This window comes from Eulemur rufifrons, chromosome 30 (genome assembly GCF_041146395.1).
Source record: "Eulemur rufifrons isolate Redbay chromosome 30, OSU_ERuf_1, whole genome shotgun sequence".
NCBI classification, from domain to species: Eukaryota; Metazoa; Chordata; class Mammalia; order Primates; family Lemuridae; genus Eulemur; species Eulemur rufifrons.
Window position 1 is genome coordinate 53262464 of NC_091012.1, and position 121896 is coordinate 53384359.

The 121896-nt window shown below is 40.2% G+C and overlaps 2 protein-coding genes and 1 pseudogene across 2 annotated transcripts; all 3 read right to left on the reverse strand.

The window, feature by feature from the left end:
• Positions 1-39201: 39201 nt before the first annotated feature.
• On the reverse strand, positions 39202-41120 carry ZCCHC12 (zinc finger CCHC-type containing 12). The gene is made up of 2 exons (XM_069464208.1): positions 40952-41120; positions 39202-40547 (listed from the first exon to the last, which is right to left on the reverse strand). The coding sequence occupies exon 2, from the start codon at positions 40429-40431 to the stop codon at positions 39202-39204; it is 1230 nt and encodes a 409-aa protein (XP_069320309.1). The 5' UTR covers positions 40432-40547; positions 40952-41120.
• Positions 41121-68568: 27448 nt separating this feature from the next.
• On the reverse strand, positions 68569-121474 carry IL13RA1 (interleukin 13 receptor subunit alpha 1). The gene is made up of 11 exons (XM_069463312.1): positions 121137-121474; positions 109069-109208; positions 103198-103336; positions 100981-101101; positions 93725-93912; positions 90727-90875; positions 86278-86325; positions 85880-86012; positions 82599-82695; positions 80482-80566; positions 68569-70231 (listed from the first exon to the last, which is right to left on the reverse strand). Exons 1-11 carry the CDS (start codon positions 121213-121215, stop codon positions 70139-70141), a joined length of 1272 nt encoding a protein of 423 aa, XP_069319413.1. The 5' UTR covers positions 121216-121474; the 3' UTR covers positions 68569-70138.
• Positions 111584-112715, reverse strand: LOC138378350 (ubiquitin-conjugating enzyme E2 Q2 pseudogene; annotated as a pseudogene).
• Positions 121475-121896: the final 422 nt, after the last annotated feature.

The following is a 121896-nucleotide window of genomic DNA, read 5'->3' on the forward strand; positions in this document are numbered from 1 at the left end:
TGGAAAAATATTTAAGACACATTAAATGTTAATAAAAAAGCATGTGAGATAACAGCCCCTAATATGGCAATAATCAAAAAAGACATACTAACAAGTGTTGGTGAGGATGTGGAGAAATTGGAATCCTCATAGGCTGCTGGTAGTAAAATGGTTCGGCCACTTTGAAAAACAATCTGGCAATTCCTCAAAATGTTAATAACACAGAGTTACAAATTGACCCAACATTCCACTTCTAGGTATCTACCCAGAAGACATGAAAATATATGTCCACAAAAAACCTTCAACATGAATGCTCATAGCAACGTTACTCATAATAGCCAAAAAGTAGAAACAACCCAAATGTCTACCAACTGATGAATGGATAAACAAAGTATAGTATACACATACAATGGAATATCATTCAGCAATAAAAAGAGTAAAGTGCTGATACATGCCATAACATGGATGAACCTTGAAAACATTGTACTCAGTGAAATAAGCCAGTCACAAAAGATCATATGTGCTTCCATTTATATGAAAGGCAAGAATAAGGAAATGTATAGAGACAGAAAGTGGATTAGTGGTTGCTTAGGGTTGGGGATGGAGTAGGGGAAAAGGGAGTGATAGCTAAAGGATACAGGGTTTCTTTTTGAGGTGATGAAAATGTTGTAAAACTTGACTGTGGCAATAGTTATACATATCTGTAAATATACTAAAAACCACGGAACTGTATACTTTAAATGTGTGAATTATATGGCATGTGAATTATAGCTCAATAAAGCTGTTATTTTTTAAAGCAAGTGACAGAATAAGACATGTACTATGAGCTCATTTATATAAAAACCAAAACTACATATGCATGTAATATAGACATTTGTGAATGTATGTAAATATACAGAAAATGATTTGGAAGGATACCCACCCATCTTTTAGCATTGGTTACTTCTAGGAAGAGAAGTGGGATTGCCTTCTGTAACATAACACTTTCCTGCTTCTCCTCCTACCACTCTGGTTGTTTCTCCAAGTTGCTTTGTAGGCATTCCTTCCTCTGCTCATCCCTTTAGAATCCACATTTAACTCTTCAGGCTCTCCTTGAAGTGATCATACGATCATACATTTCCCATGGATTCAACAACCCCCATCTGTATCCAGACTCATTCATTCAATAAATATCCAGTTGAGCCCCTACTAGGTGCTATGCTAGATGCCAGACACTCAGCAGGAACAAGGCGAATAAGGTTACCATTCTCATGGAGCTTATGTTCTAACGGTGTGGAAGGTTTATAATAAATAAACAAACCAGTAAATGAAACAGATAATTTCAGATAACAGTAAGTGGTAGGGAGAAAATAAAACTGGGTGATGTGATGAGATACTGACCAGAATATGGGGGCTACTTAGTTGGGAGGATCAGGGAAAGCCTTTCTGAGGAGCTGACACTGGAGCTGAGACTAGGATGATGAGAAAGATGGTGGGAGAACATCCTAGGCAGAGTATGAAGACCCTGACGAGGGAACAAATTATAGCTGGGAGTATAGCACACAAGGAGCACAGTAGGAGATAAGATCAGACACTTTGGCAAGGGCTATATCTGACTAGGTCAAGGTAAAGAGCTTACTCTTTATATAAAGTTCAATTGGAAACCCTTGGAGGGTTCTGAAACAGGAAGAGCGTCTTAGTCTGTTTAATGTTGCTATAACAGAATACCACAGACAGGGTAATTTGTAATAAACAGAAATTTATTTAACTCACAGATCTGGAGGCTGGAAGTCCAAGAGCATGGAGCCAGCATCTAGCCAGGGCCTTCATGTTGTGTCATGCCATAACGGAAGGTGGAAAGGCACGAGAGGGAGAGAGCAAGGGAGCAAAAAAGGACCAAATTTGTTTTTATAACAAAGCCACTCTTGCAATAACTAACCCACTCCTGAGCTAATGACATTAATCCATTCATGAGAGCAGAGCCTTCATAACCTAATCACACCTTATTAGGTCCCACCTCCCAACACTGTTGCATTGGGATTAAATTTCCAACACATGACCTGTGGAGGACATATCCAAACCATAGCCTTCCACCCTTGGCCCCCAAAATTCATGTATTTCTCATAATGCAAAATACATTCATTCCATTCCAATAGCACCAGAAGTCTTAACTTGTTGTAGTATGAATTCAAAAGTCGAAAGTCCAGTCTCATTTAAATCAGATAATGAGTGAGACTCAAGGCTTGATTCATCCTGAGGCAAATTTACCTCCAGCTGTGAGCCTGTAAAATTATACAAGTTACCTACTATCAAAATATAATGGTGGGACAGGCATAGGATAGACGTTCCCATTCAAAGAGGGAGAAATAGACAAGAAGAAATGGGTAACTGGTCCCAAGTTAACCCAACAGGGTAAACAACATTAAATCTGGAGACTAATCTCCTTTGAGTGCATGTCCCACATCCTGGGCACATCGGGAAAAAGGGTTGGGCCCCCAAGGCCTCAGGTAGTCTTGCTCCTATGGCTTTCCTCAGCTCAGCGCACACTTCAGCTGTCTCAGGTTGGAGACTCGTGCCGGCAGCTCTCCCAGGATGGCATTGCACTCCGGTAGCTCTACAGTTCTGGGGTCTCGGTGGCAGTTCCACTCTCATGGCTCCACTAGGCATTACCCCAGTGGGGACTCCCTGTGGTGGCTCAGCCACTCCAACAAGTCTCTGCCTGGGCCCCCAGGCCATCTGATACATCCTTTGAAATCTAGGTGGAGGCCACGATGGCCCCACAGCTCATGCGCTCAGCTCATCTGTAGAGTCAGCACCATGTGAATGCTGCCAGGGCCTATCACTTGTGCCCTCCAGAGCAGTGGCACAAGCCACACCCAGCCCCACTTGAGCCATGGCTGGGGCAGCTGAGGAATGCTTTGCCCAAATGAGGGGAGCAGAGTCCTGAGGCAGCTAAGGTCTGGTGGGCACAGCTCTGGAAAACTTACACTTAAGGCCCTACTCTGGGCCTGTGATGGATGGAACAGCCTACTCTATGCCTTTGGGGGGTCTTTATCCCATTGTTTTAATGAATAGCACCTGGTTGCCTCCTATCTCTTTAGTGAACGATCACTTGACCACACCCTTGGTTTGCCCTCCTAAATATGCCTGACTTTTTATATGGCCACATTGCACACTTTCCACATTTTTCCATTCTTCTTCCACCTTTAAATAATTTCTCTCTGCTCACATCTTACTACATGTGGTTAAAAGTAGCCATGCAGCTCCTTCAATATTTTGCTTGGAAATTTCTTCTCCCAGATATCCTAGTTCATTGCCCTTAAATTCCACCTTCCATAAAGCCCTCTCGCATGTTCAGCCAAGTTCTTTGCAACTTTATAATAAGGATAGCCTATACTCCAGTTTTTAATACCTTGCATCTCATTTCTGTCTGAGACCTCATCAGAATGGCCTTTACCATCCATATTGCTACCAACATTCTGATCATAACCATTAAGTAATCTCTAAGAAGCTTCAGACTTTCCCTGTAGCTCTTGTCTTCTTCTGAGCCCTCACCAGAAATGCCCTTAACGCTCCCTTCTGAGGAGCTCAGAGCAGTCTGAGCTTTGTGAAGTACATAAAATTTATCAGGCCCAGAGATACATGTGTATGAGACTCCAGTCATGCCCTCTCCTCTATACCAATGCCCAGGGGGCAATCATTTAAAGGCATTTTGTTCTTTCTTTTCTTCCCTGTAGTTTCCAAACTAGCTGATAAATACCCTCAAATGTTATCACAAGTTGCACAATGTGACCATCACCTATTATCTTCATATTCTTGGAATTTGTGACACAAAGAACAATGTATAGCCAATAAATAGCTTATGTTATTTTAATGAACCAATGTAGGAACTACCCTTTCCTTTTTTCCTTTAAAAATCCACTTGGAACTGCTGCTAATCGGAGCATACATTCAGGGCAGTTGGAATCTGTGTCTCCCGGATTGCAGTTCTCAAATTTGGCCCAACTGAACTCTCTACTTATATCAATTTTGCCTCAGTTTCTTTCTTTAGGTCCACAATTCACAGCAATCTAGGCTTCCCTTACACTGCTCCTCCAAATTCTTCAAGCCTCTACCCATTACCCAGTTCGAAAGCCACTTCCACGTTTTCAGATATTTGTTATACCAATAGCCTCACTTCTTGGTACTAATTTTCTCTGCTATAACAGAATACCTGAGACTGGGTAATTTATAAAGAACAGAAATTTATTTCTTATAGTTCTGGAGGCTGGGAAGTCCAAGACTGAAGAGCCAGCATCTCGTGAGGGCCTTCTTACTGCATGATAACATGGCAGGAGGCATCACACAGCTAGAGAGTGCTTGAGTGAGACCCAAACTAGCTTTTAGAACAGAACCACGCTCAAGATAACAAACGCACCCCAGCACAATGACATTATTCATGACCTAATCACCTCTTAAAGATCCCATCTCTCAACATTGTTGCACTGGAGATTAAGTTTTCAACACACGAACTTTGGGGGAAACATTTAAACCATGGCAGAAAGTGATATGACTCTTTTTACATACCTAAAAGTTGGCCCTGGATGTTGTACGGCGAATGGACTTATAGAAGCAGGGAGACTAGGGAGGAGACTGCTGCAATGACCTAGCAGAGATGACCGTGGAGGCCAAGGAAACAGAGAGAAGTAGAATGATATGAAATATGTTTATTGGAGATAGGGATGGCAGGATTTGCTGATGGATTGGATGTAGGGGATAAGGGAGAGAGAGGAGTGAAATGTGACTCTCACGTTTTTGTGCTGAACAACTAGATAGATGGTGGATGCCATTCCCCGAGACTGGAAGGCGAGGGAAGGAGCAGCTGAGGTTGGGGATTGCTTCAAGAACTGAGTTTTGAACAGTTAAGTTTGAGATGTGTATCAGTCATCTGACTGGAGATCCTAAGTAGATGGCTGGTTATGGAAGTCTCTATCTCAGTGAGGAGGTCAGGGCTGGAGATGGAAGTGTAGAAATTGAAAGCAGCGTAAAGACAGTATTTAAAGCCCCGGGAATGGATTACCTAAGATGAAAGTAGAGAATGAGAAGAGAAAGAGGCCTGATGCAGACTTCTCATGTCTCTCATATTTGTATCTCTAGTCCTAACCTCTTTTTTCCCCTGAGTTCCAGAACCACACATCAAACTACCTTACATAAATCCAATGTGTCCCAAAATGACTCAATAAACTTTCTTTCCAACATTGGTCCTCCTTTTGTATCCTCTATCACCTATCCATCTGTCAATGGAATCTCTTCTTCTTAATGTCTCTGGTACCATTCCCCACCTTTCCATCCAACGATTACTTGCATTTACAACCATCATCACCTCAACATTTGATGATTATCATCATTTAGTTTATGACCATCATCATCTCATGCCTAGATTACTAAAATAGCCTCCCAGCTGGTGTCTCTGCCTCCAGTCTTACCCTACTTAAACCCTTCAATGGTTCCTCACTGTTCAAGGTAAAATACAAATTTTTAAACCTAACTTATAAGGCCTTTCAAGACCTGCTTCCCACTGATATTTCCAACCTCATGTTCTACCTACGCCCCTTTCCCTCACACCCTAGACATAGCAATTTATCAATTGCCATTACTTCTCTGAACTCGTCATCCTTGTTTATGTCTGCAAACATTTACCTGCAATGCACCACACCACCACACTACGTGTTCTCCTTCAGCTCTATGAAAAGTTTCCAGATTACTCTCTAACGGAGCCTTTTGATGTCCCCTCCATATCCTGTGCATGCTTCCATCTTGTCTCTAATACCTTATTGTATTTACATGTTCATATATCTTTCTCCCACTACTAGCCTATAAGCTTAATGGGGGCAGGAATGATACTTACTTATCTTTGTTTTTCCAGCACCTGATATAGTGCCCAGTATATAGCAACCACACAGCTAATATTTATCAAGTGCTTATGAGTGCCAAATATTTCTCTAAGTGCCTTACATATACTGATTCATTTAATCTTTATAACAACCCTAGGAGGTAGGTATTACTATTATGCTCAATTGACAAATAAGGAAATAGAGACTTAAAGAAGATAAGTAATTTGCCAAGGTCACACAGCTAGTAAGTAGTAGTAGATACAAGCCTAGGCAGTCTAGCTGCAGAGTCTATACTTGTAATCACTAGTATCTCAGTATAATGTCAATATATCCCTGTTCAATGAATGGGAAGTTCCGAATGGGGACCATGTGATTTTTATGTTAATATTCTGATCTTGACATTTCATCTTTAATTTCAAAATTTCATTTGATTCAAAGCTCAGAACACAAGAAGGTTGCAAATATCAAATGACATATCCTTAGCTATGGAGCTCAAGGAAGTCAATAAGGACAGATGTCACTATCCTCATACCTCTAGGTACCAGTAAGGTAGGTTGATTTATTGGTGTTCAGTGACTAGGACGAAAGCACAGAAAATAGGATAGGACCAAACATCATAACACTATATAGGCCGAATATCCTTAATCCAAAAACCTGAAATGCTCCAAAATGCAAAGCTTTTTGAGTGCCAACATGATGCTCAAAGGAAATGCTCATTGAAGGATTTCGGATTTCAAATTTTCGGATTAAGGATGCTGAACCAGTAGGTATAATGCAAACAGTCCAAAATTTAAAAAAAAAAATCCAAAATCTGAACACTTCTAGTCCCAAGCATTTCAGATAAGGGATACTCAACCTGTAACATCAAAGTCCTAACAGCAATGATTTACGAAGAGCTCCATAGACGCCAGGCACTTTGTTAAGAGTTTCACATGGATTATCTAATTTAATCTTTCCAACAGCCCTCTGTGATAGAGACACTGCTATGATCACCATTTTGCAGATGGGAAAACAGGCTCAAAGAGGTTAGGTAACTTGCCCAAGGTTGTAGAGTTAGTAAATGGCAAACCAGGATTTATGCCAGGGCTGCCCAACTGCAGAATGTGTGCTCTAAACCACTGTGGTAGACCAGCTCCACTTGCCAGTGTCAACTGTGATTCTAGAGCTGTGCTGCCCCCCGGATAGCCACTAGCCACATGTGGCTAGGTAAATTTAAATGAATTAAAATGAAATAAAATTTAAAATTTAGTTCCTCAGTCACACCAGCCACATTTCAATAGCTCAAAAGCCATATATGGCTAGTGGCTACCCTATTGGAGAGCAAAGGAAGAGCATGTTTACAACGTCACAGAACGTTTTACGGGACACTGCTGTACTAGAGTGCACTCTCTAAGACAGGGTAGGCTCCATTGGCCTTTTCCAGGTGCCGTACCCTCCTCTCCACTCTGCCAGTCTGGCTCTTCTTACCCTCACCCTTCTCTTCCCTGCCAGGCAGGGAAACATTGAGGCCTATGTCTAGAACCTAGACCTTCATTATTGCCCCATCCATCATTCGGCTCCTCAGCAATATCACCCTTCCTATCTCTCTACTGTCCCCCTCACTTCGGCCACTGCTTGCAATTCATCCTCATGCTCCATCCCCGTTGCCTCCTCCCCGCTCCAGTTCTGTGAATGCAGAGGTCCTGTTGTCATTCATTCACATCCTGCCTCCAATCCAGACGACTGGAGCGGGGGGACTTCACAGCCATAAGTATGAAACGTCACCCCAGAGGAAGAGATCCCTGACTGTTGCCTGCAGCCAGGCCCTGTCTTCCCACCTGCTGCCTGATTAGCTCTCCAGGGGATGGGCTCACCCCAACCCCGGCCCAGCTGGCCTGAGATCAGCTGGTTGCTGAGGGGCAGCTTCTTATGGCCACTATGAGCCCAGTATTATTTTAGAGTTAATGAAAAGGACCTGGAACATTTTTAAATGCCGATGTTAGCACTTTCAACATAAATAAAATTTGATAGGCTGCTAGAAGGCAAGCTGGTTATAATTTGCTCTACACACAGGGACGCGTGAGGAAGAAAGGAGACACAGCACCCAGGAATAGGAGAATTAAATAAGATATACTCGGTTATCCATGGTCGTGGAGAACAGACATGCCAGATTATTAAAACCAGTAGATAATCCACAGGGCACTCTGCAATTCATTGTATGATACATCCACACCCTAACTCCGAACCCCAGCAGATTTATCCCTCTCATTAATTTTTCTTAATTTGTGCATAACATGATCTTTTTTGTAGAAGACCCTAAATATTCCACTAAAAAACTCTTAGACCTAAGAATGAGTTCATCAAAGTTGCAAGATATAAAATTAATGCAAAATTAGTTATGTTTCTATACATTAAAAATGAACAGATGAAAAAGAATTTGAGAAATCTAAAGCACTGAAAATAACATCTAAAAGGATAAAATACTGAGGAATGAACTTAACTAAGGAGATGAAAGATTTGTAGATGAAAAACTACACAATTTTGCTGAAAAATTAAAGAAGACAACAATAAATTGAAAGACATCCTGTGTTCATGGATTGGAAGACTTAATATCGTTAAGATGGCATTACTCCCCAAAGCTATCTACAGATTCTATGCAACCTGTATCAAAATCTCAATGGTGTTTTTTGCAGAAACAGAACAATACATCCTAAGAGTGATATGGAATCTCAAAGGACCTCCAACAGCCAAAATAATCTTGAAAAAGAACAAAGTTGGTGATCTCACACTTTCTGATTTTATTAAGAAAATCTGATAGGAGAAGTCTGTTACGAAACTCATTTCTGATGAACCACAAAAGGGATTCTGATGTATATTTGATATTACCAATAATACCCCAAGACTGTCAACTCACAGATGCAAAGTTCAGGATTTCCCTCCTCTATAAAACCTTACCACCCTGCCTGTTCCCCTCCCGGTTAAATTGATCCATTCCTCTGCTAGGCTCCGTACATATTGACTTGTTCGCACTTGTTTCCTTCACTAGCTGATGGGCTTTCTGAGGACAAGGACCAAGCTTTATTCATCTCTGCACCCCTATTGTCTAGCACAGTTCCTGGAACATTGTAGGTATTCATTAAATCACATAATTGGTGATCAGATTAATAATACTTATAGTTAACATTTGATTGTTCAGTGACTCTACTATATTTAACGTCCTATATTTTTCCTCATTTTCCAGGTGATAGACTGAGGCACTGAGAGGTTAAATATCATGCTAATCTCATCCAGCTAATAAGTGACAAAGCAACGATACGAACGAGGCGATCAGGCTCCAGAACCTTTATTCTTAACTGCTACACACAGTGGTACACAGGAATGAGTGATCTCATAAAAGGGCTATACACATATGAAACCATTAAACACCAACTTAAATTGCTTTGACTTAGAAACCTGGTTTAGTCACACAAAAAATGGATTAAATACCTAGTACTCTGTGCCAGGCCCAGTGCTTAGCATTAGTGGTATAAAAATAAAAGCATGGTCTTATTCCTCAACGAGAAGAGAGACAAATACCCAAAGCTCACTGAGCACTTACTATGTGCTGGGTACTGGAAGTACTTTGCATGTATTAATTTCTCTAATCTTTACGTAACCACTATTAGAAAAACCCAGTAATATTGTTATCATTAAACCCAGATGAGACAGATGAGAAACCGAGGCACAGGGAGGCTAAACAACTAACTCGCAAGAGCCACCATTTGAACGCAAGCAGCCTAGCTCCAGAGCCTACGCTGTTACCACTACACTCTACTGCCTCTTGGGTTTACAAACCACACACAATTCTAACACAGTGTGATACATGCTAAGAGAGAGAAAGTGAAAAACTGCTGTAGAAATGTAGAGAGGAAATGATTAATTTTGCCAGAAAGGGGGCTCAAAGAAGGCTCTGTGGAGCAGGTGACACATGGGCTGGGCCTTGAAGACATGGGAATAGGAAAGAAATTCAAACCAAAACACTACATGGAGACCAGGAAAACTTGTATGTGTTGTCAAAGCCATCACTACTAAAGCAAAAGCTAAGAAGCAAGCCCAGCACTACAGTGTCTGCTGCTGCTGAGGCCACTTTTAACCAAGGAACAGGGAAATAATTAGTGGAACTGAGGCCTGAATGTTTATGTCAGTTTTCCCACTTGGTTCAAATTCTGCCTGGGGTTTGGTCAGCCTCACAGTATCTTGTAAGAATTTCTTTTCCTCTCCCTCCCATACAATAAATAATATTCCTGGAAGAGGACTCTCAGGCCAGACCCTCCAAAGTTGGCAGAGGAGGCTGGAATCGCCATGTGGGTGAGGGGGACAGCTGGACTTCTTGACCACAATTTTTTCCATATATGAAGAGACTACCTCTCCTGCTCACTGCAGAGGTTCTGAGTTCAGTTTTATTAAAGGGTATCCATGGATTTCCTTAGAGTTCCTTCTGCTCAAATCCTCCTGCGACATCCAGCTTCTGAGCATTACTGGGTATACCCCAAGAAATACATGTGAGTAACTCCCACTCCCATGAGTACTCCTGGAGCACACTTGAGATTATTTCTCCCATTCTAAATACCCTTTCTTAACCCCACACACCATTAGAGTTATTGCCTCATCTCTCTGCTCACCCTTATAATACAACTCTTCAAAGTATTTGCCTGTCTACAATTTTTTTCCTCCCTTTCTTTCTTGAATCACTCTAATCCAGCTTTTGTCCACTGAAATGGCTTTTGGCAAAGCCACTAGTGACCTCTATGTTGCTAAATTCTATCAAGAATTCTTAGCTCTCATTTTCCTTGGCCAAACAGAACTATTTCTCACAATTGATCATTCCCTCTTTCTTGAAACACTTTCTTCACTTGGCTTCCAGAATACTATTCTCTTCTAGTTTTCCTTCTCCCTTCTGGCCACTCCTTAGACTCTGTTGCTTGTTCCTCCTTGTTTTTCTAACCTCTTAAATGTTGGAGTGTCCCAGGGATCAGTCCTTAATCCCCTTCTCTTCTCTAACCACTCTCACGCCCTTGGTGATTTCATTCATATCATACTTTAAATACTACCTGTATGCCTATGACTCAAAAATTTTTATCTCCAGCCTGGGTCACTCCTCTGAACACCAGGCTCAGACATCCCACACCACCAGGCTCAGACATCCCACACCACCAGGCTCAGACATCCCACAGGTTATTCAGCAGCTCCACTTAGATGTCTAACTGGCACCCCAAATTCAATATGTCTAAACTTGAACTTCTGATATACTCCCCACCCTGTTCATCCCATGGTGTTCACCATTACAGTCAGTGGCAACTCCATCCTTCCAGCTGCTCGGGCCAAAAACCTTAGCATCCTCTTGGACAGAGGTGCTGTGTTACATAACTCCAGGGGATATCAGTCACGTTTTAGTCAATGCTATTCGTGTTGTGCAATATGGTGAGCCTGCTTTCCTTGATTTCTTTCACATCCCACATCTGATCTTTTAGTAAATCCAGTTGGCTCTACCTTCAAATTATATCAAAAATTGGCCGGGCGCGGTGGCTCACGCCTGTAATCCTAGCACTCTGGGAGGCCGAGGCGGGAGGATCGCTCAAGGTCAGGAGTTCGAGACCAGCCTGAGCAAGAACGAGACCCCGTCTCTACTAAAAATAGAAAAAAAATTATATGGACAACTAAAAATATATATATAGAAAAATTAGCCGGGCATAGTGGTGCATGCCTGTAGTCCCAGCTACTCGGGAGGCTGAGGCAGGAGGATCACTTGAGCCCAGGAGTTTGAGGTTGCTGTGAGCTAGGCTGACGCCACGGCACTCACTCTAGCCTGGGCAACAGAGTGAGACTCTGTCTCAAAAAAAAAAAAATTATATCAAAAATCTACCAACTTCTCCCCAACTCCACTATTCCCTTCCTGACCCCAGCCTGTCCTCTTATAATTTACTTTCCACAAAAACAACCAGAACAATCCTTAAAAAATATAAGTCGGATCACATCATTCCTCTACTCAAAATTCATCAATGCTTCCCATCTCACTCAAAATCCTTACAATGGCTTACAAGACCCTGTATTATTTTTTTCTCACATTTATGGCTATCTATAGACTACGTATTTTATTTATTTATCTCACTTGTTGTCTGCTGCCCATATATGAATATAAGCTCTATAAGGTCAGGGACGTGGTCTGTTTTATTCACAGATGAAGCCTAATGATCTATGACAATAACTGACACTGTGTATTTGTAGATGGAATGAATGAAGCAGACTGGGAAGAGGGAAATCTTGACAGATGGGCCGGAATCATACCAAAACACACTATGACAAGTGAAATAGCATTTGAGCAGCCAGCTAGTGCTGGGACCATGTCAAATCCCAGAAGATACTCAGTTCCTACTTCTTACCGTTGGTTTTTCCATTGTTTTGACATTTTATCTGAGGAAGTCTCCTTTCTTTTCGCTACTAAAGAAAAAACAGGCTGGGCACAGTGGCTCACGCCTGTAATCCTAGCACTCTGGAAGGCTGAGGCGGGTGGATTGTTTGAGCTCAGGAGTTCGAGACCAGCCTGAGCAAGAGCGAGACCCCATCTCTACTAAAAATAGAAAGAAATTCGCTGGACAACTAAAAACATATATAGAAAAAAATAGCCAGGCATGGTGGCGCATGTCTGTAGCCCCAGCGACTGGGGAGGCTGAGGCAGAAGGATGGCTTGAGCCCAGGAGTTTGAGGTTGCTGTGAGCGAGGCTGACGCCACGGCACTCACTCTAGCCTGGGCAACAGGGTGAGACTCTGTCTCAAAAAAAAAAAAAAAAAGAAAAGAAAAGAAAAGAAAAAGACAAAGACAAAGACAAAGAACTATAGAGCATAGTAAGCAGCTCCCCAGCTCCCCCTGGTGGAAATAACTCCATCGAAGCAATGGAATAGAAAATCACAGGCTGGTGCTTGAAGTTACAAAGGAGATCACTGGGGACAAAGCAAGTGACTCAACGTTTCCCAGGAAAAGTCCTTGACAGAAACAAGGGGAACTAAAGATTAGATTCAAAGCACTTGGGAGAACTTCTCAATTTATTTTACCGTTAAACTTCTTTTGCTTCTGACAATGAAGAAAAAAGGATTCATTTAAAGTTGAACATCATGGACGTACCCTCAAGGAATTTAAAATCTGGCAAAGAATATGAATCATGAATACAAATAAGTACAAAGCAATAAATATGACTTCGAATGAATGAATGTGGGCCAAATAAGAGGAATAAGCTCAGAGCTATGACTCACCCAGGAAAGAGAAGGATTACTTTAGGCTGAGGAAATCAAGGAAGACATCTTGAAGTGGGTGGCTCTTGAGATGAACATTGAAAGACAAATAAACTTTTAGTCAGAGACTATTCCATGTAAAGACCTAAATGTAGGGAAGGGCACATCAAGTGAAACCCCAAGCAAACCAGTGGGGCTTTGTAAAGGTCACAATTTAGGTGACAACACAGAACCTCAAACCCTCTTTGAAAAAGCAGAGAATGATTAGCAAGACAAAGGTCCTTGGCAAAGGTAAACACAGGAAGGAACCAAACAAATCCCTTCCTTGTTTTCTCTTGGGTGAGAGAAACACTACCTAAAATCTATGGGGGAAAAAAAGAAAATACAAACTCCACGATAAATAGCCCAGCTTATGTAATAGAGAACTCTGAATCCATAACATCTAATAAAAACACTTGAAGGCATGCATCTATTCTGTTCTGTATTTTATCTGAAGGTAATGCCCAGAGAACCTCCTTTTCAAATGGGGTCACTATCCCTTTCATTCCCTTCCATGCAATGTCCTTCCCATGAAAATGTCAAAATATATCCTGAATCCAACCATCCCTCTCCATCTCAACTACCACCACCTTAGGCCAAGCCACCATCATTTCTCCCCTGGTCTAGTGCAACAGCCTCTTGACTAGTCTCCCCACTTACACCTTGGCCCCTCCACAAGCCACACTCCACAAAGCAGTCAATCGCCCAGTGATATTTAGGGGAAAATTAAATAACTCACATTTTATTTTCAACTTTTCATTTAGAAATAATTGCAGACTTACCAAAAAAGTTGCAAAAACAGTACAAAGAATCCCCATATGGCATTCACCCAGATCCCCAAATGTTAACAACTTAACCACTGTACAATATTATGCATCAAGTAATAATATCCATGTAATACTATAATCTAATCTATAGACCGTATTCAACTTTCTCCAGTTGTCCCACCAATATCCTTTTTCTGGCCCAGAATCACATGTTTCCTTAGGCTCCTTTAATTTGGAACAGTGGAACAGGTTTTTTTTTTTTTTTTTGTCTTTCATTGCTATGAAATTTTTGAATAATGCCGACCAAGTTCAATTTTGGTTTTGTCTGATGGTTCATCACGACTAAATTCAGGTTATGTGTTCTGGCGAGAATACTACAGACATGATGGTGTGTTCTCAGTGCGTCATATCAAGAGGTCAGTTTGTCCCATTACTAGTGATGTTAACTTTGATCACTTGGTTAAGCTGTTGCCTGCCAAGTTTCTCTAGAGTAAAGTTACTGTTTTGTCCTTTGTAATTAATAAGAATTTTGTGAGGAGATATTGTGATGATTCTTGCCTGAAACAGTTATTATTGTGGTAATTGCCAAACGATTAAGTTTCTATTTCCTTTATTCTTTCTACATGAACGAATTAGAATTCTACTGTAAACAAGTGTTTTTCCTTCTTCCTCATTTATTGATTCAGTTATTTCCTTTTGAGTTCTCTGAGTTGGAGTAATTCTTAGACTGGACTGGCTTGAGGATCATACTGGATTTGCTAATTAACAGGATTGGATCCCATCAGAGGCCTCCTGCAGGTTCCTTTCTTTTTCTTTTTTTGTTACAGAATATTATGGGGGTAAAAATAGTTTGCTTACAAGTAATGCCTTTGCCTCGCCCAAGCCAGGGCTAGAGGCATGCCCTTCCCCCATACAGTGCGCTCCATCTTCATTACTTGTGAGTTTACCCCTCTTGCACCAGCCGCCTGACCGGCACCCAGTGAGTATTACTACCATGTGAGCACCTTAATGTTGATTAGTTAGGAACAATTTGATGGCGAGTACATGTGGTACCTTGTGATACCTCACTTCGAAAGATGGGCTCAAGCTCTATCCACGATAATGTAGCTATTCCTTTATATTAGTATGGACTCGGAGTTCTTATTTTATTCTGTGGATTATAATCCATTACTGTCATTAATTTTGTTGCTTAAATTGTCCCAGATTTCACCCTTTCAAGTTGACTCCTGTGTCCTTTTGACATGTTCCCATTATTCCATGAGCACTTTCTTACTTTCTGGCAGAAGATATTCCAAGATCATCTTATACTCTCCCTGCCCCAGTCCTGCAATCAGCTGTTTCTCCAAGGAGCCCCATTTCCTTTTATTTGGAGAATGGTATTTTAAAACCAAGATCTGAGTGCTAGGTGTGCTCATTGGTATTGGGGTATCCTTGCTCCTAAGCCTTTTAGGCAGACGGAGCTAGGAAATATATGTATATACACATCTATATCTATTTCTCCATCTCTGTGTGACGGTGGAGGGAGTGGGTGTGTGTGTGCATGCACTCATATAAAACAATGTGTTCATACTGATACCTCTAGTCACCACAAGGTTCATTCTAGTCTTCTGTTTGTTCTTATTTGTAGCTCCTTCCTCTGACAGAGTAAAATCTGGCTCTCATTAGTCACAATACACTTACTTATTTGCTCTATACTAGAATATACATAGATCCAGAATTGCTAACCCATACTACTGTGGAAAACAAACCTACTAATTAGAGTACAGTATTTATGTACAGTTAGTTTCGAGTTTAACCTTAGAACAGTGATTCTAAAGTGTGGTCCCTGGACCAGCAGCATCAAAATCACCTGGAACTTGTTAGAAATGCAAATTCTTGGGCCCCACCCCAGACCTGTCAGATCGGAAATTCTGGTGGCGAGACTGTCTATCTGAGTTCTAACAAGCCCTCTGGGTAACTCTGATGCACCCTGAAGTTGGATAACCACTATCTTAGAGTATATAGTCCAAACACTGTTTTCCAAACTTACTTAGTGTATTAGCTGGGGATACCATAACAAAATACCATAAATGATGGCTTAAACAACAGGAATTTATTTCTCACAGTTCTGGAGCCAGCATGTCCAAGACCAAGGTGTTGGCAGGGTTGGTTTCCGGTGAGGACTCTCTACTTGGCTTGCAGATAGCTGTCTTCTTGCTGTGTCCTCACATGGCCTTTTCTCTGTGCAAGCACTCATGGTGCTTCTTTCTCTACTTATAAGGACACCAGTCCTATCAAATTAGGACCCCGCCCTTTTTATGCCCCATTTAACCTTAATTACCTCCTTAAAGGCCCTATCTCCAAATACAGGCATATTGCGGCTTAGGGCTTCAACATACGAACTGGGGGCGGGGCACAATTCAGTCTATAATACCTAGGTTATTGTTTCCCACCCATTCATCATGGTTGTTACTCATCTGTAATAGTTAAATTTCTCTGTTTTCAGTTTGTATTCCATTTTGGGTCCTCCTTTGTCCATATTAATTTTTTTAGTAGGTGAAACATTAACATGATTCTAAAAAACAGAACTATATACAAAAAGATATATTCAAAAAAGTGTCACTTTCCAACTCCTTCTCCTGCATTCCCATTCCCCCATCTTTTCTACCCCTACAAATGATTAATATCATCAGTTTTGGGTTTTAGGTTTATCTTTCCACACAGGGAGTATTGACTTTCTATGGCTGCTGTAACAAATTACCACAAAGTTAATGGCTTCAGACATCACAGATGTAATGTATTTCCTGTCTAGAATATTCTTTCTCCAGTTCTTCTCATGGTTGGCTTATTCTTACAGTCTCATCTCAAATGTCACTTCTTAAAAGAAGCTATCCCTGGTCACCAGATATGTAACAGCCTTCCTCAATTACTCTAATTTGGCCTATTTATTCTTTTCTTTTTTTTTTTACAGTTTACAAAGAATAGATTTATGAAACTAGAAAAAAGCGGAGGTGCTAGAGGGACCCCAAAATATTCCTGTGGATTTTAGGGCCACGACTGACATTTCACATCACTATTTATAGGTACAGTGATTGGTTGCCAGCGGTAACAGATTTATATAATAACTGGTAGTTCGTTTTAGGTTCAAAGTCTCCCAAAAGGCTTCTATAGGTCCCTTAATTAACTCTATCTATGTGAACAAAGGGTTACAAAAACCTCTCTAGGACAAACTTCTAAGATAAAACTATCACTTTAACAGAAAAGTTAACCAGAGACATAGTGGCTCCATATTTGTTTATCTAGTTATTGTGAATTGAGACAGGCAGTCATCGGAAGTCAAGCAAGAGCTGTCCCTTCAGCTAATTGGTTTTTTTTTATTACTTTTTTTTATTTCAGTTTATTATGGGGGTACAGAAGTTCAGGTTATATATATTGCCCATGTACCGCCCATCCCCCTGAGTCAGAGCTTCAAGCGTGTCCATTCCCCAGGCAGTGCGCACTGCACTCATCATGTAGTTATACCCCCATCCCCTCCCCCCCCAGTCAGAACATTCAAGCGTGTCCATTCCCCAGACGCGCACTCATCATGTAGGTATACACCCGTCCCCTCCTCGAACACCCCACCTCAGTCCAATACCCAATTGGTGTCATTCCCAAATGTGCACCTAGGTGATGATCAGGGAAACCAATTTGCTGGTCAGTACATGTGGTGCTTGTTTTTCCATTCTTGGGATACTTCACTTAATAGAATGGGTTCCAACTCTCCAGGAGAACAAAAGGGATTCTATATCACCGTTATTTCTTATAGCTGAGTAATATTCCATGGTATACATATACCACAATTTTTTGTATGGAATCAGAGAAGACCCCGTATAGCAAAAGCAATTTTAAGCAATAAAAACAAAATGGGAGGGGCCGGGCCCGGTGGCTCACGCCTGTAATCCTAGCACTCTGGGAGGCCGAGGAGGGTGGATCGCTCGAGGTCAGGAGTTCGATACCAGTCTGAGCAAGAGCGAAACCCCGTCTCTACTAAAAATAGAAAGACATTATATGGACAACTAAAAATCTATATAGAAAAAATTAGCCGGGCATAGCGGCACATGCCTGTAGTCCCAGCTACTCGGGAGGATGAGGCAGTAGGATCGCTTAAGCCGAGGAGTCTGAGGTTGCTGTGAGCTAAGCTGACGCCACGACACTCACTCTAGCCTGGGCAACAAAGTGAGACTCTGTCTCAAAAAAAAAAAAAAAAAAAAATGGGAGGAATTACTTTGCCAGACTTCAAACTATACTACAAGGCTGTGGTTCTTACAACTGCTTGGTATTGGCACAAGTGCAGGGACACAGACCAGTGGAACAGAACAGAAAATACAAATATAAAACCATCCTCATATAGCCGTCTAATCTTTGACAAAGCAGACAAAAACATACTCTGGGGACAAGAATCCCTATTCAATAAATGGTGCTGGCAAAATTGGATAGCCCCATGTAGAAGACTGAAACAGGACCCACAGCTTTCACCTCTCACAAAAATCAAATCACGGTGAATAACAGACTTAAGCCTTAGGTGTGAAACGATTAGAATTCTAGAAGAAAATGTAGGAAAGACTTTTACAGACATTGGCCTAGGCAAAGAATTTATGAGGAAGACCCCTAAGGCAATCACAGCAACAACAAAAATAAATGAATGGAACCTGATTAAATTAGAAAGCTTCTGCACAGACAAAGAAACAGTCACCAGAATAAACAGACAACCTACAGAATGGGGAAAAATTTTCACATACTACACATCAGATAAAGGACTGATAACAAGAATCTATTTAGAACTCAGGAAAATCAGCAAGGAAAAATCAAACAACCCTATCAAAAAGTGGGCAAATGACATGAATAGAAATGTTTCAAAAGAAGATATAAGAATGGCTAACAAACATATGAAAAAATGCTCAACGTCCCTAATCATCAGGGAAATATAAATCAAAACCCCAATGAGATATCACTTAACTCCAGTGAGAATGGCCTTTATCAAAAAGTCCCAAAACAACACATGTTGGCGTGGATGCGGAGAGACAGGAACGAGTACTCATACACTGCTGGTGGGACTGCAAACTAGTGCAACCCCTGTGGAAAGCATTATGGAGATACCTTAAACAGATTCAAGTAGACCTACCATTCGATCCAGCAATCTCATTATTGGGCATCTACCCAAAGGAACAAAAGTCATTCTATGACAAAGACACCTGTACCCGAATGTTTACAGCAGCACAATTCACAATTGCAAAGATGTGCAAACAACCCAAATGCCCATCAATTCATGAATGGATTAGCTAATTGCTTTTATACCTTTTGGTTGTTGTTGTTTCTCTTCATTACCAGTGGCCCTTGCCAAGGAGAGCTAATTGCTTGTAGCCACAGGTGTCAATCTCTCCGGGCACTCTCTTTGATCAGCTCCAGTCCCATGGCTCCATGCAAATCTGCTTTGTAGTTCAAAACAGGCGAAAACCACAGGTTTGAGACTGCAGCATCACCTTGGAAAGCAGCTGCCCCTGACCTTTGAGACGCCCTCCTGAGGCGAGGCAGCTTTTGATATGCAAACTAACACATTCACATATTCCTTGCAAAACCTTGCAAAACTCCTGAAATCATTTCTGTCTCTAATATAGTAATATTAATCTAGTGGCCTGACATGTCCCCACTGGTTTCAGTTAAACCTTCTGAATCCTTTTAAAGCCCAGCTCAAATGTATTCCCACCACGATTTTTTTTCTGCCTTACCAGCTACAAGTTCATTTCACTTCCTCTGAAATTCTGTGGCATTTATTACATATTTTCTTAATCTTTATTTTCTTTATCACTTACCACAGTCTGTAATATATTCTTATGTAGCAGCTTATTTATGGACCCATCTTTCCCAGGAGAATGTAATCTCCATGAGGGCAGAGACTGTGTTAATTCTGCTGTATCCTTAGTACCTAGCATAGTATCTGGCACAGAGTAGGCACTTACTAAGTGTTGACAGAATAAATCAATGATGCTAGTCTGGGTGGGCAACGTAGAGTAAGTGTGTTGATGGTCTAACGAGTGTAAACAAAACAATTCCACATTATTTTACATTCTGCTCATGCAGACTTTCACAATGCCCAATGCAATCCAAACAACTTCCTACATGTAATTCATTCACTTATTCCACAAGTATTTACTGAATAGCTAATACACGCTCATTTAATCCTCACAAAAACCCTGTGCATTAGCTATGATTATTATCATCTCCATTTTGCAGAGCAGAAAATTGAGGATCAGAGAATTGGCATGGTCAAGGAGACACAGCTAGTAAACTACTATATGCTAGGCATTAGGCTAGGCTCAGGGGACATACCAAGGAACAAGCAAACATGGTCCTTGCCCTCTTCAGTGGAGACACAGAGAAGGAATCCACGATTACTGGGCAGCATGTTAAGTGTTATGATAGAAGGTAAGGCATCAGAGGAGGTTTCTGGGAAGAGGTGGCACTTGAACTAAATTTGAAGCATAAGTATTAATAGATCTTAGCTGGGTGAATGGAACACCAACTATCTAGTTAGTGATAGGGCTCCCAGTGCAGCATTTACCTTGATAAATTTTCGCTGAATTTCCATGGCTTGGCCTTCACCTCAGCTTTGCAGGGTAAGAAATCCAATCTAGAGTCATCTGAAATCAGGAATGCTGACACATGCTAATAAAGCGAAGGCAAGAAAGAGGTTTATAAATCAGAACATCAATTTGTTAATATAACAAATTATAAGTGGGGCTTTTCTTCTCACAGACATACCTACTGAGGCAGTTTTCTGGTGAATCTAGAACAGAGTTCCACAAACTTTCTTTAAAGGGCCAGAGAGTAAGTGTTTGTGGCTTTGTGGGTCATATACAGTCTCTGTCACAACTACTCAACTCTGCCATTGTAGGGCAAAAACAGTGGTAGACAATATGTAAGCAAATAAGTGTGGCTGTGTCCTAATAAAACTTTATTTATGAAAACAGATGGTCAGCCAGATTTGGTCAACAGGCCATAGTTTGCTGACCCCTGGCCTAGAACAAGAACAAGAACAAGAACAAGAGGAGCTAGCACTCTGGGAGGCTGAGGCAAGAGGATTGCTTGACGTTAGGAGTTCGAGACCAGCCTGAGCAAGAGTGAGACCCCCCCCAACCCCCGTCTCTACTAAAAAATAGAAAAAAAAAAAGAACAAGAGTAGTTGTTATATGATTCAAATGCTTAATTGCATCAGGCTTTGGTGGCCCAATGTGTTCATCAATGCAACAGGGAAACTCTTACCACCGGTATCAGACTGGGCACATTTTCCTGTTGTATGTATCCCTTCTTTCCTGAGCAATGTTTAAATAGACATTGCCAACATTTGCATCTCTAGTCCTTCTTTTTAATTGCTGGCCACCCTACAAAATCCCATGCCATTTGAAAGATTGGGTGTAAGAAAGCTCTCCTTACCAGTGAGACTCTAAGGGAAATGCCAGTAGCATCATCAGTTTACATTCTGTAGCTATTTTACAGCCTGTCTCGATCCTTTGTTACCTGCAGTGGTTGGGGGGACCTTCCATTCTTACACGTGACAGATTTGACAACATGAATACCTACAAGCATTTAAGCTCCATGAAGAGATAGACTATTTTTAAAATTAGAAATAATCCTTTATTCTTACAAAAGTACTATATATTCATTGTAGAAAATTAGAAAAGAAAAATAAATAGAAACATTATATTCCCACCACACAGAAATCATCACTGTTAACAGCTTAGTATATACTCTTGCAGATCTTTTCCTAAGTATATATAATACATATATGCATATCTTACCAAAATGAGATAATACTGTACATGTTTTATAACTGCTTTTTTCAGTTAATAACCTCCACTAGTCCATGATAATAAGTTTTGTTTTTTCTTTTTTTTTTAGACTGAGTCTCACTCTGTTGCCCGGGCTAGGTGCTGTGGTGTCAGCCTAGCTCAAAGCAACCTCAAACTCCTGGGCTCAAGCGATCCTCCTGCCTCAGCCTCCTCCAGAGTACCTGGGACTACAGGCACCCACCAGCATGCCCCACTAATGTTTTCTATTTTTAGTTGTCCGGCTAATTTCTTTCTATTTTTAGTAGAGACAGGGTCTCGCTCTTGCTCAGGCTGGTCTCGAACTCCTGACCTCAAGCAATCCTCCTGCCTCGACCTCCCAGAGTGCTAGGATTAGAGGTGTGAGCCACCGCGCCTGGCCTGTAAGTTTTCATCTAATCTAATACCCATCCATATTCAAATTTCCCTAATTCTCCAAGAAATGTCCTATAAAACTAGTTTGTTCAAATCAGGATCCAATCTCAGACCACACATCGATTGCATCTTAAGTCTCTTTTCATTTAGAATAGTATCCTTTTTCAGGATAGGAATTTTGTTTCCTGCTGTATCCCCAATACCTTTAACAGTTCTTGGTGCATAACAGTAACTCCATAAATATTTTTATAATTAATTGATTAATCAAAAACTTCACCCTAGACTTTAATCGACCCATTACCCTTTATCTCCATTTTATAGATAATAAAAATAAAGACCAGAGAAGTGAAGTGACTTCCCAAGATCACACCGCAAGGACATGGCAATTGTTTTCCATTCCCCTTTTTATTCTATTAAGCTAGGAGTCGGCAAACTTTTCTGTGAAGGCCAGAGAGTTAACATTTCAGCATTTATGGACCAAGAAGCAAAACTGGGGATATTATGTGGGTATTTATATAATGAAAGAAAACAAATTTCTACAAATTTCTACAAATTTCTTATTAATTAAATTCAAACTATAATAATATTTAACTATAATGTTTTATAATACAGGTCTACTAATGAAAAGAATGGAATAGAAGAATAACATTTTGCTTCACTGGTGTTGAAAGTTAGTGTTCCCTATCATCAAACTGGTTGTAAATGTTCATCTGAAAAAAACATTCTTAGCTCACAGGTCACAGTTTGCCAATCCCTGTACTATACCATGCTGCTTGTTTGTGATTTTGTTTTTTTAAGAAAGTCTGAGTAAAAACAGTATTTCTCTTAATTGACAGTTGCATTTGGGCACTGGCTTATTGAAGCTTTATGATAGTAAAGTACCAATAAGGAAAAGAACTCCTCAGCCACATTTTAAAAATGCATATATTGTATTACTTCAGTTACTCAAGCACCAAACTGTTGCGTGTGCCTGTCTTCTTTCATCTAGATTGACAGAGGGTAGGTTACACTGTGACTGTGCCTTTCATAATTAACCACCCGTGAATAGTCACTAGGGCCGGCCGATTTAAAAACCAGTGCGAGGATGGTAATTGTTTGGCCTATGTCAGGGCTTACCTTTTTTCTCTCTCAAATAAAAATATGCTATGTAAAGATTTAGAGGTAAATATCCAAAGAGTCAAAAGAATAGAAAGTGGTTGCTTTGGGGGGCACAGGGAATGGGGATGGAAGCAAAAGATTCCCCCCCATTTAAAAAAAAAAACAAATCTTGTAGAACTATTTGGCTTTTTTAAAGTACAGTATATACATGTATAATTTTGATAAAAATAAATGAAAGGAAGCCAGAGGCACATTAAGAACCCTCCTAGAAAAGGTTTCTTTAACACTGTCTTCTGCCCCTCCTCAAGCCGGGTTAAGTGTCCCTCTTCTCTGCTCGCACAGCACCCCACGCTCAACTCCATCAGAGCACCTAACACACTACACAGTAATCATCTGATTCTCTGTGTGTCTCCCTGAAGGAACCAGGCGCTCCTTGCAAGGAAGGACCATGTAGTATTCATTTCCACTCCTAATTCTTATAACGTTAAAAAAGGCATTCATTTCAGTGAAATGGAACTAGCTAACCAAATACAACCCCAAATCACTCAGTCTAGGGAAATTAACATCACGATGCGATACCAAGCAAAAAGACACAAAAAAGCATTGGTGAATATGTGGAGAAATTAGAACCCTCATACATTTACCAGTGGAAATAGAAAATGGTGCAGCCGCTTTGGAAAACAGTCCAGAAGTTCCTAAAAAGAGTTAACATACAGTTACTATATCACCCAGCAATTCCACTCCTAGGTATATATCCAAGAGAACTGAAAACACATGTCCACACAAAAACTTGTACATGAGGGTTCATAGTAGAATTATTCATAACAATGAAAAACTGGAAAAAGCTCAAATATCTATCAACTGATAAGTGGAAAACCAAAATTTGGTATATTTATACCAAATTTGGAATATTGGAATATTATTCAGGCAGAAAAAGGAATGAATGAACCTTGAAAACATCATGCTAAGTGAAAGAAGCCAGACACAAAAGACCACATATTGTGTGAGTCCATTCATATGGAATATCCAGAAAAAGCAGCTATATAGAGACAGAAAGAAGAAGATATGTGGTTGCTTTAGGTTAAAGGTGAGAGGGGAGATCAACTGCAAACAGGCTTAGGGGAATTTTAGTGGGGGTGGAGGAGTTAGTAGAAATGTTCCACAACAGGACTGTAGGGATGGGTAGCTGTATAACGCCATAAATTTATTTTAAAAATTGTATACTTAAAATGAGTGAATTTGATGGTATGTAACGTACAAGGCTGGGAAAAGATTCCTCAGTTACATTATTCAGTTTCTTTCTAAATTAGCTTTTTTAAATAGATAGACTACTCCTATTAAGAATTGTGGTGAAATTAAAAGAAAAAAAAAACGAATTGTGGTGAATGACGGTTCTGAGGCATTTTTGTTGGTTGGGGATTGGGGTTGTGCTGCAGAAACATCATAGTCAGCATCTCTGTGAAATTTTAAGATGTCTTAGGTGTACAATGTGTCGGCCGGAAATTTTAAGATGTCTTAGGCGTACAGCGTGTAGGCTGGATACTGCCTGGTCTCTGCCAGTTTATGTCTGCGTGTTCCTAAAGCCCCTAGTCCAAGCAAGAAACTATAGTCAGGCAACATTCATTTCTTGAAACCGTTCACAACCTTTTCTGTGAAAATAAGTGATTGAATAATTGATTTGTCTTTTTTGGAGGGTAGGCAACTTGGGCTTATTGGGCAGGGATGTCCTGCCAGATCAGCCAAGAGACACAAAGTCCACCCTCTTGACCTGCTCCCCTGGGGTGCTCCGGCGGAAAGCACGTCTCTCTATGGCTGGTGGGGAGGTGGAACGGGATGTAATGGCACCTCTCCAAAAGCTGGGACAAAGTCCCTCCATCTTTGCATTGCGGGAAGGGCGAAAATTGCCACAATGTCAGGGTGCGGTGTCTCCTCGCGGTGCCTTCTGGCGCCCGGGAGACTCACGCGGCTGCGCCTGGACTTCAGTCCCTTTCACCGCTGCAGTCCTACCGTCCGGTCCGCGCGCAGCAAAACGAGCAGGTGGTGGAGGAAGGAAAACAGCCCGAGCTGGCTCGGCCGCGCTTCGCCGCTCCCTCCTGGCCACGGTCCGGGGCTCCCTGGGCAGTCCCCCACGACCCTATGCGTGACACGCTGGTCACGTGGCCGCCGCCCTTCCCGGCATACGCCATGGTACCATTCCGCCCCCTGGTGACCGGAAGCGGCAAAGCCGGCACCGCGGTCCCCTGCGCAGGCGGACAAGCAGCGCAGTGTCGGTCTCTGAAGCGGAAATGGCTGTGAGGCTGGCGCCCGGGCGGGCACCGCGGCAAGGAGGGAAGACAACCCAACCCCGACTGGAGTGTGTGGAAGCCTGGACCCCTGCGAAGACAGAATGGCTAGATAATTACCTTGAACCTGGATCCCAGCTCCCTAGTGCAAAAACGGAACAGAATAAGACAACTTGAAGGGGTTTTTTTGTTGATGTTCCTAAAAACATGTTTTTTTAGCTGTGAGATTGTGAGCTAATTGTTACCTCTCTGACCCTCAGTCTCCTTTTAAAAATAGGAATAATAATAGGGCCTACTGCACAAGGTGTTTGTAAGGATTAAATGAAATAATCCATCTGAAGGGTTTAGCAGACTGGCTAAAGCTAGCTGTTTAATTTGTTTCTCTGGGCTTAGCAAACACCTAAGAGTAGGTGTCATTGTTCCTTGGGATTCAGGAAAATAAAAGGATTTTAATACTATAAAATAAACACATGCCTAAGGTGAATTGTGCACAAAAATGTGTGTATATGAGAACTGAAACCTTCTATCCCCACACTCAGCCTGGACACGTGAGAAACATAAACCACATCTTAGTATCTACATAAACAGGACTTTGCTATTTGGCTATCTTCATTTGCATTCCTTTTCCAGGACTCCACTGTGCAGGCAAATGGTTTCTTCATCACAGGAACTTTCCCAAAGCCCCATCAACTCTTCAATGGAAAGCATCCACAGTTTGCACCCTAAAATTCATTGCCTCTCCTTAAAATCCTCCCCTTGCTGCTTCAACCAATCCTAGATTGTTGGTATCATGACCCTCACCCAATCCCAATCAAGTCCTCACGTTGAAAGACCCACCATTTTAAACCAAACTTTGATTTCTCAATAAATTCTGACCTTTCCTTTCCTCCCTGAAGCACCCCCAAAGCTTTGCAAGGTGGTGTTCTCCCTTACTGAGACTTTGCATATTACCAGATGCACTGGTGATATTTGGGGAGCCAGCATTTGACAGTTTTGAAAGCTCTACAGAGATCCAACAGAGGCTGAGACCTCACCACCACAGCTCAAGACCTTCAACTTGGAAATGGTGTGCTCCTCTCAGGCCACCTGAACCTCCTGCTTGGGGCTCTCTGACTGCAGTGGTGGTGTATGTAGGTTTTACAATGGTTGGAGATATCTCTTTCCTTCAGTTCCCACTTGCTGAGGATAATAATAGTCCTACAGCCCACACATCACTCCCTATGAGGAGCCATTCTTGGCACCCTGGATTATAGGGCCCTCCTCTGTGTTCCGACTGTCCCCTGGTTCATCCCATGGTTCTCACCGCACTTATTTCATTCCCGATGAGTTACTGCACATAATGGCAAGCATAGTGGGGCAAGGGGTCCCTGCACTGTAATTATGAGGTTGACCTATGATGTGGCCAGGGCCTGGGTGATGTTACGGTGATGTCTTCCTCTCTACCCTAGCCACCATGCTCCCCACCCTCCAACTAAGCTTCAGTTTTCACCATTCATTCAAATTTAATAGTGCACTCAAAAGAATTTTATCATTTTTTTCTCCTGAGTTGTTCAGATTTTGTATTAATGTCCCTCGTTTTATTTTAAGATATGTTCCTATCAATTCTTTTGCTTTTTCTAGGAAAACAATCATACTTAACTACAATTTATGATGAGTATTTGTCAGCCAGTAACAACACAGTGTTTATTTCCTGTTATTTTATTGGTATGTTTTCATATTTATTCAGGTTTTACCCCCTTACTCCTCTTTTTTTGCCAATTAATTTTTATTTTTTGCTCTTGAAATTATTACATTTTTCATTAGAAAAAAACAAAAACAATTTTATAAACATGTCATATGTAAAACTCTATAGAGAATACAATCTCAATAAAGTAAATTATACATATATCTACATTCACAGAGTTAGAAAAAAGATTTAAAAGTATGCCAAAATATTCAGTGTTTACCTATGATTTATTTTTGTTCTTTGTATATATTTTATGATCATTTAAATATTAACTATATAAAATATTTTACATAGTTTTTTGACATTCTAAATATTCTACTTTTATAACAGCCCTAAAATGATTAAATAATTAAAATAGTTTTACAAAATATTCTGGCAGACTGAGAAGGAAAAAGTTTACATGTCATTTACTGAGTTTTGGATATCAATGATACTAACCAGATTCTATTTTTAATTATGTTTTCCTGAGCCAAAATTAGATCTTGGTCCACCCAGGATATTTAAAATCAACCTCTATCATGTTTCCACTAGTAAAATTTAAGTTCCTTTACTGACAATTTTTAAAACAGCTTTACCCTGTGCTTGATGAACAGGAAACTGGTCAAGTATTCATATCTGCTTATTACCCTTGCCCCAACAACTGACCTTCCACTGTGATACAGTTTTTCTAAGCAATGTCAATATTTTTACTTGAAAAATGTGATAGAAAGTTCACAGGCTTTGGAGGCCAATTTACCATCTGCTTACTGACAATATAACCTTAGTCCTGTTACTATCTCATGCTGAGACTCATTTATTTCCTCTAAAATGGGATTAAGAATTCTTGCTATATTATTGACATGTTCAATATATAGCAATTGAAAATCATATTCATTATTATTATTCTTGATTATTCTTTAATGGAAGGAAAATAGCAAAAAGTACCAAAAACATCCATATTTTGCAGGGCACTTATTTATAATATTTATAAATGCACACGGGATTGTTGGGCATTTGAAACACTTAAGCCTAAGGTTTGATGATGTGACCTAGATGAAGCTACAAAGAATCCCATCTCCCACTTTCTGCCATGCTAGGAGTGAATGGCCCAACTAATGAGTGACACTCTGGGGGAGTGAGAACCAATCAAGTGATCTAGAATGCCTTCCAGGTTTCTGATCTCAACTAGGTGGATAGTGGTTCGGCAATGTTCATTGTTCCCTCATTGACCATCCTCTCTCCAGCAGCGCCTGTTCCAGGTGGGCAGCAAAAACAAAGGCTGCCATTCACCAAGTGCCTACTGTGTGCACCAGGCACTTTGTTCATTCCACCCACAAACATTTATTGAGAACAAGCTATGTTCCAGGTAGTGTTTTCTGAGCTGGGGATGCACCAGTTAACTAAAATGTCTGCGCTTCCCCAAAGCACAGGCAACCAAAGCAAAATTGAACAATTGGGATTACATCAAAGTCAAAGGCTTCTGCACACCAAAGGAAACAATCAACAAACTGAAGAGGCAACCCACAGAATGGGAGAAAATATTTGTAAACTACCCATCTGACAAGAAATTAATAACTAGACTATAAGGAGCTTAAACAACTCAATAGGAAAGATTCAAATAATCCAATTAAAAATGGGCACATGATGTGAGTAGACAGTTCACAAAAGAAGACATACAAATAGTGAACAGGTATATGAAAAGATGCTCAATGTCATTAGTCATCAGAGAAATGTGAATCAAAATATTATCTCACCCCAGTTAAAATGTCTTTTATCAAAAAGACAGGCAATAACGAATGCTGGTGAAGATGTGGGGAAAGGGGAACCCTCCTACCCTGTTGGTGGGAATGTAAATTAGTGTAACCACTATGGAGAACAGTATGGAAGTTCCCCAAAAAAACTAAAAATAGAACTACCATTGACCCAGCAATTCCACTGCTAGGTATATATCCAAAAGAAAGGAAATCAGTATATCAAAAAGATATCTGCACTCCGTGTTTATTACAGCACTATTCACAAAAGCTAAGATTTGGAATCAACCTAACTGTCCATCAATGGATGAATGGATAAAGAAATTAAAGAAATTGTGGTACAAATAGATGAAGAAAAAGCACTTGATAAAATCCAACAACATTTCATGATAAAAACCATCAACACACATGGCATAGAAGGAATATACCTCACAATTATAAAATCCATATATGACAGTCCCACAGCCAACATCATATTGATTGGGGAAAAGTTGAAAGCATTGCCCCCAAGAACTGGAAAAAGACAAGGGCTCCCACTGTCACCACTTCTATTTAACACAGTGCTGGAAGTGCTAGCCAGAGCAATCAGGTAAGAGAAGGAAATAAAGGGCATCCTAATGGGGAAGGAAGAGGTCAAACTTTCCTTGTTCACTTATGATATGATCTTGTATCTAGAAAATACTAAAGGCTCCACCAAAAGATTCCTGGATTGATAAATAGATTCAGCAAAGTCACAGGTTACAAAATCGATGTAGACAAATCAGTAGCATTTCTATATACTAAAAATAGTCAAGCCAAGAGTCAAATCAAGAACGCAATACCATTCCTAATAGCTACAAAGAAAATAAAATACCTAGGAATATACTTAACCAAGGAAGTCTCTACAGGGAGAACTGTAAAACACTGATGAAAGAAATCACAGATGGCACAAACAAATGAAACAACATCCCTTCCTCATGGATTGACAGAATCAACATTGTTAAAATGTCCATACTGCCCAAAGTGATTTACAGATTCAATGCAATTCCCATCAAAATACCAATGTCTTATTTCACAGACCTAGAAAAAAATAACCCTAAACTTCATTTGGAACCAAAAAAATCCCCTGAATAGCCAAAGCAATCCTAAGCAAAAAGAACAAATCTGGAGGCATCACATTACCTGACTTCAAATTATATTACAAGGCTATAGTAACCCAAACATCATGGTACTGGTATAAAAGTAGAGACATAGACCAATGGAACAGAGTAGAGAACCCAGCAATAAAACCATCTACCTACAACCAACTGATCTTCAACAAAGCAGACAACAACATACACTGGGGAAGGGAAGCCCTATCCAATAAATAATGCTGGGAAAATTGGATAACCACATGCGAAGAATGAAACAGGACCTCTATCTCTTGCCATATACAAAAATTAATTCAAGATGGATAAAAGAACTAAATGTAAGGCATGAAACCATAAAAATTCTAGAAGAAAATGTAGGAAAAACTCTTCTAATGATTTTTTTCTTTTTCTTTCTTTCTTTTTATTTTTGATTCTCCTTTCATTTTGCAAGGAAAAACTCTTCTAGACATTGGCCTAGGCAAAGAATTTATGACTAAGACCCCAAAGGCAAATACAGGAACAACAAAAATAAATAAATGGGACTTAATTAAATTAAAAAGCTTCTGTACATCAAAGGAAATAAGCAACAGAGTGAATAGACAACCTACAGAATAAGAGAAAATATTCACAAACTATATATCCAACAAAGGACTAATAACCAGAATCTACAAAGAACTGGAACAAATCAGCAAAAAAAAAAATCAAGTAACCCCATCAAAAAGTGGGCAAAAGACATGAACAGAGAGAAAATAATGCTTATATACTCTTGGTGGGCCTGCAAATTAGTACAACCTCTGTGGAAAACAGTATATAGATTCCTCAAAGAAATAAATGTAGACCTACCTTTTGATCCAGCAATCTCACTACTAGGTATCTACCCAATAGAAAAGAAGTCATTTTATAAAAGAGACACCTTCACTTGAATGTTTATTGCAGCACAATTCACAATTGCAAAGATGTGGAACCAACCTAAGTGCCCATCAATTCCTAAGTGGATAAAGAAAATGTGGTGCATATATACACCACAGGACTACTCAGACATAAAAAGGAATGAAATAATGTCCTTTGCAGCAACTTGTATGGAACTAGAGACCATTATCCTAAGTGAAATGTCTCAGGGATGGAAAACCAAACACCATATATTCTCACTAATAAGTGGGAGCTAAACTATGGGTACACATGTGCACAAAGAGATATATAGGACATTGGAAGCCAAGAAGGGGTGAGGGTGGGAGGGAGGTGAGGGATAAAAACTTACCTATTGGGTACATGAATCCTATTCTGGTGACAGACACACCAAAAGCCCTGACTTCCATGTAACAAAAACATTTGTACTCCCTTAATATTTTGAAATGAAAAAAGAAAAAAGAAAGAAATTGTGGTACATATACACAGTGGAATATTATATATTAATAGCTATAAAAAAGAATGAAATCCTGTCATTTTGCAGCAGAATGGATGGAACAGGAGAACATTATAAGTGAAATTAGCCAAGCACAGAAAGACAAATCTTGCACGTTCTCACATATATGTGGGAGCTAAAAATTAGGACAATTGATGTCATGGAAACAGAGAGCAGAATGATGGTTACCAGAGGCTGGGAAGGGTAGTAGAGGGAGGGGGATAAAGGCAGATGGTTAATGGCTGTGAAAATATAGTTAGATAGATAAGAGTGAACAAATTTGATAGTACAACAAAGTAACTATAATCAACAATAAGTTAGGGTATACTTTTTTTTCAGACAGAGTCTTGCTCTGTTGCCCCAGCTAGAGGGCAGTGGTGTCATCATAGCTCACTGCAACCTCAAACTCCTGAGCTCAAGTGATCCTCCTGCCTCAGCCTCCCAAGTAGCTGGGACTACAGGACTACACCACCAGGCCTGGCTAATTTTTTCTATTTTTAGTAGAGATGTGGTCTTGCTCTTGCTCAGGCTGGTCTCAAACTCCTGAGCTCAAGTGATCCTCCTGCCTTGGTCTCCCAGAGTGCTAGGATTACAGGTGTGAGACACTGCACCCAGCCTAGGGTTTACTTTAAAACTAAACTAAAAAATTGGAATTGGAATGTTCCTGACACAAAGAAATGATAAATTCTTGAGGTGATGGACACCCCAAATTACCATGATTTGATTATTTCACATTGTATGCCTACATCAAAACATCACATGTACCCTATAAAGATATACAGCTATTATGTACCCATAATAATTAAAAATAAAAAATTTAAAATAAAAAACAACACGTCTGCCTTTGTTGAATCTAGTGGGGAAAGATAGCAATATATTAGGTTATTAAGTATGAAATGTCTGATTTCCTTAAGTACTAAGTTTGACAGTTGATATTTCTGACATTTCACTTTGACACTTGTTTTTTTTTTTTTTATTGTGAATGTGCATTCTCAGTCTGTCAATCGCATGATTTGGTTTGTGATTATCTTTCAAATATTTTTTAGAGCTATTTTTGTGAAACCAGGGATAAGTCGAAAGTTTGTGTTATTTTCAAATATGAGTTCCGTCGTGGAACTAATGCAGCACAGACAGCTTGAAATATCAATGAAGTGTTTGGGAAGGGTGTGGCTAATGAACGCACAGTACATTGATGGTTTGAGAAGTTCCATTCTAGTGATTTTAATCTTGAAAATGAGCTACATGAGCAACCTGAGACCAAGATGGATAATGATGAGCTGAAAGCTGTAGTGGAAGCGAATCCAACTCAACATACGCATGAATTAGCAGCAAGGTTTGACGTTAGTATTCCAACAATATTGGACCATTTGAAACAAATCAGCAAGGTAAAGAAGCTGGATAGATGGGTTCCCTGTGAATTAAACGAGCGTCAGAAGAGAAATTGTCTCACGAATCTTGCCTTTCTTTGCTGTCAGGACATAAAGGGGAACCATTTCTACATCATATTGTTACATGTGATTAAAAAAATGGGTTCTTTTTGACAATTGCAAGTATTTGGCACAATGGTTGTATAAAGATGAAGTGCCAAAACACAGCCCCAAACCTAATATTCATCACAAAAATCTAATGGTGTCTGTTTGATGGTCCAGCGTCGGTATTATCCACTATAGCTTCATGAAACTTGGTCAATCCATTACAGCAGATGTCTACTGCAACCAATTGGATGAAATGATGAGGATGCTTGCAATTAAGCAGCTGAGATTGGTCAATAGAGACAGGACAATCCTCTTGCAAGACCACATGTAACATGTCCTGAAAACAACACTGCTCAGACTACAGTAACTGGACTTGGAAACTCTCTGTCATCCACCATATTTGTCAGACCTTGCACCAGCTGGCTACTACTTCTTTCAGGCTTTGGACCATTTCTTGCAAGGAAAATTATTCAATTCTCAATAAGCTGTGGAAAATGCCTTTCGAGATTTCATCACCACTCGTGCTCCAGGCTTCTTCGCTGCTGGCATAAACAAGCTACCGTTAAGATGGCAAAACTGTGTCAATAGTTTAGGCTCATACTTTGATTAATTGCACTGCTTCTTGTTTGAGAGATAATAAACTTTTGATTCAGAATTGAACATTTCATATTTAATCACCTAATATAATAAATCAGTAAATGATGTAGTACAAAAGAAAGGCATGCAGTGGGAAAATAGAGAAGGGAAGGAGGAATGGGAGTGCTGGTGGCCAGATGTGTAGTTTTAAATGGGCTGTTCAGAGTTAGCCTCATTGAGAAGGTGTCATTTGAAAAATGGGAGGAATAAAGGCACAGGGCTGTCTGGGGGAACAGCAAGAGCCACCAGTGCAAACAGATGAGGTGGTAGTGTGCCTGAAGGCTGTGCCAAGATGCCCCAATGACACAATTGGAGGCACAGGGGATATAAGCCTAGTGGAAAAGACATAAGTATACAAGCAATTACTACAAAATGATAAATACTACCTAAGATATAAGGAATGACCGTTAGCAGAGTCAGGGAAAGCTCGCCTGAGGGAGTGCCAGGTGAGATGATACTTGAAGTTTAACAAGGGTTTTGTCAGGTGAAGGGGATTCCAGACTGATGGAGCAGCACATTGGAGGTCAAAGGTAACACCGATGGCCTGATGTTTTGATCCCTTTTCTAGACTGGCCATGCTTCATTTTTCCAGTTAGACCCAATGATCTGAAGGCACACCCAGAGTTTTAAATGGGTAGCATTCCATTGCGAGTATGGAGTCTAATTTATTCAGCCAAACCTTACTCCTGGTCTTTTAAGTTGGTTCCAGTTTTCCACTATTACAGAAAAAAAAAAAAAAAAACTTGAGTAAACATCTTTGTTCATAAAATTTTTTACACCTGTCCAGCTATTTTCTCAGCATCAACTTTAGCAAGTCAAACTGCCAGATTCAGGCATTTTCATATTTCAACCTTTGATGTATCTCCTGGTCAGCCTTCCAGCAAGAGTGTGTCGATCCTTAGTCCTTCCTACAGCAGTGTGGGAGAGAGACTGTTTGCCCACATCCTCATCAACAGTTTCCTATTTTTAGTATCTTATCCCAGAAATTGGATTTAAAAATAAATAGGAGAAGATGGTTTCAGGCTCTGAGGAGGAACTTCCCTAAACTGATCATTTTTTCTGTCTTGTTTAATTTAAAAAAAATGAGACCAAGGCCATGCTACTGCGCAGACTTTCAGTTGTGAGTGTGGCAATTGGAAATGGGTCCCTGGGATGCAGCCAATAGAATGATCCAATATATTGTACCCATTACCTTAGGAAGGACTTTACAACACAACTTCAGTCATATCTGAAGTTCAGTTCCAGCTCCAACCCTTGCTAACTGTGTGAACCTTAGGCAAGTGTCTCTAACTGTATGTGCCTCAATGTCCTCATTTGTAAAATGGGGATGGTGAACGTGGCATATACCTGAGGGAGCAGTTGTTTGAGGCCATCCTAAGTTGTCAGCTCTGGCCTTTGATGAGCTGCTGCAGCTGGGGACCCATATATCCAGTCAGAATGAGGCCTTGAGACACAGCCCCAGTCCTAGTCTCTCTGCCCCCTTTTAGCCTGCCCCTGAGACCCCTGGCAGTGGCAGAATTTCATGGTTACCTAGTTTGTAAAGAATTCTTCAGATCTCAGTCATGCCTCCTTCCCACTATGCACGGGGGAGCCTGTGTGTCACACCGCGATCAGCCCCTCTCCCCCCTCTCTCCCATCTGTTGCTAAGGGGAGTGGTTTCAGTGGAGGAAAACATGGCTGGTCTTGAGCTATCTGAAAGGAGCGGGGTGCCTCTGACTTGTGGACAAAAGAGAAATTCCTTGGAGACACACAAACCACATGTACTGGGGGTAGGGGTAGGCTAGTATTCCTGTCCAAGGAATCCACTTCAGCATTCATTAAGTGTTCCCTTAAAACACCCCATCGTCATCATCGTTAAACTCTCAGGCATTTCTAAATCTACTCTTGTGCTTGTCAGGGGCCAGGCTTGGTGTAGTTCCTGGAGCCAGACTGTCACATCCTCATTTTAATACTAAATAAGCACTGTCTGATCAGCACGGGCAGCCTTTAGTTTTTCCTACACTTCCTTCAGTAGCAGAGTAATGTATTCTAGCAGAGGCGTAGCAGCTGCCATTCTTGAGAGCCTGCAATGAATGGACCAGCCCTGTGCTAATCACTCATACACGGGGCACACCGGGGAAAGGCAGGGCTTATTATCCTGAATTTACAAACCTTGGTTTTCTTGTACGTCATATGCAGGTAATAACACTTACATGAAAGGGGGCTGTGAATACCTGAGAGACATGTAGGAAGTATAGGCTTGGAAGTCAGTCACCTGGAGTCTGACCTCTGGCTCCACCACTCACCAGATGCACGACCCTGGGCGAGTTTCTAAACTTTCCAGCTTGTTTCCTCAGCTGAAATACGTGATAATGGTAATGCCTATCTTATGCGGTTGATACAAGCGAGGATTAAAGGAGCTAATGTATTTTAAAGGGCTTGATACAAGATGTTTGGCACACAATAAGCTCTTAAAAATAACAGTTGTAATGATTTTTATTCCTATCATTATTATGGAAAGATCAGGAAGAGAAAGATTCAGCGAAGGAGAACAGAAAATTGAGCACCAAAAACGCCAGGGAGGAGGGACCCGTGAGAGAGGGGTGCCATGGAAACCGAGGGAAAAGATGCCAGGAAGGAGGGAGATGATGCAAAAAGGGCACTCAGAGGCCGGTATCTTCTAACAAGACAAAAGAGAGATTTTCATCTTTTGGCGACCAATGAGAATGAAGGCAGAAAGGAAGAAAATAAGCCCAAAGCTTTCAATGAAGGATAATCTGACACAAAATTCTCTAAAAGCCTTCATTTGGCTAACCTCATTCATCTGATCTGATCCGAATACCCAGATATCCAATTAGGGAGAATACATATTTCTTGAATAAAGGAAAAGCCAATGTCACACAAAGTGAAATAAAAAAGAAATGTCAGGTTACATCAGGTTGGTGAAATAAAAATGTAAACAATTTCAAATTTACACAACAGAGAAGTGGACAGGGGGAGCGAAGGACGGGGGATGAATCACAAAACAGGCTTTCAAAGCGGTGGTCTATACTGAACACCCAAGCTCACTCCGGTGAAAAGGAGGGTGGTGATATGGACAGAATTTCTTTTTCTTTTTTTTTTTCTTTTTCTTTTTCTTTTTCTACTCTACCTGGTAACAGAAAGAAATTATTGCAGCATAATCTGTGTCTTTGGGCAAATCATTCAACAAGTGTTTATAGAATAAAACTGAGAAAAGGTGAGCAGGAAATGGAAAAATATTTGAATCTGGACTAGATGAGAAGGGTAGATACCCCCAAAGGTAGATTTAGGGAGGGTAGGGATGAATTAAGGGTTAAAATCTATGTAAGCTGGGAGTGTTGGGGGCTCCTGTAGCTTTGGGGGCCTCAGTGGAGTTGCCTCCTGCCTGGGGGTATGGGAGGGGTCCCCTTTGGCTCTGAAGACATTAAGGTTGCTGCCAGCGGCCCAGAGATGCCCAGGAGGGATGCAAGGAGTGGCGTTCTTGAGTCTTTTCTCCTGACCCAGTTCTTGGCTAAAGGATCAGAGGCAGAAGAACCCTCCCAGCCTCCTTCTGGCCATAAGAGTTAAGTAGGCTGAGACTTAAGGCAAACTTTGAGTGCTAGGGGAGGAGGGGAGGGATGATGGGCAGAGGGAAGGGGGCTGTGACTTCACACCCTCCACCAGGAGCTCACTGTGGCTCCAGGGGGCTGACAGGGTGGTGGTTGTATAGTTGGATTGTGGGGTCATGAATGGAGGTGGAGAAAGAAGCCAGGGAGAGCTGAGGGGGCTGTTTCCAGAAAGAGCAGCTCTTCAAGTCAGGTTCTGGGCGTGACAGCCCAGGGCTTCTTGTAGCACCTGGCTACCACCCCTCCCTCGTGGCCTCAGCCTTAACCTCATTTGTCTCTACTTAGCGTGCCATCAACTGCTAGCATAATTAGAACCCTAGTACCCCTCTCCAAGACCTTCCACTGGAGCCATTTTTGGTACAACACAGCCCAGAGTTCTGTATGAAACCCTAGGGTCCGTGATTCCTCCCAGGCTCCCTGTCCCAATCTAGGTGTGAGTCCCCTGGTCACAGTGCCCTCCCATCTCCCCTTATCCATCCATCTCTATGCTTCTCCCTGACATGCCAGCTCCCACTGCTGCATACTCTGTCCTCTCAGTTCTGTGGGGCCCCGTGTCCTGCATGGCAGGCTCCCTCAGGACCCCAGATCTGCACATTCATTTCACTCTCTATCCCTGCCTTAAATGCAATCATCCCCACCCCCTCCCCAGCCTTGTCCTGCTCACAAAAATAGGGACTTATTTAGGCACCTATAAGAAACATAGGGACCTTCGGGACCTGGGGTCACACATGTCCTCTTTTATTATCCTCCAGTATGAGACCAGGAGATGGGACAGAGCTGTTTCCTTAGGGGCAGGTTCCTGGGAAGGTCCCTCTTTTCTTTCCCTCCCCCATGAATGCCCTCTGCTCTACCCAAATCATGTGTAGAGGCTTCCTGGCTTACTGATCCTCATGTTCCTTCATGTGCCCTGGCAACTAGATCACTTCTCATCCCTCCCCAGGAAAGCACTGGAGTCCTCAGGCTGCCTGCGTCCCCTAGCATGTACCTTCAGAGCTTCCAGCGTGAGGCTTGGGCACTATCAGGAGCTGAGCTCCCATTAGCAGCTGCTCTCTCCTCCCCATAATTGGGGAGGGGACAGAGGGTGGTGTCAGCCCACAGGAGAGATTCCTTGTTGTGACCAGGATGTTGTCCAGAAGCAGCAGCAGCAATCTAAGGAATCCACCCAGAGGAGGAAGAATTGCTCCTCCCCGAAATGAACAGAAATGGAGCCCCTGGAATCCCCACGTTGGACACCAGACTTCCCCACCATCAGACTCCTCTGGATGCATTAGAGAAGAAAGCACTGGGGTTTTGTCAACTAATAGGTGCCATAACTTGGCTCTATGAGCTAGGGGACAGGTCAGCTGTGGTAGGGGGGTTCTGTCCTTTTACCTTTGGAAAATATTTCAGCCTATTTCTTCTTCCCTTTTCCTCATCTGCAAAATGAGCTTGATTAAAACCCCATCTTCGAGTACTACCCCCCTTTATAGCTTTTTACTATATTTTTATTATTTTTCTTTACTTCTTCCTAAAATAATACCACAGAGACATTAAAAATCAATGCTGATGTATATTTATTGACATAGAAAGAAGCCCACGACATATATTATTTGGTGAAAAAATACAGAGTATAGAACATCACTTATATTTAATCACTTTCATCTATACATATATCTAACTGGATACATCAGTATAGGGAAATATCTAGGAGGACACTCATCAAAGGGTTGACAATAGCTATACAAGAGTGGAGAGTTTTGGGTAATTTGTACTTTACTTTTTGTACTTTTCTTTAAAGATTTAACAACGAATGATACCACTTCCACAAAGAGAATAAAGCCATCAAGGAAATGGGCATACACAGAAAATAGACCCATAGGCAGCGGGTGAGAAAGCAAGGACAGAGGTCAGGCCATCTCCCTCTACTGTGCTGGTATCCAGACCTTCTTCTCCTCCACCCCAAAAGATAGCCACTTTGTGGATTAATTCATGCAATTAGAAGCACCCCCCACCCCCAGTTTTCCCATTACTGAATTCTTAATGTAGGTAAGGGCTCATTTAAAACTGGGGGCTACCACCTTCCTGTAGCTCAAAGGGGTCACAGTATTCAACAGGGGCCTCTCCTGACCCTTCCTCCTCTGTATGTGTCAGCTCCTGCAGGGTGATGATCAGATTCTCAAAAACCTGGGCCCTGTTGCTCTCATTGTCACAGGTTTCTTTTGAATGGCCCTCCTCACCACAATATGAACAGCGGATTGTGTGTTTTCGCTTCCTGGTTCTACGAATATCCCCAGGACCATCATTCTTTTGCCCAGAACCACCACTGGTAGAAGGAGCCTGAGCCATGGAGTTGTTGGGGGAATCAATAACCAGCACTTGATCCTGATATATGGCCCCATCTCTGAAGAAAGGGGCACCCGAGGATGAAAGTGGAGGGTCCTGAGACTCCACCAGGATCACATCCTCATCTGAGTCATCCAGGGTATCATCTATCTCTATTATGTTGCAGTCAGCACTGCCAATCACTATGGGTGTGGAGGCCTGAAATGCTACAGGGCTGGCTGCCCTGTCCACCATTGACTCAGATCTTTTGGGCCGCTTCCGTTTAATAAAGGTGTCATCCCAATCCTCTTCCTCCCTTATCATCCTGATTAACTCCAGGAAATTGGGAAGGCGCTCCTGCTCATTTGCATACATCCTAAGAAGATCCTTAAGCCTGTAGCGCAGGTCCCCATTCAGCTCAGCCCCTAAAAGGAGCTGTTGTAGGCGAGTCTGGTTTGCATCTTTCTCAGCGAGCATGCCTGCCTGGATAGCATTCTGGAGCTGCACCTCTAAACGGATCACATAAAGGGAGGCTTTCTCCCCTTGCGCCTGCAGGGTGTTAAAGAATTTACCATGGGCAGTCACACTGCTTTCAGACTCCCCAAACACCAATTTCATGGCCTTCAAGAAATCTGCCACACTTAAGTTGGGGTTGGCCGCCTGAAGCAAACGCATGACCTCCCGGGCAGGGCCCCTAAGGGTTTTCATCAAGCGCTTGAGCTTCTCCTCCTCAGACATATTCCAATCTGGCAGGACCCCATTGACTTGGATCAGCCAGTTTTCAAAGGTTTCTTCCCCCTGGGCTGGCACCACCCTCCCTGAGAACAACTTCATGTTTCTCTCTGCCATGCTGGCCATTAAAGGAACGAGACTCCTCCCCAGGGACCTCAGCATGGAAAAGGCCCAAGGCGGCAAGGGTGCGTTCTGCCGCCGGCTGTTACCCACACGTGCAAGGATGCTAGCCATGACTGAGGATGACAGGGTATCTGGATATAACAAGGTGCTCAGGGTGTTTAGAAAGGCCTAATCTGCTGGCGTTCGCGGAGGGGGGGGGTGGCTCTTCCTTTCTATCTCAGTAGGGGCTGTAAAAAAGCAAAAAGGGGGAGACGGTTAATAAGGGAACAGGCTGCAGCTGCATTCTCTCCCTACCTGGATATCCTGCAGTACATTTTATATTTGCCCACTGCCCTAAAAATGTCCCGCAAGAGACTGGCAGTTACAACCTCCTGGAGCTACTCGGTGTGTGCGCACTAGCGAGGTGCCTTTTGCAGCCACATCCATCCCCCTCCCGCCAGTCCTTCAAGAGGGACAACTGTTGCTTCGAATTCTAGGTGTAATAGTGTGTGGAGCCAATATTGGGCTCTCAAAAGAGAGCACAATGGTCACGGATTTGCAGGGATAAGATCTCATTAACCTCATAGTCTCTGATCTCGACCACACCCCCTTCTCAGTCTCCCCCATCCCCCGTTATTTCTCAGATTCTTACATGAGCTCAGATGCAAGAGTGCGCCTTTATTTCATTTCCAGCCTCTGCAACCGGTGCCCTCCGTGAGAAATCTCGTCTCGGGGATATGGTCAATCTCTGTCCACAGGGGGTCGCAGATCCGGGTCCGCTAGGCAGGCATCAAGGCTGCGCCACAGCAGAGGCGGCCAGGGAAGGGAAGGGTCACAAGCAGCTTCATCCGTCATCCTACTACTCCCTCCCTCCACAGCCTCCGCTGTCACCAGGTGGAAAATTCCCTCTGCCCCCTTCTGAATACAAGCCAAATTCCGCCCCCCTCTTTCCCCCCAGGAAACCGTCGGCCTACCAGCTCTGCAATCAGCTGCACAGAATTCAAGTTCAGGTGTGGCTTTGATGGCCAGCTACGGAGAAAGGGAATAGAAGTTGGACACACCCACTCACATATTCCTCCCCAGGAAGGGATGAGAAGATGCCAAGGGGGTTCAAGGCAAACAGCTTGCGAGTCGCACCCCCCCCCACCGCCAATGCAGGCAAATCCTACCCAGTCGGCAGCATCCAGGTGCACCCCACCTCCTCCCTGAGCGCAGCCGGGCCACGGAAGTGCTCCTTCCCCTGCCTCGCAGTTACCGATTCTCCAAGCCGGGAGCCGCCCAGCACCAGCAGGGTTTCCCCCTCCCCTGTCCGCGCCGGGCAATCGCGCCCCTGTCTTTACCTGCGCTGCGCTGGGGGGCAGTGGATGCTCCTGCGTCGATAGCTGTGGATTCCGCCTTCCAGTCTCCGCGGCCCTGCAGGGGAAAAGGACGGGCGCCGCCACAGCCGCTAAGCGACCCGGGGCTGCCCGACGGAGCTGCTTCGCAGGGCCGCCCAGCGAGGGGTAGCCGAGTCGAAGCAGCGCGGTTCCCAAGGCAGCCTCGGCAGCTTTTATCCTCTGCCCGCTGAGACAAAAGAGCGTGACGAGCGGCCGGCGCGGCCAATCAGCGGAGCGCGGGGGCGGGCTCCCTGCACAGCCAAGGCCAGAGGAGCCGAGGCGCCGCAGGCCCGCAGGGCGTCTAGTGCAGCTTGGTTGGGTCCGCTGAGCGGATTTGCCTGTTGCCGGGCAGGTTGCGACTCTTTCTCCCTCCACCCACCCTACCCTTCTCCCTCTCTCTTTCTCCTTTCCCTTAGCTCCGTGTCTTGAGGCCAGGTGTATTAAACATGAGGTGGGATGAAAATCAAATGAACAGTAAAAGTTCCTCATCTTTGTATAGGGGGAAGGGAGGGGAAAGCATTCACACTTTCTTTGTTGTAAATATTCTTGCACAGCCCTCTCTTCTTTTACTGTGAAGGAGGTGGCAGTATGTCCATTTAACAGAGATGGTACTTGGATCACCAAGGCTCTTAACGAACATTCACTCAAGTATGGGTACAAGACTGGCTGCATCAGAATCATTTCGGGAGCTTGTTTGAAATGCAGATTCCTAGGCCCCATCTTTGAGGAATTCTGATTTATTAGGCCTAGGAGGTTGAAGGTGTGGCTTTTTATTTAGTATAATTTTAACCAGCCCTGTAGTTGATTCTTAGATGTAGAGAGGTTTGTGAATAGTAAATGGACCTGTCTCCAATGTATCTGTCTACAGCATATCTGTGTGAAATGCAACTCCAGAGCAGATGTCCCTACCTGGAATCCATGATCTTCCTGACATTGTCTGCAAAGATGGTGGACTCTGTATGAGGCCAAATAATGGCCACCAAAATATATCAAGTCCTAATCCCTGGAACCTGTAAATGTTACCTTATAAAGTAAAAGGGTTTTTGCAGATGTGATTAAGTAAAAAATCTTGACTTGATTGTCCAGGCAGATCCGAAATCCAATCACAAGTGTCCTTATCAGAGAGAGGCGGAGGGAGAGTTGATGCACACATAAGAGAAGGTGATGTGAAGACAGGCAGAGACTGGAGTGATGTGACCACAGGCAAAGGAATGCCAGCAGCCACCATAAATTGGAAGAGGCAAGGAATAAAGTGCAGTCCTGCTGACACCTTGAATTCTGGCCAGAGAAACTGATGTTAAACTTCTGGCTTCCAGAACTGTGAGAAATTAAATTTCCCCTGTTTTAAGCTACCAAGTTTGTAGTAATTTGTTATAGTAGTGTCGTAGTCCATTTGGGCTGCTATAACCAAATACCATAGGCTGCTTGGTTTATAAACAACAGACATTTATTTCTCATGGTTCTGGAGGCTGAAAAGTCCAAGATTGAGGCATCTGCATATTTGGTGCCTGGTGAGGGCCTGTTTCCTGTTTGTAGATGGTGCCTTCTTGCTGTGTCCTCACATGGTGAAAGGGGTGAGCTAGCTCTCTGAGGTCTTTTTCATAAGGGCAATAATCACCTCCCAAAGGCCCCACTGCCTAATATTGTCACCTTGGTGGATAGGATTTCAACATATGAATTTCTGGGGAACACAAACATTCAGAGACTATTGTAGGCAGCCAGCTGTCGGAAACTAATATGGACTGTATATTCTTATAAGACAGCTTTGTAGAATTTTTAATGGGTATGTGAACCAGTAATGGTTAAAAAACATTCCCCTACAATCTTTCTTCATCAATATGTTCCTCTTTCAATTTGTACTTGAAGGAGAAATGTGTGAAATGAAACACAATTTGACTAAACCCCAGAATGGCAGCTCTTTGCCACTGATAAAGTGTTTCTGTTTTTTGGCTCAAGGATAGGTTGCTAGGTTGCTCTTCTGTGAGCTCTTGAGGGGATTTCTTTGCTGAGTTTGGCATCACTGGCCCCAGACAAGGAGCAACCCCATAGAAGTGACATGCAAGGCTTTCCAGAGTGTATGGGCCATGCAGCCAGTGGCTCAATGTATTTGTTTGCTATGGCTGCCATAACAAAATACCATAGGCTGGGGGGGTTTAAACAACAGAAATTTGTTTTCTTATAGTTCTGGAAGCCAGAAGTCTAGATCAAGGTGCCAGCAAGGTTGGTTTCTTCTGAGGCGTCTCTCCCTGGCTTGCACATGGCCACCTTCTTGCTAACTCTTCACATGGTCATCCCCTCTGTGCATGTGCACCCCTTGTGTCCTTCAGTGTGTCCAAATTTCCTCTTATAAGGACACCAGTCAGATTGGGGCCCACCCTACAAGCCTCATTTTTAGCTTAATAAGTTGACTGCCACACTAGAAAACAAAATTTCTTTCCCTGGAGCTATAGTGTTTTATTAAAACAAAACGATCCTTTCTAATTTGTTATTTTTTATTATTTTCTGTGCATGAGTTGTATGCAACACCATCTATGTTTTTAGAATTAAATTGTCAATATTAATTGTAATAATAAGAAGATCAACAAGTAAGATTTTCACAAACCAACTGCCGCCGGGTTCTGCTTCACGATGCCCTGGGCTCAAAACTAGCCTGAGTTAAATATAACTCACATGGCAATTAATGTGTTAATCACCTCTTTAAAGGCCCTGTTTCCAAATACACTCACATTCTGAGGTACTGGGGGTTAGGACTACAATATACAAACGGGGGGGGGGGGCACACAATTCAGCCCACAACACTCCATTTTCCCTTACTTCTGGTTCCAGGAAAGCATATCATCCTTCCCTTCTATAAAGTGTGGCTGGGAGGCTCCTGTGGGCTTTCGGGGGGTCAAGGGTTGTGGTGGCAGCATGCACGGCACAAGTGGACTGCCCAAGTGCAAAGCAGTTGCTATTTCTTGTTCTTGACTCCTGAGGCTTGGAAGTGAGCGAACAGTCCTATGCCTTTTGGCTGCTGTTGGGTTCATCTTCAGCCTGCCAAGGTGCTTCATCTGCTCCTTTTTGCTTTCTTATTTCCAACCCCAATACCTAGACTTCCTTGGAGTAAACGATCTCCATTTGGAGACAAAGTACCTTCATCTCAGGATCGTGGCCTTTCTCTTGTGGATGGAAGAGTGGGATGGTGTTGGTGGAGCGTGGAGGGCTTTGGAGGTACAGAGAAGGCAGGGTGCTCACCTTGCAGTCAGGGGTGATGCTGGCTGTGGCTTAAGGGTTTTCTTCAAACTCTTGCTTCTGCTTCCCAGTACTATGCCATCTGACCTTGGCCTCTAAGCAGAATCTTGTTCTGCATTTAAGTTGGCTTCATCACCAAATCAGGTCATCTACAATTGAACTTGGTGACATCAGAAAAGACAAAGACTACATCTCAGAACTCTGACCAAAAAAAAAAAAAAATGTTGATTGTGTAAATGTATCTGGGTTCTGGGTTGGGTCATTAGAATGAAGCTAGGGTCTCTTAACGTAGGGCTGGGAGGAGCATTTGCTAAACTGGCTCCAGGTGGGTGCTAAGCATACCCTATCTCTGGTCTCAAGTTGTGAGAGAGAAGTTGGGGTTAAGGGGGCTTCCAATTACAAGTATTCTGGCTCCGGTGACTCTAAGGAGGCCACATTTTATTTTCCAATTACAAAAAACAAAACAAAAAAACCCCACAAAAACCTTAAAATCCTGAAGGCTAAAAGTCAAAACTTTCAGTTGAAATAATAACTAGCTTTGGCTGCCTTCCTCCTCTGTGCCAGGAATTTTCCATCATTATCTCATTTAAGCATCTCAGCAACCCAATTGAGATAGGCATTGTTATCCCACCAAAGGAGCTGATGCCATATGGACACTTTACACTATGACTTTTGTTCATAGAAGTCAAAGTCTGAATGGGGTATATTTATGGAAGCCCCTGACCATTTTAATCTGGCACCCTGAGGGCAGCATTGTCATGAAAATATTCAAAAAGTGGGTAGAAGAAAGTTTATTTTTTAGACAAACACAAACACGGAGTTTGTCACCAGCAGACCGCACTAATGGAAATTCTGAAGAATGTACTTCGGAGGAAAATGATTTTAGAAGAACTAAACGCAGGAAGGAATGAAGAGCGAAGAAAGTGGTAGTACATGGCCGGGCGCAGTGGCTCACGCCTGTAATCCTAGCACTCTGAGAGGCTGAGGTGGGCGGATCGTTTGAGCTCAGGAGTTCGAGACCAGCCTGAGCAAGAGCGAGACCCCATCTCTACTAAAAATAGAAAGAAATTATATGGACAGCTAAAAATATATATAGAAAAAATTAGCCGGGCATGGTGGTGCATGCCTGTAGTCCCAGCTACTCGGGAGGCTGAGGCAGGAGGATCCCTTGAGCTCAGGAGTTTGAGGTTGCTGTGGGCTGACGCCACGGCACTCACTCTAGCCTGGGCAACAGAGTGAGACTCTGTCTCAAAAAAAAAAAAAAAAAAAAAGAAAAGAAAGTGGTAGTACGTGGGCAAGGTAACCGAACATTGATGGAAGAAGGAATCATAAAAATATCTATTCTGCCTTTTAAAAAATAAACTTAAAGTACCACATAATCAGAAAAGATGTCAGGAGTTCTATTTTAAGGGCCTTGTATCATATCGGAAGTGATTTAGGTATTTATTAAATTTACACTTTGATAAGGTAATTACATGTGTAGTAATTAATAGGATGTGCCTATTAAAATTACAGCAACAGGATGTAAATTTCCAAACTAGTAGAGAGGGAAAAAAGTTGAATAATCAACAAAATATTCTCAGTCAATTTTTTTTTAAAGTCAAGAAGAGGTGAAAGAAACATAGGTGGGACCAATAAAAGCACAAAAGAAAATACTAGCTTTAAACCCAAATATATGAATAATTTTATTAAATATTTATGACCTACAACAACAACAAAAAAAAACCCCAAATATTCCCATTAAAAGTGGGCAAAGGATTAGAACAGACATTTCTCAAAAGAAGATATACAAATGGCCAATAGGTATACTAAAAAATGCTCAACATTACTAATCAACAGGGAGATGCAAATCAAAACCACAATTAGGGGAGGAGAGAAGATGAAAAAAGGTTGATTAATGGGTACAAATATATGGTTTGATAGAAGAAATAAGACCTCATCTTAGATAGATCAGTAAGGTGACTATAGTTTACAATAATCTATTGTATACTCCAAAATAGCTGGAAGAGAATAATTCATATGTTTCTAGCATAAAGAAAAGACAAATATTTAAGGTGATGGATATCCCAAGTATACTGATTTGATCTTTAGAAATTATATGAATGCATTAAATTATCACATGTACCCCCAAAACTATGTACATTAAGCATAATAAAAATTTGTTTTATAAAAAAATACAATGAGATAACATCTTACCCCAATCAGAATGGTTATTATCAAAAAGACAAAAATAACAAATGCTGGTGAAGATGCAGAGAAGAGAGAACTCTTACACATTGTTGGTGGGAATGTAAATTAGTACAGCCATTATGGAAAACAGTATGGAGGGTTCTCAAAACAATAAACATAGAACTACCATATGGTCCGGCAATCCTACTACTGGATATTTACGCAAAGGAAAGGAAATCAGTATATCAAAGGGATATCTGCACCCCTATGTTTATTGCAGCACTATTCACAGTAGCCAAGATATGGAATCAACCTAAGTGTCCATCAATGGATGAATGGATAAAGAAAATGTGATGTGTGTGTGTGTGTGTGTGTGTATAATGCAATACTATTCAGCCATAAAAAATGAAATTATGTCATTTGCAACAACATGGATGGAACTAGAGGTTGTTATGTTAAGTGAAATAAGCCAGACACAGGAAGACAAATTTAGCATGTTCTCACTCACATGCAGGAGCTAAAAAAATGGGTCTCATGGAGGTAGAGAGTAGAATGAGGGATACCAGAGGCTGGGGAGGGTGTGTAGGTGGGGGAATGACAAGAGATTGGCTAATTGGGTACAAACATGCAGTTAGATAGAAAGAAAAAGTTCTAGTGTTCAATAGCACAATACGGTGACTATAGTGAACAACAACATACCGTATATTTCAAAAGAGTTAGATGAGAAGATTTGCAATGTTCCCAACACAAAGAAATGATAAATGTTTGTGGTGATGGCTAAATACCCTGATTTGATCAGTAAACATTACATGTATGTCACATCTGGGAATGACACCAATCGGATATCAGACTGAGGTGGGGGTGGGGGAGGGGATGGGGGTATGCCTACACAATGAGTGCATTGCGCACCGTTTGGGGAATGGTCACGCTTGAAGGTGCTGACTCGGGGAGGGGGGGTGGGGAAGGGAGGGATATATACTTACATGATGGGTGCAACGCGCACTACCTGGGGAACAGACACGCCTGGAGCTCTGACTTGGGGGGAAAGGCGGTACATGGGCAACGTATGTAACTTGCAATTCTGTATCCCCCATAACAATAAGATGATATAAAATAAAAAACACATTACATGTATGTATCAAAATATTACATGTACCCCATAAATATGTACAAATATTATATATCAGTAATTTTTTTTTTTTTTTTTAGACAGAGTCTCACTCTGTTGCCCGGGCTAGAGTGCCGTGGCGTCAGCCTAGCTCACAGCAACCTCAAATTCCTGGGCTTAAGCAATCCTACTGCCTCAGCCTCCCGAGTAGCTGGGACTACAGGCGTGCACCACCATGCCCGGCTAATTTTTTTCTATATATATTTTTAGTTGGCCAGATCATTTCTTTCTATTTTTAGTAGAGACGGGGTCTTGCTCTTGCTGAGGTTGGTCTCGAACTCCTGACCTTGAGCGATCCACCCACCTCGGCCTCCCAGAGTGCTAGGATTACAGGCGTGAGCCACCTCACCCAGCCCCAATAAAATGTTTTAATTAAAAAATTTTTAAATGTTTATGAGCTAAATGCTCAAGTTTAAAAAACAAATATTGTCAAATGAGATTAATAAATACAACTACATGCTGTTGAAAGGAGACAAATCCAAAATATAAGGGTACATATAGGTTAATAGTAAAAAGATGGAGCAGGATAAATCATGCAAATAACATATAACCGAAAACTTGTATAGCTATATTCATATCATATCAGACACAATACACTTGCAAGCAAAAAGCATTATTAGATATATGGAAGGTTATTTCATAATGATAAAAGTTTCAATTCATCAGGAAGTTTAACAAATTTGAATGATTATACACTTATAATAAAGCCTTGAAATACATAAAGGAAAACTTAATTTACTAAAAGAGAAATAGGCAAATATACAATCAAGAGTAGGAGGTCTTAACCATACCTCTCTCAATAGTTGATCAAGAGACAAAAAATATCTCTAAGGTTATAGAATTTTTGAACAATATGATTAATAACTTCAGCTAATAGCCAACGTATAGAACAGTATAATCAACAACTACTGAATACATATACAAAACATTTACAAAATTTGACCTTACACTAGGCCCGAAAGCAAGTCTCAACACATATCAAAGAATTAAAATCTGATCTCAGTACAAGTAAGTTACAAATCAATAACAAAAAGATAACTGGAAAATCTCAGTATGTTTGAAAACTAAGACACATACTCTGAAATAATTAATGGGTCAAAGAAGAATGATAGTGGAATTTAAAAAATTTTTTTTAGCTGAACAATAATGAAAATACCCACATTGAAACTTGTGGGAGCCAAGTATGGTAGCATGTGCCTGTATTTCCAGCTTCTTGTGAGGCTGAGGTGGGAGGATCACTTGAGCCCATGAGTTCCAGACTAGCCTGAGCGACACAGCAAGACCCTGTCTCTAAAAAGAAATAAATAAAACTTGTATCTATTAGCAATTGTGGAAACCCAAAAGTTAATGAGTTAAACATCCATCTCAAGATGTAAGAAAGCAAACAAGGTAAGTGCAACAAAATTAGAAAACGGTATGATAAAGATAAGAACAAAAATTAATGAAATAGAAAGCAAGAAAAGTAACAAGTCAAGAATGTCCTCTCTTGCCATTTCTAGTCAACATTGTACTAGGGGTTCTAGCTAGGGAAATAAGGCAAAGGAAAAGGAAGGAAGGAAGGGAGGGAGGGAGGGAGGGAGGGGAGAAGAAAGAAAAGAGGGAAGGGAAGGGAAGGGAAGGGAAAGGAAGGGAAGGGAAGAAGAAAAACTATCTCTATTTGTAGATAACATGATTTTGTATATAGATAATTCTAAGGAGATCACTAAAAAACTGCCAGAACTAATAAATGCGTTCAGCAAGATTGTACAATACAGGATTGGTATACAAAAATTAATTGTATTTGTATATACTAGCAATGAACAATCCAAAAATGAAATTAAGAAAATAATTCCGGCCGGGCGCGGTGGCTCACGCCTGTAATCCTAGCACTCTGGGAGGCCGAGGTGGGCGGATAGTTTGAGCTCAGAAGTTCGAGACCAGCCTGAGCAAGAGCGAGACCCCATCTCTACTAAAAATAGAAAGAAATTATATAGACAGCTAAAAATATATATAGAAAAAATTAGCCGGGCATGGTGGCACATGCCTGTAGTCCCAGCTACTCGGGAGGCTGAGACAGGAGGATCCCTTGAGCTCAGGAGTTTGAGGTTGCTGTGAGCTAGGCTGACGCCACGGCACTCACTCTAGCCTGGGCAACAGAGTGAGACTCTGTCTCAAAAAAATAAATAAATAAAAGAAAATAATTCCATTCATAGTAGCGTCAAAAATAAAATATTTATGAATAAGTTTAACAAAAGAAGTTTAAGACTCCTATGCTGAAAATCACAAAACATTGTTGAGAGAAATTAAAGAATAAAATAAATGAAAAGGCATTTCATGATCATGGTTTGGAAGACTTAATGTTGATAAAATGGTGACCTAGAGATTGATCTACAGATTTAATGTAATTCCTAGCATAATCTCAGTTGGATTCTTTATAAAAATTGACAAGCTGATCCTAAAATTCATATGGAAATGCAGGGGACCCAGAAGAGCAAAACAATCTTGAAAAAGAAGAACAAAGTTGGAGGACTCACATTTTCCAATTTCAAAACTTACTACAGAGCTGCAGTAATCAAGACAGTGTGGTCCCAGTATAAGGACAGATATATAGATTAGTGGAATAGACTTGAGAGCACATAAATAAACACATACATTTATGATCAACTGATTTATGGCAAGGGTGACAAGACCATTCAATGGGGAAAGAAAAGTCCACTCAACAAATGGTGCAGGGACAACTGGATATCCAAATGCAAAGAATGAATTTCGACCACTGCCTCACATCATATACAAAAATTAACTCAAAATAGATCATAGGCCTAAATGTAAGAGCTAAAATTATAAAACTCTTAGAAGAAATCACAGAAGCAAATGTTTGTGGCCTTGAATTAGGCAAAATATACTTAGATATCACACCAAAGCATAAGCAACAAAAGAAAACATCCATAAATTGGACTCCATTGAAATTTAAAACTTTCATGCCTCAAAGGACACTGTCAGGAAAGGGAAAAGACAGTCATCCACAGAATGAGAGAAAATATGTGCAAATCATGTATCTGATTAGGGCTCTTTATCTAAAATATATAAAGTATTTTTACAACTCAATAATAAAAAGATGAATAACACAATTTTAAAAGGGGCAAAGGATCTGAATAGACATTTCTCCAGGGAAGATATACAAATGGCCAATAAACACATGAAAAGATTCTCAACAGCACTAGCCATCAGGGAAATTCTTATAGAACCACAATGATATACCACTTCATACCTACTAGGATGGCTATAATTTACTTTTTTTTTTTTTTTTCTGAGACAGAGTCTCACTCTGTTGCCCAGGCTAGAGTGCCGTGGCGTCAGCCTAGCTCACAGCAACCTCAAACTCCTGGGTTCAAGCAATCCTACTGCCTCAACCTCCTGAGTAGCTGGGACTACAGGCATGTGCCACCATACTCGGCTAATTTTTTCTATATATTTTTAGTTGTCCTGCTAATTTCTTTCTATTTTTTTAGTAGAGACGGGGTCTCGCTCTTGCTCAGGCTGGTTTCGAACTCCTGACCTCGAGCGATCTGCCCGCCTCGGCCTCCCAGAGTGCTAGGATTACAGGCGTGAGCCACCGTAGGATGGCTATAATTTAAAAAGACAGACAATAACAAGTGTTGACAAGGATATGGAGAAATTGGAATCCTTAAATATTGCTGATGGGAATATAAAATGGTGCAGCTGCTTTGAAAAATAGTCTGGAATGTCCCCAGAAGAATAAATATAGAATTTACCTTATGACCAAGCAATTCCACTCCTAGGTGAATACCCAAGAGAAATGAAAACGTGTTCATAAAAAATCTTGTAATGTGCATAGTGGCATTTTTAATAAGAGTCAAAAGGTGGAAACCACCCAAATGTCCATCAACTAATGATTTGATAAAAGGAAAAGTACTGGTTCATACTACAACATGGATGAACCTTGAAAACATTATGCTAAGTGAAAAAATGCAGACACAAAAGGCCACATACTGTATGATTCTGTTTGTATGAAATGTTCAGAAGAGGCAAATCCATAGAGACAGAAACTAGATTAGTGGTTGCCAGGGGCTGGGGGGAGGAAGGGAAAGGGAATGACTGATAATGAGTACAGGGTTTCTTTCTGAAGTGATGAAAATGTTCTAAAATTGATTGTGATGATGGTCATACAACACGGAATATATTTAAAAACCATTGAATTATACAACTTAAAAGGGTGAATTTTCAGGATGTGCACTGTATGACAATAAAGCTGTTTTTTAAAAAGAATACTTATGGTGTGGATCCATTTATATAAAGTTCAAACACAGGTAAAACTAAACTATATTGCTTAGACATGCATATGGAGATGATAAAACTAAAAGAAAGCAAAGAACTATTGCCATAAAAGTCAGGATAGTGGTTTCTCCTGGGGGTGAAAAAGGCGCTTTGATTAAAAAGAGACCCATGGAGGATCGCTTGAGGTCAGGAGTTTGAGACCAGCCTGAGCAAGAGTGAGACCCCATGTCTACTAAAAATAGAAAAATTAGCCAGGCGTGGTGCTGTGCACCTGTAGTCCAAGCTACTCGGGAGGCTGAGGCAGGAGGATTGCTTGAGCCCAGGAGTTTGAGGTGCAGTGAGCTATGATGATGCCACTGCACTCTACCAGGGACAGCAGAGTGAGACTCTGTCTCAAAAAAAAAAAAAGAAAAGAAAAAAAAAAACACGGAGGGCTTCTGTGGCATCCCAATGTTTTTTGTTACTTCTGATCTTACTTGGTGGTTGCATGGGTATTTGTTTTCTAAGTATTTGTTAAAATGTACGTACATGTTTTATGCACATTTCTGTATATTTGTTCTATTTTCAATAAAACATTAAAATTAAACTCATTCACCCAAGTTTATGTGGACTATACTGAACTGATAAAATGTTGGACTGAGCCAGGCTATTTATTCTAGATATTTCAAGAAAAGGGTTGCTAAATTAAGTTTCCCTAAGACTAAAAGAGGGGGTAGGAGTGGAGAGGGAGTTGTGTAGAGGGGAAGGAAGATTTGACTTTCCTAAAAGAAGTATTTCTTTGGTTCCTGAGCAAAGCACTAAAGATAGGGTGATAGTGGTAAAGTATGCAGGCTCTGCAGCCAAACTAAGTAAGTTCTGCACCTACCACTTAGTTTTTAGCTTTGTAATCCTCTGTGCCTCAGTTTCCACATCTGTAAACAGAGATTATAATAGCATCTAGCTCAAATGTTATTGTGAGCATTAAAAGAGATTACCCTTGTAAAACCTTGAGAATGTTTTTTGACACATAAGTGCTCTATAACTAGTGTCTGTTAGTATTTCTCTTGTTTTTGCCTCAAAAGCAGAGGTGTTCATGTTATTATTTCTTCCTAAAGCTCTTTATGAAGTGTATTAAGTTAATTCTGAGTCCCTGTTGCATGTATTTTATTGTCCTATTTTCCATTTATTGTAGATACATGTGACCCTACTAAACACAAGGTCCTATGCAACTGCATGAGTTGCATGCCCATAAAGCCATCCCTGCGTGGTGATGATTCATGCATAAGCACATAGGGACTCAGGACATATATGATGTAGTATCACTAACAGGAAGATTCTGATTAGATGTAATCTATTCCCTATAATTCCTCTGTTTAGTAAGTATAACAGCTATTTGAAAGTTTAAATTTTTAATTTTCTGGTTTTTTATTGCCCTTTATTTAAAAAATTCAAATGGTGGATGTATTAAAAAATCCTTCTTAATAAATATATTGTGAAGTGTTAAACAAACAACTGAAAATGTTAAAAACTTTTGTTTTCTATTTTCTTTATTACAATGAGTATTCAAGAAATGTTTTTGAAACTCTACCTGAATTATATCCATGATGTCAAAAACGTTTTAATTTATATATGGCAAATATTATTTCTGACTAGCAACATTAATAAATGGTAATATTTTCATTATATATTTAAAAAGTAAATAAATAAACACAAGAAATACACCAAAAAAAAAAAAACCACATTTCTGGTGCTTCATTCTTTTAGATTGGTTCTGGTTCCTCAGCTCAAAGGAAGTTGAAGGGGGTAAATATTTATGGAATGTTCCAATGTGGCAGGTATTGTGTTAGGTGCTTTATATAAGCCAACTCCCTTATTCCGCAAACCAATCTTGAAGATTGGTATGTTTAATAGAAACTGACACTCAGAGAGGTTAAGTAAGGAACCTAAAGTCACACAGCTTGTAAGAGGTGGAGTCATGTTTTAAACACAGGTCGATGTAACTCCAAAGCCTTTGCACTTTCCACTGTGCCATGTTTTCTTGAAGGTGAACATAACCATTGATCACTGGAGAATTCAAATAATTTCCAAGCACTGTTTTATTAAGCATGCTGTTTTATTAAGCTATTTATATGACTTAATATGGAGAAAGCATGTCCAAAAGCCTGAGTGCTTTGTGTACTGGGAAAGTTTGCATAGCGCAAGTGTACCATTTCAGAGCAGACCTAAATCTCTTGCATTCTGTAAATAACACCTAGCAAATAGGTTCTCCTAGAAGTTGCTTAAGTTGTAATGATCTAGCAGGTTGTTTTTAAAAATTTTTTTTCTTAGAGATGGAGTCTTGCTCTGTCACCCAGGCTCCAGTGCAGAGGCTCAATGATAGCTCACTGTATCTCTAAGTCCAGGGCTCAAGTGATCCTTTGACCTCAGCCTCCCAAGTAGCTGGGACTACAGGCATGCATCACCATGCCTGGCTATTTTTTTTTTTTAGTTTTTGTAGAGACAGGGTCTTGCTGTGTTGCCCAGGCTAATCTTGGACTCCTGGCGTCAAGCGATCCCCCTGCCTCAGCCTCCCAAAGTGCAGGGATTACAGGTATAAGCCACCATGCCCAGCTAATCTAGCAGGTGTTTAAAGTCTAGCCAAACCTCAGGAGTACTGTGGTAGGATTTCCAGTTCATAGGAAGTGTACTACCAACAGGAAGCACATGTCACCAAATCTGAGGGAGCCTACTGCCAAATTCCTCATGGGAGACCTTGCATCCAAAACTGTTATTTCACCAGTTCCTCTCGTTCTGCCCCAGGTGTCTGAACATAGGACAGCACCTACCTACAGCACCACCATAGAGGGACCCAGCTAAAAGTCCAACCAAATCTGCACAGCTGCAACACCTCAGAAAATGTAGCCCAGCCCTCTCCCTGCTAGTCTGGATTGACTGAGATGACTGAGGCCCACTGTGAAGTCCCCGTGCTGGGCTCTTTGAAAATCTCTGCTGACTGATCGACTGGACTGCTGCGGTAGGGACAAGCTCTAGAGCTGGTGGTGGGAGGGTGGAATCCTGAGGCAGAAGGCAGGCTGGAAAACCCTGGGTGCCCCGGCATAAGGGAGGCTGCTGAGAATTAGGTCAGGCTGGTGGCCATTCTGGAAGTGTATGATGGATGGAGCAGTAAACTACAGCCTGGAGACCTGGGCTCAAATGCCAGCTCCGCCACTCTTGAGCTAATAATCTCTGGATACATCAGTTCCCTTTTCTATAAAATGGAGATAATAGCAATAGTACCTATCTCACTGGGTTGTTGTGAGGATCAAATGAAATCATGGATATGAAAGCACTGTGAAAACTCATGGTGTATAGAATTATGAGGTTATGTGTTTAATTATTTTGTTTACTTGTGTATCTCTGGCACCTGGGGCAGTGTCTGACACGTAGGAAACACTCAGTAAAAATTTGTTGAATGAATGAATAATACATGTACTAGAATTTGAGTACTGACTATTTAGAATACTAGGTGATCATGACAAAGTCAAGCTATGAGATAGGCAAAAGTAAGTTTTTGCATCCTTCCATTTGGAGTCCTGTCCCCTGTCCCCTGTCAGCTCTCTCATTTTTCCTCATCAAGCCCACTTGGTATCAATGATGACAAGAACGGTAGCTGCCATTTATTGAAGGCTTATTACATTCTAAGCACTAGGCTTCACGTGCGCCTCCTCAGCTTGATCTTCACATCCACCCCCCTATATAATGGCTATTCTTCTTGGGAAGAAATACATGTTAATGGCTCTAAAGCTCAAGTTTTCTCATCTAGGTTGTAAGGCAAATCCTACTGCAGAAACTGGCATGATTCCTGTTAAACTTTCTGTTCCCAGGACTCTTTGAGGCCCAACTCAAAACCAAGCTTGAATTTGTGTGGCAAGGGCCCAACTGCCATAGCCATGTCATCAGGCATAGCTGTGATTGATGGGGGACGAAGGCAGGGACAGGGGCGGAGCTGGGGCCCTGGTTTCTGAGGTAGTCCCCAACATTCTGAGCCACCTGCACCAAGGCACTGAGGCTATTCTGTCCTCTTTCACAATTACATGTCTGGAACACAGCAGCTTTCATTCAAATCCAGGTAATCTCCTTTCAATGCTTCGTGACATTTAAGGGAGCAGATGGAACAACTTGTCAAATGCTTGTCCACAGCTGCTCACCTGGGCTCACAAATCCTTGCCCTCAGCCAACAGATTTTTCACAGATAAGTGCTAATTTCTTTGGCTCACTGCCCTTTGCATTGCTACAACCTGAGATGCTGGGGCCATTTGCCAGGTTCAGAACTTTCTGGCAGGCTCTCTCATACCACTGCCACCCTCACCCTGATTCTTCCTTCACAGCCCTATCAAAGTTAGGAAGAATAAAACCACTTACGGAATAATTTCATTACCTTTGGTCTCCCCCAAGGGCCCCCAAGTTCCACAAGCGCAGGAGGAATTGACTTTCTTCTCTGCTATATCCACAGTGCCCAGCTCTGGACCTAGTACACAGCAGGTGCTCAATTAATATTTGTTGAAGAATTAATCATAAGTGAAGAGTGAACAAATGAGAGAGAGAAAAAAGTAGAATAGCATAAATGTGGCAATTGCTCTCAAACCTTTGAAGAACTGTCATATGGAAGAGGGCGGATTTCTATTAACTTTTTATTTTGAAATAATTTCAAAAATTACAGAGGAGTTGCAAGAATAGAGCAAAGAATTCCCATATATCATCTATTCAGATCTCACCAATTTTAAATATTTTGGCATTTGTTTAATCACAAACTTATATATTAGTGTTCTTTTTTTTTTTCTGAACTGTTTGCAAGCAGATTGCATGTATGATGCTGCTTTGCTCCTTAATACTTCAGTGCATATTTCCCCAGGACAAGGACATCCTCATAGCTGACCACAGTACCATTATCAAATTCAGGAAATTTAACAGTGATACAATATTGTAATCTACAGTCCTTCCTCTAATTTTGCCAGTTGTGAAGGGGGACTTTTTTGTTTGGTTTGGTTCTTCAGGGCAGAAAAAAGATTAATGGGTAGACATAAAAAGAAGATGATTTTTTGACTATAGAATGTGAAGATTGATCCAAAAAATTAGAACTATCAAGGTATGAAGTGGCCTTTCTCCAAAAATAAGGAACTCCCTGTTGCTGGAGGTATTTAGGCAGAGACTAGATGATTAACTATTAGGAATCAGGGAGGGGGGATCCCTTATAAACTTGAGCTACAAAATAAGCTTCTTTCTGTGGGTACTTCTGCAAACCAGATGACTCATATTTGATGTACTGGGCTTGATTCTTTTTTCACTTACCATTTCTACTGTCAGGGTTGGCCCCTGTGTAGCTGGAGTTGCCAGCCTCTTCCATGCCATGGCGTTGAAGCAATCTCAGTGTTCCAGCAGCCTTGAAGTATTTTCCCCTGATATGTTCTATAAATAGGTCAACCCTGAAATCTCACTACTAACATGTATTATATGCTTACTATGGGCCAGGCACTGGTTTAAGTGCTTTACCAGTGTTAACTTATTAAGTCTCAAAAAAAAAAAAACCTAGGATGTAGCTATTATTGTTATCTCTGTTTTACTGATGAGGAATGTTAAAGCTCAGGAAGATTTTGATATCTAGATTTGGTTCATGTCTGATGTGTTAAAAGATTTAAGACATTATGATCAAGTTGTCCAAATCAGTGTATACGGAGATTTTTAGAAAATGGGTTCAATTCTTTAAAAGCAAAAATAAAAAAAGAAACCAAAACATAACATGTCAAGACTTCAAGAACAGTAGTATTTTTTTTATGTATTTATATCTATTCCTTTCTGAATGGGGCAGTCTAATTCGGAGAGTTTTTTTGAAGGGGTTCTCTATTTCTACATTTCCTGATTTTCTCATTGTCATTGTTGTAATGATCATTTTGATTTTAGCCATATGTTTTTCACTTTAGTTGAATTGCCCACTCAGAATTAAAGACGCTCCTAGGGACTGGCCTGTGTTAAAGCCGCTGAATCTCCCTGCCACACTGTCATTTTAGAAAGACAGAGGAACCAGGAGGATGGCCCCTCTTCTTTTCCTGGCCTTGTAGCTTTCATATTTTTCAGAACAGTTAATTTCTGGCCCATTCCTACCAATTCTCCAAATTTCAGCTTAAATGTCACATCCTCAGAAACATTTTTGCTACCCTCCAAGCCTGTTACCGGTTCTCACTGCCTCATTGACCTTTTCTTCGTCTCACCTCACTGCATCTCACTTCATCATCAGTCTTTTCTTCTTAGTAATTCTCACATTTAAAATGATTGTTTTCTGTCTTTACAGTTAGACTGTAATACAGCTTTTTGGAGGGGCTCCATCTGTTTTTGCTCCCTATTGTGTCCCCAGTACCCGACACACTGTAGCCCCTCGACAGATGCTTGTCGAATGAAGAATGAACAAATGCAGATCCAGTTCCACTTCAGAAAAGGATGTTAGCAAAAGAAAACATAAATAAGTAAATGGTGCTCTGGAGGCAAAAATTGAATATTCTAGTACCAAAGGTGAGAGCCAGGCAGTGACTCAGTCAAAATGAGGGATTTGGTGGATGCAGCCGGGAGCTGTGGTTCAGGTGGGAACTTCGGTCAGTTGCTACAGGACAACAGCAGCAGCACGAAGAGTCTCAGTTCAGTGCTAGGATGCTGTAGCTGACTGGAAATACTCTGCTGTCAGGGTTAACCCCTTCTGGAAAGAAGGGATGCTACAGAACACGCGCCCCATGGTTTTCTTCACTGGGGACAGAGAAGTAGAGCGAGGCTGATAAGAGTTCAAGAAAGATGTATGAAAAGGTTTTTGAGAGGAGGGGGTCTTGCCAGTTCCAAATAACACCCCCTCAGTGCGTCTTTCACAAAACTGCCATTACAATTTCTACATGCAGCCCCCAGATGGCAGTAGTGTGTTACTCTTGAGTTGCAAGTTCCTGATACGTGCTCTGCTTTGACATTTAACCCGCCATCCCATGACTGCCCCCTTAGCACGTTTAGATTTGAGGTTTGCTCACCCTATGCTGAAAGGGCTTACAATGTGTCTTCTTCTGGAAGTGACCTCATTGGTCTTTCCCTGGTGGCTGGTTCCCATGACCCTGACTCTTGAAGCTGCTCTCCTCTCATTGCCATCTCTGACTGTCCCCAATCCTGTTGGAAATCATGACTTAATGGTCCCTCCAGCACTCCATAGTGAACATGTCCAAAATGGAATTCATATTTCTCATCTGCCCCCCAGTCCCCATCCAAGACCACACTTGCTTCTCTATATCATTTTGAACATCTCCCTCCTATTCATCAAGCCCTGGTGAGTCCATCTCTAAACTACTTCAGATCTGCACTCTCCTCTCCAGTTTGCCAGGCACGGGCAGAGCCTCACCAGCTCTTGCCTAATCTCCTAGCTCATCTGCTTATCTTTGTCATCTTCCTCTCACAATCCATCTGCCATCACGATCTGTGCCTTTACTCGAACTCCTCCCAAGGACAGGAAAGCCCCCCTTTTGTTAATCTGTTCGGATTCTACTCACGCTTAAAGGTGCAGATAAAATAGCACCTCCCTCAAAAACTTTTCTGGGTATCCTCCTGCTCCCAACACCCCATCACTCTTCCCACTGCCTGTCTGCAGCACTTTACTTGGAGCTCCTTTCATAGCTCTAATTTTTAACATTCTGTCTTGTAGATGATCCATTATTTATATATATGAGTATCTCCCTCCAGCCCTTAGCCTAGGATGGCAACTAGGTGGCATAAATGCTTCAACTCACCCTCTCCACCAGTATCCAATGAAAGACATCACAAATAGATCATAGTTGTCTTCCCACTGAGCCCAAACCCAATCTCAAAATTCTGGAAACAGTACTCCAGGCAGAACTGGTCCACAAGATGAAATAAATTTGCCATCCCTGTCCCATAGGCAACAATAGGATGAGCAAGCATGCCCTATTCTTCTTTGAATCCACCACAGCATCTTGCATGCAATCTACACTCATTTAAAGACTTCTTCAAAGAATGAATAAAAAGGTAAAGTGGATAGAACAGACCCTGACAACAGGAATGCTGCTCCCAGATGCCATGGTTCAATTTAATCAGCTTTTCTTAACTCCAATGTATCTATACATCTTTCTGGTGATAGTCATATGGTTTGTATCAATATTTCCCAATGGTATTCAAGGCAGCAGCTTACGGAAAACTGCACGATCAAGTGTAAACTCAGCAGATTTAAGAAGCACACACGTAACCACATGTAATTTGTCTCAATCTAACATTCAAACTCATAAACCTATTTTTCCACCCTGATTTTAAACTTTCAGCACATTTAAAAATATCAAAAATGGGTTGCAACATATTGGTCTTAATTAATCCATGCTGAAGTACTCTTTTAATATCACATTTCCAATGTGCTTATATTGGTCCTTATCCTGTGAGAAAAGAAATGATACAACACAGATATGCTCTGCACTGCCATTTGCAAAAACATTCCCTAGATATATTAGAAGTTGGCATTTGTGTGTGTGGACATGTGTGTGTGTGCAGGGTTTTTTTTAAAGGAAGACTATGTCTTGGTTGTGTAAGAACTTTTAAATTTCAAGGACAAACTTGAGTTTTCACTAGTTTCACATTTTCACATATGTCTGAATGTGCTTATAAAGAATTTCCAGAATCCAATGGGATGCTCAGCAAATATTTAGTCACAGCAATCTGGAAAGGGAAAAAGAGCTACTTTGTGGTAACAGGGCTATATTCATTACTAAATGCCGATGCCAGACAATCATTTGTTCCCAAATCCTTGCCCTTGTATATCACAAAGCATCAGTATTTAAAAACCAGCCATGAGCCTTGATGAATCCTGATTCAAACAAATTGTAGAAAAAAAAAAAGACTTATGAGACAATTGGGGAAATGTAAACACTGACTGGATACTTGATAATATTAGACAGTTAGTGTTAATTTTTAAAATGTGATAATGGTATTGGAGTTATTTTTTTTTAATAAATGGGTCCTTAGTTTGTGGAGATGTATACTGAGGCATTCACATATGAAATGATATGATGTCTGGGATTTGCTTTAAAATAATTCATTGTATAGGGAGCAGAGAATGGGTGGAGGTATGGATGAAATAGGATTGACCAGGTTGATAATTGTTGAAGTTGGTTGATGGAGTCATTCATTGTAACAGTCACTCTACTTCTCTATTTGTTTGAACTATAATAAACATTTTTTTTTTTTTAGTTTTAGACATTTTTTAATCCACCATAAAAGTGGTAGCATGGTTTGGGGGAGGCTGCCTGTAATATGAATCTTATCCAGGAATGGTAACCCACAAACTTCTTAGCCCTCCTTGAGCACATTAGCAAGGATGAACTGATCAAATGTTTTATGAGGAGGCCGAGGCCAAAAGGAACAGGAAATGAGATAGGGCATGTCTGAAAAGAGAGGAAGTTAAGAAAGACCTAGAACATGGACTCTTGTCAGAGTGGACAAGCTATTGCCAGCCACTGAAAGAGAGGGTTTGGGAGTGGGAGCAGCTGGAGAGAGGATGCTGAAGGTAAGTAGTAGACTCTGAATGGGAAAGGTGTGTGTGTCTTGTATGTGCATGTTGGTGGGGAATAGTGGGATGCAGCTGGAATGTCAAGGCTGTAAAACAAATTCACCTTTTGATTAGAGCTATCTTTGTCTCCCCTTTAGTGTGTTTGCAAACATAATGGAGATAATACATTTACAATTCATTCTTACTCCTGTTCTCAAATCAAACAATAATTCATAGAATCATTTTCTGTTTTTTCCCCATATTTTCAAATCTACAAGTTTTGGGTCAGTTGCTGTTTTTCTATACCTATTTCCATTATTTTCCTAGGACAATCAGAAGTTACCATTTAATTGTTTGTGAATGTTAGACCTGAAGGATCCCCTGTAGATCACTTACTCCTTTTCTTCACAGGTGAGAAAACTGAAGATCAGAGAAAGAAATTAACTTGCTCCACATCATAGAGTGCCTAACACAGTGTTGGGCATGTGGTAGACAGTAAATATCTGTTGAATCCAGGATTGATACATACCTACCAAGTAATTATAGCCAGCATCTGATCTGATTGGTTGATACCCATGTCACATAGCTTTACTATTACCCTCACTTGAACAAAATGAGTAAAGTAGCAAAGCTAGATTGTTCCTGACTTACGGACCTTCTTTTTCTGCAATTCTAGTTCTAGTCTCCATGGGGCGCCTAAGTGCCCTTGGTTGCAAAGCTCACACAGCTCATCCAGGCCTCCTCTGGGGCTTGAGGTTTGCTAATTGTCCATCAGCCTCCTCAGTGTCCCCGGCTACTGGCCAGCCTTATTTTGGGCTGCATGGCAGAGTGTACGGCAACCCTCACATGTTAAAGGGCTATACTGCACTCCCATCCTGAGAAAAGAGCTAGTTTGGGCTCCAAAGTACCTATTTACTATCAAGGAGTGCATATCCAACATTATTTTTCCAGTTCCCATCTACCAAGGGGGAGAGGGGAGGGTGGAAAGAAAGAAAAGAAAAAGCTACTTTTGATTTTAAGTGTTTTTAGAAGCATGAATAAGAGAGTTAATATTGCTAACTGAATTTGTTTTTTTATTTCACCATAGATTTTTGTGTGTGTGAAAACAGTGTAATTGGAAAATGCTATGTTATTCCAAATGCAGTACAAGAAAGGTGAATATTACCATATAATATGATATTGTAAAAGCAAGATATATTGCTACCACCAGGATTGTCATTTTTACATGAGAAGGGAGAAGAAATTGGTTCCAGAATAACAGTATGTGCAAGCACAGCTACCATTTATTCAAGCTCACTATGCTAAGCATTTTACAAGTTTTATTTCCTTGACACCTCACAACAACCCTGTGAGGTGGGTCCTTTTATTAACGTTTTACAGATGAGGACTGTGGCTCACACATAGATAGATCAAGTTAAAGAAATCTTCCAAAAAGTAGAACCAAAAGACAAATAAATGGAACATGGGAGAAAAAATATATGAAAATTAGAGAATCAGTCTAGGATGTCGAATATCCAACTAATAAGAATTGTAGAGGTAGAAAAAATAGAAGGGAATATATTATATGATAAATAATATAAGGAAATGTCTCAAAAATGAAAGATGAGTTTTTAGATTGAAAGGGCTTCCAAAAGCCCGGCCCAGTAAATGCAAGAAGATCCACAATAAGGTATATCATCAAATTTTAAAACACTAGAAACCAAGAGAAAACCTTGCAGAGAAAAAAAGTTACATATAGAAAACTAGAAATCAGTAAGGAATCAGACTTTTCCAAAGCAACAGTAGAAGCAAGATTACATTGGAATAATGCCTTCAGAATTCTGAGAGGAAATTGTTTCCAGTTAGTAATTCTTCCTCTAGTGAAAATTTTAATCATGTGTGAAGATATATTCAGTACAGAATGATTTTACTAAAATCACCTCCCATGCAACCTTCCTAAGGAAGTTAGTAAAGGGTGTGGTCCAGCAAAACCAGGGCATAATCCAAGGACAACCTGGGATGTAGGAAACAGAAGTTAACACAGAGTAGAAGCAAAAGGAATTCCCAGGATGATGACTGGGTGGTAGGCCTAGAGAACAACTATTCCAGAGTGGATTGGGAGGGTGTTAAACTCCAAGAGGGCACTCGCCAAGAAAAATAAATGAAACTCACAGATTACCTAATATGTTTGAGCATACCGTGTGGAGTTCTATGGTTTTGTCAGAAAGTTTGGGGCTGACCTCAATACAGATACATAAAGAAACAAATCAAACAAAAAGACATAATTTGGGGGAAAAAAAACAAAATAAAGGACATATAATCAATGATACTCCACATGGACCAACTGTGAGCAATATTTACATGGTGTAATGCAAATATTGAACATTTTAACCACAATTTTTATATTTGTGAAAGAGAAATGTGAGTGTATGTGCACATGTGTGTGTATGTGTGTGTTGGGGGGGGGGCATACAAGCAAGGTAATTCCTCATCTTCCATAGAAGAAATTTAGAAATAGATAATTTCTAAACCTAAATTAAGAAAAAGACATTATATTAAGTATTAGGGTATTATTTAGAAGCAAAGAAATATACCAAAAGAAACAGCTAAAAATGTTAAAAGTAGTTTAAAACAGCACAAATTTATTATCTCATGCTTCCATAGGTCCGTAGTCCAGCACCATGTAGCTGAATATTCTGCTCGGGGTCTCATAAGGCCAAAATCATGGTGTCCACCAGCCTTTGTTCCTATATGGAAATTGTGTGTGTCGCGGGGAGAATCTGCTTCCAGCCTCATTCAAGTTATTGGCAACACCCAGTTCCCACACCTTCCACACGGTCCCTTACATCCTCAAGCCGGCAACAGCACTTTCTGTCCTTTGAGTCTCTCTTCTTCTGCTTTCAGCCAAAGAATTTTCTCTGCTTTTAAGGGCTCAATATTAGCACCCCCACCTCAGATAATCCAGGAAAACCTATTTTAAGGCCTGTAACCTTAATCATATCTGCAAAGTCCCCTTTGCCATGTAAAGTGACATATTCACAGGTTCCAAGAATTAGGGTGTTGACATCTTTTTGGGGAGCTGGAATCAGGGGTAAGGAGGGGTGGGGCAGGGGACTACTTTTTTAATGATAAGCCCTATAATACTCTTTGACTTTTAAAATTACATACATATATTATTTTGATCAAATAAAAAGGTTAAATTCTATTTTAATCTTTTTATTTTATTAACCAAATTTGTAAGTACTGAATTCAAATGAACTCTAGGTAATATATCAAATGTAGTCATTATGCAAACAATCTGTATTAATACATAGTCCATTTTTGTGTTTCTGGACAAAATGACCTAAGATCTGCAAAACATATTAAGAAATATTTTGTAAGGCACAACCATGGCTGGGCCCTTGTGAAAATCCTGATTTGAGTGGACCACAGGTCTCATCCAGCGTATCAATTCTTTCATTCTTTCCATTGCTCCTCTAGTTATTTTTGGCAGTTACTGCCAATAGCTAGCTACTTCCTGTGGCAAGAGTAAGAAGTGACAGTAAACATATTTTCTTGATTTGTAAAACAAAAGTCATCACCTTTATTGGATGTCAGAATTAATAGAGCTAATCTAGTTCAACCTCCTCATTTCACAGATGGGAACACTGATGCCTACAGATGCCTAAAGCTAGTGTTCATGGCAAAGATTCTCACTTCCAAATAAGCTCCACAATTTATGGCCACTGTTATGAATCATGGATGGGATTATAAATCACTAAGTCTAACATCGTCATTTTACAAATGGAGAAACAGAACCAGACAGAGTTACCTGCAAGTACATTTGGAACTGCTAAATGCTAAAACCAGGTTTCTTGCTTCTATACAAAGGAGCCTTTCCTTGACTTACCACCTGATACTAAGCCAAATCATATTCATTTCTAAATTACGATTACATAGCACATTGCTTGGCAGAGAGATGAATGAATGCACAAAGGAATCTTAAGGCACTGTTAAAAAGCTTACTTTGCAATTAAATGATTTAAATTCAGAACAGTCTTCCAGTTGATAAGCAACTTGGCAATAATGTGAAATAAGATGTTTCTTCTTTAGGTAGCTATTTCCTTGGGACAAATAAATACATCACTGGCTATATTATACAAGCTTTAAAGTCAGGCTGACTTGTTTTCTAATTTTGTCTCATTTGCTTACTAGCTATGTGAGCTTGTACACACAACTCAATCATTTTATGTCTCGTTTTCTTCATCTGTAAAATGAAGATAATAATGTAACCTATCTCATGGGACCAACATACGGATTAAGTGAAATAACACATGTAACTTGGTGCACAGTACACCCAACAATTATTAATTTTCTCTTTTTATATAATGGTCTACCCAATAAATGCTGAAAACTGCAGTGAACTATTTTCCTGATGCTAATAGTAAACTAAAAATCTGACCATTAGGAAACATAGTTAAAGGCCAAAGAACCTTCAGGAAGAAATCATCTTGGGGATTGATGTCAAAAATATCTAGCACATCCAAATGTCAATAAAACTCCTCCCTTGCTTACAGTAACAGCATACCAAGATTTAGCTACAGTATTTACAAAAAACTTTATAACTGGATCTAACCATTAGGGTTTAAAAGAAAACAGTCTCTGAAATAAATGTTCTTGTTCCTTTGCATTCTTCTAAAACTACTAATATCCTAGTAGCATAATACGCTATTCATGTGAGCATAAACTGCACTTTTAAAAGAGCAGGAGTTCATGGAAACAATAAAATGGTAAATTACTCTGGAAAACAAATGTGCTTAGATCATTCTGGCTCCTTTTCCCCTAAGATGAGGTGAACATATTTGTGGCAACAGGAACTTGTTTTCCATAGATCTCACACAGATTTATAGCCTCAAGGGTCCTCAATTAAATGTTTTCTGTTATAATACTCAGTGTTGATGTACTAAAAATCATTTTAAAATAGCAACGGCAATAACAAAACAACTATACTTACCTGGAGATGGATTTCCAGAATCTTCCTGGATAATTCTAGATAGTTACAGAAAAAACCTGAGGGTGACCCCCACCCTCACCCTAGAGCTTGGATCCTGTAACGATTCCGGGTAATTGGCAAATGTGATCTAGCTAAAGACACATTCCCAGAGCTTAACACCAACGAGAAAAAACCCTCCATGACATTCAAACCATTTTGCTGTAGTTATAGAAATTATGAAACTATATCACCATCTCTTAAGAGAACAGTTATTGAAAACTGATTTTTGTAGTCTCAAATCTAACCTGCTAATGTGATTACTTTGTGACTAGAGGTCCCCCATCATGTATACTACGACAGTCATGTATACCATGGATACATCATGTATACCATGACAGTAAGCATATTGCACTCCATTTTAGCTTAATATTAGAAAGGACCAGCTCTCCATTTCCATTAATTAACATAGCTACAATTTATCAAATACTTAAGTTCCTTTACATGCTGCTTACAAAGGCTGTACTAGGCACACCAGAACAGTAGGGAAGCTTATGATAAGCTATTATAAGATAAAATAGCTGCCTTGGAATTTTTTCACAATGTTTATTCTTTTAACTCCAATTTTCTCCACCACCCACCCCTCGCAACACTTTCCCCAAAATAAGACCAAAGGAAACCATTTGGGTGACATACAAAAAGACAATATTTATTTAACTCAAGTTTTCCTATAAGAAGTTAAACAAAAATGATCCCTGGGTGAAGACATTACCAAAAATGTTAACATTGTTTCATGTATCCCTTCAGTGCCCAGATGAAGAAAAAACTTATCTGAATGAAAGAATAAGAATGACCATCCTCACAGTGGGTTTACTTAAGTATGTGTGGAAATAATCCATATAGGTTAGACCTAACACAGTAAATGAACCCACTAGTTTCCTACAGGTGATGGGAATCCCACTGATGTACTGAAGTCTCCAAGAGCTCCCAAGACCGAGGGGGTCACTTTTTAGCAATTGTGAAACCACCATAGGTACTCTCATAATTTAATGCCTCTTAGTCTCAGCTAAAAGAGGAGGATGAGAACAAAATACAATTTCCCCACTGCCAGGCTACATGACCGTCAGTGTCAGTGTTCCTTGGGAATTTCAAAGCATCCTCCTCATTGCCATCTAAATAGGATAATAGTAAAAATGGCTTTGGGTGAGGCATGTAAGTGCTTTGCTTCCCAGAATTATAAAGGACTGGAAAGGAATTGATTTCATTCCTACACAGGAATGAAATATTCTTTCTAGAGAACAGTACAACAAAATGGAACATCCAATATGCCTGTCTCCCAGCCTCAATCTGACCTCAAAAATAAAAGCAAAGGAAAAAGACACTTTACATCTACCATTGCCACGAATCCCAATTTCCTCAGAGAAGCCAGGGCACAGTGTTTCTCCACAGCCGTGGGAGCAGTTTGCCACATTTGCCCAAACCTGTTGAGAATATCGGTTTCTTATCTCCCCTCCCTTCCTCTAAGAGCAGGAACTGCAAGTGAGCATCATCTTATTCATATGATTGGTAAATGTTTGGAGAACTTGTGTATAAAGTTCTCACGTTCCTATCAGTAATCTGAGTCTGTGCGTGTGTGGAGAGAAATGGGGAGGAGGTTGGGGGGAGATACCTCTCATTTCCCATACTTCTTTAAATTAGAGATATGTAGGAGTACAGGGAATATATATGGACATGTTGTGGGGATGGGTGAGAATGGAACCCTAACATATGCCAAAAAAAAAAAAAAAAAAAAAGCATAAAGGTAGCCTTGGAGGCTGGCTGTCAATGTAAGGCACAGAACCTACTTAACCATTTATGGCAGGGAAAATAGGAATCCCAGGGCCCATTTTGTAAAACAAAAAAAAAAAAAGGAGAAAAATATTCAATTATTCTTTTTTCTCAAGCAAATAGCAAAGTTCTGAGTGAAGATAATACCTCATCTCTGTTTAGAAAATGCATAGATAAACATCAGATGCTGAAAAACCCCCAACAATTGCAGGCTCTCACAGAATTTACAAAACGTCCAAGAATTAGTCATTGTTTCTCAGTCTGCTCACACTTTACCTGAGATACAAATTACCCCCTGCTCCTCTCGGTGTCTTGAGCAGATTTATATCCTAATTTCTAATGAAAGTCAAAAGGCTACAAGGAAGGGAATGAGGGAGAATGCAAAAGGAGAAATCAGTGTCAGAGTTGGGGAATTGTAGGTTTGAAAAATGACTGGAGGAGATAAAGAAAGTGGTAAGAACCAAGGAGTCCCAACGAGATTGTAAACGCTTGGAGAGGGTCTGTGCCTCACACCTGGAGGCGTAGCACAAGCCAGACACACAGTAAATACTTGATTTGAGTAGCAAAGGTGAAGAAAAGATAATACATCATTAGAGATTTCATGGTTCAAACTCTAATACCCAATGAATCATTCTGCCTCCACTGCCCTTAAAAGCCTACAATGGCTTTGAGAGGTCTTGGTAAAAAAGCTGCCTCTGCTTTTTCTGTAGTTGCCATCATCATGGCAAACACTGATTTCTGAGGCTTTCAAAGCAGAGGATAATGCTGTTGAAGGGGATGATGATTCCAGACTGTTAAGAGTCTCAATAGCAATACAAACATTACTCAGTAGGAATCCCAAACAATAGATAGGAGATTTTATCAATTTTGTTTGCTAGATGTTCTTTGTAACTCAAGTTTGACATCAGTATTTGTACCCAAAGTGAGTTCCTCTGCAAATAAAATTTGTTGGCGTTGTTTGACACAAATAATACAAAGCAAGCATAGATCACTCAGGAAGTTGTCATGACTCTTGATAAGATTAATTCTACTGCTATCATCACTTTTTGCTTTGTCCCCTATATTGAAGCCTTCACAAAGGATGTCTGCTTTCATAACTCAATGAAAATGACTCCACTCTCCTTTCCAAAGGGCCCATTATTTTCAGTTTTCCGGTACACAACTCAACATAAAGACCTGTGGGTCTTATGAGCTGCCTGTTTTTAAGTGGTCCAGTAGTTTCAGTTTCCATTTAACAAGTCCCCAGATAACAAATAGAGAGAATGGGAAGAATCTTTACAAGGTCACGTTGAAGGTTAAAAAATAAATTATCTCCATCACTGAGAGGCTTTCTTCAGGTTTTCTATCAGCACTACAGAGTCAGTTTCTTCCTTGGTTTGCTTCTCATAAATGTCATACTTCTTCCACTGCTGGAAGGGAGGGAAAAAACACATACACAATGAGTTTTCTAAACAGTGTGCTTTCCTTGAGTACTCACAGCCAATGCTTATGTTCAGATTTGCGTGCATGGAACCACGAGTGTTTATTTTCCTGGTTTTGGTTTTTGACTAAGGATCTTTAGGTATTTGAACAATTAATGAAATAAAACAACCAGGAATTAACATTAAAGGGGGGAAGCACGGGATTGTTATATGATGTATAATGGCTATCTCAAGAGATTAATAAATCTGGACATTTCCAAAATTGGAAACAAATTCTTTTCAAGAAGAATAAAAGGGTGGTGTGCTTTTCTCACTTCAACTGTTTCATTTGAACCTTTATTACCTTTAATTTCTTACCATTCAAGTTTGACCATTGCTCTAGAGATATAATAGGCTCAAAAAGTCAAGTGAATACTACTGGTAGATATATAAATTGGCACAACCTAGTTGTAATCTATGCTGCTTATGACAAATTTAAGTTTGTGTATTACAATGCCTTGGTTTCCTTAACATGAAGGAATCATAGTCTATATATGTAACCTGGGTGTTTCACCTAACAGCATATGTTGTATATTCTTAGATATCAGTAAAATAGATCTACCTCATTTTCTTTAACCTCTGCATAATATTTCATTGAAGGAATGCACCACAACTTACTTAGCCAGTTTCCTTAATGGATCTTTAACTTGTACAACCTTTCTTGATGAAAATTTGCTAATATAGGTTAAATATTGCTAATCTGAAATGCTTGGAGCCAGAAGTGCTTTGGATTTTAGAATATCTGCATTTGGAATACTGTAATACTTATTTGGTTAAGCATCCCTAATCTGAAAATCTGAAATGCTCTAACAAGCATTTCCTTTGAGTGTCTTGTTGGCACTCAAAAAATTTTGGAATTTGGAGCATTTTGGAGTTTGGATTTTCAGATTAGGGGTACTCAATTTGTATCAATCAAAGACTTTAAAATATATACCCTAAAGTATATATATAAAACATATACTTTAAAATATAGGCCGGGCGCGGTGGCTCACGCCTGTAATCCTAGCACTCTGGGAGGCCGAGGTGGGCAGATCGTTTGAGCTCAGGAGTTCGAGACCAGCCTGAGCAAGAGCGAGACCCCATCTCTACTAAAAATAGAAAGAAATTATATGGACAGCTAAAAATATATATAGAAAAAATTAGCCGGGCATGGTGGTGCATGCCTGTAGTCCCAGCTACTCGGGAGGCTGAGACAGTAGGATCGCTTGAGCTCAGGAGTTTGAGGTTGCTGTGAGCTAGGCTGACGCCACGGCACTCACTCTAGCCTGGGCAACAGAGTGAGACTCTGTCTAAAAAAAAAAAATAAATAAATAAAATAAAATAAAATAAAATATATAGCATGAAAGCAGCCAGAGACAACATATAAATGAATGGGCATGGCTGTGTTCCAACAAAACTTTATTTACGGACACTGAAATCTAAATCTCATATAATTTTCACATGCCACAAAATAGTATTCTTCTTTAGATTTTTTTCATCTATTTAAAGATGTAAAAACCATCTTAGGTCAAAGGCTGTACAAAAACAAGTGCCAATCAGGATTTGGCCCATGGTCTGTAGTTTGCAGAAAAATTCTGGGAAGAAGGTAGTGGTGGCAGCATAGTTTTTGAATCTCCCTAAATGTCACACACACACACACACACACACACACAGACACACACCTGGGAAAGATAAATAGGGCAATTAGCAAAGCAAAACCAAAATGCACCAACACAATCTGCAACAAAACTATATGAAAATAATTCCCCCATGAACCCAAAATAAGAGTGGGTGGGGACAAACTAGAGACAGCTACAAGACCAAAATGGTATCAGCTGTGGAAGAGTATATAGAAGGAATCAGCATGGCAGCCAATAGATCCACAAACTCTAAAATCACTCAAACTTCAGCAAGCTAATTTATGAACAACAACTGAGAATGGGAGGGGTTTGCACCTCCAAACAATGATTGAGAGCAAGGAGTCCATGGTCTAGACTGAAAGCAGCCTGGTCCCCCATGAACTCTCAACACTAACTCTCCAAAGCTCCTTTCCAGGACAAAGCTTTACTCTGAGAAGAAAACTGGTAGAATAGACTCCAAATTGGCCAGGACAGGGTCAAGAGGGACAAAAAAGAAAGCCCAGATAAAACTACAGGAGGCAGAGTGGACAGGGCCAGGAGATTTCAGAACGTAATTCACCATAATTTTGAATAATTCTCAAAACCAATAGAAGATGGTGCTCTGTAGCCATGAAATTAGGGGAAAAACCTAATCTAAATCAAGCCTCCTTGTAAAAGTTCAGAAAACAAACTTCATGTAAAAATGAGCAACAAAATAATATCCTCGCAGAATTAAAACATGTTTTATACACAAAACAGATAAAAACTATAATCTAATATTTCAGAACTAGCTGAAATATATTGAGAAAAAGTTATATGATATGCAAGAAATGTAAACAATATGTTAGAATATATAAAAAGTCAGAATAAGAACAACTCAGAAATGAGATGACAAAACTCAGTAAAGAATTAAATGTAAACTTTAAAATTATTATGGGTACATAACAGTTGTGTATCTTTATAGAGTGTATGTGATACAGACATACAATGTGAATAAATCAAATCAGTAAAAAAAAAAGTTCAGAAATAAAGACTAAGCTAGAAGAAACACAGGGGCAAATAAACATAACAGATAATCAGATACTACCTTAAGAGAAATAGAAGAGGAAAGAAGGATTTTTCTATCAAAAAGAAATGAAGGTGGATGAAAATTATTCAAGAGGATGTGACAGGCAAAGAAAACAAGGGAACAGAATAACTAAAATCTATAAGTAAAGAATTTCTTACTGAAATTAAAAAAATAGATCTGAAATTACATATTGAAAGGGCACATAACATACCTCATAAAATTAACCCAGAATGACCAACAGTAGCAAGACATATTCTGATAGAATTATTGGACTTTGAAGAAAAAAGGCTTTTGATAACCAGCCAAAAAGACCAAGTGTTTTAATACAGAAAGAAAAGTATATTGTCAGCCAACTTTGACAACAACATTTTATGCCAGAAGAAAACAGAGGACACATTTAAGATACCCAAGGCATGAGCCATGGATTTTATATCTTGCAAAAATGACTTTCAATTATAAATGCAGCAAATACCATCAATGTGTAAATAATTCAGAAAATGCTGGTCCCATGAAACCTTTCTGAGAAAGCCTTTAGAGCTTTAAACAACCAAAATGACTGGAGAAACATCAACATAAAGACTGACAGTGAGCATCAAATACATATCCACACATAGAAGGAAGAGTAAATGAGGGCTCTGTATGAGGGCACTGACAATGGAGATACTGGCCAACTTTAAAAATGGGGAGCAAATGGAGAGAACATAAGAAAAATTGCTCTTTTCAATAATCATTAAAAATTATTTTATAATATATCAAAAGTTCAGGGCCGGGCGCGGTGGCTCACGCCTGTAATCCTAGCACTCTGGGAGGCCGAGGCGGGTGGATCGCTCGAGGTCAGGAGTTCAAGACCAGCCTGAGCAAGAGCGAGACCCTGTCTCTACTAAAAATAGAAAGAAATGATCTGGCCAAATAAAAATATATATAGAAAAAACTTAGCCGGGCATGGTGGCACATGCCTGTAGTCCCAGCTACTCGGGAGGCTGAGGCAGGAGGATTGCTTGAGCTCAGGAGTTTGAGGTTGCTGTGAGCTAGGCTGATGCCACGGCACTCACTCTAGCCCGGGAAACAGAGCGAGACTCTGTCTCCAAAAAAAAAAAAAAAAAAGTTCAGCAATTTCTTTAGTTTCACCTGGTTCTTTCTCATCTGTTAAAATCAAATCAAATTTGATATGTTTTATTAAAACATATTATATAATATGATTGGTTAAAAGTCTGGACTGGAAAATCAAGATGCCTGGGTTCAGATCTCAGCTCTGTCACTTGTCAGTTAAGTTTGCATCCTAGCTCTGCTATGTACTAGCAGTATAACCTTGAGCAAGTTACACATAAGCCCTCTGGTGTCTCATTTTCTTCATCTGTATAACGGAGTTAATACATACCAACTCCAGGATGGGGACAAATTAATGGGGGCAGTGCTTGAAAAAAGTGTCTGGCATATAGTAAAGGTTCAGTAACTATGAACTATTATTACTGTTGTTGCTATTATTCCATCTATTAATACAAGTATTTCCATTTCTCTATGATGTTCATATAACTTTAAAGATAGTTATGTCTGGATGATAGGATTAAGAGTGATTTAATCTTTCTCTTTTGATTATCTGTAGCTCTAATTTTTCTATAATGCAGCAAATACCATCAATGTGTAAATAATTCAGAAAATGCAGAAATTGCTTTTAAAGGAAAAAATATTTTAACTAAAAAAAATACACCCTGGAAATTACACTTTCATTGCTTTCTGGTCATTAGACCTCATGCTTAGCTGTGTTGGACAAGAAAAAGGCAGTTTGTTTTAATGAGGTAAACACTGCAACAGAAATAGCTTCTAAAAATACATTAATCTTTCTAATTGCCACTTTTCATTCCTAAAACTTGAATTGCTCTCATTTTCACCCTTTATCAGCACCGTGGCCTTTTCCTGAGCACTGCTTCAATGAAGATGTCCATGTAAGGTAAAAGAAACAGATGCAGTGGCTCTGACTTATTATTCAGTTTTGTGAATTATACGCCAGTCTCATTTTAAAATCACTTGTAGAAAAAATAAACCCACAAATTACCAGTCCATAATTTAATCTTTACTGTCAATTTTTTTAAACAAAGTAATCAACAATAAAATGGCCAAAGATGAAAAACATCATAGATTAAAAAAAAATCAGTGTCTCAGAGGCTAACAGAACTGGCCTTTAGTTATTAGTTATCTAAGCCTAGAAAAACAGCATGCTTTTATATTTTAAAGAAACAAATTCAGTAGTATAATCAAACATCAAGTCTCAACTTAAGATTACTTTCAAGATTTGACTAAGATATTTCCTACAGTGAATTGTCTATAGAAGTGAAGTGAAGTGCACCTAAGTCCTTTTGTATACAAGACCACCTATTTCATGGCCCGGTCCTCTTCAGATTAACATTCAAAACAGAAAGTTATACAATATGAATTGTAGATCCCATGCCTTAAAATCACTGCAGCTTAAAAAAAAAAAAAAACAAGTTGAATGTGGTGTGGAGAGGACTAACTTGGTGCCCTTTGAGGTGGCTATTAATTCAACTGTTCACTTAAAAAATTGATAAATAAAGGAAAAGAATTAAAGATGCATCTTGCCTTTTTAGCAGGAACTGAATTTCAGAACAACCAAAGAGTCCAGTTGATGACTGAAGGCAGTGCTTTATAGAAAAGTGCCAGTTTATAAATGTAGATAAAATGATAAAATTAAAAAAATTGTCATTTTACAACCCCTAAGGAAATGATTAATTCGGGCAAGGATATCAGCTGATAGAAGAAGCATTAGCTGAAGAGTTGACAGGGTGCTGGCATAACACCACACATTATCTTCAGATGGCAAGGGAGGAAATAAATGCAGATGGCAGGAAGGGACATGCTGCCACCACCTTAAATACAGTGCTCAATCTCAGCCTCACCAGTGTTGGGACAACTGGATAACATCTATCTCCTGACAATTGGGACAGTTGGAAAAATTTGAATATGGACTGAGTATTAGATGATATTAAGGAATTAATAATTTTTAAAGTACAATAATGCTATTTTGGCCATGTAGGGAAGCATTCTTATTTTCTTAGTTTTTTAAGATACATACTGAAGTAAAAAAAAAAAAATGAACAGTATTTAAAAGTCAACTCCAAGTTTTAAAAGCTGCTTTCTGATCAGGAATGTAAAACTGGCACAATGGTGAACTATATAACTGGTTTCCAAGAAGTGTGATAGATAAATTTTATGGATAAAACAAATTCAGAGAGAGAAGCAATTCCCTCTGCAATTCCCCTTCTTCAACCCCACCTCCCAATATGGCCAGCAGCCCAACTAGTCACAAGGAAAAGGCAAATAGCAAAGCGACAGGAAAAAAAAATGCAGTTGGCCAAAACGTTACTACAGTGATGAACAAAACATCATCAAAACACTAGAAACCTTAAGGAAAACTATACAGAAGATTTAACTTATTTGTGGCCACACCTAAATAAGTTTTTTTTAAAAAAAAAAAAACCAACACCATTAATGGTGCAGTGTGGAAGAGGAGAATGTTTTACAATGACATGGATTAACTCTTTGGATTAGAAGTTGGTAACTTGGGCTATATGGGTTCTAGTTTAGGTTTTGTAGTTACCTCTCTATGTAACAGTCCTTGAGAAACTTCCCTGTGGCCCTTAATGTCCTTACCTCTAAAGTGAAGGACTTGGATGAGAATCTAGAGTTTTTAAAACTTATAATTAAAGGGAAGTAATTAAATATGTAAACATCCACCTCATTAGATGACCTCTAAGGGTGGGCTTGTTCTATAATTTGATGATTCTAGAAGTAAAAGGTTAGTTTTTCTACTGTATATGCAATTCAATTTGTGAGAATTGTGGCCATGTAAAGAAAGCTGATTATCCATTTGGTTAAAAGCAGACATAAAAATTTGTTCTCTCACCCTTTCTCCTATCTGGCATTTTTATTATACTTTTAGTTTTAAAAAACTGATTTTGTTTAATGGTCTGCAACTACCAAAACAAAAACACCTTATGCTTTTAGTGGTCCATCTTGTCAGTATATCTTCCTCACCAAATTACAGAATTATCTGACTCATTGGGATGAAAACAACATATTATCCTCTAGACAGCAAATTGAAAAAAAAAGCAATTTTCCCATCTCTGAGAAAGATAATTGATCTGATTTTGCTGTCAACGTTCTCATCATTCACTCTATTACCCAGACTTGAAAACTTTAAATTATTTTTTACTCTCTCCACCTTTCATCACCCACACAGAGTCACCAAGTCATAATGAGTTAGTTTCTGCTAATAACATCTTACATCAATATCTTCTGCTACCACCTAAGTTCAAGTCCTTATTATCTCTCAGACCTGGATGACGACAATATTCTTTTTCCCTTAATGACTTGTACAGGGTTTCTTTTATTATAAAAGTAATATATGCTCATTATAGGCAATTTGGAAATTTCAGAAAGGTAGACAGAAAATAATATCAGTTACCCACAATCCCTCTGCCTAGAAATGATCATTAATTCTGACCCATTTCTTTCCATTTTTCTATATGTATATTAATGCATTTTTATAAAAATTGGGATTATAATATGCTACACATTTATGATCTGTTTCTTACTCTTAAATCATGAGTATTTTGTTATGAAATTAAATACTTTGAAAATCTAACTTTTCTTTTCTAAACTAATTCTTGATTATTGATGTTTCATTGGTTTCTAATTTTTCATGCTAGAAACAAATGCTGCATTGACCATTCTTGTGCCATTGTTGGATTATTTCCTTAAAATTGATTCCTAAAAGTATAATTACAGGTTCAAAGATTCTTGCTACATTTTACCAAGTTCCCTCCAGAAAGGATATATATATCATTTTACAGGCCCTACCAGCAGCGCATGAAAAATGCCAGGTCCCCACTCACTTGTTAAACCCTGGATGGTATCACTTTTTCGAAATCTATTAGGCTGGAAATTTCTATCTCATCACTGTTTTGGTTGGCATATCTGGTATATATTAGTGAGTCCAAACACGTTTACACAGATATGGGGCATTTGTGCCATGACATTTTAACTAGTCTCCATGCTGCTAAGAGGGGAAGCAAACTCAAATGCCTTTCAAGGGTCTGGCATTTAAGTCAATGTGCAAAACCACAGTGAGAACTGGGAATGGTGGGGCCTGAGATGAATTGAAGAGCACATGCCCTGCCTAAGATTCCAAATTGAAAGGTTTTAATTATACCCCACTGGCCAAACAAAACATTTAATGGGGAAATTCAGATCTAGGTTCCCAGTTTGCTACCATGCTAGTGCCTCCTCTCTCTAATCCATTCCCTCCAGATTATCAGACTGATAGTCCTAATACCTTCCCATTTAAAGCTACTCATAATGTGACCCCAAATCTTTTTCTCAGAAATGCCCTATCCCAACCATCTATTGCTGTCATCGGACCTCTTAGAAGATGATGAAGTTCCTGACAACAAGCATTCTATAGTACAAGAAGCAATGCAGCATAGTAAAAAGAGCGCGAGAACTCTGGCATCAGACAGTCCCGGCTCAAATCCTACCTTATCACCAACTAGTTGTGTGACTGCAGCTAAGTTACTTAACCTCACTGAAGCTCCATTTCCTCATCTGTGAAATGGTACTAATAAGCATAGGGTGGTGACGAGGATTCGATAAGGTAAGATAAGCAAAGCACTTAATATACTGCCTGGCACATAGGAAACTTTCAATAACTGGTTAGAGTTGTTGGAGTGCTTGCATAATTCCCAACCTCCAGCATCTATCATAGCTGGTGAAATGAAGAAAGAGACACAGATAATTCTAAGGAAACTATCTATATCAGTGATTTTCAAAGTGTGGCCCACAGACTATCTCACCAGGACAGGAATCATCTGTGGGCTCCTGTTAAATATGCAGATTCCTGGAACTTGCCCCAGATCTACCTAATCAGAATTCTGCAGGTAGGGCTCAGAAATCTATATTTCTTACAAGCATGCCAGTTGACTGTGACTCAACTAAAGTTGAAGAACCACTGGCTGCCACGCTCACCCCAGACTGTACATGAGGGGTATGATCTCCCCCTCAGGCACCTGACTTCTGGACCTACCTGCCTAGTGGTGCCCTAGCCCCCAGGGCCTGGCAGAGTTACCCCTTCCCTATGAAGATAACTTGGTGAAAAAGTGATCCAGAATAATCCTCCTCTGATAGCATATCAGCCTCCTTGCCTTCCTTCCCTAACCAAGTATCATTGGTGCCATGGTGAATCACCCCCTATTACAAGAATTATTTGGGGATTAAAGATAAAAAGAAATTATTAGCAATAGTAACACTTATTAAGCACTTATACAATATGCCAAGCACACTAAGTGATTTCTGTTAATTATTGTTATTAAAAATTTAATATATATAACAACACTATGAGGCAGGTGCTACTGTTACCTCCACTTTACAAATGGGAAAACTGAGTCACACAGAGACTTTTTACCCAAGGTCAAAAAGATGGTAAATGACACAGCAGAGATTCGAATCCAGACAATCTGACTCCAGAGCTCAGGCTATTATCTCCTATGCTGTATTACTTCCCTAAATTAACTGCCTTATGCCTGATATTACTAATTTAAGAGATATACAATGATATTGATATTTATTTCATTTAGTGTCTTTATTATTTCATTAGGGTAAATGTATTTATCACAGAAACATCAAACCCTTTGTTTTCATAATGTCTTAGGTTTTCTAGCCACAAACTCTAGCATGAGCATCTGCAGGAAACCAACTGTTACAGTTGGGGTAGGTCTGCTCTACTTCCATGTCTTTGGAGTCCAGCTTGCCAAGCAATAGCATGAAGAAAATGCATTCACTTACCCTATCTTTATATTTCTCCACAACAGGTTTAACAAATTATCCAGGAGTCAGAAAGCCTGCCTATTAGGCTAGCTTCATATAGGAGGCTCACCCACACCCACACACGTTTTGATAAAATATGTCCCCTAACTCAGAGGGAGAATGAAGGCCAGGGATATAAGATGGGAAAAGTATTATGGGGACTTCTTAGCTAGTATGCTTGGCCTGAGATGCAATATTTAAAATTAGCTCTTCTTTAATCTGTTAGATAAATTTAGTTTAAAAGAACCAATTTCAAAATGAAATTCTGATACATGCTACAACATGGATGAACCTTAAAAACATTGTGCTAAGTGAAGGCAGCCAGACACAAAAGGACAAACAGCATATGATTCCACATATATGAAGTACCTAGAATAGGCAAATTCATAGAGACAGAAAGTAAAATAGAGGCTTATCAGGGTGGGGGAAGGGGGTTGGGGAGTTATTATTTAATAGGCATAGTTTCTATTTGGGATGATGAAAAAGTTCTGGAAATAGTGGTGATGGCTGCAAAACATTATAAATGTACTTAATGTCACTGAACTGTACAGTTAAAATGGTAAATTTTATGTTACGTATATTTTACCACAATTTTTAAAAATCCCATAGCCTCCAAAAAAGTAACTAATTTCAAACTCTATGAAGTTAGTGCTTACCAAGGTATCATCATTCTGGTCTCCAAACATTTCTTTAAAAATCTTGCCAGGATCAGGAATTGGAGGGAATATAATGATCTTGAGCCTTTAAGAAAACAGAGACATTTTGGTTCTAATCTTCCAGTCCATAGGAGCATCCCACTTAAATACAACCATATTGAAAGAAGGTGTGAACACAAGACATAGTACACAAGACATCTTCAGTGACAAAGCAGTTGTGAAGAAATTTCTAAAATAGGCTAGGGGAAAAAAATCAATGTTCTAAATGTATCAAGTTTGGGTGGAGCAAAGGGGCCATCAGGATAACCAAATTACTCATACCCTATCATTTAAATAATACTGTTATACTTTTAATACACCAGATAGGCACTTGCTGTGTATAATTTTGAAAACAGTTCTGAGAACAAGGTACATTCCTCTTTAATTTGTCTTTTCTCTTCTTACTTCTCTCCTATTTTTGAATCTTATAGCACTCTTTGGTGGGTCTGCCTCATCACCCAGGGTGTGCCCCAGGCTTTGGTTTTTTTTCCTCGTCTCTATCTCACATGCTTTATGAGCACCCTCTTCCGGTCTTAGGGGTTTAAATCCACTTACATGCCTGGGACTCCCAAAATTAAATCTCCAGCCCAGATCTCTCCCTTAAACTCCAGATTTGTGTACACAATTGCCTATTGAACATCTCTACTTGGATATCTAATAGGTATCTCAAACTTAGTGTGTAAAATTGAAGTCCTCACCTTTCCTTTAGACCTAGCTTTCCTCACAGTCTTCTCTGTCTCAGTAAATGGTACGGGCATTCACTCAGTAGCTCAAGCCAAAAATCTAAGAGGTATTCCTGAATCCTCAATTTCCCTCATATCTCCACAGACAAGCAGTTATCAGCAAGTCCTTTCAATTCTACTTTCAAAATATATCCCACATTTGACCACTTCTTACTACCTCCATTGCTCACTCCCAAGTAGAGGCTACTCTCATCTTTCTTCCAAAACACTACAATGCTTCCTAACTAATCTACTTCCATTCTTGCCCATCTCAATTCTTCACTCAGCAACCACAATGATCTTTTATGACAGTAAATCAGATCACATCCCTCCCTGGCTTAAAACTCTCCGATGCTCCCCTATCATCCTTAAAGTAAAATCTCAGTTCCTTGCCATGACCCATGTGATGTGCTCGGCCAACCTCTCCAGCCTCACTTCCTGCCACCCTCCCCCTTGGACACTCTCCCCATCCAGAAGCACCAAGTTCATTCCAGCCTCAGGGCCTTTGCACTTGCTGGCCTTCCTGCCTGGAATGCTCTGTCCTTGAATATCTGAATGGTTCATTCCTTTACTTTGTTTGACTTTCTCCTCAAATGTCACTTTCTCAGAGAGCTGTCTCCCAACCATCCTATGTAAAATGTGCGTCCTATCACTTCCCATCCCTGCCCCACCAACTTCTCACTGTGTGTGTGTATCTCCTACTAGAATGTAGACAGGGACTTTGTTCTGTTCGCTGCTATAACCCCAGTACTTAGTGCCTAGTACGTAGACACTCAATATATGTATGTTGAATGAATGTTGAAATAATGATAAAATGTCAGTTCTGGATCCAGTTTAATAACATTATTCTAACCTTAGGTATTTACTGCAAGAGCAAGTAACAATCCGTATAGTGAGACAGAGAAAATAAAACATCCTCAAGGAATAAGTAAGTACCGTATTTGGTGAAGTTCTCTTCCCTACAGCATTAGGTAGCAGTCTACTTTGCATTAATACCAGAGAAGTCATTTCATTAGTAATGGTCTCTATTTCTGTAACTTCATTCCAAGAGTTACTGACTAACTGCTGATAAATTAGGCATTTGAAAGAGTATAGTGAACATAGGGCCTATTCGACAATCCTAAACCCATGCAAAAGGAGCAATGCTTGAGCAGAGCCCTAGGAAACCAATCCAAAACTTTCCTCACTGGAAAATGGGCAAAATAATACTTCTTTGCTATATCATGCTACCAAAAGCCATTTATGGCCAAAATGCTTCTAATACATAGAGCAAACATAAAACACCAGCACAAAGAGTAATGACCATATCAACCAGGCTAGCAGAAACCGTAAAACCCGCCTGGGCGGCTGTCTTACCTTTTTAGGTAAAGCAGAAGGACTATGATTGCCCCTGCAACAACGACTGGAATGATGAGTAGCATGGTTATGTAGAATGTGGGATTGGGCTTCTCACCTGGCAAATGGAAAACAAATAGAAAGACATGAGAAATAAAACCCTTTTAGTAACAAACCAAGCAACAATTCCATTAGCTAGTGAGATCACAAATATTTCTCCTCCCTACCCCAATCTATTTTCCAAAACTCTTCATACATCTTATCTTCTCTTATCTTAACAGCTAAAAAAAACCCCAAAAAGTCCTGTTCTGGTGCCTGAAATTCCCTGAATGAGCAAACACCTTAAAGATTACAGGAAATCAGGGTATCTTTAATTAGTTTTAGATACTATTAACAATGATGTTATAGTTAGTAAATGTGTCATCTCATTAGCAGTGATTATCTTTTCTTAATGGTTACTTACTACTATTAAATACCTAAAATAAGCCTAACAATAACCACTGCTACTACTATTCTTAAATGAGCACCTACTATATATCTGATACCATATGGGGTGCTTTTACATACTTATCTCATATCTATGCTATAGATAGTATTATCTCCCATTTATACAGATGAGAAGGATAAGACTCAGAGAGGTTTAATAAATCATCCAGAAGCGTTTAGTAAATGACGAAGTCAGGCCTCAAATACAGCACTGTCCAATTCCAAAGCCTGCTTTGCTACACCTAACACATATAATGTCATTTGTCTATTTATACATTCATTTTTCCCACTAGGGCATGAACATCTAGAAAGCATCATCAGGGCCTAGCACCATAGTTTTAGGCAGCTACTAAGATGACCCCAAATGATTCCTGCCTCCTGATATTTACACCTTTGTGTAATCCCCTCCTCTTGAGCGTAGGCTGGACTAATGGACTCATTTCTAAATAACAGAATAGCTGCAGTGATGGGATATCATTTCCAAGGTTAGGTTATAAAATACCTGACCTTATGAAAATGGTTTCATAAAAAACCTTTTCCCATATTGGGTGTTCTCTCATACTCTCTTTCTTGCTCGAATCACTCACTTGGGGAATCCAGCTCCCATGTCACGAGGTAGCCCTGTGGGGAGGTCCAAGTGGCAAGGAACTAAGGGAAACCTCCATCCTAGTTTCCCAGGGCTGTCTTAAATTACCACAGACTTCTAGCCTGAGCAAGAGCGAGACCCTGTCTCTACTAAAAATAGAAAAACAATTAGCCAGTCAACTAAAAATAGAAACAAAAAATTAGCCAGGCGTGGTGGGTCGCTCCTGTAGCCCCAGCTACTTGGGAGGCTGAAGCAGGAGGATCACTTGAGGTCAGGAGTTTGAGACCAGCCTGACCAAGAGTGAGACTCCGTCTCTACTGAAAATGGAAAGAAATTAGCTAGACAACTAAAAATATATAGAAAAAAATTAGCCGGGCATGGTGGCACATGCCTGTAGTCCCAGCTACTCGGCAGGCTGAGGCAGTAGGATTGCTTAAGCCCAGGAGTTTGAGGTTGCTGTGAGCTAGGCTGTCGACACAGCACTCTAGCCTGGGCAACAAAGCGAGACTCTATCTCAAAAAAAAAAAAAAATTACCACAAACTTGGTGGCTTAAAACAAGAGAAGTTTATTCTCTCATGGTTCTGGAGGCTAGAAGTCCAAAATCAAGGTGTCGGCGGGGCCATGCTCCCTCTGAAGGCTCTAGAGAAGAATCCCTCCTTGCCTCTTCCTAGCTTCTGCTGGCTCCCATGAGTTTTTCTTGGTTGTAACTGAATCACTGTAGTCTCTGGCTCTGTTTTCACATGGCCTCTTCCCTGTGTGTGTGTGTCACTCTGTGTCTCTGCGTATCCTCTCCTCTTCTTATAAGGATACTAGCCATTAGATTGAGGGTCCACTCTAATCCAGTATGACCTCATCTTAACTTGATTATATCTGCAAAAACCCTATTTCCAAATAAGATCACATTCACAGGTATTGAGGGTTACGACTTGCAAACACATCTTTTTAGGAGACACAATTCAATCCGCCAGAGCCTGAATCCAGCAACCAGTGAGGAAAGAAGTTTTCCAACAACTACATGAGTGAGCTTGGAAGTGGATTCTGTAGCCCTAGTCAAGTCTTCAAATGAAAGTATAGTCCTAGTTGCAGCTTGAGTACAACCTTATGAGACCTCTAGCTAAGCTGTGGCTAAATTCCTGACCCACAGACACCATGAAATGGTAAATATGTGTTGGTTTAAACTGCTTAACTTTGGAGTAATTTGTTATGCAACAATAAATAAACTAATACAACCAGGCCTGGTACACAACTTGTTCAGCTTCTCAATTAATAAGAAATTAACTACCTCAACAACGTGTCTCTCTGACTTTTAGACAGCTGTTTAAAAAGTTTTCAAGTTGGTTCTATATATCGCCCCCTGGAACCACAAAAAGGAAAGCCTATTCCCTCTTCTACTTGACAATACCTCAAATATTAGAATTCAGCAATCACGACTCTTCAAGGTTACTTCATCAATTGTTCCTCATCAAGTTTTGAGATTTTTCAACATCCTGACTACCCTTTCAAAGACAGATTCTGTTCTGCCAATGCATCTACTTCAATGTGGTGCTCAGAATAGAATTACTGCACACTTCCTATGTGGCCAGACTACTAAATCCCCCCCCCCCCCAGCTTCCCAGCAGCATTCTCTTGTTCTGGGTGTAGCACTATCACTGCTATTTAAGACTGTATATGCCTTTTAGGGATATTTAAGGTTCCCATGTGGAGTCACATTGAGCTTAAAATCAAATAAAGCCATATACCCCACCCCACAACACACATATCCATAAAGTGTAGGTCTTTAGAATCTTGTACTTGAACCTGCCTTGTTCAGCCTTTCGATTAATAAATGATGTTTTTTTCAAACCTAGATACAGGTTTATCTCTATTAAATGCCATCAAAGTCACTGACCCACTCCTGATTCTTATCAATCAGCACATAGGACAGTCCTCTAGCACTGTACAATCTGCAGATTTGATTATGCCTGCCTTCTATACTTTTCATGTTGTTAATATAAAGGTAGAGATGGGACAGAGGATAACACCATTTGGATTGTGGTTTCCGTGAGCTGTATACTGTAAATTAACCCTGAATGATTTGACAGTGATTAAAAAGAAAATAAATTTTAACTGTAAATACTCTCTGGCTGACATCAAGAAAGCATGACAATCCCTTTCCCCAGTCTATTTTCTGCTTTAGCTTAGTTCCCATACATCAGTGTTTTAAATTTTAGTGAAATCCTGTTCTCTTACCTATACTCATCGCTTGACTCCAATTACTCCAGAGTTTGTCATCCTCATAGCATAACTTATTTGTTTTGACTCTTATTCTGACTGTGTTGAAAGTATCAGGAAGAACACCAGGGACCATGAAACAAATCGTATCCTTAGATATAAAATAAAAATACACAGGGAATATTATCAGTTTATTCTCTCTCTTTGCTATTAAATCATAATATAATTATCTGCCAAAATATGTATATGATTAAGACTTGGACTGCAATTCAAATTATCTGACTTTGACTCCTGAAAAACAGTTGGCAAAGTAGTTTGTTTTTCTCAAAGCAGCTCAAATTTACACTATGCTTGCCCTACCCCACCCCCAATTCCTCCGAGTCTAAGTCCAAATAGCTAATGTTGAATTTACTGACCTCCTCATTTCTCTCAAATTCTAAGTTCTGACATCTAGTGTCTTCAACCTGGAAAATACAAACAAAATGAACAAGTCCCAAATTTTAAAAAACGCATTTTATATCATTTAGCCATTTCTAACAAACTTCCTTTTATCCTGTTAAAAGAAGACCAGGTACAGTGAAAAAAATGTTGGCCTTTTTAATAAGTGGTGCTGGGTCAATTACATATCCACATGGGAAAAAAAGAATCTTGACCCCTTCCTCACACTATTTATAAAATCAATTCCAGATATATTGTAGATCTAAAAGTAAAAGATAAAATAAGTGAATAAATAAATAAATACAGAAAGCTTTCAGAGGAAAATGTAGGAGAACATCTTCATGACTTTGAAGAAGGAAAATATATCTTAAACAGGATTTTAAAAACCCACATTAACCATAAAGGAAAAATTTTTATAAAGTCATCTACATTAAAATTGAAAACTTCTGTTCATCAAATGATAGCCTATTAAGGAAATAAATAAATAGGCAATATGCAGAATGTGAGAACATATTTTCAATTTCTTTCTTTTTTTTTTTTTTGAGATAGGATCTTGCTTTGTTGCTCAGGCTAGAGTGCAGTGGTGTCATCATAGCTCACTGTAACCTCAAACTCCTGGGCTCAAGCGATCCTTCTGCCTCAGCCTCCCAAGTAGCTGGGACTACAGGTATGCGCCACCACACCTGGCTCATTTTTTAAATTTTTCATAGAGACAGGGTCTTGCTATGTTGCTCAGGCTGGTCTCGAACTTCTGGGCTCAAGTGATCCTCCTGCCTCAGCTTCCCAGAGTGCTGGTATTACAGGTGTGAGCCACTACGCCCAGCCTATATTAGCAATTTCTGACAAGGGGCTTGCATATATATATTTCCCCCTACAGATTAATAAGGAAAAGACAGACAATCGAATAGAAAAATTGGCAAAAAACTTGAACAGGTACTTCACAAGAGGATATGCAAACTGCCAATCAATATATTAAAAAGTGCTCAACTTCACTGGTCATCAGGGAAATGCAAATTCAATCCACAAGATAACGATACACACCTACCAGAAAATACTAAGTGCTGGCGAAGATGTAAAGCATCTAAAACTCTCAATTTCTGCTTAGTAGTGTAAATTGGCACAACCATTTGGGAAAACTGTCTGTTATTATCTACTAGAGACAATCATATGTAAACTTATAACCCATATGTACCTATATATATGCCAAACAGAAATGTATGCACATATGCACCAAGAGACAAATGTGAATGTTCATAAAACTCCAAACTGGAAACTATCCAAATGTTCATCAGTGTGAGAATGGCTAAATAAAACATGGCATATTCATAAAATGGAATGAATGCAATGAGAATGAACCATCTGCATCTACAGGAAGCAATACTGGTGAATCTCATAAAAACAACGTTGAGTGGAAGAAGGCAGACACACAAAAACGTTCATTTTGTATAATTCTGTTTATAGAAAGTTTTAGAAGTAGCAACAAAATGAATCTATGGGATTTAGACTAAATGGCTCCCATTAGCATTTGTGAAGAGCTGAAAGGCCAACCAAATGATGAAGGGCCATTCTTTCAATATGTCATACAGGAGCAGAGCAAAAGCCCTCAGGGGGATACTGTATTGCTGGCCATTTGGAATCATAGGCCTGCTGCGGAATCACAAGTGGCAACCATGACTTGAGGGATCAAGTTGCAAACTGATGTCCCTCCTCCCCTGGACCATCTCCATATATATAAATTCCAAAGTCAGCAAATCAATGTGTAGATTTATGTTTCTAGGCTCTTGTTCAAATGTAAATCCTCTTGCATAGTGTATCAGAACCCGGGCAGCTCAGAGAGAAGGAAAACAAGGGCACAGAGCACCAAGTAGATAGTTTGCAGGGATGGGGGCGTGGTCAAAATCGAGTCATTTCTTACTTCATGATTCTGTCATGAGCTACCTCTAACCACAGCCCCCATGTGATGGTACTGGTTCATGTTCTAGCTTACTTCCCCTTCTTAACTCCCCTTAACACCAGGCAAAATAATTCCCTGAATTATCTTGCAAAAAGGGGGAAAAAAAGGTCTAACCACCAGAACTCAAAATCAGTGAGCACACACAAAGCTGATGACATTCTAGGAGAGGAAACAGTTGGTGAACCTCTGCTAGGAAAGAAAACATTAAACTCAAGTATACAAACAGAGTTAATTCCAAATAGACTGCAGTTCTGATTTAGGTAGATAACTTCCATAGTGTATGTGTTCTCTTCAGTTCAGAAGTTTATTTTTTAAAAAAGTAACTCCATTCAACAAGAACTTATTAAGTGATGATTATGTACCTGGTGCTATACTAACTATTCTCAAAGTTTAATACATGGTGACCAATAAACCTTTCAAGTCATACTGACTTCAAAGTCATACAACTATTTTGGCTGTAGAAAGTTACTTAACCTCTCTGAGCCTTGTTTCTCAATAAAATATAGATTAAAATAGTATCTATTTCATGAATTCTCACGAGCTACTATATAAGAAGCACATAGAGGAATATCTTTGTAATACTCATAAACACCCAATAAATGATGGTTATCGCTATTAAATATTGAGATGGTCTCCATTGGTTACAAATACAAGCTTTGAAGTTACAACTTTGTTTAAATCTTGATTCTACCACTTACTAGAAATGTGACCTTAAGAGTAACTAAGTTTTCTCATCTGTAAAATAGAGATAAAATAACAGGACCTAGGTCCTTCAGGTTACTGTGAGGATCAAATGAGACAATTCAGATATAGTGCTTACTAAAATACCTAGTACATAGTAATCACTCAATACATATTATCTGCTATTAGTACCAGGAACAGTACAAGGTAGATACCACCTGACTCCTCCTACAGGAATTTATATTTTCAGTGGAGAGAAAAGGCACACATATGACCAGGTTAAGTAGCAGGACGTAACTAAGTAGCAAAGTGAGTAATGTAAGTAGCATGTGTCTCAGGATTTCAGACAGGAGGGGACAATAAAGGCTGGAGTAATCAAGTATATTTCAGCTTTCTGATAATTCAGTTTGTTGAAAATTCAAGCACCAGCCCCCCTCCATGTGAATGCCCTTTATTTTTTCCCTTTGCAGTTATTTCACGGGGACACTGTAATTTCTGGTACTAATAATGATTATTGTATTTCAGTAGACAGATTCAGCTATAAACGCCCAGAATAGCTCTGTTTCTGCTGTGGACCTGGTCACTCCCTCTGGAGTTATACCCTGTCAACAGTACCTTAATTTAGTCAGCATTTGGAAAGTTCCGCGATGAGCTAAAACAACTGAACCAAGGAATTTGCTCACATGCAAGATGTTAGGCTCCTTTAAAAGCCTATGTAAAACACTTAGCTTCTATCTAACCTCTAAAACACAAACGTATAAAGGGCCCAGACAGGTAGCAAACAAGTGAGTGGTGCAGTCCTCGTGGTCTTGAGGCGCCACCTTATGGACATACACTCTTAAGGTACCAAGATTTTAAATTTGGACAAAAAATTTCAAATCTAATAAACAAAGAAACAAAACCCCACTTTGTGGTCCAAACAAAAAATGTATGAGGCCCTAGTTTGTGACTTCTACTCTAAAGTAGAACAATGGGGCTGATGCCCTGAGGTTATATACCACATTCTGGTCAATGTCCCATAGGACCTCTAATCAGCATGTTTTGCATTAGATTCTGAATAGCATAAACGTACATAATCCAACAAATACTGACTACTCAAATTTGAATACTTTAGTTGCCACAAAGTCCAAGAAAATCGAACGGCCTCATCAGAGCCTCCAAGTATCTGGATGATCTGATCTCTGCCTACTGCATTAAAGACATCTTTCCTACTATATTTTGGCCACATCAGCCTTCTTTCTATTTTTTTACACATGCCAAGCTCATTCTTGACTCAGAGTCTTTATATTTGCTGTTTCCTCTATCCCCAGATCTTCACGTGGCTAGCTTCTGCTCATCAATCTGGTTTCATGTCAAATGTCATTCAGGTCCTCCCAATCACTCTACTGCATCATTTCATTTTATTTTCTTCATAGCACTCATGCTCTGAAATTAGCTTGTTCATTTACATACTTATGTCCTATTATATAAGCTTCATGAAGGGAAAAAAAATTGTCCATCAGATGTCATGTTCACTGCCTTATCCTCAACACATAAAACAGTGGTTGGCACATGGAAGATGCTTAATAAAAATGTGCTGAGCAAATGAATTAATGAATGGCTTGAACCCTGCAGGCAATACTACCATAAACCCTCAAATCTTCCACCATGCCCTATTTCAGACAAGAAGTTTCATTATCATCACCAACATAAGGTGATACATGTAACAGCTACATTTCATTGATATTTCAATGGAAGAAATTCAAGTAAAAGAAAAACATCCAAATAAAAACAACAATCTAAAAATCCTTACAGAGAAAACTTGTGTCTCAGTTTGGCTTTTATTCACTTCTACTTCATAAGATAAGCATCTGCTGATAAAATTCTGTGGATTCTTCCATTGCACGTATAAGCCACCATTTTGGAAGAAGAGATTTTTAATACGTGGAGGATCAGGTTTCACTGAAAAATAGAAATGGAACACAACAAATTAGCTTCCAAAGTTTATTTGATTACTCTCTCTCTCTCTCTCTCTCTCACAGTCTGCCCTCCCTATCTGTATCCATGAATTCAACCAATTATGAGTCAAAAATATTCAGAAAAATAAATGGATGGTTGGAACATGTACAGACTTTTTTCCTTGTCATTATTTCCTAAATAATACAGTATAACAATTATTTATCTAGTATTTATGTTGTATTTGGTATTTTAAGTAATCTAGAGATGATTTAAAGCATATGGGAAGATGTGCATAGGTTATATGCAAATACTATACCATTTTACATCAGGGTATCTGCAGATTTTGGTATCCTTGGGGTTCCTGGAACCAATCCCCCATGGATACTGAAGGATGACTTTCTCTATATATGTAGGGATAATGAAGGTTCACAAAGTTAAATCAAAATAGGGCTGATGCTTTTAATGGCCTCATATGATCAGATACATAGTTTTAGAATTTCTGACTAGGCATAATTAGTAGAGGAAGTTTATTTAAAACTGCCTAGTAAAATGGATTTAAGGAACAGTTTTGGGGTATCTAGCAGATGACATGAACTCTGACCTGCATCTGGCTAGAAAATGACCAGGGTATAATCAGGATATCTAGCTACAATATAGAGAATAAAGAAGTGCCTGGGTCCAGATGAGCTTCCACCTGATGAGTAACAAGACACCAGGTACACGGAGCTGCCCTAGCTGACACTCACTTCTGCCAATCAAAGACCACAATTCATGTTACAATACAAATGCACCTTGAGGACATTATGCGAAGTCACATAAACTAGTTACAAAAAGACAAATACTGTATAATCCACCCATATGAGGTATCTAAAGTAGTCAGATTCAGAGAACCAAAAAGTAGAAAGGTAGTTGCCAAGGGAAGGAGAATTAATGTTTAATGCACATAGAGTTTCAGTTTTGTAAAATTTAAAAGTTCTAGAGATCTGTCAACAAAGTGAATATACTTAACATTACTGAACTGTATAGACACTTAAAATGTTTCTGATGGTAAATTTAATGTTACATGATTATAACCAAAATTAAGAGTAAAATACAACTGTTTTATAAAAAACATTAGCCTGGTCAATTTGCTTTTTCAGGAATCAGCTATACTAAGAGCAAGCAACAGAAGATAATGGATAATTAACAGAAAACAACTTGAAGATGTCATCTTCTATTTAAGAAGGATCTTCCTTCTTCCTTTATGTCACTGTTAATATCCAGGGAGAAGAGCAGCAAAATAAGCCTTAAAAGGTCATCTAATCTGCCAAACAGGGGGAGCAAAGAGAAGGACTTTGCTTCAGTCTACACCACTTGGCAAATTACCCCAACTTCACTCCTTTGGCCTACAAACTAAGCTGCCTTTGGTCCACGATTAGAATTCGCTTCCATGACTACCTGAAGGCATGGTAAATAGTGTTCTGCTCACAGACTTGGGAGCCTTTGTCAATTTATGGCTATTTGCCCATAAATCATCTGTATGTCACTTAGCCAGAATCTGAGTTCCCTGTTGGGATATTACAACAAATAAACCATTTTGCTTTAGAGATATACAAAACTCTTTTATACTATTATATAATTTAGACCTTATAACAATTTTTTGAGGTCAAGAGGGATTATATATTCCATTTCACAGATAAGGAAATACCTGAAGACAGTTTATATGCCTTGTCCAAAGTGGAGAAGTTAGAACCTCAGTCAGATATTTTGTGTTCAAGTTGAAGACTCTTTCTAAATAGGCCAACATGCAGCTGGTACATCCAAACATGGGTACACTGGTTGTTAAGACTGATCAGTGCCCATACCATATAGAGTGTTAAATATTTTGAATATCACCTCTGATTATACTACCTTCAATCTAAGCTTTTTCTAAGTAAGTGTTAGATTATTCAGGAACTACATATGATCGTATGAGCACTATCCTCTCAAGTATCATAAGTGAAAAGAGAATAGATCTTAGAGTCAGGCAGCCTATCTTATGGTTGGAATGTTTGTCCCTTCCAAAACTCATGTTGAAACTTAATACTCAATGTGGAAGTGCTGAGAGGTGGGGCCTCTAAGAGGTGACTGGAATTTTGCCTTCATGAATGGCTTAATCCATTCATAGATTAATGGGCTAATGGATTGATGGTTTATCATGGGAGTGGTACTGGTGGATTTACAAGAGTAAGAGAGATCTAAGATAGCATGCTCAGTCTCCTCACCATGTGATGCCTTGTAACCCCTTGGGACTCTGCAGAAAGTTCCCACCAACAAGAAGGCCCTCACCAGATTTGGTCCCTTGACCTTGGACTTTTCAGATTCTAGAATTGTCAGAAATAAATTCCTTCCCTTTTCTTTCTCTCTTTTTTTAAAGATAAGGTCTTGCTCTGTTGCCCAGTCTGGAACCTCAAACTCCTAGGCTCACAGGATCCTCCCACCTCAGCTTCCCGAGTAGGTAGGACTACAGGCGTGTGCCATCGTACCTGTCCTCCTTTTCTTTATAAGTTACTCAGTACCAGGGATTCTGTTATAAGCAACAGAAAATGGACTAATACAATTCCAATCTTGACTCTACAACTAAGTGCTCCAAGTCTCAGAATACTCCTAAGTACACAGGATAAGGATAAAGCACTTGGCACATGTGCTCAATAAATATTAGCATTTCTAAGCTTGCTTCTTTAACAAGGATCTATCAAAGAAAGGTATACATAAATATATTCTCTTGTTTTTAGAAGATCTTAAGACCCAAATCATCATTCTTTGTTATTTGTATTGATTGTTCAAGAGAACACTTTTTACCCATGCTGTCATAGCAGACTTCTACAACTTACCACGAGAAGTTAAAGGCACTATATTGAAGGATGGTCTGATTTTTCCTGCATTATCCTTGACCATTATTTGGACACTGTGTTGTTCAAAACTGGAATCCTTCACTTTAGTCAGATCAAAGGAACAACCAATGTGCTGGCCTTCTCTGTAGAAGTTTTTACATTGAAGAATATTTCCCAGGCTGCTGTGCCTACAAGATAAAATGAGACAACCTTCTGTATTATTTTTAACAAGGTATTCAAGAAACAAGGGCAGAATGTTTTTTAATGACTGAAGGAGATGTCCATGAAAAGGAATATTTGCAATAAGACAAGATAGCTTTTTTAAAAACCCTATTTTACAATGTGGCTTATTTCATACACTAGGAAGAAAAGACTGTTCCTTTTTGATGAACATTGGTACTGTCAGTAACTATGAAAACTACTGGAGTCCTAACTATTTCCTCTTCTGTATAAGAGAAGGTGTTCTGAGCCCAGGACTGGAAGTTTTATGTTTCTTGAAAATGCCTATTTGCTGAATTCATTCCATGGTTCCCCCCTGGTCCCTCTGCCTGCTCCTTCCTTGTTTGCTTGGCTTGTTCCTCTCCTTCTTCTCTCTTTCCAAGGGGGGTCACACTCACATTCTTCTCTGACTCCCTCATCCACTCACCTCCAGTTTATCACTCCCAACCCTCAGCTATAATTTCTGTGCTGGGGGTTTCTAGTCCTCACCTCTAACCTCAGAGGTAGTCCCAGATTTCCAACTGCTCCATTTGAGTGTTCTATTCTTGCCTCACATTCAGTGTCCAAAACATATCATGCACCCTATTCCCCACTAAACTGCTTTTTTTCCCAACTTTCCCATTTCCATCATTCACAGCTCATTTTCTCCAGGCCCCTAGATTAGGTTCTTTGAAATCACCTTTTCCCCCTGTATTCTATCACCAAAATCTGTTCTTTCTTCCTTTGTAAAGCTTCTTGGATTCTCACCTTCTATGATACTCCCATTGCCCACACCCTGATCCATACCCTAATCACTTCAGGCTTCATTTCTTCTCCAGACTGACTTCCCTGACCTTGATTATTGGTGCCCTCCAGTCATTGCCAGATCAAGGTTCCAAAACGCAATGGCTTTCTAAGTGTCTTACTTCACTGTGCGGCTTTAAATGCCTTCCATAAGTATTAATAGCACTGCTGGTATCTTATTTCCCATTTCACCTCTACACATACCGTTCCCCAGTAATCATTAGTACCTAGCACAATGCAGGCAGACAGAAGGTGTTCACTATACTTTTTTGTCTAGGCTATCAGAGAACCCTGTTTTTCAGTAACTGGCAGAAGACACAGTGTCAAGCCTTTTACCATTGGCCACAATGGGAGTTGTGCAAAGGTTCTGCAGAAAAGGAAGACAAATTTAAAATAATGAACTAAGAGGAAAAAGTCCCAAACCCTTGAACTGTTACCTCAGAACCTTCTGCTGTAATTTAAAATGCATATTTTTGAAACTCTCTCCCAGAGAATCTGACTTAGAAGGGTTTATCAGGGCCTAGGCACCTGCATTCTGACAGCAATTGTCCAGGGCATTCTACTGCAAATCAGTTAAAAAAAAAAAAAGACCTCAGAGCTAATGTATTTACTCTTTCAAAGGCCATGCAAAGAAATGCTTTAATATGGAAAATGTTCTCTTCCTTCAAGAGATAGTCTATAAGCTTTTCCTCCTAATTGCAGGCCCCTGTGGTTTATGAGAGAAAACTGTTTTAAAAATTAAGTTATTATCTTGAGTAGTTTTTGGATCAGACAGTCCTGGAATGCTTTCCGCCCACGGCCAGAAACAGAAACCAAAGAAAGACATTTTTCTTACATAACTAAAGAAAACCATGTATAAAATTAGTTTTTTTAATAATGAAAGGAACTCTTCTAATGGGTCATCTTTTCCATCCTTTTTTCATTTTTGTAACCTGAGTATTTCACATATGCTCATAGACCCTAGATATAAAATTTTAAAACAGTTCTGTTGTAGTATAGAAATAATAATAGAAGGGAAAATACCGGTTCTAGATATACAACTTTTTTGGACTTCTTGTGAAAGATCAGATGATAAATGAAGATAGCAGGTGATTCCTGTTAAAATTCACACACTGAATTCCTCTTTAGAGTCACACTGCAGACATGAGGAAATGGACAAATTAAAGATTAGTCCCTCAATTCTGAAGATGACTAACGTGGTAAGAAATTCCCTAAAATTCATTGGCATGGCTAGTCTGCAGCTACTCAGGCCAGGCTCCTTTCAATGCCAGACTATACCTACAGGGACACAAGTCATTGCCCTGTGGCTTTAAAGAATGATTTTTAATCCAAAAAATGACTCCACGTTTTCTGGTTGGGGATTAGGGGAAATAGTCTGTGGCAGTTTGTTTGATGTGATTTACACTGGTGTAAATCTATGTAAACCATTTCTGGGTGCTCGCTCGCTAATGAGTATTGTGCCTTGACCCCCTTTTGTGGTTTTCACTGGAAAGGATCTATCTAGGGGAGAGCAGGGGAGGTGGTATGAGTAAGGTGCTAATTCTGTGAGGTGGGGGAAGAGGCCAGCAGTGTATACTGACTACATCTACAAGGGAGTAGGGATGAATAATAATAATAATAATAATAACAGTAATGAAAGCAATCAGGTATTGAGTGCTTACTCTATACATGCTAGCAGTCAGTGACAGCTCCAAACAAATACCTTTCATACAACAACAGCCCTCACAACAACCTTAAGAAATAGGTACTATTATTACCATCTTCATTTTACAGATTATAAAACTGAGGCTCAGAGACAAGCGATGTGCCCCAATTCACACTGCAGTAAGGGAGAGAGCCAGGCTTTGAACCCAAGAAGTATGGCTCCAGAAAGAATAAGCTTTGAGGTGCTGAGGGCAGAAGACACAGAATCTATACCATCTATACCACTCAACAGAACTTTCTGGGATTACAGAAATGTTCCATATCTGTGCTGACCAAAACAAGAGCCACTAGTCACCTGTGAAACTGGCTAGTAAGACTGAGCAACTTAAGTTTGAGTTTGACCTAATTTTAATTAATTTCAATTAAAATGTAAATAGCTTCATGTAGCTAGTGGCTCCCACGTTGGACAGCACAGGTCTACACTACAGAAAGAGCACCTGCTGCTGATGAGCAGCTCTGGGAATGCGTATGACAAGAAGTAGGATCTGGCCAGGCACAGTGGCTCACGCCTGTAATCCTAGCACTATGGGAGGCCGAGGGGGGAGGATCACTTGAGCTCAGGAGTTTGAGACCAGCCTGAGCAAGAGTGAGACCCTGTCTCTACTAAAAATAGAAAAAATTAGCCAGGCTTGGTGGTATGTGCCTGTAGTCCCAGCTACTTGGGAGGCTCACTTGAGCCCAGGAGTTGGAGATTGTTATGAGCTAGGCTAATGCCATGGCACTCTAGCCCAGGGCGACAGAGCAAGACTCTGACTCAAAAAAATAAATAAATAAATAAATAAATAAGAAGAAGTAGGATCCTTGATATCTGCCCCGCCACATGCCAGTAAACCACCACTCTCTTGGGATTGCTTCTTGAGCCACCCCCAACGGTTGTACACATTGTGCCCTGCAAAAAGACATCAGCTAAGGGCTGAAATGCAGCCCAAGCACCATCTGCTGTCAGCTTTTGGCAAAAGCCTGCATCAGACCAAAGGGAGAGAAACACTGCAGCTCGGAGGAAGAAGAATGCTATGCTTTTGACTTGGTTGGTCCAGTTTTTTCTTGTAAATCATTCACCCAGAGAGGACACTCTTTCTACAATTTGCACTGAGACTTGGTTTGCACTAGTATAACCCCAAGGCACTTCCCTACTTTTGTCTTATAACAACCTCAAGGCCATCATCTCCCTCCAGTGCCATGCCCACATACTAATAGCTGGGTTACTTTCCCACACAGTCTACTATAGAATAAGATGCAGTTTTAAGACTTCTTCCATTCTTTTCCTGCCCCTTGTATAGATACAGACTGTTTAAAGGTTTTCCCTGTCGTTTTACCAATAATGACTCCAGGAAAAGCAAGAAAGGTTAATAGCATAATAAACACAGGGATGCTACCAACCCACAAGACATCTTACAGCTCTCCATAGACTTCACTGCAACATCAGCAGAGGTATAGGCTACTCCTTCTAAGGCTTAGCTCGTTGGCCCCTTTACTAGCAATTCTTTGGGAAGCCAGATAGACTCTATCCTCCTCTCCTTTTATTCCTGAACTATAATGCTCCTCAGCTTCTTATAACTCCTAAGTCCTCACCCTAACCCTGAATGTTCTCTAGCTTTCAATCCTACCAAACATTCACAACTTATTTATGGAACAGCCACCAAGTGACAGGCGCCAAGGGAAAGAAGACACAGTCCCTGTTCTCAAGGGAGATTGCAGTCTGTGGCAGGCAACCATCAAGTAAACAGGAAATGACAACACAATGTGCTGAGTACTATGACACGGGAAAGTGCAAGATGCCGTGGGACAAGAAGAAGGGACACATGTCTAGACACGAGAGGTCAAGAAAGGCTTCCTAACGAGGAAATGGTTTCTGAGCTAAGGACAAATAAGAGATGAAAAGGAAAGGCCTAGACTGCAAGAGGATGCAGAATGTTTCCACTATTCTCTTTGAATATTCTGTTTGAATTCCAGTGTTCTGCTGGGGTATTTGAAGAGTCAGTTTGAAGAACTGAAAGAAGTTCAGTGTGGGCGGAAAGTAGGCTGCAAGAGGGGTGAGGGTGCATGGAGGGAGATGTGACTGAGGCTGGAGAAGTTGACAGGGGCCAGGTCATAAAGGGCTTGGTCTGTTGAGCTGAAGAGTTTGGACTTTAACTTGAAGCCACCAGGGAGCTGCTGAAGAGTTTTAAATAAAAGAGAAGCAACAGGTACCAAGAAGAGCAAGTAAAACTATAAAACCTCAGACAGGAATTATTTACATCAAGGGGGAAAAACCTCCAGACAGAGCCACACAATCTCAGTGCCGTCTGGCTGCACCTCCAGTGCTTCTCAACTACGTCAGGAGGACCCTTCCACTGGGTAGGAGAGTGAATGTGACCCCCAGGGCAACTTTGGATGTTTTCATTCAAAAATTTATGTTATTTTTTTTTTTGGCATTCTATTCCATGATATAGCCATGAGTGTTTTCATGCACCAAAACTACTTTTCATCCAGTTATCAGGGAAAATAGGCACTCCAGGATGAAAGGCTATGTTTATCCCATAGCTTCAGAAGTCCTGGGTACAACCCTCCACATCCCATTCTCTCAGAAGCAGTCTTAACAAATGCTAGTAAGGCAGACAAGGCCATGTGGAGGGCAGACTTACAATGTCAGATCTCCCCTGCCCCACCCTGCTATCACACTGACTAAATATCCCCCTTCCTTGGAACACTCTTCCCCAGAGGCCAGCCACTGAGACACTCCCTCATCTGGGCAGTCTTCCCCTTTCATCAAAGCCTCCCATCTTTCCCCTACTTCCGCCACCATTCCAAGCTCTACCCTAGCTTCCCACAACAGTCTGTCTCTCCCTCTGCAACAGCCTTCAGCATATACCATCTTATTTCGATATGAGAAACCACATTAGGCACTATCTCCCTTTCTGTATTTTAAGCTTTAAGAGCAAAGAGACATGTTTCTTGTCTCTGCTGCCCATTCAGCACTTTACCCACAAAGGGTGCTAAATTAAGGCTTACTGAATTGAACTGGATTATCCTGGAGCTTTCTTCCTTGTTCTGTTGCTAATAGGCTCTAAAGGAAAGGAAATAATTGAAGACTAATTTAGAAATTTAACCAAGTTTGTAGCAGTTATAGTCACAAATATCAAACACCAAAGTATCAAATATAAAAATATCAAAGTTATTTTGTGAGTAACTAAACTACTTTTGGGGCATGATATCATTGTCCTTTTTAAAAGTAGACAACAATGACTCATACATTGCTGATGGGATTATAAAATGGTCCAACCATTCTAGAAAATAGTTTGATAATTTTTTATAAAACTAAATATGCAATTATAATATGACCCAGCAATTATACTCTTCATTTATTCCAAAGAAATGAAAAGTTATGTTCACATAAGAAAACTGTATGTGAATATTTACAGCAGCTTTATTCATAATAGCAAAAAAAAAATAGAAATAACCAAGATGTCCTTCAGTAAATGAATGGTTAAATAAACCAGTACATCCATATCACAGACTACTACTCAGTAATAAAAAGGAATGAACTCTGGATTTGCACAAAAAGTTGTATGGATCGTAAAACTGTGAGACCAGCTTAAACTTATTAATCATTACTTAAGTTGTTACAGATGGTGCAGGGCCAAAATTGCAAGTCATGTATGTAGCCTGGGCACACACAATGGGAAAGGGCTTTAACGCCCTAATTGTTAACACCACAAGCCTGGCAGACTGGCTGCATTGGCATCACCTGAGACTAGTCAGAAATGCCATAAAAGCTTGAACCACCCCAAGATTAGGGGGACAGATGTGAGCATTGCTTGCTGTATCCTCGCCAGTCGACTTGCAATAAAGCTTTCTCTTTTCTCAAAAGCCAGGGCCATCGTATTGGCTTCTGTGCACGTCAGGAAGTGAGCCTGCTGCTCGGTAACAATCCCAGGGGCATTATGCTGAGTAAAAATAAAACCAATCTTAAATGGTTATATACTGTAGGATTCCATTCCTGTAACATTCTCAAAATGACAAAATTATAGAGATAGAGAACACATTAGTGGTTGCCAGAGGTTAGACCTGGGGGAGAGGAGTGTGAGGGAGAGGGGTTGTGGAGGGAGGTGGGTGTGGCTATAAAAGGCCAACTCGAGAGATCCTTGTGGTGATGGAACCATTCTATACCTTCACAAGTGATAAAATTACATAGAACTTCACACAAGTGCATGTAAAACTGGTGAAGTATGAATAAGGTTAGTGGATTGTACCAATGCCAATTTTCTGGTTTTGATATTGCACTATATATAGTTACACAAGATGCCACCACTGGGAGAAACTGGGTGAACAGTATACGGGATCTCCCTGCACATTTTTTTCCCGATATAGATTCTGTGGATCTATATTTTAAAATATAATTTTTTTAAAAAGTAGACACCAAAAGCAGATGCATTTTACATTGAAGCAAATTGCCCATCTTCTTGGATTTGCAGAAAAGAATTGGCTGGTTTGGTTTTAACTAGCTTGGATCCCAAGGCTTCTAACATAATTACAATCAGTACTCCAGTAACTCTACTGTACATACTCACCAATAGTAGAGAGTATAGTTAGTATCAGGACTTGTATTCTTTCCAGGGAGCCAAGAACACTTCATATAGCTCAGGTTGTGCCAAACACATTGCAGCTCAGTCACAGCAGACTCAGGATCACCTAGAATATCCAGGCCAAGAGTTTAGGATCCTTCTTTCCTTGTAATGCAAACTATCCAATTGTTCTGTGGCATGGGGGATGGTGAGGGTGTTTCACACGGCTTTACCAGAAAGCTAATCCCTAATCTCTCACCCCATTTTACCCAGAAGCCACCCAGGATGGAGAAAACCCAAACGTAATTTGTTCACAACCTTCTCTCTCACCTCCTAATACAAGGAAAACATCTTTGCTATTTCTGAGGGACCTAACTCTTGTCCCTTTAACAAGAAAGAGAGGTTAAAGATCGAACAATATTTCAATCACAGGCAATGACTACAGAATTCCTAAATGAATGTAGAAATAAAACAACCCCTATATCTACCTGTCTTTAAAAAACATTATTGAGGTACAATTTTTACCTTCCTGTCTTTTGATCAATACTGACACATCTTGTTTTTTAAAAAAATAAACATTCCTCCTGAAGCAATTCTGGGAAAAGGTAAGCATAACTTAACCCTTAATAGTTGCCTATTGTGTGCAATGACTTAAGGTGTCCTCCGATCTTTCTGACCTGAAATTGCTATCTTTATAAAGACATTTTAGTTAAGGTATCATGTCTTTAAATTAAATGCCTCTGTTTAAAATGTAAACCTGTTATCCCTCATGATTCTTGAAGAGGTACTGTACGAAACCATCATCAACCATTTTATGCCATAGTATAATTTAGTTTATTTTTCAGATTATTAAACTTCTAAAGAAATGAGAATAGAGCAGGTAAGTTGTTTTAAACCATGCTCCCAGCCTCCAGGCAGTCCTGAATTTTATACTTTTACAAATAGTACTTCCTATGTTTATGATCAGTGCAAAGCAGGTACAGAGAGTGTAGTGCTAAGGTTTGGAGGTGGGAGATGGGGCCCTGCCCTACCCAACCAAAGGACAACATAAATTTTTTTCCAGAGGTTTACTTTCTTTTTATTTTTTTATTTTTTATTTCAGAATATTACTGGGGTACAAATGTTTTGGTCCATGAATTGCTTTTGTACCGTTTGAGTCAAAGCGGAGAGAAAGGAACACTTACACACTGTTGGTGGGACTGCAAACTAGTACAAGCTGTATGGAAAGTAGTATGGAGATACCTCAAAGAACTAAAAGTAGATCTCCCAGTTGATCCAGCAATCCCACTACTGGGTATTTACCCAAAGGAAAAAAAGGGACAATATAATATTAACAGATAATATGTATACAGCATTTACTCTTTGCCAGGCACTATTCTGAGCATCTCACATACATTGATTATGTAATCTCACAACCATAGGAGGTAGATATCATCATAATATCCATTTTGCAGATAAGGAAACTGAGGTGTAGAAGGGCTAACTAATCTGCCCAAGGTCACACAACTAACAGCTGGCAGAGCTGGGATTTAAACTTAGACAGCTTGTCTCTGGTAGCCCTGCTCAGTATATGCTTAATCAGTATATGCTACTCCCTGTATGTAATGTAAGAGCCAGAAGGACATTGGGTGAGCTGGGATTGGGGGACAATGATCAACCTCAGCCTCACTACCTGACAGCTTTTCTCAGGACCAGACTTGTACTGGAGCTAGGCCAGCATTCTCTCTTTTTAACATCTTTCCCCAAATATACCCTGCATATCAAACTAATCTTCACATATAATGAGTAACATAGTATTTTGATTTTTTGAAAGCACTGTACCTAGAATGTGAAGACCTACAGCAAGTCACTCAGTTTCCCTCTTCCTCATAAAATGGATCAGGGTAATAACATATGCCTTACTTCGCAAGATAAACTTGTGAGGCTCGATTTAGGGGAGGGGTGTGTGTGTGTGTGTTTCTGTGTGTGCGTGTGTGTATCATTTTTCAAATTATTAAGTGCTATATAATCAAGCATTATTATTCAAGTTGTCTTTGAGCTCCTTGAAGGCAGAGATATATCCTCATATTTTCATTGTGTTGCCAGCACCCAGTATAGTGCCTGGCACTTATTAGACTCAGCAAATGTTTGAGAACTGAATGAATTAATGAACAATGAACACAAGTATATGGAGCATTTGGATTTATTCTCTAAACACCAAGAGATAGTGCTTTCAGTTATTACCTTCAGGGGGTGAGATGCACTTTTCCACCAAAATGCTAGGCTTCTCGCTTTCATTGGTGCTACACTGGGACCCCACTTGCAGACAAATCCTCTCATTCAGGGGCACTTCTTTTGAACGATGAGTTTCTGGAGCAATTTTCTAAGGTTAGGGAATTAAAAGAGGCATTGCTGCAGCAAACACACAAAAATACACTTAAATAATAAAACATTAGCGTGCCTAAGTATGTAAAAATGGTAAGTTGTCAGAGGGTATAGATAAGTGATTGTCAACTGGGAGTGACTTTGTTCCCCCTGCCACCCTCAGGGACATTTGGTAATATTTAAGGACATTTTTGGTTGTCATAACTTGGGAGGGGGAGGCTCCTGGCATCTAGTGGGTAGAGGTCAGGGATGCTGCATAGCATTGTATAGTGCAAATGCCAACTCCCTCCCCCTACAACAAATCCTTTACCAAATGTCAGTAGTGCCACTGTTGAGAAACCCTGGTATAGATAAAAGACAATTTACCATATTTTAGATGTATAAACATCATGAAATTTACCTATAAATCTACTATGCTAACATATCAACTATCTAAAAGCAATTTTAAAGGAAACAACATGATTATCAAAATTCAATTCTAAGATGATGCAGTGTACCATCAAGATCAAGCTAAAAAAGATTGCTTTAACAATCCAGGAATCATGGTTACTTGTGGGGAGAGGAAGTGAAGGGGGGTGCCTACAAAGAGAAACTTTTTATTAAATCCCTTTCTGTACTGTTTGATTATTTTGACTATCTCACACACATGTATAAATTTCAAACATTGCTATATGTGCTGAGTGTATACACTCTTATTTTGAAAAGTGGATAAGCTTTGTGGAACCACAGGAAGCCAATTTATAGACATAATACAGACATAAATCACTAATCTGGTTATCATGATTTAGAATAATGCGATTAAATGGCTGTCTAGGAAATTAACATTTCCCAAATTGACAGAGTTGGAATAACTAAGAATGGAGCTGCTTTTAGTCAGAGCTCTAAGTACAGCGCTTCCTGTTTTGCAATAGTTTCTGACTCAAGTTTGAGACACTATTTCCTTTTATTTACGTGCTGATGACCACGAAGGGGGAAATTTGTCATAGTTAGTTTTACCTACCACCCTAAGGAGCTATTCTGCTGTATCATATGCCTGCTGCCAGCTGAGCATGAGGGCAACTGTGAGATACTCTTAAAACATAAGGATGCCCTTTGAGAAGTATTTAGCAAATCAACAATGACTAAACCATAGCAAAGACATGGAAACAAAATCACTTTATAGAGACAGAATAGCTATTAGATCCAGTCAAAACAGCACTCCTAGTACTTTAGGAGGCCGAGGAGGGAGGATCACTTGAGCTCAGGAGTTTGAGACCAGCCTGAGCAAGACAGAGAGACTGTCTCTACAAAAAAGTAGAAAAAATCAGCTGGGTGTTGTGGCATGCGCCAATAGTTCTAGCTACTCCAGAGGCTAAGACAGGAGGATCACTTGAGCCCAGGAGTTTGAGGTTGCAGTGAGCTGTGATGACGCCACTCACTCTAGTCCAGGCAACAGAATGAGACACTGTCTCTAACTAACTAACTGACTAACTAACTAACTAACTAAATAAATAAATAAATAAATAAATAAAGAGGTGAGTTGGTCAGCCCTGGAAGAATAGAAAAAGAAATATCTGCAAGCAAAATCCTGGCAGGGAGAAAAGAGAAGGTGATTTAGCTATTAATACATAGATATTGAGTATTTGTGTCCCACCAGCAAAGCTATGCTTACCCTCAGGGGGGCCTCAGGCTATTCTTAGTCAAATACATCTTCTCAGCTAATACCTGATTCCTTGCCAAAAAACCTACTGATCATCTGGCTTCCCATTTGGCTCTGCCTCCAGGGATGGAATGCACCAGTTATGCTGACAGAAGTCTTCCTAGAATGCTTTACCGTTGTCATTTTTACAACAAAGTAAGGAATTGGTCTTTGAGAGATGAATTAGGCTGAGGAAAAGAGGTTTCTGAGCCTGTGAAGCTGAAGACCAGCCCCCAAGATCATGGTACTGGTGGCAGGAAGGCTTCAAATGCAAACTTTACCAACCTCACCATTTTACTAATCACAAGTCCTTTATATCTCTGGAGAAGCCACCCTGACCTTGATAATTCTTGTTTGGAAGCTACATTTGCCCTTTGAGGACACTGAGGACACATATATGGTCAAATGCCATAAATTAGAACCATGATGGAAACATTTCAGTTTTCTTATTATATTGGATATTGTTCCACTTAGAGGGCTGAAGAGTTTTGTTACACAAAGATTATCATAATGGAATTTTTAAGTTAAAAATACACTTTAGTATCTATCAAAATTACAGCTAAGTAAGAGGAGTAAGTTCTAGTGTCTTATACCACTGTCAGATGACTACAGTTAACAATAGATATTACATAGTTTCAAATAACTAGAAGGAGGATATTGAATGCTCTGAACACAAAGAATGATAAATGTTTGAGGTGATGGATATGCTAATTACCCTGATCTGATTACTATACATTCATTATATGTATCAAAACATCACTATATACCCTGTGGATATGCACAATTATTATCTGTCAGTTAAAAAAATAAAATTATAAAAAATACTTCTGTATCTAAATCTGAACCTTATGTTTTGGGCATATAAATAATAAAATAAAATAAATAATAAAATAAGAGATGGGGGAAAGATTTTTAAAAAAAACAATTTTTAAAAATCTCTTTCAAAGTTCAAGGTAAATAATATTAAATTGGCATGAATAAAATAGGAACCCTGATAATCAATGATTGCCAGGTCAAGCATACCTCTCTCTATCAGACAAGGAACTAAATTCTTCCCATCAGATCTTGATGTATGTTTGATGGCTTCCATGTGACTTCTGGCTTTGGTGACTCATTCCACTGGTAGCTGCTGTATGACATTGTGCTCCACCCCTCAGGGAATCTGGCCACCTTTGAAAATCTATCAAAAACCGAGGCCAGAGTCCTGAACTGATCCCTCCCCTTCAGGACCAATGTTCACTTGGCTGGATCACACCTTTCCCAACTCCAGAATTCCTTTCTCAGAAGGAAAGGGAGTCAGTGTCAGCCTCTCTGGATGCCTGGCCTTTTGATTCATTTGCCTAATGGGACTTGCCTATGTTCTGGTGATGAAAGATATCTAAAATCAGATGCCAGATCCTTCTGCTTGCCAGACTGAGGAACTATTAGACATTGACAAAACAATGATGGAGGGCAGCCGTTTACACTAATCTTTTCTTTTTTAAAAAATCATCTACAAATCCCTATCTCCCATCTAGATGAGCCCCCAATCTAAAGATTGAAAATGATTCCCAGAGTTTATCTCATTGAGCAACTTAGGACCTTTGGACATTTGCATATGCCCCCTATCATAATGCCATTGCTTCAATATGCTTCAGGGATAAATATACCTAGTTATGCCTGATGATGCTAAGGCTATATCCGATGAACAGAAAGAGAAGACAAAAATTACTCTTGCCACTCATTTTCAGCCTCAGGGTGGTAAATTTCAAAAGGTCTACACAGGAAATCTCCCATCACTGACTGGAAGGAATAATCCACATTTATCACAACTGCAGGAATGAAAGCCATCAAAGTTGTCAAATGGCTAAAATAAATGAGTAGGCCTTAGGCAGAAGTCACCCTTTATGGTCTCCATCTGTTCTCTTCAGGGGCAAAATGGAGGGAACAAGATTAAATGACAGTATCAGGCTGAACCAGAAAATACTGACAACATTCAATCACTTTGACCTATAAAAGTGGTAATTTCATACGGTTCAATATAACAGTGATAGTAAAAGCTAACAGTTACCCAGCACTAACTCTGTGTCAGGTGCATTACAAACCTCATCTCCTTTAATGCACACACCATCCACATGAAGTGGACACTACTATTACCCCCCTAACCCTGCATTTTACAAACAAGAAAATGGAGACTCAGAGAGGTTAAATGACTTGTCCAAGGTCTCTCAGCTTGAAAGAGGAAGAGACAAATTTTCAGATCCAATTCTAGACGATTCTGCTGCCTCCTAAAGTTATTTTAACTCTAAATTTCTGTATGCACACTGAGGAATTAGTTCCATTTCTGAGCTAGAATATCAGTATGGCTACCTAATTGATCCTTGGCAGGCTAATAAAAGGGACCTAAAAGGTGAACTCTCCTCAGGGTTTTAAGTAGATACCAAGGTGACTACAAGGTTTACACCAGGTGGAACTTAAGGGTGTTTCCCTGAGTTTCTCAAGGCTGAGCTACCAAAAATCACCACCTAAGAATCCAAATGCCTAAGGCCCTTCCTTAAGAATAAGAGGAAGCCAACAGTATGTAAAGGACGAGCTGGGAGCTCGAGTTTCACAGCTTGAAGTATCATAGGCGGGTGCAGTGGCTCATGCCTGTAATCCTAGCACTCTGGGAAGCCAAGGCAGGATGACTGCTTGAGACCAGGAATTTGAGACCAGTCTGAACAAGGGTGAGACCCTGTCTCTACAAAAAAATAGAAAAATTAGCCAGGCATGGTAGTGCATGCCTGTAGTCCTAGCTACTCAGGAGGCTGAGGCAGGAGGATTGCTTGAGCCCAGGAGTTTGAGGTTGCAGTGAGCTATGATGATGCCACTGCACTCCAGCCTGGGCGACAGAGCGAGACTCTGTTTCCAAAAAAAAAAAAAAAAAAAAAAAAAAAAAATGTCATAGGCTTCTGCATTTAGAAGACCTCTTTTAAAATGAAAATACCTCTGACTAGCCTCAATTCTTTATCAATTAACACCTAAACCATAATTTAACACTGCAGCAGGGCGGGGGAGAGGAAAGGCAGATTAACAAGTTTCCCTCCAGAGGAAGAACATGTTCCATCCTCACTATTAAACTTTCATGTGTATTATTTTCTGTGTCCTGGCAAGCCAGGGAAATAAATAGGGCCACACTTTACACACAAGGAAACTAAAGCTCAGAGAGGTTAAGTTACTTATCCCAGGTTACTGAGCCAGGTAAGAGTGACAGTACCAGCTAGAACCTAGTTCTCCTGACTTTTTCTGCCACCAAAACTGCTTGAACCTGGTGATTTCACAATTCACTGATGCAAAGCACTATTACTAATAACTTTTCATTCTACCTCCTCAAAATCCTGGACAAATGCAACCCCAAACACCCCTCCACACACAAACACACACACTAAAAGAACACAAAGATACAAAAGAGGTGAATAAGATTATCATAAAGAATCTGAAATCATCCAATCCTGATAGCAAAAATTCACTTAAATCCATCAACTACATCAGACTGGAAATCTTGAAAGTTTTCCTCATGTTTCCTCAGGCATTAGAAAACCCTCTACTCAAACCCACCTGCCTCTGACATTTTATTTTTTCACTTTCTATGTGGCTATTTACTTTTACACCACATAGTTTTTGCATGTCTATCTGTACGTGTGATTAGCAAGATAGTGAATGTGAAAATTCCTGAAAAATTAAAAGTGTCATATAGATATAAGGCAATACAGCTATACGCAAGAATATAGGAACAAATGTTAACAATAGCATAATTATTTATTGAGTCCCTAACAGATAAAAATATCTTAGTATTTTCTATCACAGCAATCTCAATTGCATTTAACTATCAGATAATCAGCAAATATTTTAAGTGTTCAGTTTTGCCAATAGTTGTTTCTACTGGCAACTTCAATTTCAATTTCAATTGAAATCTGGATACAACCCAAAATAAAATTCCCACTTTGATATAAGATCAGAACTTGGCTTATTCTTGGCTCCAATTTGCAGTGTTCACTTTATCTCATCAATGTAATATGTTCCATAAAACTTACCTTATCCTGTTTGTCGCCAAAATGACTAAAATACCATAGACTACAATTTGGGCTGGCTCCTTCAGGAGGATTCCATGTCCATATTATTGTGCAGAGGTTTTCAACAGAGACACTCAAATTTGTCACAGGTGGCTGAGTTTCTGTTCAAATCAAGCACAAAAAATAAATTTATCAGCACCACTCAGTATTTTTAATGATTCATTTAATCCATTCTCCCAAGTCCTAGAGGACAAGAATAATAACAGCTGAGTTAATATCTAACATTTACTGAGCCAGGCACTATTCTAAATATTCTACATATATTAATCCATTTAATCCTCACAACAACCTCTGTGATAGGGACTACCACTAGCCTCATGTTAAAGATGAGAATACTGAGGCACAGGGAAGTTAAGTCACTTGTCCCACATCCCCATAGAAAACAGCAGAGCTGGGATTGCAACCTGAAAAGTGTGGCTCCAAGGTCACATTCTTAACCTTGCATAAAGGTTATATTCTTTTTTTATTTAATAATAAAATCCACCCCCCCCCCCCGGAAAATAAAAACAAACCATGCCAAATGTGCAGCTGTCAATCTGCTAGCCATAGGGATATTAAAGAATTCAATAATGTAATCAAGATTTAGCCTTAGGTTTAAGGAACTTTAATGCTTTAAAGAATTCTGCCTTGTCACTTGTTATCTGAGTAACTGGCAATCAGAACTTTATACAAATGTAACCAAGTGACTAAGAATACCAGAAAATCTTTATCTACGGCCCTCTTAACCAAAATAGAATCAAAAGAAACTAACATGCAATAATGCAAAAGTGCCAAGTCTCTTGGATGTGGTTTACAAAGTTAAAAACTGAATCTTAAACCAAATGTATAAGAAACAGTTTTGAATGTTTCAGGTGAATCATGTCCCAGTTACCCTGATTTGATCATTGTATGTTGTGTGCTTGTATCAAGATGTAACATGTACTCCATGAATATGCACAATTATTATGTATCAATAAAAAATTTAAAAAAGAAACACTTTTAAACTTTCTAACTGGGTTGTGTAGAAAAGTATGTTTCTGGATTTATTTTTAAAAGTACTTAATAACTAGAATTTACTTTTTTTTTTTTTTTTTGAGACAGAGTCTCTCTCTATTGCCTAGGCTAGAGTGAGTGCCGTGGCGTCAGCCTAGCTCACAGCAACCTCAAACTCCTGAGCTCAAGGGATCCTCCTGTCTCAGCCTCCCGAGTAGCTGGGACTACAGGCATGCACCACCATGCCCGGCTAATTTTTTCTATATATATTTTTAGCTGTCCATATATAATTTCTTTCTATTTTTAGTAGAGATGGGGTCTCGCTCAGGCTGGTCTCGAACTCCCGAGCTCAAACGATCCGCCCACCTCGGCCTCCCAGAGTGCTAGGATTACAGGCGTGAGCCACCACGCCCGGCCTAGAATTTACTTTTAAATCAAACTTGAGCGTATAAAAAAACTGATTACCAACCAAACAGGACTGATTTGGGTAAGGCAGAAAAATGGAGAGTACCTTGATTTGAGTCAGGTTTTATAAAAGAATTAATAAATGTAGAATTCCTATTAGTCTTTCAATGTAAAAGACATTGTTATGACTCTAGCAAAAATTTTAAGAGTCTCCAAATTGGGTATCTATGTTTTTGTATTTAACTGTGCAGCTTTTGCTCAAGGAGCCTGTCTTTGTGACAATCACTTTATAGGTTTATTGATTTACAAATGATTACAACATCCCGTTAATAAAATGGAAATGTAAAATGACTTAGTATTTTAAATAACTTCAAGTTCTATACTGTGGCTCTTCTTCATGAGAAATATTGAACCAACAAGAGAAACAGATTCAGCCCAGCAAGACTCTGATGCTGGAAATTACTACTTATAAGCCTTAATTGGCATAGCCTTGCATTGCTTTGCCTAAAAGTACAACTCAATTAAGAGTATACCTTCAGGAAATAGTTCATATCTTCACACAGCGATAAAAATAATTTAACAATTTAATGAGTAGGTTTACTGTCATTATTTTGGCAATATCATAAAATGTTTTTAGACCTGAAAGAGCTACTATGATTCAGAAGACCTTAAATTTTCTAAACCAACATTGAACATCACTTAAAACTTTTATTGGCTCTAAACAGAACAATATCTTGCAGATCCTCATAACCTATGGGCTCATTATAGGAAAGTTACCCTAAAGTTGCATCTTCAGTAACCTGATGCTGACTTGTCTGCCTAAAAGATTTCGCTTTTCATGAAAAAGAGATGATAAGAAGTGGCCAGGATGTGTATTTATCAGCAAAAATACAGTAAAGGTCCCACTGCTCAGTCCAAGATACCTAAAATAAGCAAAATGAAAAGACTGTAACTTATATTGGATGTCAGTTGACAGACTGTCCACTAAAATATCTATTAGCTAACATCTTCGGTACTGCTGTTATAGTGGCACTCAAAGCTTGTGTCTGCACGTTGGAAAGATTTTCTTTAAAGCAACATTGGTCCAAACATATGATAGTCAACATATGTAGCCATCTTCCTTTGGAGGGGTATACCAGCCATTTTTGTCATATATCTGTAGAATGGAATTGTAGGATTGTTGAGCTCTTGCTTCATTATATTGATTCTTACTTGCTCCAAACTGTACTTTGGCTATGCCTTTGACTAAGGTGGCATTTATTTGCATGATGATGGATTCTATTGAGTAGGCACTGCTCCAGCCCTGTTTTGTGAGAAGTTCCATACATCCATCATGCTCCTCCACCCAACGTGTACCCTGTTGAGAGAACAGCTAAAACCACTCAGACAATGGGGGATCAAATGGAAAGTCATCCTTAAAGAGAAGTTAAGCAAAATATATGCTATGCCTTCTTTTTCTTTTAAGATCTGAAGATCACTGTGCAAAGGACCATCAGGGTCAACCTTCTGCAGTTTAACATGCCAGTCATATAAACTGTCACTTATGAGTCCCACTGAATGAGTCCCTCTGTTTTATAACTCTGTGATCTGTATATGTCCCTGAGCTCTTTCATAAGTCTACCTGAAGCTTGCATTACCCAGATACTGCACCATTTAAACCGTCTTCCTAATTTTCTCTAATACTGCCAAATTTTATTTTTCAATTCCTTCATCCTCTGACTTTTTCCCACTAATAGGCTCTTCTTCCTTCAAATTGTAATGATCTAAGTTTTCTATATCTTCAGCCAGCTCTTCCTTTTCATCTTCTTCTGAAGTCACTTCTTCTGTTGTCTCATTCTGACCCGTGGGTAGTGGTTGATCTAGCATCTCAACATCCAGGTGCTTAAGAAGGTCATATAATCTTGCAGAGTTCACGTATCAACCACTTCAATTGCTGAAGAAGCAAACTGTTGTTCTTAGGATCTTCTAGACGTTCCAGAACCAGTGTCAGATTTCGGTCATCAGAATCCACAAACCATATGGGTGAAGAATATGGATAGGATTCCGTGATGTTGCAGTGGACTGTGAGCGGCGGCTGCGAGTGCGGGTTTCCCAGCGATGCCGGAGGAGGTACCAGGAACTGGCGACGCATCTCGTCCAGCTTCCAGCTGACAATAAGGAATCACTCATGGTTCTTGTTGGAGATAGCCGCCAGGAACCTTCAGCTCAGCCTTGAGCCCTGGCACGGACATTTTCCCCTCATCTCTGGCGAGAGGGGAGTGGAAGGGGAGCCCATCCCGGAGCTGAGGTCACGGCTGACTCTACCGGGCTGGCCAGCCAGGGCCACTGCTCTTGTGGCTCCGCCTCTCCCTGCAGCCTCAACCCGCATGAGAGCTGCACTGAGAGCAGCTGGAAAATGGCTAGGGGTACGGAGGCCTTGGCAGCTGTCCCCTTTGTAACCAACTCCACCCGAGTTATATTCTTAGATACTAGCATTTCCAAGTTGTTCTCCAGGAATGTGGAGTTCCTTACACTTGGGATCCACATCTTAATACAGACAGTTCAATCTCAGCAGTTCTGTAAATTTTAAAAGCTCATCATTAATTGGGCTCACTAACATGACCTGGTAATTGTTTTTTTATAGTTTTTCCAAAGAAGTACTGACAAAGAGATTTAGCAGCCCTTATTCCCCTGAGGTCTGACACTAAGCAGCTGGAGATAGAGCTTTGACTAATCCGAAGAGCGAAGGGAAAGAGGAGAAACTGTGAAACATCATTTCAAACTTTCCTGAGAACTTTTCTTGAGACCAAGACTATCAAAATCCTCCCCCAGAAAGTGGGTCCGAGGGCATATAAGAACCTTCTGTCCTATCTTTGCGATTTTTCTGTAAATCAAAAATTACTCCAGAATGAAGTTTATTAAAGTTATTTTAAAACAATCCCCCCATATTTTTTGAAGTGGCAAACTGAATCATTAGTAATGACTTAAGGACCATAGTTATAGTAATTTATCAAATTTAGAGTTAAATGTTGTACTCTAGGCTAACAGTTTGGAGTACACTCAGCCTCTTACATAATCAGCAACACGTATCTTGTTACCTTCCTCTCTAAGCAAAAGCTTCCATTTGTCCCAAAACATCAATCCCACAGGCACTGTGTACTTGGGGTTTCCCTAACAGTTAATTTTATATGTAGCAGCTACTTGGTCAGCAGCCTACAAAGGCCCTTGACTCTCAATGTTCATTCCCTCTCTCTTAACTCTACCATAAATAGCTTTTCCCAAGGCCCACTGTGGGAAGGAGCAGCCCAGAGCAGGACAAGGCTTCACAGAAGCAAGGAATTCCTGTCGCATAGCATTAAAACACAGCCAGTGCCAGGAAGCACCAATGGCTCAGGCAAAAAGAGCTATCATTAGGATTTTAAGTGATTACAGGGGTGTATGGCTAGTCCATTTTGGCCTTTCTAACATCGTGCCACTAATATTTTTGAAGAAAAATCATTTGTCAGGTAGAGAGCCTCTAATATTAATAAAAACTTTGTTCCTATTGGAGACTATAATCTACCTTAGGATTATCTGCCTTATTCTGCAATTTCCAGAAATATGTTGTGGCCATAATTCAGGATACCTGGTTTAACACTTCCTGATGTTCTACCCACCTCCCTCCCTCCCACTCTCACACAAAAAGTAAAGCGCCGATAATAAAAAGATGACCTATTTATGGTTCACTTCAATTGCACTCCAATTTTCAAGGTGAGTTACGACATTTCAAAATCTATTTTTTAACCTCAGTTTTGAAATAGAACAATAGCCGGCTCTACTTCCAATCTCTCAAATGTGATTAATTTTTTCCAAATTGTTCTGAAGTATCCTTTAGTCAGATCTTCTAACTAGTTTGCATTTTAGGTTACTTGGGGCTACCTGCCATTCTTTCTTTATTTTTTTATACTGGTTCCCTCCATATCTCTTGAGATTTTGCTACTTCCTATACTTTCAATTCATACCCATTGATTCTGGGAAGATGGTAGAGTAGGAAGCACCAGGAATCTATCTCCCCATCTAGACAAGAATTGTATTGGCAAAATCTGTCTGATATAACTATTTTGGAACTCTGGAGTCTATTGAAGGTTTGTAACGCCAAAGGAAAGGCTTGAATGGTAGACTGGAGTTAATTTTGATCAACTTGGGTTAATTTCTAGAAACACAAAACCCACCAAAACTAAATCATGAAGAAATAGAAAATCTGAATAGACCCGTAAGTAGTGAGATTGAATCAATAATCAAAAATCTGACAAAGAAAAGCCCTGGACCTCATGGCTTCACAGATGAATTCTGCTAAACATTTAAAGAAGAACTAATACCAATCCTTCTCAAACTTCCTAACTCACTCTATGAGGCCAGCCTTACGTGATACCATAGCCAGATAAAGATACTACAAGAAAACTACAGACCTATATCCCTTATGATATGAACATCAATGTACAAATCTTCAGGAAAATACTAGCAAAGTGAATTTAGGAGCATATCAAAAGGATTATACATCATGACCAACTGGGATTTATTCCTGGACTACAAGGATGGTTTAACATGCAAAAATTGATTTATGTATTAGACCACATTAACAGAATGAAGGGAGAAAAAACTAATACATGATCATCTCGATGCAGAAAAAGCATTTGACAAAATTCAATGTCCTTTCATGATAAAAACTAGAATGTAAGAAAACTACTTTAAAAGTTATATATGCTAAAATGCACAGCAAACATCACACTTAATGGTGAAAGACTACAAGTTTTTCCTCTAAAATCAGGAAGACGACAAAGATGCCTATTTTTGCCACTTCTATTCAACATGATACTAAAAGTCCTAGCCAGAGCAATTAGACAAAAAAAAGAGATAAACGGCATCCAGATGGAAAGTAAGATGTGGAATTATCTCTGTTTGCAAATGATATAATCTCTTTTTTTTGATGATATAATCTTATATGTACAAAACCCTAAAGATTCCACAAAAAACTATTACAGCTAGTAAATGAATTCAGTCATGTAGCAGGAGACAAAGCCAACACACAAAAATCAGTTGCCTCTCTATACACTAGCAATGAACAGCCTGAAGAGGAAATTACAATGACTTTTTTGCAGAAATAGAAAAACCCATACTAAAATTTATATAAATATCAAAGGATACTGAATACCCAAAACAATCTTGAAAAGGAAGAATAAAGCTGTAGGATTCATATTTCCTAATTTCAAAACTTAGTATGAAGCTGCAGTAATCAAAACAATGTGGTATTAGCATAAAGACAGACATATAGACCAATAGAATAAAAGACAGAGCCCAAAAATCAATCATCACATTTATGGTCAAATGATTTTTGACAAGAGTGCCAAGACTACTTAATGGGAAAAGGAAAGTCTTTTTACCAAATGGTGCTGAGAAAACTGGACATCCACATGCAAAAGAATGAAATTAGACCCTTATCTAAAATCAAGCACAAAAATTAACTCAAAATGGATCAAAGACCAAAATATAAGACTAAAACTATAAAACTCTTAGAAGAAAACATGAAACAACAGCTTCACAACATGGATTCAGCACAGGTAACAAAAGAAAAAATTGACAAATTGAACTTCATGACAAATTTTAAAATTTGTGTATCAAAAGACAATATCAACACAGTAAAAAGGAGAACCACAGAATGGAAAAAAAATATTTGTAAATTATATATCTGATAAGGGATTAATAGGCCGAATATAGAGAAAATACCTAAAGCTCAACAATCAAAAAAGAAACAACCTGATTCAAAAATGGGTAAAAGGCTTAAATAGACATTTCTCCAAAGAAGATATATAATTAATTGGCCAATAAGCACATGAAAATGTTCAACATCACTAATACTCAAGGAAATGCAAATCAAAACTGCAATAAGACACCAACTTGTACCCATTAGGATGGCTACTATCAAAAAATAGAAAATAAGTGCTGGTGAGGAACTGGGGAAATTAGAACCTTAGCGCATAGTCAGTGGAAATATAAAATGGTACAGCCACTGTGAAAAACAGTATGGTGGTCCCTCAAGAAAAAAATAGAATTACCATATTATCTAGTAATTCTGCTTCTGCATATACACCCAAAAGAACTGAAAGCAGGGTCTCAAAGAGATATTTCTACACCCATGTTCAAAATAGCATTATTCACAATAGCTAAAACATGGAAGCAACCCAAGGGTCCATCGACAGATGAATGGATAAGCAAAAGGTGGTATATACATAAAAGGGAATATTATTCAGCCTTAAGAAAGAAAAGAAAAACCTATGACATATGTTAAAACATGGATGAACCCTGAGGGCATTATGCTAAATGAAATGAGCCAGTCACAAAAAAAGACAAATACTGCATTATTCTACTTACATAAGATACTTAGAGTAGTCAAAATCATGGAAATAGAAAGCATAATGGTGGTTGCCAGGGGCTGGGGGAATGGGACTTATTGTTTAATGGCTACAGAATTTCACTTTTATAAGACAGAAAGTGTTACAGAGACAGATGGTGTTGATGGTTGCACATTATGGATGTATTTAGTAACACTGAACTGTATGCTTAAAAATGGTTTAAAATGGCAAATTTTGTTATGGGTATTAGTCCACAATAAAAAAATAGAAAACATATATAATACTCTCTGAAATTTTAAATACAATCTCCAGATTTTTAAATATATATGAATATATGTGAATTGTGTGGGGGAGTATGTATAATGTACTTAGACATATACATAAATGATAATTACACTTCTTGTAAAGGTCTCTAACAGATTTTCATATATAACTTCAGTATAAGCACACAGACTCTGGAGCCAGACTGCCCAAGTTCATATCCTAGGTCTGCTGTTTACTAGCTGGCATGCTACTTAACCTCTCTATTCCTCAGTTCTCTCATCTATAACATGAGGATAATAGTAACCTCTTGCAAAGCGTTATTATGAGGATTAAATGAGTTAACAGAGGTAATGCAATTAGAACAGTGCCTGCACAGAGCAAGTGCTATGTATGTGTAAGCTATCTGCTTTCTTTCTTTCTTAAGAGTTGAAAATGTTCCAAATGGTTGCTTTAGTTTTCTGTGGAATTGATGTGTGCATGGCCCTTAAGACAGAACAAGTATCCCTTCTGCCTCATAAGCTTTACTTATGCATCTCATTTCACCCATTTCTTGGGGGTTGATCATTGACTTTAGAAAGGGGAATAGGAATGAGGAAGGGATCCAAGTATGTCCCTCGTCTAAACTTCAAACCCCAAGTAAGTCTCTACAGTCATCTAGCACTACATCCTATTCAAATCAAGAGTTAACACAATCAATACTCTTTTAAATAATAAGGCATTTTGCTTAGCTTATTGCTTTTGTTCTCTCCTGTCCAATCAGAGGAGCTGGCAGAGGCACGCATGTTTCGGGAAAAGTGAAGGAAATCACAAGAATCATATATGAGTCATCTATCTCCTTCCCTTACATCCACTCAGGCATCAACTCCTGTCCATTTTTTCTTGCAACATCTTTCTCAATTACCCCAATCACACATATGTGCTCTGTTGGGCCCCATGGGGCGGGCAGATGCCAGTAAGTCCTGAGTGGGAGGAGCTTACAGCACATCTTTCTAGTGGAGACCTGCAACCCTAAATTCCTTTGTAGCTTCACATTCCAGTAGCTCCCTTACCCAGGCAAGCCGCCCTGCTGGCTTCCCCTCCAAAGTCATTTCCCTCATGCTGCACCCCACTCGGGACCTTCAAGGGCAAATAAACCTCTTTTGCCTGGATTGACTTTGCCAACACACCCTCCTGCCAAGCCAGACTCCTTACTGACCACAAAGGAGTACACTTACTCTCAGTTCCGGGTCTCTGCTTCTGCTGTTCAAAACCCACCAAGAATAACTTCTCCACCTACTCAAATCCCACCCACCCACAAGGTTTACCTCTTCCATAAAACTACCAACCTTCACAGTTTCCTCTCTTCTGAATGCCTATAGTACTTATTGCTTGGACTATACAACCCTGCCATTCTAAAGCCCGTCTTCAATATATGATCATTCACTTCTTAACAAATGGCTTGCACACACTTTCATGGGTCCCAAGCAGTCCTGCCCTGCTCCCCTGGGAGGCGTCCAGCTCCCTTCTATGGAGAGATGTGCTGAGTACAGTGGTTAAGGGCCTGGCCTCTGGAATCAGGGTGCCACGACTGGAAACCTGGCTTTACCAGCTCTACGACTTTGGGCAAGGGTCGTGGCCTCCCCCTGCATCAGCTTCCTCATGTACAAAATGGGAATATTAACAGCACCTACAGCTTAGGTCGTTAGTGGAGATGAAATGAAATAGTACGAGTAAAGCATTTAGAAAACTCTGAGCATAGAGTTAACACTACATACATGTTAGTTGTTTTTATTAAGACATGCCACAATGTGGGCTATTGAGCCAAACAGACTAAACTAAGCTAGTAACCTAATCATTTTTATAAACATTCAGAGGATTAAAGCTGGAGGAACTGTTAGAACTTATGGAGTTCAACCTCTTCATTTCACAGATGTGCAAACTGCAGCACAAAGGAGGGGAAATGACTAGCCCAGAGTCCCACAGCTGGTAAATGTCAGAACCACTAAAATTCAAGTCTCCTGACTGGAAACAGCTAATGTTTTTTCACCATACCTCAATGCAATCCTATCAGTATTTCTAATGGGAAAAAAGTCTCTGTATTCTAAGTAACCAAGTTACCCACAAATCCTTGTGACAAAACTGATTAAGTTTGGGGTTGCCAGTATTGCCTAGAAGGCCAGCTGTTGTTTCAGGTGTGTGTGGGAGGGAGTTTGTAGGAGTGAGGGTGCTGAAGCGGCACTGTGAAAAATCAAGACATTAATGAGATGGGTGACCTTAGACAAGTCCCTTCCCTTCTCTGGACTGCAGTGCCCCCATATAATTATCAGATGTTCCCAACTGAAGGATTTTGTTGTATACGCTAAGGTTCTAAGTCAATCTATAAAGCCCAGCTTACTACTAAACAAGGAAGACACTTGAATTATAATTTTTTTTTTTTTGAGACAGAGTCTCGGTCTGTTGCCCGAGCTAGAGTGCCATGGTGTCAGCCTAGTTCACAGCAACCTCAAACTCCTGGGCTCAAGCGATCCTACTGCCTCAGCCTCCAGAGTACCTGGGACTACAGGCATGTGCCACCATGCCTGTCTAATTTTTTTCTGTATATGTTTTTTAGTTGTCCAGAAAAATTTCTTTCTATTTTTAGTAGAGACAGGGTCTTGCTCTTGCTCAGGCTGGTCTTGAACTCCTGACTTTGAGCAATCCTCCTGCCTCGGCCTCCCAGAGTGCTAGGATTACAGGCGTGAGCCACCGCGCCCAGCCTTGAATTATAATTGACTGACAAACTTTAAGCCTCCCCCACGTCTCTACTCAAATGCCACCTTTTCAGTAATTTCTTCTCACTCCACCCTATTTACAATGGCAAACCCCTTCCTGCTTTTTTTTTTCCTCCATAATACTTAAGGCCTGGAACATACCATATATTTTACTTTTCCCCATCCCCTCTGACTCTGCCAATATCATATTATCCCCACAGGACTTGATCTATTTTGCCCACTGCTGCCTTCTCAGCCCCAGAACACTGCCTGGCACAGAGTGGACACTACAAACATTTTGTTGACTTAATCGATAGAGGGCATCAAAGTTTCCTAATCAACATTTCAATGTAGGTTTCAAAGCACAACACACTGGTAAAAATGCAATACGCACACTGTAGGTGTTTGTGTCAATGTGTTGGAGCTTCCACTGTCACATAAAATGTCCAGAAGGCCACTCGTGCCAGGATCTGCCCGTGAGGAAGTTACTAATCCTTAATTTTTACAGCAACTCTGTTGGGTTGATTAATTAAAAGTTGCCGCACAGGGTGAGAGGTCTAGAGAAACTGAACTATCTTCTCAACTTTTCCATAAATCTACAATTGTTTCCTAAAATATAAGGTTTATGAAAGAAAGGGAGGGGGGAAAAAAGCATTTTCCCAGATGCGCCACCGAGTTTCTCAAAGGATTTCACGGACGCCAGAGGAAATCGTGACCCTCACGTTCTTTTTCTACAGGGACTGGGATCTTTTACGGTTCCCTTCAACTTGCACCCCCAAGAGCCACCCTTAGATAGTGAGGATCAGCGCGGCCCCAGTCAAGGAGCCCGGCGCGTTCCCGGCTCGCCCGGATTTCGGTCGCCTTCTCCGCGGGCTCCCGGCCCTTCTTCCCCCCGGCGCTCACAGGCGACATTGCGGGCGCTGACCAGCGGTCCCCGACACCGTGGGCATGTTTCGGTCCCACCCCGGGGCGCCAGCCTCCTTGGCTCTTCCCGACGGCGCAAGGGAAGTGAGACGGCCGGCCGTCTTGCTCCTGCTTCGCCGCCGCACTCGGGCTCTGGGAAAACCCCGCCGTTCCTGGGTCCCACCTTGAACCGGGAGCCAGCGTCTGGCCCCGGAGACCCGGCGCGGGAAGCCACAGTCGCCGAGCGCTGGGCGTCGCGAGGGCAGCCCCAGCGCCGACCCCCGCTGCAGCCCTCGGGCCCCGCGGTGCCCTCCTGGGCCTCTCGGCCGCGACCCTCACCTCCCCTGGCCCTCCGGCCGTCGCCCCGGGCCCCGGGGGCCGCACTCACCCGTGGGCACGGCGCCCCCACCGCTGCAGGCGCAGAGCAGCAGCGCCCACAGCCCGCAGAGCCCCGCCGGCCGCTCCATGCAGCCCCTCGCTCCGAGCCCGGCCGGGCTGGAGCCTGGGCAGTCTCCGCCTTCTGCGCTCCCTCTCCCACTTCCCGGCTCCGCCGCCCTGGAGGCTGGGGGCCGGCCAGACGGGAAGGGCCGCCCCGCCCACCGGCCTCAGGTAACCTGAGCCAACGAGCGCTGGCGGAGGGAGCGGGGCGCCGGGGACTCAAGGCGGCTCCCCAGCCTGACACCTGGCCCGCCCGCAGCGCCCGAGGCGGGTCTCCGACCGAACAGAACTTCCGCGACCACGTCGCCGGCCCTGCCCCGGCGCGTGCCCGGCCCCCGCCCTCCTCGCGGTGCAGCCAGCACCCGCCCGCGTCGGCGCTGCCAGTGGACTTGCGGGGCCTCGGAGGTGCCAAGGGCTGTGCCCTGCTAGACAGCAGGGCAGGGTCATCTACGGGATAGAACCTTGGCCTGGGAGTCTGAAGACCTGCCTTCCAGTCCTTGGCCTCTGAACCCTTGTTTCCTAAGCTCTGACTCCAGGGTTAGTAATAACAGCCCTACCTCACTGGGAGGACTTGGAAGACCAAATAGAGGACTTGGCGGCACTGTGCTTTGTGAAAAGGACAAACGGTGTATTTGAAAGCTAGTAATAAATAATGTCGAGTCAGATTAAAAAAAAAAGCAATATTCCAAATATGAAGAACAGTACCATAC

Coding starts and splice junctions, on each gene's coding strand:
- IL13RA1 (XM_069463312.1), bottom strand. CDS start 121,215: ATGGAGCGGCCGGCGGGGCTCTGCGGGCTGTGGGCGCTGCTGCTCTGC. Junction 82,696..85,879: donor GAGTCAAGCGATGAGTATAG/GTAAGAGAACAG, acceptor TCCATTTGCCAG/GTGAGAAGCCCAATCCCACA. Junction 80,567..82,598: donor CTTCTGCTTTACCTAAAAAG/GTAAGACAGCCG, acceptor GTTTTCTTAAAG/GCTCAAGATCATTATATTCC.
- ZCCHC12 (XM_069464208.1), bottom strand. CDS start 40,431: ATGGCTAGCATCCTTGCACGTGTGGGTAACAGCCGGCGGCAGAACGCA.